Source organism: Cherax quadricarinatus, chromosome 86, assembly GCF_038502225.1.
Source record: "Cherax quadricarinatus isolate ZL_2023a chromosome 86, ASM3850222v1, whole genome shotgun sequence".
In the NCBI taxonomy this organism is placed as follows: domain Eukaryota; kingdom Metazoa; phylum Arthropoda; class Malacostraca; order Decapoda; family Parastacidae; genus Cherax; species Cherax quadricarinatus.
This window is the reverse complement of record NC_091377.1, coordinates 14,053,079-14,197,257: the sequence shown is the minus strand read 5'-3', so window position 1 is coordinate 14,197,257 and position 144,179 is coordinate 14,053,079.

Here is a 144,179-nt window from a genome sequence, read left to right as displayed (position 1 = left end):
ACCCACAACCACATAACCCACAACCACACATAAGAACATAAGAACTAAGGAACACTGCAGCAGGCCTACTGGCCCATGCGAGGCAGGTCCAAGTCTCCTACCGGCTTAAGCCAATGCACCCAACCTAGTCAGGTCAGGTCACATTGACTTAAGGGAGGAACACGGCAACCGTGCTGGTAGCACAAGCTAATCAGGTCCAACTCACACCCACCCACATCCACTCATGTATTTATGCAACCTATTTTTAAAGCTACACAACGTTCTGGCCTCTATAACTGTACTTGGGAGTTTGTTCCACTCATCCACAACTCTATTACCAAACCAGTACTTTCCTATATCCTTCCTGAATCTGAACTTTTCCAACTTAAAACCATTGCTGCGAGTCCTGTTTAGGCTAGATATTTTCTGCACACTATTTACATCCCCTTTATTTATTCCTGTCTTCCATTTATACACCTCAATCATATCCCCCCTAATTCTACGTCTTTCTAGAGAGTGCAGTTTCAGGGCCCTTAGTCTATCCTCATAGGGAAGGTTTCTGATACATGGGATCAACTTTGTCATCCTCCTTTGTACATTTTCCAGAGCATTTATATCCATTCTGTAATACGGTGACCAAAACTGTGCAGCATAATCTAAATGAGGCCTAACCAAGGATGTATAGAGTTGAAGAACAACCTGAGGACTCCTATTATTTATGCTTCTTGATATGAAGCCAAGGATTCTATTAGCTTTATTGCGAACACTTATGCACTGTTGTCTTGGTTTCAGATTACTGCTAACCACAACTCCTAAATCTTTTTCGCAATCCGTAATATTAAGATCTACATTTAGTTTATATGTGGCATGGTTATTGTCCTGTCCAACATTTAGAACTTTGCATTTGTCTATATTAAACTGCATCTGCCACTTCTCCGACCACTGCATCAGTCTATTCAAATCTTCCTGGAGTGTTCTAATGTCCTCGTCAGAATGAATTCGACGGCCTATTTTGGTGTCATCGGCAAACTTGCTGATGTCGCTCTTTATGCCCTCATCTATGTCGTTTATGTAGATTGTGAACAGCAGGGGGCCCAACACTGACCCCTGTGGAACACCGCTTGTGACGCTTCCCCACTCTGATTTCTCCCCATTTATGCAAACTCTCTGCTGCCTATTTGTCAACCATGCCTCTATCCAGGAAAAAATTTCTCCTCCTATTCCATGTGCCTTAATTTTCCTCAATAGTCTCTGATGTGGGACCCTGTCAAAAGCCTTACTGAAGTCCATATACACAATATCATATTTATTACCATGATCTACCTCCCCAAATACCTTAGTGAAAAAAGTTAATAAATTCGTAAGGCAGGAACGCCCCTTTGTAAAACCATGCTGAGATTCGTTGATTAATTTATTCTTTTCAAGGTGGCTACGAACTGCCTCGGCAATTATTGATTCCATAAATTTTCCCACTATGGATGTAAGGCTTATTGGTCTATAGTTTGAAGCTAAGGACCTGTCACCTGCTTTGAAAATAGGTATCACATTTGCCATTTTCCACTTATCTGGCACCATGCAAGTTTGTAGTGATATGTTGAAAAGATTAGCCAAAGGTTTGCTAAGCTCCTCTTTACATTCCTTTAGAACCCTTGCATACAGCTCATCAGGGCCTGGGGATTTGTTGGGTTTTAATTTATCTATTTGCCTAAGGACCATGTCACTTGTGACCCTAATCGTGCACAGTTTATTATCGTCCTGTTCCACATAATTTATCATTTCTGGAATATCGCTGGTATCCTCCTGTGTAAAAACTGAGAGGAAGTATGTGTTAAAAATTCTACACATTTCCTTATCAATGTCAGTGAGCTGACCCGAGGAACTTTTGAGTGGACCTATCTTGTCCCTAATCTTACTTCCTACAACACAACACAACCCACCACACATCCCACAACCACACAACCCACAACCACACATTCCACAACCACACAACCCACAACCACACATCCCACAATCACACATCCCACAACGACACATCCCACAATCACACATCCCACAACCACACAACCCACAATCACACAACCCACAATCACACAACCCACAACCCACACAACCTACAACACAACCCACCGCACAACCCACAACCACACAACCCACAACCACACAACCTACAACACAACCCACCACACAACCTACAACATAACCCACAACCACACAACCTACAACACAACCCACAACCACAGAACTCACAACCTCAACCACACAACCTACAACACAACCCACAACCACATAACTCACAGCCACACAACCCACAACCACACAACCTACAACACAACCCACAACCACACAACTCAACCACACAACTAACAACCACACAACCTACAACACAACCCACAACCACACAACTCACAACCACAACCCACAACCACACAACCTACAACACAACCCACAACCACACAACCTACAACACAACCCACAACCCACAATCACAAAACCTACAACACAACCCACAACCACACAACCCATAACTAAACACAACCCACCACCACATAACCTACAACACAACCCACAACCACTCAACCTACAACGCAACCCACAACCATACAGCCTACAACACAACCCACAACCACACAACCTACAACACAACCCACAACCATACAACACACCCCACAACCTACAACACAACCCACAACCACACAACCTACAACCCAACCACACAACCTACAACACAATCACACAACCTACAACACAACCACACAACCTACAACACAATCACACAACCTATAACACAACCACACAACCTACAACACAATCACACAACCTACAACACAACCACACAACCTACAACACAATCACACAACCTATAACACAACCACACAACCTACAACACAATCACATAACCTACAACACAACCCACAACCACACAACCTACAACCCAACCACACAACCTACAACACAATCACACAACCTACAACACAACCACACAACCTACAACACAATCACACAACCTACAACACAATCACACAACCTACAACACAACCACACAACCTACAACACAACAACACAACCTACAACACAACCACACAACCTACAACACAACCACACAACCTACAACACAATCACACAACCTACAACACAACCACACAACCTACAACACAATCACACAACCTACAACACAACCACACAACCTACAACACAATCACACAACCTACAACACAACCACACAACCTACAACACAATCACACAACCTACAACACAATCACACAACCTACAACACAACCACACAACCTACAACACAATCACACAACCTACAACACAACCACACAACCTACAACACAATCACACAACCTAAAACACAATCACACAACCTACAACACAATCACACAACCTACAACACAACCACACAACCTACAACACAATCACACAACCTACAACACAATCACACAACCTACAACACAACCACACAACCTACACCACAATCACACAACCTACAACACAACCACACAACCTACAACACAATCACACAACCTACAACCCAACCACACAACCTACAACACAACCACACAACCTACAACCCAACCACACAACCTATAACACAACCACACAACCTACAACACAATCACACAACCTACAACCCAACCACACAACCTACAATCCAACCACACAACCTATAACAACAACACAACCACACAACCTACAACACAACCACACAACCTACAACACAACCACACAACCTACTACACAACCACACAACCTACAACACAACCACACAACCTATAACAAAACCACACAACCTACAACACAACCACACAACCTACAACACAATCACACAACCTACAACCCAACCACACAACCTATAACACAACCACACAACCTACAACACAACCACACAACCTACAACACAACCACACAACCTACAACACAACCACACAACCTACAACACAACCACACAACCTACAACACAACCACACAACCTACAACACAATCACACAACCTACAACACAATCACACAACCTACAACACAACCACACAACCTACAACACAACCACACAACCTACAACACAACCACACAACCTACAACACAACCACACAACCTACAACCCAACCACACAACCTATAACACAACCACACAACCTACAACCCAACCACACAACCTATAACACAACCACACAACCTACAACACAACCACACAACCTACAACACAACCACACAACCTACAACACAACCACACAACCTATAACACAACACAACCTACAACACAACCACACAACCTACAACACAACCACACAACCTACAACACAACCACACAACCTACAACACAACCACACAACCTACAACACAACCCACAACCACACAACCTACAACACAACCACACAACCTACAACACAACCACACAACCTACAACACAACCACACAACCTACAACACAACCACACAACCTACAACACAACCTACAAGACAACCCACAACCACACAACCTACAACACAACCACACAACCTACAACACAACCACACAACCTACAACACAACCACACAACCTACAACACAACAACACAACCTACAACACAACCACACAACCTACAACACAACCACACACCCTACAACACAACCACACAACCTACAACACAACCACACAACCTACAACACAACCCACAACCACACAACCTACAACACAACCACACAACCTACAACACAACCACACAACCTACAACACAACCACACAACCTACAACACAATCACACAACCTACAACACAACCACACAACCTACAACACAACCACACAACCTACAACACAACCACACAACCTACAACACAACCACACAACCTACAACACAACCACACAACCTACAACACAACCACACAACCTACAACACAATCACACAACCTACAACACAACCACACAACCTACAACACAACCACACAACCTACAACACAACCACACAACCACACAACCTACAACACAACTACACAACCTACAACACAACCACACAACCTACAACACAACCCACAACCACACAACCTACAACACAACAACACAACCTACAACACAACCACACAACCTACAACACAACCACACAACCTAGAACACAATCACACAACCTACAACACAACCAAACAACCTACAACACAACCACACAACCTACAACACAATCACACAACCTACAACACAACCACACAACCTACAACACAACCACACAACCTACAACACAACCACACAACCTACAACACAACCACACAACCTACAACACAACCACACAACCTACAACACAACAACACAACCTACAACACAACCACACAACCTACAACACAACCACACAACCTACAACACAATCACACAACCTACAACACAACCACACAACCTACAACACAACCACACAACCTACAACACAACCACACAACCTACAACACAACCACACAACCTACAACACAACCACACAACCTACAACACAACCTACAACACAACAACACAACCTACAACACAACCACACAACCTACAACACAACCACACAACCTACAACACAACCACACAACCTACAACACAATCACACAACCTACAACACAACCACACAACCTACAACACAACCATACAACCTACAACACAACCACACAACCTACAACACAACCACACAACCTACAACACAACCACACAACCCACAACCACACAACCTACACAACAACACAACCTACACAACCACACAACCTACACAACCACACAACCTACAACACAACCACACAACCTACAACACAATCACACAACCTACAACACAACCACACAACCTACAACACAACCACACAACCTACAACACAACCACACAACCTACAACACAACCACACAACCGACAACACAACCACACAACCTACAACACAACCACACAACCTACAACACAACCTACAACACAACCACACAACCTACAACACAACCTACAACACAACCACACAACCTACAACACAACCACACAACCTACAACACAACCACACAACCTACAACACAACCACACAACCTACAACACAACCACACAACCTATAACACAACCACGCAACTTACAACACAACCACACAACCTACAACACAACCACACAACCTACAACACAACCACACAACCTACAACACAACCACACAACCTACAACACAACCACACAACCTACAACACAACCACACAACCAGCTGTCTTTAAGATGAAACTAGATCAAATTCTCAAATCAGTTCCTGATCAGCCAGGCTGTGGTGCATACTTAGGACTGCGGATGGCAGACACTAACAGCTTGATGGATGAGCCTGGTCTGCGACCTAGCCACGAGGTCGCTGACCTCAGGAAGCGAGTCAATACCTGGAGTATACCTGAAGGGTGTTTCGGGGGGGTTAACGCCCCCGAGGCCTGGTCCATGACCAGGCCTCGCGGTGGATCAGGGCCTGATCAACCAGGCTGTTATTGCCAGCAGCACGTAAACCAACGTATAAACCACAACCCTTTTTTTGTATAGTTTTTGTGTGGTATTATACCATGTGTGTGTGTGTGTGTGTGTGTGTGTGTGTGTGTGTGTATGTGTATGTGTGTGTGTGTGTGTGTGTGTGTGTGTGTGTGTGTGTGTGTGTGTGTGTGTGAGCCTGGGAGGTGGGTGGGAGCAGCGTGTGTGTGTGTTTGTGAGTGTAGACGTGCGTGTGTGTACCAGCAGCAGCACCTGACACACACACAACACCTCCCTAGTGTAATATTCACACACATTACACCAATTTCTCAATATTGTGAAATCCTGATGGAAAAATTTGAGTTATTTTAGCAGATGGTGAGAGTGTGACCACAAGAGCAGGGGGTGGCGAGGGAGGGGGTGGCGGGAGGGGGTGGCGGGAGGGGGAGAAGGGAGAGGGTGGGGCCACCAGCACTGACCAAATATCCTAAGGGTGGTGGACACACCTCCAACCGCAGTCCCCAACCTCATCACCTACGCTAGCCCCTCCCCGCCCACACCCCTCCCCGCCCAACCACCCCTCCCAACCCACCACCCCTCCCCGCCCATCACCACCCAGCAAGCACCACCCACCGCCCGTCTGGACATGATATAGGTAGTGCGGTAAGAGTAGCGCCGATGAGGCGGGAAGGTTGTGTGGGCGGCATGTGGTCGGCATGTGGTCGTGTGGGCGGCATGTAGTTGGGAGATCATAAGGCTCTAGCGAACTACATGATGAGACTGGTAACCATAACACTACACTTGGAAAATCTTGGAAGGAATGGTCCCAAATCTGCACACAGAAATCACTCCCTACGAAAGTAAAAGACTGGGCAGGCGATGCAAAATGCCCCCAATTAAAAGTATGGGCGCCATTGGTACACTAAGGGAAAACACCATAAGTGTCCGGGGCCCAAGACTGTTCAACAGCCTCCCATCAAGCATTAGGGGAATTGCCAATAAACCCCTGGCTGCCTTCAAGAGAGAGCTGGACAGATACCTAAAGTCAGTGCCGAATCAGCCGGGCTGTGGCTCGTACGTTGGACTGCGTGCGGCCAGTAACAGCCTAGTTGATCAGGCCCTAATCCACCGGGAGGCCTGGTCATGGACCGGGCCGCGAGGGCGTTGATCCCCGGAATAACCTCCAGGTAACTGCTCCAGGTATGTAGATAGTGACCAACCATACACACACACACACCGGAGCTGTGACTCAACCTCTGCAACCACTATTAGGTGAGTACATACACACACACACACACACACACTGGTGGATCAAAGAGTACCTAAGAGTAAGAAGTGAGTGTCTAGGAAGAGATGTCAGAATAAGGAAGAGTACCAAGCGAGATACCACAAGGATCAGTACCAGGACCACTATGATGAAATTAAGACACATGTGCAACATCTGGGTATCTTTATTGTAGACGTTTCGCCAACCAGTGGCTTTATCAATACAAATTCCAGGACATAACTTGAAGACAGGAGAACTATGTACAGAAGATGAGGTAAGTAAGTTTATTCAGGTATACACAAATACAGTTACATAGAATTATCATACATAGCAACATATGTGTAGAGAACCTGGGATAACCCAAAAAAGTCAGACAGAGTGACTTATTTCCATCGGGGTCAGTCCCTCAACCTAGCAGTAGGTCTGAAGAGCACCGTAGTCGTTGAGATTCTCTACAAGAATGGTATACAATATACAATATCATCTTGTCGGTATTGTATACCATTCTTGTACAACCAGGACCACTACTGTCTCTGCTTTAAGCAAATAAGAAGATGGTGAATTAAATACATGTACAACACCTGGGTATCTTTATAGATGTTTCGCCATCCAGTGACTTTATCAATACACAGACATAATCTGACTTTAGAATTATAAACAGAAGACAGTGGAAGATGATATAAAACTTATAAAGAGAATACAAACACATGAGAACAAGGAAAGGTTGCACGTGGATGCGGACAAACTGCAAAATTGATTAGACAATTGGATACTCAAGTTCAACTGCAGCAAATGCAAGTTTATGAACACTGTGAATGGAGTGCAAAATGATATAATTGTAAAGATGGGCAGAAGGATATTTCACTTCCTAACAAATAGGACTTAATGAGGAGTAAACATAGTGAAATCAGGGGCTGCTAAATTGAAGAGTTTTGTTCCCCAAGGTACTGTACTAGCCCCTCTTCTCTTTCTCATTCTCATATCTGACAGACAGGGACGTTAACCATAACACTGTATCATCCTTTGCAGATAATGCTAGAATTTACACGAGTGGCATGCACAGAAGGTTCCAAGTGGGCCACTAGCAACACTATGATGCTCATTGACGACAGATTTGTTACTACGTTACGGAAGAACGGATTGACTTCAGGTAAACTCCAGGGACAGAAGTCGCAGACTTCACTCAAGGAGAAACACTTGGGAGTGACAGTTCCTGACATATCGCCAGAGACTCACATCAACCAAATAATCTTTGCAGCCAATGTTCGTCTGGCAAATCTAAGAGTAGCCTTCAGGAATAAAAAAAAAAAAAGCACAATACCGTGACTGGAACAATACAAAAATAACCTGCACATAGAAGCGAGGAGCTTACGACGACGTTTCGGTCCGACTTGGAACTTTCAAAGTATTTGACTGACTCCACTACTACTACTACTACTACTACTACTACTACTACTACTACCACCACCACCACTACAACCTCTCTTCCTCCCGCCATGTCTGCTGGCCTATATATACACTCCCTCCTCCTTTTCTGTTAGTGTGACTTTGTAAATGGTCCAAGTCGGACCGAAACGTCGTCGTCGGCTCTTCTTGTATAGTAGCCTTCAGGAATTTCAATAGTCATTCCAGGCACTTTAAACATTTGTCAGGCCCAACTCAGAGTACGCAGCACCCAAATGGAACCCACACCTGAGGGAGCATGTTAAGAAACTGGAGACAGTGTAGAGGTGTGTAACAAAGATTGTCCCAGAACAAGAAGTTAATGAACCGAACCTGACGACATCAGAGGACAGAAGAACCAGGGGGGAGCCATGATAACAACATACAAAATGCTGATGGGGATAGAGTAGACATAAACAGAGACGAGAAACAGGTACACAAGGACATAGTTGAAAGCCAAAAATGTAAGACGGTATTTCTTCAGTCTCAGGGTCGTCAAAAACAGGAATGAACTCGACGAAGTGGTGGAGGCTCCATACTTAGTTTTAAGAGCAGGTACGATGGGGCAAATGAAATTAGGAGGTGAATATGGCAAAGCGAAAAGTTGAGAGGTGGAGCCAGGAGCTAGGACCCGACCCCGGGAACCACATATGAGTACACACATACATAGCTACACACAAGACAGAGGGTGACTGTACTTTTACCTCTGATAAGTTCTGAGAGTTTTTCTACTTCTGAAGCCCGGCCATGGGCCAGGCAGGGCGGGCCAGGCAGAGCGGGCCAGGCAGGGTGGGCCAGGCAGGGCGGGCCAGGCACGCCAGGTGGGGGCAGATGTTTCAGGCTGTGAAAAAGGGTAATAACTGGGGTCCCCCAAGGATCAGAACTAGGACCATTATTCCTATTATGCCAAGAATCTACATGACTGGGAGCGCCTGAAGTCCCCTAGAGCTGTGCTCCTTAGAACGCCAGCGAGAAAGACACATCATAATCAACACCTGGAAAATTATATAGGGATTGGTACCAAACCCGGACACCGAAATCAATACATATGAACCTAAGAGGCTTGGCAGACACAAACTACCTCGTATATCAAACAAGGGACGAAGAACTAGTGCATAAAAATATAGATATATAAAAAGTCTAAGAATTTGTCTGTAAAAGTGTAAACAGAGTACATCTGGATATATATCTACTATCTAAGTTCATCTCTTATAATAAAATAAAGAATATTTACTTATATAAGTATGTGGTATCTTATTTTCATTAATAAAATATCTGGACAAACACCACTGGTTAATATCTATATATTCCTCAATAAATAGACATTTTCTGACCATATACTTTACATTTAATTTGATCATCAGTTGTATGTCAGAGTGCCAGAAGTAATTGAACCAAATCAGAGTCTGGCTACTACAACATCAGTCTGCGTGTATGTCAGAGTGCCAGAAGTAATTGAACCAAATCAGAGTCTGGCTACTACAACATCAGTCTGCGTGTATGTCAGAGTGCCAGAAGTACTTATAACCAAGCCTCAGCCTGGCAAGTACAACACAGGTCAGTGTTGACATAGCAAGTCGCACCGTCAGTGTTATCATAGTGAATGATAGATCAACTCAGGCTTCTAACTGCTTTCGTAGGACATTCAGATTTATTTAATTCTTTGTTAATACCTTTTCCAATGCCAGACAGACCAAGGATGTGTTCAAACTTCTTTAAAAATACTTTCGTTAGCTAATTAACATTATCTCGTAACAGTAATTCAATTACATCAGTAAGAAATATACATTAATTTCCCTTTTAGTTTATCTTGATATCTATATTCGTGTTTCTCCAATGATCAAGTTGTTAAGAGTCACTGAGTCAAGAGTCTTCAGTGATGACACAGAATCAGTAATAATCAGAGTCAGGCTCAGTGTCATCAGTTAACTTTAGTGTCATTAGGATAAACAATTCAGTTTGCAGTGTTGACGCCCAGTTGTTAATTCTTATATCTAACTCAACATGGTTGTTAGAGTTGTTATCTCTGGAGGCAACAATAACAGTTGCAGCCCACCCGGTAGACTCCTACTTACATCCATTAGTGCATATAATTTCTGATATATTACCACCAGCAGTTGAGAGAAATTAATGACTCAGCTGCTATATACATTATTTTACCAAGTATTTTTTCTTGCATTTTAAACAGAAGAAATTAGAATTAAAAAAATCGGCGTAACTACTGTGCATGTACTGTACCATGTTAGTTGTCCCTGCTGAGGTGGAGCAGTGTACTGTACCATGCTAGTTGTCCCTACTGAGGTGGAGCAGTGTACTGTACCATGCTAGTTGTCCCTGCTGAGGTGGAGCAGTGTACTATACCATGCTAGTTGTCCCTGCTGAGGTGGGGCAGTGTACTGTACCATGCTAGTTGTCCCTGCTGAGGTGGAGCAGTGTACTGTACCATGCTAGTTGTCCCTGCTGAGGTGGAGCAGTGTACTGTACCATGCTAGTTGTCCCTGCTGAGGTGGAGCAGTGTACTGTACCATGCTAGTTGTCCCTGCTGAGGTGGAGCAGTGTACTGTACCATGCTAGTTGTCCCTGCTGAGGTGGAGCAGTGTACTGTACCATGCTAGTTGTCCCTGTTGAGGTAAAGCAGTGTACTGCACCATGCTAGTTGTCCCTACTGAGGTGGAGCAGTGTAGTGTACCATGTTAGTTGTCCCTGCTGAGGTGGAGCAGTGTAGTGTACCATGTTAGTTGTCCCTGCTGAGGTGGAGCAGTGTACTGTACCATTCTAGGTGTCCCTGCTGAGGTGAAGCAGTGTAGTGTACCATGCTAGGTGTCCCTGCTGAGGTGAAGCAGTGTAGTGTACCATGCTAGGTGTCCCTGCTGAGGTGAAGCAGTGTAGTGTACCATGCTAGGTGTTCCTGCTGAGGTGAGAGCATCTCAACACTACCCTCTCTTCCACTGACTTGTGTAAGTGGAAGAGCTGATAAATTAGACACATGTGCAGCTCTTGGGTATCTTTATTGAGGAAACGTTTCGCCACACAGTGGCTTCATCAGTCCATACGTAGGAGAAACTTGAAGAACAGGAGGAGAATGAGGTAATCAGTCCCTCAACCTTGAGTCGATGTGTTCAGTCCATCAATCTATTCAAGATTGATGGACTGAACTTTTCTCCAGGCTGAAGGACTGACCACCTTGTTCCAGACCATGGAGCTGAACTTTTCTCCAGGCTGAAGGACTGACCACCTTGTTCCAGACAATGGAGCTGAACTTTTCTCCAGGCTGAGGGACTGACCACCTTGTTCCAGACCATGGAGCTGAACTTTTCTCCAGGCTGAGGGACTGACCACCTTGTTCCAGACCATGGAGCTGAACTTTTCTCCAGGCTGAGGGACTGACCACCTTGTTCCAGACCATGGAGCTGAACTTTTCTCCAGGCTGAGGGACTGACCACCTTGTTCCAGACCATGGAGCTGAACTTTTCTCCAGGCTGAGGGACTGATCACCTTGTTCCAGACCATGGAGCTGAACTTTTCTCCAGGCTGAGGGACTGACCACCTTGTTCCAGACCATGGAGCTGAACTTTTCTCCAGGCTGAGGGACTGACCACCTTGTTCCAGACCATGAAGCTGAACTTTTCTCCAGGCTGAGGGACTGACCACCTTGTTCCAGACCATGGAGCTGAACTTTTCTTCAGGCTGAGGGACTGACCACCTTGTTCCAGACCATGGAGCTGAACTTTTCTCCAGGCTGAGGGACTGACCACCTTGTTCCAGACCATGGAGCTGAACTTTTCTCCAGGCTGAGGGACTGACCACCTTGTTCCAGACCATGGAGCTGAACTTTTCTCCAGGCTGAGGGACTGACCACCTTGTTCCAGACCATGGAGCTGAACTTTTCTCCAGGCTGAGGGACTGACCACCTTGTTCCAGACCATGGAGCTGAACTTTTCTCCAGGCTGAGGGACTGACCACCTTGTTCCAGACCATGGAGCTGAACTTTTCTCCAGGCTGAGGGACTGACCACCTTGTTCCAGACCATGGAGCTGAACTTTTCTCCAGGCTGAGGGACTGACCACCTTGTTCCAGACCATGGAGCTGAACTTTTCTCCAGGCTGAGGGACTGACCACCTTGTTCCAGACCATGAAGCTGAACTTTTCTCCAGGCTGAGGGACTGACCACCTTGTTCCAGACCATGGAGCTGAACTTTTCTTCAGGCTGAGGGACTGACCACCTTGTTCCAGACCATGGAGCTGAACTTTTCTCCAGGCTGAGGGACTGACCACCTTGTTCCAGACCATGGAGCTGAACTTTTCTCCAGGCTGAGGGACTGACCACCTTGTTCCAGACCATGGAGCTGAACTTTTCTCCAGGCTGAAGGACTGACCACCTTGTTCCAGACCATGGAGCTGAACTTTTCTCCAGGCTGAGGGACTGACCACCTTGTTCCAGACAATGGAGCTGAACTTTTCTCCAGGCTGAGGGACTGACCACCTTGTTCCAGACCATGGAGCTAAACTTTTCTCCAGGCGGAAGGACTGACCACCTTGTTCCAGACCATGGAGCTGAACTTTTCTCCAGGCTGAGGGACTGACCACCTTGTTCCAGACCATGGAGCTGAACTTTTCTCCAGGCTGAGGGACTGACCACCTTGTTCCAGACCATGGAGCTGAACTTTTCTCCAGGCTGAGGGACTGACCACCTTGTTCCAGACCATGGAGCTGAACTTTTCTCCAGGCTGAGGGACTGACCACCTTGTTCCAGACCATGAAGCTGAACTTTTCTCCAGGCTGAGGGACTGACCACCTTGTTCCAGACCATGAAGCTGAACTTTTCTCCAGGCTGAGGGACTGACCACCTTATTCCAGACCATGAAGCTGAACTTTTCTCCAGGCTGAGGGACTGACCACCTTGTTCCAGACCATGAAGCTGAACTTTTCTCCAGGCTGAGGGACTGACCACCTTATTCCAGACCATGGAGCTGAACTTTTCTCCAGGCTGAGGGACTGACCACCTTGTTCCAGACCATGGAGCTGAACTTTTCTCCAGGCTGAGGGACTGACCACCTTGTTCCAGACCATGGAGCTGAACTTTTCTTCAGGCTGAGGGACTGACCACCTTGTTCCAGACCATGGAGCTGAACTTTTCTCCAGGCTGAGGGACTGACCACCTTGTTCCAGACCATGGAGCTGAACTTTTCTCCAGGCTGAGGGACTGACCACCTTGTTCCAGACCATGGAGCTGAACTTTTCTCCAGGCTGAGGGACTGACCACCTTGTTCCAGACCATGGAGCTGAACTTTTCTCCAGGCTGAGGGACTGACCACCTTGTTCCAGACCATGAAGCTGAACTTTTCTCCAGGCTGAGGGACTGACCACCTTGTTCCAGACCATGAAGCTGAACTTTTCTCCAGGCTGAGGGACTGACCACCTTATTCCAGACCATGAAGCTGAACTTTTCTCCAGGCTGAGGGACTGACCACCTTGTTCCAGACCATGGAGCTGAACTTTTCTCCCGGCTGAGGGACTGACCACCTTGTTCCAGACCATGAAGCAGAACTTTTCTCCAGGCTGAGGGACTGATCACCTTGTTCCAGACAATGGAGCTGAACTTTTCTCCAGGCTGAGGGACTGACCACCTTGTTCCAGACCATGAAGCTGAACTTTTCTCCAGGCTGAGGGACTGACCACCTTGTTCCAGACCATGGAGCTGAACTTTTCTCCAGGCTGAGGGACTGATCACCTTGTTCCAGACCATGAAGCTGAACTTTTCTCCAGGCTGAGGGACTGACCACCTTGTTCCAGACAATGGAGCTGAACTTTTCTCCAGGCTGAGGGACTGACCACCTTGTTCCAGACCATGAAGCTGAACTTTTCTCCAGGCTGAGGGACTGACCACCTTGTTCCAGACCATGGAGCTGAACTTTTCTCCAGGCTGAGGGACTGACCACCTTGTTCCAGACCATGGAGCTGAACTTTTCTCCAGGCTGAGGGACTGACCACCTTGTTCCAGACCATGGAGCTGAACTTTTCTCCAGGCTGAGGGACTGACCACCTTGTTCCAGACCATGAAGCTGAACTTTTCTCCAGGCTGAGGGACTGACCACCTTGTTCCAGACCATGAAGCTGAACTTTTTTCCAGGCTGAGGGACTGACCACCTTGTTCCAGACCATGGAGCTGAACTTTTCTCCAGGCTGAGGGACTGACCACCTTGTTCCAGACCATGAAGCTGAACTTTTCTCCAGGCTGAGGGACTGACCACCTTGTTCCAGACCATGGAGCTGAACTTTTCTCCAGGCTGAGGGACTGACCACCTTGTTCCAGACCATGGAGCTGAACTTTTCTCCAGGCTGAGGGACTGACCACCTTGTTCCAGACCATGAAGCTGAACTTTTCTCCAGGCTGAGGGACTGACCACCTTGTTCCAGACCATGGAGCTGAACTTTTCTCCAGGCTGAGGGACTGACCACCTTGTTCCAGACAATGGAGCTGAACTTTTCTCCAGGGTGAGGGACTGACCACCTTGTTCCAGACCATGAAGCTGAACTTTTCTCCAGGCTGAGGGACTGACCACCTTGTTCCAGACCATGGAGCTGAACTTTTCTCCAGACTGAGGGATTGACCACCTTGTTCCAGACCATGGAGCTGAACTTTTCTCCAGGCTGAGGGACTGACCACCTTGTTCGAGACCATGAAGCTGAACTTTTCTCCATTCTGAGGGACTGACCACCTTGTTCCAGACCATGGAGCTGAACTTTTCTCCAGGCTGAGGGACTGACCACCTTGTTCCAGACCATGGAGCTGAACTTTCTCCAGGCTGAGGGACTGACCACCTTGTTCCAGACCATGGAGCTGAACTTTTCTCCAGGCTGAGGGACTGACCACCTTGTTCCAGACCATGGAGCTGAACTTTTCTCCAGGCTGAGGGACTGACCACCTTGTTCCAGACCATGGAGCTGAACTTTTCTCCAGGCTGAGGGACTGATCACCTTGTTCCAGACCATGGAGCTGAACTTTTCTCCAGGCTGAGGGACTGACCACCTTGTTCCAGACCATGGAGCTGAACTTTTCTTCAGGCTGAGGGACTGACCACCTTGTTCCAGACCATGGAGCTGAACTTTTCTCCAGGCTGAGGGACTGACCACCTTGTTCCAGACCATGGAGCTGAACTTTTCTCCAGGCTGAGGGACTGACCACCTTGTTCCAGACCATGGAGCTGAACTTTTCTCCAGGCTGAGGGACTGACCACCTTGTTCCAGACCATGGAGCTGAACTTTTCTCCAGGCTGAGGGACTGACCACCTTGTTCCAGACCATGAAGCTGAACTTTTCTCCAGGCTGAGGAACTGACCACCTTGTTCCAGACCATGAAGCTGAAGTTTTCTCCAGGCTGAGGGACTGACCACCTTGTTCCAGACCATGGAGCTGAACTTTTCTCCAGGCTGAGGGACTGACCACCTTGTTCCAGACCATGGAGCTGAACTTTTCTCCAGGCTGAGGGACTGACAACCTCAAATACTTTTTCTCCAAGATTTATGAACTAATTACATCTTAATTTCATTTCTACTGCTCCCTTTGTATTGAAGAAGCCTGCTGTGCAGGCGAAACATTTCGGTATTATATGCCCTTGCCAATAATAATACATTACTATTCATAACGAGAGCAGAGAACTAAACTATAAATAATACTGGCGTTTCCTTAGAGCCTACGGGATCTCCAGCTCAGAATATCTTAAGAATTAGTGAGGCATCTTAAAGAATATCTTCCAGAGACTTACATTTCCTGTAGACATGAACCAGGACTGAAGGAGCCAAGCAGACAAAATTAAAGAAACAACTTTGTGGGCACCAGGGAATACACCACACCAACCCTCTCCAACAACACGCTAAGTCTCAACCATAACAAGCTAGGAGTCCCAACCATGCCAACAAGCTAGGAGTCCCAACCATGCCAACAAGCTAGGAGTCCCAACCATGACAACAAGCTAGGAGTCCCAACCATAACAACAAGCTAGGAGTCCCAACCATAACAACAAGCTAGGAGTCCCAACCATAACAACAAGCTAGGAGTCCCAACCATAACAACAAGCTAGGAGTCCTAACCATAACAACAAGCTAGAAATCCCAACCATAACATTAACCACCATTTAACTCCTTATCACACATAAATCCAACCAAACCATGCCACGGGCTGGGATAGAACCCGCGATCAGAGAGTCTCAAAACTCCAGCCCGTCGCGTTAGCCACTAGACCAGCTAGCCACAATAAGATTCGTCCAACTAGGTATATTTCTACACCATAGGAAGGTTAGCATAGGCACCACTGTGACCACAAATGCAAGTTTTTACAGACGAATCTCCAGCTAGCGTGGCCGTGACGAACTCTAGCTCAAGTCCCCTCAATGCCGTCAACATGACTCACGAAACCGCAATGACACGATTGCAAACAAACTTTCTGACCGCGGGTTCAATCCCGCCCGTGGTATGGTTTGTTTGCAATCGTGTCATTACGATTTCGTGAGTCATAAGTCCAACAATGGTAACAACTAAGGGAACAGCGACAAGAAATATTTTGACAAAACCATGTACACTCTACTAACTAGAATACAGACATACAAAACGCACAACATAAGCAATGCCAGTGTTGTAGGCAGGAACAAGACTACACAGTTGATGACCTGGAAATGCTCCCAACTGGTGATCAGGGAAAGAGACAAAACCCAAGATCTCTGGAATTCATCTTAAATCTGCACACAACACATACAAAGTTAGGGAGCTTAAACTTAAGGAAACACACAACTCTACTTTCATTACAGACATACAAAGAGTTCTCTGGTGGTTCTGAGGCAGTCACAAGACACATGTATCCTGCAGTGCTCCCTGGCTACTAACAAGACACATCTTGCCTCCTGCAGCGCTTCCTAACCACGAAACAGTGTGAACTGGGATTCGAAAGTGAGTCAGAAACCTGAAGAGCAAGACTAGTGAAGACAGTAAAGTAAAATCTCACAACCCAATACCAAAATTCAAAATATGAACATGCGAGGGAATAAACCAGCAAGACTAGACCTAGTTTTCACCTAAAGTCAATATAACATAGGAGAACTAGACCAGACAACCGCTAGGAGCCAGTGACCACTGAGTGCTAAGCTCTGAATATGTGTATTTAAGTAAGAGTGGAAAGAGAGGGATAAATAAATCAAACTACAGAAGAGATGATTATATATGGATGAGAGATATTTTAAATAAGAAACACTGGGAGAAGGAAGTGAATAGGCAGATGATGGAGTGCCTAGGAAGAGAGTGCCACCAGGCTACAACATGCTTCATACCACCTTACCCGGCCGTTGGCCAGGCTCGTCTGGTGCTCGCCTGGTCAACCAGGCTGGTGCTGCTGAAGGCCCGCTACCCCACATATCCATCACAGCTTGGCTGATCTGGCACTTGGTTAAGATACTTGTCCAGTGTCCTCTTGAAGACGTCTACTGTGGCATGCAAAGAGTACGTAACCTTTATTCGGCGCACGTACACACCCTCATTTACAGGCTATCTCCCCCAACCAGCGAACCAGGTTGCTAAGAGTTGATGATGGGGCCGCGTCGTTCAACTAGTGACCAGGTTCTAGCCAATAAGAAGATGGTTTTGGCAATCGCAGAGGTTATGTGGGTACCACTCTCCTGTCTGCCCTTGTCATTCCCATTCTAGAGCTGGTTGAAGCACGGTCTGCTATCTTGTGGCTTCTATTTCTGCCTTGCTTACCGTGGAGTGCACTATACTTATCACTGTACATAGTGTACATATTGCTGTTATAAATTGGTGAAGGATAATATAAGTCTAAACTTTTTCTACTGTGTTTATTTGTTCCCATTACACCCGGGGTAACAGGCCATTTGGAATCCTGGGTTGTAATATCTACACTTCTCTCAGCAGTGTTTCTGATAACTTCTGGTAAGATGATGAGTAATCTGGGGCCACGAATGTTGATACAACGTTCTTTTGTTAGTAAGCGCGTTTATGTCAAATATTGAGAACTTTTCATTTAACCAGAAGTTGTTGGTATTTACATACAATTGTATTACTAGTTATCAGAGTTGCATAGAGGCTAAAAGTGCACAAGATCACAAAAAAAGATATAGAACAAAAATAAGATATTACACAGAGAATATTCAAGGATAAGAAGGGAAGCAGAAAGGCTGAGGGACTGATTACCTCAAACTACTCCTTATTTTTCACCGTTCTCTGTATTGGACTGAAGAAACCACTGGCTGGCAAGACGTTTCCACAATAAAAATACGCAAATGCTGCACAAGTATCTCATATGTTCATCTTGTGGTTTTTTTAAGCGAGTGAGGTGAGATATGAGAGGCAGGGACTGGGTACACACCATCAAGCATCTAACATAACACACAAAATAGTCTTTAAGACGGGTTGTGTGTATAAAGTGTAGTCTTAGTGAGGTACAAAGTTGTGATGCACAAGTCATGGTCTTACTAACTGAACCACTTCACATCCTCACAGCAGAGCATACATTGCTAGCAACACTTGTCAAAGCTTATGTTGCTCTGCAACCTTGCAATGCAAGACAATATCAGTTTATCTCTGCCCTCTTCCAAGTATGCAGTTAGACCATTTAAACTATTGGTATCACCTTAAAGTACTACCGGTGAATTCTTCGGAACTAAGATACCTTTGTTATAACTCTGATAAGTTCCGAGACTTTTTCTACTCCCGGAGCCCGGCCATGGGCCAGGTTCGTCTGGTGCTTGCCTAGTCAACCTGCTTGTTGCTGGTAGTGGCCCGCAGCCCAACATATCCATCACAGCCTGGATGATCTGGCACCTGGCGAAGATACTTGTCCAGTTTCCTCTTAAAGACTTCTACACTTGTTCCAAGGAGACAGATACGTGCTAATATAATGTATATTAACATTGAAAATTGGGTTGGTCAAATGTTTGTTAGTGGGATGAATTGTAAAGGACCTGCCTAGTAAGGGCCAACAGGCCTGCTGCAGTGTTCCTCCTTTCTTATGTTCTTATGTTAACAGTAAATCTGTACAATGTCATATCAATTTACCAAGAGAGAGAGAGAGAGATGTGGGAAACAGTGTAAAACAGTCCCAGTGAAAAACAGGAGCACCGTTAGCACACTAAGAGAACACTATATCAACATGCTTTGTTCAAGACTCTTCAACCTGCTACCAGCAGATATCAGTAATAGTACTGGAATAAGTGTACAAGTTGAGCAGGAGCTCGAGTGAAAGATCAACCAGGCTGTGATGACTATATGGACGTGCGGGATACTAGCACTAACAATATGAAACAAGGTGAGCAAGGCTGCTATGGTAGAACCCTTCACACACTACACCAGCAAAACAGTTAACACCAGCATCACCACTCTAGTTAAGTCGTAATTGGTATGCAACACTCGTGGAGTAAAATTATCACACCATAATTAAAATTTACAAGGTAAGATGTGGAGGTACCAGCTGCCTCATATGTAACACTCTCCCCCCCCCTAACTCCATTACTTCCCCTTCCCCTTCCCCTCCCCTAACTCCATAACGTTCCCTCCCAACCTTCCTTCCCTCCCTCTCTCTCCTAACTCCATTACCACCCCTCCCCTAACTCCAGTGACTCCATCCCCTCCCCTAACTCCATAACGTCCCTCCCTCCCTCCCCTCCCCTAACTCCATTACCTCCTCTTCTCTAACTCCAATACATCCCCTCCCTTCCTCCCTCCATCAACTCCATTACCTTTCCTCCCTCCTCTCTCTCCCTCCCCTCCCTTAACTCCATTACTTTCCCTCCCTTAACTCCCTCTCCTCCCTCCCTCCATGTACTGTGAAGTCGCAGTACTGTGTCACTGTTGCCTCAGTACCCCAGCACTGTGAAGCAGTACTGTGTCACTGTTACATCAGTACCCCAGCACTGTGAAGCAGTACTGTGTCACTGTTACATCAGTACCCCAGCACTGTGAAGCAGTACTGTGTCACTGTTGCCTCAGTACCCCAGCACTGAGAAGCAGTACTGTGTCACTGTTACATCAGTACCCCAGCACTGTGAAGCAGTACTGTGTCACTGTTGCCTCAGTACCCCAGCACTGTGAAGCAGTACTGTGTCACTGTTACCTCAGTACCCCAGCACTGTGAAGCAGTACTGTGTCACTGTTACATCAGTACCCCAGCACTGTGAAGCAGTACTGTGTCACTGTTACATCAGTACCCCAGCACTGAGAAGCAGTACTGTGTCACTGTTACATCAGTACCCCAGCACTGTGAAGCAGTACTGTGTCACTGTTACATCAGTACCCCAGCACTGTGAAGCAGTACTGTGTCACTGTTAAATCAGTACCCCAGCACTGTGAAGCAGTACTGTGTCACTGTTACATCAGTACCCCAGCACTGTGAAGCAGTACTGTGTCAGTGTTGCCTCAGTACCCCAGCACTGTGAAGCAGTACTGTGTCACTGTTACATCAGTACCCCAGCACTGAGAAGCAGTACTGTGTCACTGTTACCTCAGTACCCCAGCACTGTGAAGCAGTACTGTGTCACTGTTACCTCAGTACCCCAGCACTGAGAAGCAGTACTGTGTCACTGTTACCTCAGTACCCCAGCACTGAGAAGCAGTACTGTGTCACTGTTACCTCAGTACCCCAGCACTGAGAAGCAGTACTGTGTCACTGTTACCTCAGTACCCCAGCACTGAGAAGCAGTACTGTGTCACTGTTACATCAGTACCCCAGCACTGAGAAGCAGTACTGTGTCACTGTAAGATCAGTAACCCCTCTACTGTGACACGCCTGTACTGTTACTGTAGTTAAGCTTAGAACCAAGATGACACATATAACTAGTGCCTAGCCTTGACACTAGTGACTAGCTTTCACACTGATGCATAGCTCAGTAACTAGTGCCTGCTTCAGTACCTAGTACCTGCCACAGTAACTAGTACCTGCATCAGTAAGTAGTGCCTACCTTAGTAACAAGTGCCTGCCACAATAACTAGTGCCTCTCACAGTAACCAGTACCTGCCAAAGTAAGTAGTGCCTGCCTTAGTAACTAGTGCCTGCCACAGTACCTAGTGCCTGCCTCAGTAACTAGTACCTGCCACACTAATTAGCACCTGCCACAGTAACTAGTGCCTGCCACAGTAAGTAGTACCTGCCACAGAAACTTGTGCCTGCCTCAGTAACTAGTGCCTGCCACAGTAACTAGCACCTGCCTTAGTAACTAGTGCTTGCCACAGTAACTAGTACCAGTCTTAGTAACTAGTACCTGCAACAATAGCTAGTACCTGCCTTAGTAACTAGCACCTGCCACAGTAACTAGTACCTGCCACAGTAACTACTACCTGCCACAGTAACTTGTACCTGCCACAGTAACTAGTACCTGCCACAGTAACTAGTACCTGCCACAGTAACAAGTGCCTACCGCAGTAACTAGTGCCTGCCTTAGTAACTAACGTCTGCCACAGTAACTAGCACCTGCCTTAGTAACTAGTGTCTGCCACAGTAACTAGTACCTGCTACAGTAACTAGTACCTGCTACAGTAACTAGTACCTGCTACAGTAACTAGTACCTGCCACAGTAACTAGTACCTGCCACAGTAACTAGTACCTGCCACAGTAACTAGCACCTGCCACAGTAACTAGCACCTGCCACAGTAACTAGTACCTACCACAGTAACTAGTACCTACCACAGTAACTTGTACCTACCACAGTAACTAGTACCTATCACAGTAACTAGCACCTACAACAGTAACTAGCACCTACCACAGTAACTAGCACCTACCACAGTAACTAGTACCTACCACAGTAACTATCACCTACGACAGTAACTAGCACCTACCACAGTAACTAGCACCTACCACAGTAACTAGTACCTACCACAGTAACTTGTACCTGCCACAGTAACTAGCACCTACCACAGTAACTAGCACCTGCCACAGTAACTAGCACCTGCCACAGTAACTAGTACCTGCCACAGTAATGGCACCTGCCACGGTAGCTGCGGTGCCTGCCACGGTAACTGGCACCTGCCACGGTAACTGGTACCTGCACGGTAACTGGTGCCTGCCACGGTGCTGGTACCTGCCACGGTGGCTATGCCTGCCGCGTGGCTAATGCCGCACTACGGCACTGGCGCACGTAAGGCTGGTGCCTAACGCAGGTAACTGGTGCCTGCCGGTCGTACTGGTGCCGCAGTGACTAGCGGCTGCCGCGGTGAACTGGTGCCTGCCACGGTGGACTGGTGTGCCTGCAGGTAACTGGTGCCTACCACGGTAACTGGTGCCTGCCACGGTGGCTGTGTGCCTGCCACGGTGGCTGGCACCTCTGCGGGTGCTGGTACCTGCCACGGTAACTGGTACCTGCCACGGTGCTGGTGCCTGCAGTAACTGGCACCTGCCGCATAACTGGTGCCTGCCACGGTGGCTGGTGCCTGCCACCGGTGGCTGGTGCCTGCCACGGTGGCAACTGGTGCCTGCAGTAACTGGCACCTGCCACGGTAGCTGGTACCTGCCGCGGTAACTGGCGCACCTGCCACGGTGGCTGGTGCCTGCCACGGTGGCGGTACCTGCCGCGGTAACTGGTGCCTGCCGCGGTGAACTGGCACCTGCCACGGTGGCTGGTGCCTGCACGGTGAACTGGAGTACCTGCCGCAGTGAACTGGTACCTGCGAGTCAACTGGCACCTGCCACGGATGGCTGGTGCCTGCCACGGTAACTGGCACCTGCCACGGTGAACTGGTACCTGCCACAGTGCTGGTGCCTGCCGGTGGTATGCCACGGTAAGCTGGTGTACCTGCCACGGTAAGCTAATGCCTGCCGCGGTAAGCTGGCACCTGCCGCGGTGGAACTGGTGCCTAACATGGTGCTGGTGCCTGCGGTGCTGGTGCCTGCCTTGCGGTGACTGGCAGGCTGCCACGGTGAACTGGTGCCGCCAAGTGGCTAGGTGCCTGCCTTGCAGTGGCTGGATACCTACGGTAGCTGGTACCTGCCATAACTGGCACCTGCCACGGTAACTGGCACCTGCCACGGTAACTGGTTGCCTGCCACGTAACTGGCACCTGCCACGGTAACTGGCACCTGCCACGGTACTGGCACCTACCACGGTAATGGCACCTGCCGGTAACTGGCACCTGCCACGGTAACTGGCACCTGCCACGGTAAGCTGGCACCTGCCACGGTGGCTGGCACTTACCGCGGTAACTGGCGCCACCACGGTAACTGGCACCTCCGGTAACTGGCCTGCCACGGTACGGTGACTGGTACGACTGGCACCTAACTGGCACCTGCCACGGTAAGCTGGCACCTGCCACGGTGAACTGGCGCCTGCCACGGTGGCTGGCACCTACCGCGGTGCTGGCGCCGCCAGGTAACTGGCGCCTGCCGCGGTAAGGCTGGTACCTGCCACGGTGGCTAAGGTACCTGCACGTAACTGGGCACCTGCGGTAACTGGCACCTGCCACGGTGGCTGGTATCTGCCACGGTAACTGGCGCCTGCCGCAGTGGAACTGGTGCCTACGGTAACTGGGATGCCTGCCGGCGGTAACTGGTACTGCCGCGGTAACTGGCACCTGCCACGTGGCTGGTGCCTGCCACGGTAACTAGGTGCCTGCCACGGTGGAAACTAGGTGCCTGCCGCAGTGGACTGGTGCCTGCCGGCGGTAACTGCTGCCTGCCAGGTGACTGGCGGCTGCGGTGAACTGGTACCTGCCACGTACTGGTACCTGCCTTGCTACGTAACTGGCACCTGCCACGGTAACTGGCACCTGCCACGGTAGCTGGCCTACCACGGTAACTGGCACCTGCCACGGTAACTGGCATCTGCCACGGTAAGGCTGGTACCTGCCACGGTAACTGGCACCTGCCGGCGGTGAACTGGCGCCTGCACGGTGGAACGTGCCTGCCACGGTGGCTGGTGCCTGCCACGGTAACTGGTAGTGCCTGCGTACCTGCCACAGTAACTAGTACCTACCACAGTAACTAGTACCTACCACAGTAACTAGCACCTGCCACAGTAACTAGTACCTGCCACAGTAACTAGCACCTGCCACAGTAACTAGTACCTACCACAGTAACTAGTACCTACCACAGTAACTAGTACCTGCCACAGTAACTAGTACCTACCACAGTAACTAATACCTGCCACAGTAACTAGCACCTGCCACAGTAACTAGTACCTAACATAGTAACTAGTACCTACCACAGTAACTAGTACCTGCCACAGTAACTAGCAACTGCCACAGTAACTAGTACCTGCCACAGTAACTAGTACCTGCCACAGTAACTAGTACCTACCACAGTAACTAGTACCTACCACAGTAACTAGTACCTACCACAGTAACTAGCACCTGCCACAGTAACTAGTACCTGCCACAGTAACTAGTACCTGCCACAGTAACTAGTACCTACCACAGTAACTAGCACCTGCCACAATAACTAGTACCTACCACAGTAACTAGTACCTACCACAGTAACTAGTACCTACCACAGTAACTAGTACCTACCACAGTAACTAGCACCTGCCACAGTAACTAGTACCTGCCACAGTAACTAGCACCTGCCACAGTAACTAGTACCTACCACAGTAACTAGTACCTGCCACAGTAACTAGTACCTACCACAGTAACTAGCACCTGCCACAGTAACTAGTACCTACCACAGTAACTAGTACCTACCACAGTAACTAGTACCTACCACAGTAACTAGCACCTGCCACAGTAACTAGTACCTGCCACAGTAACTAGCACCTGCCACAGTAACTAGTACCTACCACAGTAACTAGTACCTACCACAGTAATTAGTACCTGCCACAGTAACTAGTACCTACCACAGTAACTAATACCTGCCACAGTAACTAGCACCTGCCACAGTAACTAGTACCTAACATAGTAACTAGTACCTACCACAGTAACTAGTACCTGCCACAGTAACTAGCAACTGCCACAGTAACTAGTACCTGCCAAAGTAACTAGTACCTGCCACAGTAACTAGTACCTACCACAGTAACTAGTACCTACCACAGTAACTAGCACCTGCCACAGTAACTAGCACCTGCCACAGTAACTAGTACCTGCCACAGTAACTAGCACCTACCACAGTAACTAGCACCTACCACAGTAACTAGCACCTACCACAGTAACTAGCACCTGCCACAGTAACTAGTACCTGCCACAGTAACTAGCACCTACCACAGTAACTAGCACCTACCACAGTAACTAGCACCTACCACAGTAACTAGCACCTACCACAGTAACTAGCACCTGCCACAGTAACTAGCACCTGCCACAGTAACTAGCACCTACCACAGTAACTAGCACTTACCACAGTAACTAGCACCTACCACAGTAACTAGCACCTACCACAGTAACTAGCACCTGCCACAGTAACTAGCACCTGCCACAGTAACTAGCACCTGCCACAGTAACTATCTCATAATTGCATCTTAACACCCTATAATCAAAATTTCCCACTTATAATTGCTTTACCACTATTTAATTAAAGACATTAATAAGATTAGTATTCAGAAAAGTTACCAGATTATTATCCTAACATCTTTTAATTACGACTCGATAATGAAATGCAATTGAAGAGAATATGATTCCCACAGTGGTTAATCACCAGCCTTAATTGACAAAGTTACAAAGATATATTGTATCATTCTGACAATAACAAACTTGATAAATTAGACACATGTGCAACTCTTGGGTATCTTTATTGAGGAAACGTTTCGCCACACAGTGGCTTCATCAGTCCATACAAAGGAGAATCTTGAAGAACAGGAGGAGAATGAGGTAATCAGTCCCTCAACCTTGAGTCGATGTTGTCAGTCCATCAATCTTGAATCTATTCAATCATCAATCTATTCAAGATTGATGGACTGACCACATCGACTCAAGGTTGAGGGACTGATTACCTCATTCTCCTCCTGTTCTTCAAGATTCTCCTTTGTATGGACTGATGAAGCCACTGTGTGGCGAAACGTTTCCTCAATAAAGATACCCAAGAGTTGCACATGTGTCTAATTTATCAACATGTCGGTTCTCTGAACCATTCATCTACAATAACAAACTTACTTGTCTTTATAATATATACACACACGGGATGTAAATAATGTGCTAAAAATATGGAGTCAAGACAGGACTCGTAGCAATGTTTTCACGTTGGAAAAATTGAGATTCAGAAAAGATATAGGAAAACATTGGTACTAGATATAGGAAAACATTGGTACTAGATATAGGAAAACATTGGTACTAGATATAGGAAAACATTGGTACTAGATATAGGAAAACATTGGTACTAGATATAGGAAAACATTGGTACTAGATATAGGAAAACATTGGTACTAGATATAGGAAAACATTGGTACTAGATATAGGAAAACATTGGTACTAGATATAGGAAAACATTGGTACTAGATATAGGAAAACATTGGTACTAGATATAGGAAAACATTGGTACTAGATATAGGAAAACATTGGTACTAGATATAGGAAAACATTGGTACTAGATATAGGAAAACATTGGTACTAGATATAGGAAAACATTGGTACTAGATATAGGAAAACATAGGTACTAGATATAGGAAAACATTGGTACTAGATATAGGAAAACATTGGTACTAGATATAGGAAAACATTGGTACTAGATATAGGAAAACATTGGTACTAGATATAGGAAAACATTGGTACTAGATATAGGAAAACATAGGTACTAGATATAGGAAAACATTGGTACTAGATATAGGAAAACATTGGTACTAGATATAGGAAAACATTGGTACTAGATATAGGAAAACATTGGTACTAGATATAGGAAAACATTGGTACTAGATATAGGAAAACATTGGTACTAGATATAGGAAAACATTGGTACTAGATATAGGAAAACATTGGTACTAGATATAGGAAAACATTGGTACTAGATATAGGAAAACATTGGTACTAGATATAGGAAAACATTGGTACTAGATATAGGAAAACATTGGTACTAGATATAGGAAAACATTGGTACTAGATATAGGAAAACATTGGTACTAGATATAGGAAAACATTGGTACTAGATATAGGAAAACATTGGTACTAGATATAGGAAAACATTGGTACTAGATATAGGAAAACATTGGTACTAGATATAGGAAAACATTGGTACTAGATATAGGAAAACATTGGTACTAGATATAGGAAAACATTGGTACTAGATATAGGAAAACATTGGTACTAGATATAGTTGGTACTAGATATAGGAAAACATTGGTACTAGATATAGGAAAACATTGGTACTAGATATAGGAAAACATTGGTACTAGATATAGGAAAACATTGGTACTAGATATAGGAAAACATTGGTACTAGATATAGGAAAACATTGGTACTAGATATAGGAAAACATTGGTACTAGATATAGGAAAACATTGGTACTAGATATAGGAAAACATTGGTACTAGATATAGGAAAACATTGGTACTAGATATAGGAAAACATTGGTACTAGATATAGGAAAACATTGGTACTAGATATAGGAAAACATTGGTACTAGATATAGGAAAACATTGGTACTAGATATAGGAAAACATTGGTACTAGATATAGGAAAACATTGGTACTAGATATAGGAAAACATTGGTACTAGATATAGGAAAACATTGGTACTAGATATAGGAAAACATTGGTACTAGATATAGGAAAACATTGGTACTAGATATAGGAAAACATTGGTACTAGATATAGGAAAACATTGGTACTAGATATAGGAAAACATTGGTACTAGATATAGGAAAACATTGGTACTAGATATAGGAAAACATTGGTACTAGATATAGGAAAACATTGGTACTAGATATAGGAAAACATTGGTACTAGATATAGGAAAACATTGGTACTAGATATAGGAAAACATTGGTACTAGATATAGGAAAACATTGGTACTAGATATAGGAAAACATTGGTACTAGATATAGGAAAACATTGGTACTAGATATAGGAAAACATTGGTACTAGATATAGGAAAACATTGGTACTAGATATAGGAAAACATTGGTACTAGATATAGGAAAACATTGGTACTAGATATAGGAAAACATTGGTACTAGATATAGGAAAACATTGGTACTAGATATAGGAAAACATTGGTACTAGATATAGGAAAACATTGGTACTAGATATAGGAAAACATTGGTACTAGATATAGGAAAACATTGGTACTAGATATAGGAAAACATTGGTACTAGATATAGGAAAACATTGGTACTAGATATAGGAAAACATTGGTACTAGATATAGGAAAACATTGGTACTAGATATAGGAAAACATTGGTACTAGATATAGGAAAACATTGGTACTAGATATAGGAAAACATTGGTACTAGATATAGGAAAACATTGGTACTAGATATAGGAAAACATTGGTACTAGATATAGGAAAACATTGGTACTAGATATAGGAAAACATTGGTACTAGATATAGGAAAACATTGGTACTAGATATAGGAAAACATTGGTACTAGATATAGGAAAACATTGGTACTAGATATAGGAAAACATTGGTACTAGATATAGGAAAACATTGGTACTAGATATAGGAAAACATTGGTACTAGATATAGGAAAACATTGGTACTAGATATAGGAAAACATTGGTACTAGATATAGGAAAACATTGGTACTAGATATAGGAAAACATAGGTACTAGATATAGGAAAACATTGGTACTAGATATAGATATAGGGAAAACATTGGTACTAGAAAACATATAGATATAGGAAAACATTGGTACATATAGGAAAACATACTAGATATAGGAAAACATTGGTACTAGATATAGGAAAACATAGGTACTAGATATAGGAAAACATTGGTACTAGATATAGGAAAACATTGGTACTAGATATAGGAAAACATTGGTACTAGATATAGGAAAACATAGGTACTAGATATAGGAAAACATTGGTACTAGATATAGGAAAACATTGGTACTAGATATAGGAAAACATAGGTACTAGATATAGGAAAACATTGGTACTAGATATAGGAAAACATTGGTACTAGATATAGGAAAACATTGGTTTGGTAATATAGTTGTGGATGAGTGGAACAAATTACGCCATTGATGCTAAAACCTTGTGTAGTTTAAAAATAGGCTAAATAAATAAATGTTCTTAAATAAAGGCTTAAGGTTCTCCCTCCAAGATAGAACCCGCAATAATGGATTCAAATTAGGTAAGTTTAGATTTAGAAAGGATATAGGAAAGTAGTGGTTGGGAAATAGGGTAGTGGATGAGTGGGGTTATTGAAGCTAAAACCTTGGGTAGTTTCAAGTTTAGGTTGGATAAATACAGGAATGAGAGGGGTTGGATTTGAGTGGGACTTGCACAAGAGTAGATTTATCAGAACTTATTGCTAGGGTAGCACTGAACGTGGGCGGGGTAAATATTCTGTTAGTGGGTTGGATTTGTAAAGCACCTGCCCAGTATGGGCCAACAGGCCTACTGCAGTGTTTCTCCTTTATGTTATGAACATAAGAACATATGATAACCAAGTGTTGCACATGTGTGTAATTTATCAACTTGTTGGTTCTCTGAACCATTTATCAACATTACAGAAACAGTGTACCAACTGAGACAGTGTACCACCTGGGACAGTGTACCACCTGGGACAGATACCACCTGGGACAGTGTACCACCTGGGACAGTGTACCACCTGGTACAGATACCACCTGGGACAGATACCACCTGGGACAGTGTACCACCTGGGACAGTGTACCACCTGGGACAGATACCACCTGGGACAGATACCACCTGGGACAGATACCACCTGGGACAGTGTACCACCTGGGACAGATACTACCTGGGACAGATACCACCTGGGACAGATACCACCTGGGACAGATACCACCTGGGACAGATACCACCTGGGACAGTGTACCACCTGGTACAGATACCACCTGGGACAGATACCACCTGGGACAGTGTACCACCTGGGACAGATACCACCTGGGACAGATACCACCTGGGACAGATACCACCTGGGACAGATACCACCTGGGACAGTGTACCACCTGGTACAGATACCACCTGGGACAGATACCACCTGGGACAGTGTACCACCTGGGACAGATACCACCTGGGACAGATACCACCTGGGACAGATACTACCTGGGACAGTGTACCACCTGGTACAGATACCACCTGGGACAGATACCACCTGGGACAGTGTACCACCTGGGACAGATACTACCTGGGACAGATACCACCTGGGACAGATATAACTTATGTGATCATGGAGTTCTGTTGTGTATATGAAAATAGAATTAAATAGTCTATCCCAAATAGTAATATAAGATGGAATCATAAAGACTGGTTTAATGGGAGGTGTTGGAGAACTGTGGTGAACAAAAGACGAGTTGGAATCAATATATAAAGAGAAATAATCAAAAAAGTTATCAGAGGTTCAAAGAGAATAGAAATAAATATACAAATGTAAGTAAAGAGGAAGAGAGAAATTGTGTAAATTCAATAGTAGACAAGAACAAAGTAGAAGTAAACTAAATGTTAATGATAAATTAGGAAGAATAAACGATGACAATGAGTGAAGTAGAGAAGAAAAAGTGTTGAAGAAAAAGTTTGTCTTCAAAGATTTTTTCATGGTGGATATTTTAGTCGCAGACAGACAAGTGAATTAGTCAATACTGAAATTAAGAGGAAGTAAAGAAACTTTTACAAGATGCTGATAAAAAAACACTTTAGAACTAGACGGGACAGCAACTTAACACATAAAACACTTTAGAACTAGACGGGACAGTAACTTAACACATAAAACACTTTAGAACTAGACGGGACAGCAACTTAACACATAAAACACTTTAGAACTAGACGGGACAGTAACTTAACACATAAAAACACTTTAGAACTAGACGGGACAGTAACTTAACACATAAAACACTTTAGAACTAGACGGGACAGTAACTTAACACATAAAACACTTTAGAACTAGACGGGACAGCAACTTAACACATAAAAACACTTTAGAACTAGACGGGACAGCAACTTAACACATAAAAACACTTTAGAACTAGACGGGACAGTAACTTAACACATAAAACACTTTAGAACTAGACGGGACAGCAACTTAACACATAAAACACTTTAGAACTAGACGGGACAGTAACTTAACACATAAAAACACTTTAGAACTAGACAGGACAGCAACTTAACACATAAAAACACTTTAGAACTAGACGGGACAGCAACTTAACACATAAAACACTTTAGAACTAGACGGGACAGTAACTTAACACATAAAAACACTTTAGAACTAGACGGGACAGCAACTTAACACATAAAAACACTTTAGAACTAGACAGGACAGCAACTTAACACATAAAAACACTTTAGAACTAGATGGGACAGCAACTTAACACATAAAAACACTTTAGAACTAGACGGGACAGCAACTTAACACATAAAAACACTTTAGAACTAGACAGGACAGCAACTTAACACATAAAACACTTTAGAACTAGACGGGACAGCAACTTAACACATAAAAACACTTTAGAACTAGACGGGACAGCAACTTAACACATAAAACACTTTAGAACTAGACAGGACAGCAACTTAACACATAAAACACTTTAGAACTAGACGGGACAGCAACTTAACACATAAAACACTTTAGAACTAGACAGGACAGCAACTTAACACATAAAACACTTTAGAACTAGACAGGACAGCAACTTAACACATAAAACACTTTAGAACTAGACAGGACAGCAACTTAACACATAAAACACTTTAGAACTAGACGGGACAGCAACTTAACACATAAAACACTTTAGAACTAGACAGGACAGCAACTTAACACATAAAACACTTTAGAACTAGACAGGACAGCAACTTAACACATAAAACACTTTAGAACTAGACAGGACAGCAACTTAACACATAAAACACTTTAGAACTAGACGGGACAGCAACTTAACACATAAAACACTTTAGAACTAGACAGGACAGCAACTTAACACATAAAACACTTTAGAACTAGACAGGACAGCAACTTAACACATAAAACACTTTAGAACTAGATGGGACAGCAACTTAACACATAAAACACTTTAGAACTAGACGGGACAGTAACTTAACACATAAAACACTTTAGAACTAGACGGGACAGCAACTTAACACATAAAACACTTTAGAACTGGACGGGACAGTAACTTAACACATAAAAACACTTTAGAACTAGATGGGACAGCAACTTAACACATAAAAACACTTTAGAACTAGACGGGACAGCAACTTAACACATAAAACACTTTAGAACTAGACAGGACAGCAACTTAACACATAAAACACTTTAGAACTAGACGGGACAGCAACTTAACACATAAAACACTTTAGAACTAGACAGGACAGCAACTTAACACATAAAACACTTTAGAACTAGACAGGACAGCAACTTAACACATAAAACACTTTAGAACTAGACGGGACAGCAACTTAACACATAAAACACTTTAGAACTAGACAGGACAGCAACTTAACACATAAAACACTTTAGAACTAGACAGGACAGCAACTTAACACATAAAACACTTTAGAACTAGACAGGACAGCAACTTAACACATAAAACACTTTAGAACTAGACGGGACAGCAACTTAACACATAAAACACTTTAGAACTAGACAGGACAGCAACTTAACACATAAAACACTTTAGAACTAGACAGGACAGCAACTTAACACATAAAACACTTTAGAACTAGATGGGACAGCAACTTAACACATAAAACACTTTAGAACTAGACGGGACAGTAACTTAACACATAAAACACTTTAGAACTAGACAGGACAGTAACTTAACACATAAAACACTTTAGAACTAGACAGGACAGCAACTTAACACATAAAAACACTTTAGAACTAGATGGGACAGCAACTTAACACATAAAACACTTTAGAACTAGACGGGACAGCAACTTAACACATAAAAACACTTTAGAACTAGACAGGACAGCAACTTAACACATAAAAACACTTTAGAACTAGATGGGACAGCAACTTAACACATAAAAACACTTTAGAACTAGACGGGACAGCAACTTAACACATAAAACACTTTAGAACTGGACGGGACAGTAACTTAACACATAAAAACACTTTAGAACTAGATGGGACAGCAACTTAACACATAAAAACACTTTAGAACTAGACAGGACAGCAACTTAACACATAAAACACTTTAGAACTAGACGGGACAGCAACTTAACACATAAAACACTTTAGAACTAGACAGGACAGCAACTTAACACATAAAACACTTTAGAACTAGACAGGACAGCAACTTAACACATAAAACACTTTAGAACTAGACAGGACAGCAACTTAACACATAAAACACTTTAGAACTAGACGGGACAGCAACTTAACACATAAAACACTTTAGAACTAGACGGGACAGCAACTTAACACATAAAACACTTTAGAACTAGACAGGACAGCAACTTAACACATAAAACACTTTAGAACTAGACAGGACAGCAACTTAACACATAAAACACTTTAGAACTAGACGGGACAGCAACTTAACACATAAAACACTTTAGAACTAGACAGGACAGCAACTTAACACATAAAACACTTTAGAACTAGACAGGACAGCAACTTAACACATAAAACACTTTAGAACTAGACAGGACAGCAACTTAACACATAAAACACTTTAGAACTAGACGGGACAGCAACTTAACACATAAAACACTTTAGAACTAGACAGGACAGCAACTTAACACATAAAACACTTTAGAACTAGACAGGACAGCAACTTAACACATAAAACACTTTAGAACTAGATGGGACAGCAACTTAACACATAAAACACTTTAGAACTAGACGGGACAGTAACTTAACACATAAAACACTTTAGAACTAGACGGGACAGCAACTTAACACATAAAACACTTTAGAACTGGACGGGACAGTAACTTAACACATAAAAACACTTTAGAACTAGATGGGACAGCAACTTAACACATAAAAACACTTTAGAACTAGACGGGACAGCAACTTAACACATAAAACACTTTAGAACTAGACAGGACAGCAACTTAACACATAAAACACTTTAGAACTAGACGGGACAGCAACTTAACACATAAAACACTTTAGAACTAGACAGGACAGCAACTTAACACATAAAACACTTTAGAACTAGACAGGACAGCAACTTAACACATAAAACACTTTAGAACTAGACAGGACAGCAACTTAACACATAAAACACTTTAGAACTAGACGGGACAGCAACTTAACACATAAAACACTTTAGAACTAGACAGGACAGCAACTTAACACATAAAACACTTTAGAACTAGACAGGACAGCAACTTAACACATAAAACACTTTAGAACTAGACAGGACAGCAACTTAACACATAAAACACTTTAGAACTAGACGGGACAGCAACTTAACACATAAAACACTTTAGAACTAGACAGGACAGCAACTTAACACATAAAACACTTTAGAACTAGACAGGACAGCAACTTAACACATAAAACACTTTAGAACTAGATGGGACAGCAACTTAACACATAAAACACTTTAGAACTAGACGGGACAGTAACTTAACACATAAAACACTTTAGAACTAGACAGGACAGTAACTTAACACATAAAACACTTTAGAACTAGACAGGACAGCAACTTAACACATAAAAACACTTTAGAACTAGATGGGACAGCAACTTAACACATAAAACACTTTAGAACTAGACGGGACAGCAACTTAACACATAAAAACACTTTAGAACTAGACAGGACAGCAACTTAACACATAAAAACACTTTAGAACTAGATGGGACAGCAACTTAACACATAAAAACACTTTAGAACTAGACGGGACAGCAACTTAACACATAAAACACTTTAGAACTGGACGGGACAGTAACTTAACACATAAAAACACTTTAGAACTAGATGGGACAGCAACTTAACACATAAAAACACTTTAGAACTAGACAGGACAGCAACTTAACACATAAAACACTTTAGAACTAGACGGGACAGCAACTTAACACATAAAACACTTTAGAACTAGACAGGACAGCAACTTAACACATAAAACACTTTAGAACTAGACAGGACAGCAACTTAACACATAAAACACTTTAGAACTAGACAGGACAGCAACTTAACACATAAAACACTTTAGAACTAGACGGGACAGCAACTTAACACATAAAACACTTTAGAACTAGACAGGACAGCAACTTAACACATAAAACACTTTAGAACTAGACAGGACAGCAACTTAACACATAAAACACTTTAGAACTAGACAGGACAGCAACTTAACACATAAAACACTTTAGAACTAGACGGGACAGCAACTTAACACATAAAACACTTTAGAACTAGACAGGACAGCAACTTAACACATAAAACACTTTAGAACTAGACAGGACAGCAACTTAACACATAAAACACTTTAGAACTAGATGGGACAGCAACTTAACACATAAAACACTTTAGAACTAGACGGGACAGTAACTTAACACATAAAACACTTTAGAACTAGACAGGACAGCAACTTAACACATAAAACACTTTAGAACTAGACGGGACAGCAACTTAACACATAAAACACTTTAGAACTGGACGGGACAGTAACTTAACACATAAAAACACTTTAGAACTAGACGGGACAGCAACTTAACACATAAAAACACTTTAGAACTAGACGGGACAGCAACTTAACACATAAAAACACTTTAGAACTAGACGGGACAGCAACTTAACACATAAAACACTTTAGAACTAGACGGGACAGCAACTTAACACATAAAACACTTTAGAACTGAACGGGACAGTAACTTAACACATAAAAACACTTTAGAACTAGACGGGACAGCAACTTAACACATAAAAACACTTTAGAACTAGACGGGACAGCAACTTAACACATAAAACACTTTAGAACTAGACGGGACAGTAACTTAACACATAAAAACACTTTAGAACTAGACGGGACAGCAACTTAACACATAAAAACACTTTAGAACTAGACGGGACAGCAACTTAACACATAAAACACTTTAGAACTAGACGGGACAGCAACTTAACACATAAAAACACTTTAGAACTAGACGGGACAGTAACTTAACACATAAAAACACTTTAGAACTAGACGGGACAGCAACTTAACACATAAAAACACTTTAGAACTAGACGGGACAGCAACTTAACACATAAAAACACTTTAGAACTAGACGGGACAGCAACTTAACACATAAAAACACTTTAGAACTAGACGGGACAGTAACTTAACACATAAAACACTTTAGAACTAGACGGGACAGCAACTTAACACATAAAAACACTTTAGAACTAGACGGGACAGCAACTTAACACATAAAAACACTTTAGAACTAGACGGGACAGCAACTTAACACATAAAACACTTTAGAACTAGACAGGACAGCAACTTAACACATAAAACACTTTAGAACTAGACGGGACAGTAACTTAACACATAAAACACTTTAGAACTAGACGGGACAGTAACTTAACACATAAAACACTTTAGAACTAGACGGGACAGCAACTTAACACATAAAACACTTTAGAACTAGACGGGACAGCAACTTAACACATAAAACACTTTAGAACTAGACGGGACAGCAACTTAACACATAAAACACTTTAGAACTAGACGGGACAGCAACTTAACACATAAAACAACGTCCATATCAGTGGAAATATAAACACATATGCAGTATAATGTGATCTTTTATTGACAACGTTTCGCCCACACAGTGGGCTTTTTCAAGTCACAAACAGAACTACCTGGGGTGGAAGGAACGCGAGTATTTAGAGTCAGTTAGGTCCATATCAGTTAGGTTAGCCACTTGCGATTTTTTTTAAGATTTCACTACAGAAGATAAATCAGACATATGGAATATGGCTATATTGTGTTTGTATATAAACAATATGATAAGGAAGACCCTTTAAACTATACACACGTGTTGTAAAATTATTAAAAAACTAACTGAAGTGGCTTCAACATTTAGATAATAACAATGTATTAAGTACATTGGTATATAATAAATTTGTTAGGACATTAAGCCACCATTGCAGTAATTGTACAGGAAAATAATGGATGTGTTGACTGTATTTACCAAGTGTAACTTGGTAACTGAAGATTATAGGAGGATTTTAAGTGCAAATTATTAGTGGATGAGGAATACGCGAACAGTTATAAAAGGTAAATAGTCAGCATGGGAGGATGTCACAAGTGGGGTGCCACAAGGGTCTGTACTGGATCCAGTAATGTTTCTAATTTATATAAACGATTTACCAAAAGAAACAGAAATAATATAAATATTTATGCAGATGCTAACATTTTAAGCAAAATAAATAACGAATATGACAGTAAATCTTTACGACAGATCTGAATACAATGAGCACATTGACTGATAGATGGATGATAGCAGAATTTAATGTAGATAAATGTAATGGAAATGGGAGGAAGAGAAATCAGGCCACATGAATATAGACAGAAAAAATACTGAGAGTATCAGGTACAGAAAGGAATCTAGAAGTTATTATTAAATAAAATCGTCACTGGAATATTATATAAATAAAATTGTGAGAAATTCGCATGTTACCCAGTATATGGGTGGAGAAATTTTAAGAAAGTCGACTATAACTTATATTCAGGTAAAATTGTAATATGTGGGAAATGTGGGGCGCCCACACCTGAGAAAACTACGAAGACGTCAGAAAATGTTCAGAGAAGAACTACAAAATGGCTGCCAGTGTTGAACAATGTGAACTATGATAGAAGGTTGAAAACATTAAGGTTGAACATGTTGGTTGATAGCAGGATAACATGTGGCATGATAACTACATATGTCTTGAAACATTACATACCTACTACTATCATCACCATCACAAGTACTATCATCACCATCACAAGTACTATCATCACCATCACAAGTACTATCATTACCATCACAAGTACTATCACCACCATCACAAGTACTATCATCACCATCACAAGTACTATCATTACCATCACAAGTACTATCACCACCATCACAAGTACTATCATCACCATCACAAGTACTATCATTACCATCACAAGTACTATCATCACCATCACAAGTACTATCATCACCATCACAAGTACTATCATCACCATCACAAGTACTATCATCACCATCACAAGTACTATCATCACCATCACAAGTACTATCATCACCATCACAAGTACTATCATCACCATCACAAGTACTATCATCACCATCACAAGTACTATCACCACCATCACAAGTACTATCATCACCATCACAAGTACTATCATCACCATCACAAGTACTATCACCACCATCACAAGTACTATCATCACCATCACAAGTACTATCACTACCATCACAAGTACTATCATCACCATCACAAGTACTATCATCACCATCACAAGTACTATCACCACCATCACAAGTACTATCATCACCATCACAAGTACTATCACCACCATCACAAGTACTATCATCACCATCACAAGTACTACCACCACCATCACAAGTACTATCATCACCATCACAAGTACTATCATCACCATCACAAGTACTATCATCACCATCACAAGTACTATCATCACCATCACAAGTACTACCATCACCATCACAAGTACTATCATCACCATCACAAGTACTACCATCACCATCACAAGTACTATCATCACCATCACAAGTACTATCACCACCATCACAAGTACTATCATCACCATCACAAGTACTATCATCACCATCACAAGTACTACCACCACCATCACAAGTACTACCACCACCATCACAAGTACTACCACCACCATCACAAGTACTACCACCACCATCACAAGTATTACCACCACCATCACAAGTACTACCACCACCATCACAAGTACTACCACCACCATCACAAGTACTACCACCACCATCACAAGTACTATCACCACCATCACAAGTACTATCATCACCATCACAAGTACTATCATCACCATCACAAGTACTATCATCACCATCACAAGTACTACCACCACCATCACAAGTACTACCACCACCATCACAAGTACTATCACCACCATCACAAGTACTATCATCACCATCACAAGTACTATCATCACCATCACAAGTACTACCACCACCATCACAAGTACTATCATCACCATCACAAGTACTACCACCACCATCACAAGTACTATCATCACCATCACAAGTACTATCATCACCATCACAAGTACTACCACCACAAGTACTACCACCACCATCACAAGTACTATCATCACCATCACAAGTACTATCATCACCATCACAAGTACTATCATCACCATCACAAGTACTATCACCACCATCACAAGTACTACCACCACCATCACAAGTACTATCACCACCATCACAAGTACTATCACCACCATCACAAGTACTATCACCACCATCACAAGTACTATCATCACCATCACAAGTACTATCATCACCATCACAAGTACTATCACCACCATCACAAGTACTACCACCACCATCACAAGTACTACCACCACCATCACAAGTACTACCACCACCATCACAAGTACTACCACCACCATCACAAGTACTACCACCACCATCACAAGTACTACCGCCACCATCACAAGTACTACCACCATCACAAGTACTACCACTACCACCACAAATACTACTACTACCACCACCATCACAAGTACTACCACCACCATCACAAGTACTACCGCCACCATCACAAGTACTACCACCATCACAAGTACTACCACTACCACCACAAATACTACTACTACCACCACCATCACAAGTACTACCACCACCATCACAAGTACTACCACCATCACAAGTACTACCACTACCACCACAAATACTACCACTATTAAAAGTACTACCACTACCACTACAAATACCACTACTACCACCACCATCACAAGTACTACCACCATCATCACAAGTACTACCACCACCATCACAAGTACTACCACCACCATCACAAATACTACCACCATCACAAGTACTACCACTACCACCACAAATACTACTACTACCACCACCACCATCACAAATACTACCACCATCACAAGTACTACCACTACCACCACAAATACTACTACTACCACCACCATCACAAGTATTACCACCATCACAAGTACTATCACCACCACCACCAGTACTACCACCACCATCACAAATACTACCACCATCACAAGTACTATCACCACCATCACAAGTACTACTACCACCACCAAAAGTACTACTACCACCACCACCACCACTACCACCACCACAAGTACTACCACCACCATCACAAATACTACCACCATCACAAGTACTATCACCACCATCACAAGTACTACTACTACCCCCACAAGTACTACTACTACCACCACCATCACAAGTACTACTACCACCACCACCATAAGTACTACTACCACCACCATCACAAGTACTACTACTGCCCCCACAAGTACTACTACTACTACCACCACCATCACAAGTACTACCACCACCATCACAAGTACTACTACTACCACGACAAATGCTACTACTACCACCACCATCACAAATACTACTACTACCCCACAAGTACTACTACTACCACCACCATCCCAAGTACTACCACCACCACCATCACAATTACTACTACCACCACTGCAAGTACTACTACCACCACCACAAGTACTACTACCACCACCATCACAAGTACCACTACCACCACAAGTACTACTACCACCACCACCACCAAAGGTACTACTACCACCACCACACGTACTACTACCACCACAAGTACTACTACTACTACCACCACCACAAGTACTAAAACTACTAACTATTACAATTATATTACAACTTACACCTGACTAACACCTATATGTACCCTCTGTGTACATGTATTGTTTGTGACGTCTTGACAAAAATCCTGGAGAGTAAAACGTTGCAACAATGTCACACTAACTGCACAAGTGTCTTTTACCTAACAACTTTAAACAGTAGATATTGGTCTGCTTGCACTTCGCCGCAAATACACGCATATTCTGTGTGAATTGGGGCAGCAAGGCGCAGAGCCACTGCAATACGGAGGGTCTTAGGGTCGAGTCGCGTTCCCATTGCCGATATGGGAACTGTTTGGAGGAAGTCCCCGGAGTGATGTGCGCTCACAGCCTGGAGACGGGCAATCTCCCTATCTGATGTTGCAGCCCTGAGCATGTTGGCAAGCACCTTTTCAGTGATAGGACCATCCCAGCTTGCCTGTGTGCCAGTGCTGCACAAGGGTTTGGTGCTGGAGCAGCAAGAGTCTCCTATTCAGTGATGGCACTGGCATAGCTAGGGTCCTGTATTCCTGCCGAGTCACTGAGGTTATCAGGAAGAATTTGTCTTATCAACTCGTTTGATGCTATGGAAGAGGATAGGAAAGCTGGTAGAGCAATCTGGGAGGATCTGCGTACTCCCAGCCCCCCAAGCCTGACCGGAAGTGAGGCTTGCAACCACTGTCCATCTTCAAAGGAAAGATTCAATACACTCTCTAGCATGGTCTTAAGGAGAGAGTCATATTCCTCGAGTTTTGGACTGCTGAAGGCTGGGGAGCATCTCAGAAAGAAGGTAAGTTTTGGGATTGACAGGCACCTGGTGAGTAGGTAGAAGGCATCATGTGTGTCAATGCCTTTCATCCTGCTTTCCATAAATCTGGTCTCGTAGCTACAAGTAGGTAATTAAACACACACACAAGGGGTTCGCTTATCTACCTTCACGTTATCATGGTGAATTATAAATCTACTCAGGCTTCAAACTGTATTCCTATAACATTAAATTTCAATATAGTATAATTAATGCTAGACACAGATATAACCAACTTATATTCAACATCAAGTTCCTTCAGTGTACTTTGACTATCTTACTATCTTTATTATGGAGTAATTCCATGTAATTAATTTAAAAATGTTCATTAATTGTATTTTCTTTAATTTTTTAGTATCTATACATGGCTTCTCCAATGATCATGTTGTCAGAGTCATTATGTGATGACACAGAATCAGTAATGATCTAAGAGTCAAGCTTAGTCTCACAAGTTAACTGAAGCATCATTAGTATGTGTTACAAATCAGTTTGGTGTGTTGACGCCCAGTTGTTAATTTTTATGTCTAACTCTACATAGTTTTTGTAGTTATTATCTAGGGAGGTGACAACAAGAGCAGATGCAGCCCTGCCAGCAGACTCCTGCTGGAGGTGACAACAAGAGCAGCTGCAGCCCTGCCAGCAGACTCCTGCTGGAGGTGACAACAAGAGCAGCTGCAGCCCTGCCAGCAGACTCCTGCTGGAGGTGACAACAAGAGCAGCTGCAGCCCTGCCAGCAGACTCCTGCTGGAGGTGACAACAAGAGCAGCTGCAGCCCTGCCAGCAGACTCCTGCTGGAGGTGACAACAAGAGCAGCTGCAGCCCTGCCAGCAGACTCCTGCTGGAGGTGATAACAAGAGCAGCTGCAGCCCTGCCAGCAGACTCCTGCTGGAGGTGACAACAAGAGCAGATGCAGCCCTGCCAGCAGACTCCTGCTGGAGGTGACAACAACAGCAGCTGCAGCCCTGCCACCAGACTCCTGCTGGAGGTGACAACAAGAGCAGCTGCAGCCCTGCCAGCAGACTCCTGCTGGAGGTGACAAGAGCAGCTGCAGCCCTGCCACCAGACTCCTGCTGGAGGTGACAACAAGAGCAGCTGCAGCCCTGCCAGCAGACTCCTGCTGGAGGTGACAAGAGCAGCTGCAGCCCTGCCAGCAGACTCCTGCTGGAGGTGACAACAAGAGCAGCTGCAGCCCTGCCAGCAGACTCCTGCTGGAGGTGACAACAAGAGCAGATGCAGCCCTGCCAGCAGACTCCTGCTGGAGGTGACAACAACAGAAGATGCAGCCCTGCCAGCAGACTCCTGCTGGAGGTGACAGCAACAGCAGATGCAGCCCTGCCAGCAGACTCCTGCTGGAGGTGACAGCAACAGCAGATGCAACCCTGCCAGCAGACTCCTGCTGGAGGTGACAGCAACAGCAGATGCAACCCTGCCAGCAGACTCCTGCTGGAGGTGACAACAACAGAAGATGCAGCCCTGCCAGCAGACTCCTGCTGGAGGTGACAGCAACAGCAGATGCAGCCCTGCCAGCAGACTCCTGCTGGAGGTGACAGCAACAGCAGATGCAGCCCTGCCAGCAGACTCCTGCTGGAGGTGACAACAACAGAAGATGCAGCCCTGCCAGCAGACTCCTGCTGGAGGTGACAGCAACAGCAGATGCAGCCCTGCCAGCAGACTCCTGCTGGAGGTGACAGCAACAGCAGATGCAACCCTGCCAGCAGACTCCTCCTGGAGGTGACAACAAGAGAAGATGCAGCCCTGCCAGCAGACTCCTGCTTACATCCCATCAGTGTATATAATTTGTGATATTTTCTTGTACAGTTGCCATTACAAATTGATTAAGAAAGTAATTAATGGATGATAGGCTTCATGATAGGGAATTCATTACATTAAACGATCACAGTTTACAGAGAGGGGTACAATGCTCCTCATCACAATGGCATAGTTCCTGCAGTTTATATAATTTGGTTAACCACACATTATATGTCCAGATGTACTTCTGTTTGGGGCCTAGTTCTTAAGCCTTTTTTGTACTACCATCCACAGGATGGATATGAGGTACACAATAAACTAGCCACTACCATCCACAGGATGGATATGAGGTACACAATAAACTAGTCACTACCATCCACAGGATGGATATGAGGTACACAATAAACTAGCCACTACCATCCACAGGATGGATATGAGGTACGCAATAAACTAGTCACTACCATCCACAGGATGGATATGAGGTACACAATAAACTAGCCACTACCATCCACAGGATGGATATGAGGTACACAAACTAGCCACTACCATCCACAGGATGGATATGAGGTACACAAACTAGCCACTACCATCCACAAGATGGATATGAGGTACACAAACTAGCCACTACCATCCACAGGATGGATATGAGGTACACAATAAACTAGCCACTACCATCCACAGGATGGATATGAGGTACACAATAAACTAGCCACTACCATCCACAGGATGGATATGAGGTACACAATAAACTAGCCACTACAATCCACAGGATGGATATGAGGTACACAATAGACTAGCCATTTTAGTGGCAAAATCTAAAAGGAAAACAACCAATCATTTAGAATTTTGATATATGTATTTAAAGAAGAGTATTAAGACTGTTAGTGACAATGTCTTGGATTTTTAGTTAACATTCTAATACCAAGTACAGTGTTAATAATCCTGTCACTGATACTAGCGATACCAAGCTCCTTATATTAAGAACCTTGGTAGCATACTATTGCTAGTAACACCAAGCACCTTCCTTATATTAAGAAACTTGGTAGTATACTATTACTGATACTAGCAACACCAAGAACCTTCCTTATATTAAGAACCTTGGTAGCATACTATTGCTAGTAACACCAAGCACCTTCCTTATATTAAGAAACTTGGTAGTATACTATTACTGATACTAGCAACACCAAGCACCTTCCTTATATTAAGAACCTTGGTAGCATACTATTGCTAGTAACACCAAGCACCTTCCTTATATTAAGAAACTTGGTAGTATACTATTATTGATACTAGCAACACCAAGCACCTTCCTTATATTAAGAAACTTGGTAGTATACTATCACTGATACTAGCAACACCAAGCACCTTCCTTATATTAAGAACCTTGGTAGTATACTATTACTGATACTAGCAACACCAAGCACCTTCCTTATATTATGAAACTTGGTAGTATACTATCACTGATACTAGCAACACCAAGCACCTTCCTTATATTAAGAACCTTGGTAGTATACTATTACTGATACTAGCAACACCAAGCACCTTCCTTATATTAAGAACCTTGGTAGTATACTATTACTGATACTAGCAACACCAAGCACCTTCCTTATATTAAGAACCTTTGTAGTATACTATTACTGATACTAGCAACACCAAGCACCTTCCTTATATTAAGAACCTTGGTAGTATACTATTACTGATACTAGCAACACCAAGAACCTTCCTTATATTAAGAACCTTGGTAGTATACTATTACTGATACTAGCAACACCAAGAACCTTCCTTATATTAAGAAACTTGGTAGTATACTATCACTGATACTAGCAACACCAAACACCTTCCTTATATTAAGAACCTTGGTAGTATACTATTACTGATACTAGCAACACCAAGCACCTTCCTTATATTAAGAAACTTGGTAGTATACTATTACTAGCAACACCAAGCACCTTCATTATATTAAGAAACTTGGTAGTATACTATCACTGATACTAGCAACACCAAGCACCTTCCTTATATTAAGAAACTTGGTAGTATACTATCACTGATACTAGCAACACCAAGCACCTTCCTTATATTAAGAACCTTGGTAGTATACTATTACTGATACTAGCAACACCAAGCACCTTCCTTATATTAAGAAACTTGGTAGTATACTATTACTAGCAACACCAAGCACCTTCATTATATTAAGAAACTTGGTAGTATACTATCACTGATACTAGCAACACCAAGCACCTTCCTTATATTAAGAAACTTGGTAGTATACTATTACTGATACTAGCAACACCAAGCACCTTCCTTATATTATGAAACTTGGTAGATTTAGGATAGCTAAGAATAATTCTGAGAACTTTGTTGTACATAAGCTCCCGGACCAGAGAAAATTTTCCTTAATCACATATGCACAGCATAATTACTTAAATATCTAGTATTGATTATTTAATTCATTCTCACTGTTCTTATATTACCACCATAGTTGTGGTAGTAACATTACCATCATAGTTGTGGTAGCAACATTACCACCATAGTTGTGGTAGTAACATTACCACCATAGTTGTGGTAGTAACATTACCACCATAGTTGTGGTAGTAACATTACCACCATAGTTGTGGTAGTAACATTACCACCATAGTTGTGGTAGTAACATTACCACCATAGTTGTGGTAGTAACATTACTACCATAGTTGTGGTAGTAACATTACCACCATAGTTGTGATAGTATCATTACCACCATAGTTGTGGTAGTAACATTACCACCATAGTTGTGGTAGTAACATTACCACCATAGTTGTGGTAGTAACATTACCACCATAGTTGTGGTAGTAACATTACCACCATAGTTGTGGTAGTAACATTACCACCATAATTGTGGTAGTAACATTACCACCATAGTTGTGGTAGCAACATTAACACCATAATTGTGGTAGTAACATTACCACCATAGTTGTGGTGGTAACGTTACCACCATAGTTGTGGTAGTAACATAACCAGCATAGTTGTGGTAGTAACATAACCACCATAGTTGTGGTAGTAACATTACCACCATAGTTGTGGTAGTAACATTACCACCATAGTTGTGGTAGTAACATTACCACCATAGTTGTGGTAGTAACATTACCACCATAGTTGTGGTAGTAACATTACCACCATAGTTGTGGTAGTAACCAGCAACACTACCACCATAGTTGTGGTAGTAACATAACCACCATAGTTGTGGTAGTAGCATAACCACCATAGTTGTGGTAGAAACATTACCAGCATAGTTGTGGAAGTAACCAGCAACATTACCACCATAGTTGTGGTAGTAACACTATTACCACCATAGTTGTGGTAGTAACACTATTACCACCATAGTTGTGGTAGTAACACCATTACCACCATAGTTGTGGTAGTAACACTATTACCACCATAGTTGTGGTAGTAACAACATTACCACCATAGTTGTGGTAGTAACAACATTACCACCATAGTTGTGGTAGTAACACCATTACCACCATAGTTGTGGTAGTAACACCATTACCACCATAGTTGTGGTAGTAACAACATTACCACCATAGTTGTGGTAGTAACACCATTACCACCATAGTTGTGGTAGTAACACCATTACCACCATAGTTGTGGTAGTAACAACATTACCACCATAGTTGTGGTAGTAACACCATTACCACCATAGTTGTGGTAGTAACACCATTACCACCATAGTTGTGGTAGTAACAACATTACCACCATAGTTGTGGTAGTAACAACATTACCACCATAGTTGTGGTAGCAAATATCAACAGTTCAATGATATTTCTGTTATTAAGTTCTGTTACAGTTGGTTTATTGAACGGAAGATTGGTTGACCTACCACTGTTTTGAACGCACTGTCTTACACACACACACACACACACACACACTACACATACTACAGCTTCACCTCTCTTTAAATATCAGTAAGATTTGATAAATTATACACATGTGGAAACGTTTCGCCACACAGTGGCTTCATCAGTCCAATACATCGACTTCATCTTGAGGGACTGATCGCCTCAGATCCCTTCCAACCTTCATCAGTCTTCTTAAAAATAGACTAACGAAGCCACTGCGTGTCGAAATGGCTCCACAACCAAGACACTCAAGTGTTGCACACGTGTCTAATTTATCAACTTGTGTGTTCTCTCAATAATTTATCTAAATAAGATTTAACTTATCTAAGTAAGTGGCCAGACGAGTTGTTTACACTTACCTGTAACATTACCTTCACACGATACTACTACACAAGAGTAATTTAAAACCGTCAATACTTTCACATATAGTGTAATGTCCGCCGCGTTATAGAACAGGAACAAACTTGAACATTATGGCTACTGAACATAACACAGGGGATAAATAAGTTCAGAACCCAACATACTGAACACACACATACATATGTGTGTGTGTGTGTGTGTGTGTGTGTGTGTGTGTGTGTGTACTCACCTAATTGTACTCACCTAATTGTGGTTGCAGGGGTCGAGACTCAGCTCCTGGCCCCGCCTCTTCACTGATCGCTACTGGATCCTCTCTCTCTCTGCTTCCTGAGCTTTGTCATACCTCTTCTTAAAACTATGTATGTGGTTGCAGGGGTCGAGTCACAGCTCCTAGCCCCGCCTCTTCACTGGTCGATACTAATTCACTTTCTCCCTGCTCCATGATATTTGTCATACCTCTTCTTAAAGCTATTTATGGAACTTGCTTCCACTACTTCACTCTCCAGATTACTCCAGTTCCTGACAACTCTAAGACTAAAGAAATACTTCCTAACATCCCTATGACTTATCTGGGTTTTCAGTTTCCAATTGTGTCCCCTTGTTTCTGTATCCCATCTCTGAAACATTCGATTCTTGTCCACCTTGTCAATGCCTCTTAGTATTTTATACGTTGTTATCATGTCCCCTCTATCCCTCCTATCCTCTAGTGTCATCAGGTTGAGTTCCCTTAACCTCTCCTCATAAGACATACCCCTCAGTTCCGGGACTAATTGTGTTGCAAATTTTTGCACTTTCTCCAATTTCTTGACGCGTTTGAATAAGTGAGGGTTCCATACTGGCGCTGCATATTCCAGTATAGGCCTTACGTACACTGTGTACAATGTCGTGAATGACTCCTTACTCAGATGTCTAAACGCCAATCTCAGGTTTGCCAATCTCCCATATGCTGCAGCAGTTATTTGATTGATGTGTGCCTCAGGGGACATGTTCGTTATAATGCTTACCCCAAGATCCTTTTCTTTAACTGACGTTTGCAGCTGTTGGTTTCCTAACCTGTACTCCGTCTGCGGTCTTCTGTGTCCTTCCCCAATCTTCATGACCTTACACTTACTGGAGTTAAACTCCAGGAGCCATTTGTCGGACCATACTTGTAATTTCTCCAGATCTCCTTGTAATCTTAACTGATCCTCTCCCACTTGTATTCTCCTCATCAGTTTCACATCATCAGCGAACAGTGACACTTCTGAATCTATTCCTTCCACCATGTCATTCACGTATACAAGAAACAGCACCGGGCCTAGGACTGAACCTTGTGGAACCCCACTCGACACATTCGCCCACTCCGACACTTCAGCACGTACCAACACACGTTGTTTCCTTCCTGTCAGGTATTCCCTGATCCATTGCAGTACTTTCCCCTTTATTCCTGCCTGCTCTAATTTTTGCACCAGTCTCTTGTGTGGTACTGTGTCAAAAGCCTTCTTGCAGTCTAAAAAGATGCAATATACCCATCCCTCTCTCTCCTGTCTTACTTCTGTTACCTTATCGGAGAACTCAAGTAAATTTGTGACACAGGATTTCCCATCTCTGAAGCCGTGCTGACTGTCATGTATGAGCCCAGTCTTTTCAATGTGTTCCATTACTTTTCCCCTGATAATCTTTTCCATGACTACATACTATACAAGTCAGTGACACTGGTCTGTAGTTTAATGCTGCCTGTCTGTCCCCTTTCTTAAAAATTGGAACTACATGTGCTGTCTTCCACGCCTCAGGCAACTGCCCTGTTTCGATAGATTTACTGAAGATTGCTGCTAATGGCACACACAGTTCCTCTGCTCCCTCTCTCAGTATCCATGGAGATATGTTATCTGGGCCCACCGACTTTGAGGTATCGAGTTCGTCTAGCAGTTTCTTCACCTCTACCTTGGTTATGTGTATTGTGTCCAGCGCCTGCTGGTGCACCCTACCTCCACAGTTTGCTGGAAGCATTCCTGACTCTATTGTGAATACTTCTGTAAATCTTTTGTTTAGTTCATCACATACTTCTTGGTCACTCTTCGTCAGCTCCCCTCCTTCTTTCCTCAGCCTGATTACCTGGTCCTTGACTGTTGTTTTTCTCCTAATGTGACTGTATAACAACTTTGGTTCAGATTTGGCTTTTGATGCTATGTCGTTCTCGTATTGCCTCTGGGCCTCTCTCCTTATCCTTGCATATTCGTTTCTGGTTCTTCTGCTCACCTCATTGTTTTCTTGAGTCTTTTGCCTTCTATACCTTTACCATGGGCTCACTCTGGTCTTACTATTTTTTCTGTTGTCCTTTGGTATGAACCTTTCCTCTGCCTCCCTGCACTTAGTGGTTACTATTTCCATCATTTCATTTACTGTCTTTCCATCTAGTTCTCTTTCCCACTGCACTTCATGCAGGAAACTTATCATTCCTATGTAGTCCCCTTTTTTGAAGTTTGGTTTCTCTCTTTGTTCTCGTGCTACTGCATTCTCCACTGTTAACTCAACAAGATATTCAAAACTCAGGACATCATGATCACTAGCGCCAAGGGGTCTTTCGTGGGTGATATCCCTTATGTCTGAACTATTCAAGGTGAACATGAGATCCAGCCTTGCTGCAACATCCTCTCCTCTCTCTCTGGTTGTATCCCTAACATGTTGATGCATAAAGTTCTCCAATACAGTCTCCAACATCTTATCCCTCCATGTTTCTGGTCCCCCATGTGGCTCTAGGTTTTCCCAGTCAATCTCTTTACGATTGAAATCCCCCCATTATAAGCAATTTTGACCTACCCATATGAGCCCTCCTGGCCACTTCAGCTAGTGTATCTACCACTGCCCTATTGTGCACATCATACTCTTCTTTTGTTCTCCTGCTGTTAAGTGGTGGGTTATACATCACTGCTATCATCACCTTTGGACCACCAGTCTGAAGTGTTCCTACAATGAAGTCGTCTGTTTCCCTTCTTTCCATTCCTCCCATCTCCTCAAAACTCCACTGGTTTTTTATGAGCAATGCTACTCCTCCCCCTCCTCTGTTCTCTCTGTCTTTCCTCATAATCTGATATTCAGGTGGAAAAATTGCATCTGTTATCCCTGCAAGTTTTGTCTCTGTTAGTGCTATGATGTCAGGTGATGCATCAATGATGCATTTTTGCCACTCTTCACTCTTATTTGTTATTCCAACTGCATTGGTGTACCATACCTTTAGCTTCCTTTCCATTACTGTATTTTGGGAGATGGAAGAGGAAGGTGCAGGCTGGGAGGGTGGGAGGCAGGGCACAATATTATAGGAGGCTGCTGTGACTGTGGAATTAGTGCTTAGAGGGGTGGTGGCTATAGAGTGAGGTTCATTTCTGTTTACTGTGTTTGGTTGATATGTGGTGACAGGGGTTGAGAGGTTTCTGTAAGCATTTGTGTTTGATGTTCCCCCAAAGTCTGAGTCGTTGCCTGTCCTGTCTCTCTTTCCTTCCACTGGTTCTGTCTTGCTCTCACTTTCAGTTGTTTCCTTTCTTTTCGTGCTCTGTCTCGATTGAGGAACACTTTTTGATAATCTGGAGAGTCCTTTAACAGTGGTTTCTGTTGTAGTATCCTGTTCTGTACCACATCTGTCTTGAATGTCAATCTGATTGGTCGATTTTTTTTCCCCTCAAATACCCCCGAAGTCTGTGAAAATTTTCTACCTAAGACATGTCCCTCTCTCCTGTTATTGTAATGATGTTCTTAATCTCTGTTTTCTCCCAATGCTTTCTTTCATCATAGGTCTGCCCTTCAGCCTCCTGAAGACCATGAATAATTATTGACCTCTCCCTCTCCTCTTCCCATTTCTTTTCCCTCTGTATCTCTGGATCTGATTTAAGCATCTCCTTTGCTGTTTCCCTAATCATCTCCCAGACACCATGATGGCCTGATATTACTGCTGCAAAAGACTTCTTAGATCCATCCCCTCCTTCAATCCCCTCGTTGCCTGCTGATGTTCCCATTTCAGTCATCTTGCTCCTTTCGGACCTCATCTTTAGATCCTGCTTTGGCACATCCATTTCTTCCTCCAATCTCTGTATCTTTGCCTCAGCTACTACAGCTCATGATTCCCACTTCTTGCTCTCCGCAGATATTTGCTCTAACATGTTACTGCAAAGCTCATTTAACCTTTTCTCCCATTGTTGTTCCATTTTGTTCTTGAGCCGTTCTACCCATTCTTCCTTTTCCAACCAGCCATCATCGGTTCCCTTGCCTTTACGTCCTCCCTTTTGAGAGCCCATTTTGTTTTTATCCTGTTGGGATGTTCTACTGCTTCAGCTTATCGTAAAAATGTGTGTGTGGTGGGGGGTTTATGAGCTAATGTGTTTTGTTAGGTTAGGTTTGTTAGTTACCATTTTGTCCTAGGCACATGTCGATTAGACACTAAGCCTGTTAGCGTGTTAGTGTGTGTGTGTGTTAGTGTGTGTGAGAGTGCGAGTGTGTGTGTGTGTGTGTGTGTGTGTGTGTGTGTGTGTGTGTGTGTGTGTGTGTGTGTGTGTGTGTGTGTGTGTGTGTGTGTGTGTGTGTGTGTGTGCAGTATTGTAGCATGGGATAAAGTGCCCAGCTGGTAAAAAAGTTGGTGTGGGTAACAGCAGTTCCACGCTACACCGTGTGCGTCTTCACCCACCTGGCTACTAACACCCTCTAGTGAGCGCCTGCAAAATTCACAGCTGTAAATTCTGAGAGGAGGGCAGGCGGGCGCCTAGAAAAACACCAAGATTAATACGACGGTATATACACTGAGAGATTTACGTCTTTCTATGTATACAAGCTGAGAATTCAGTTCTTAAGTTAGTGATAGTAGACTGTCCCTACTGACTAGTAGTCAACGGGAGACACGCGGCTTAATGACCCTGGTTTAGTCGATAGGTTTTAAACCCACTAGCACCTCGTGTCTTTCTAGGCAAAACCAGGTTTAGATACACTGGTCTGAGCAAATGGTGGTCGTGCTGGTGACCACCACCTTGGATGGCCGTAGCGAACCACAAGGAAATGGGTTAGATTAGGTAAGGTAAGGTTAGGTTAGATATATGGTAAGGTAAGATGAGGTTAGGTTAGGTTAAGTAAAGTCAGGTAAGGTTAGGTAAGGTTTGTCAGATAAGAGGACAAGTGTTTCCTGACGCAGGTCTTAGTCAAATGATAACTCGCAGCTGGAGCATTTAGTCATCTGACTGAGGCCTTCCGCTGGCTTACCGGTCCACTCATTTAAAAATTACAGCTATAATTTAACAATGAAGGTGATAGAGAGTCGCCACACACTGTACAATAATCATTAAAATCATGAGTACCATGAGTACGCTGAACGGTAACACGTAAGTGTAAGGAGACCAAGACTCTGCAATACCTTCCCGACAACATAAGTTGATGAGTTATACACGTGTGCAATACTTGTGTATCTTCATCTGCCGCAACTTTTCGCCTGCGCAGCAGACTTGTTCAGTCGAATACAAAGATAATTTAATCACCTCTGCATTAGGTTGGAAAGAATATTTAACAGATATTTCAAAATATCACATCAAAACTGAGTATGAGAGGGGTCCTAGCCCCCCTAACATGATCACACCATATCTAGTTAATCTTACTCTTCATCACGTCCTAAAAAATCTAGAAAAAGTATAATTGTAAAGGCCGCAAAAATTTAATAATGAAGTCGAGGTGGTAATTATAGATTTATAATGCCGAAATAAGTGCGCAATTTAGTGTATCTCGAGCAGTCTATTGTAGACCTACCGGTGTAATAATAGACTCACAGCTATTATGTGACCATCCACAGTTAACCGCCTTCTATTACTCACTCTTAACATTTTTTTAATTACAGCATTTATAGAGCGGTAATTACGAGTTGTGTTATCATGGAGTGTAGCGCTCCATGTTACAGTGTGTGGAGGTGATAGCTGCCTCACCTCCACTCTACTCCATGTATGGTGTGTGGAGGACACTGTGTTACAGTGTGTGGAGGTGGTAGCTGCCTCACCTCCACTCTACTCCATGTATGGTGTGTGGAGGACACTGTGTTACAGTGTGTGGAGGTGGTAGCTGCCTCACCTCCACTCTACTCCATGTATGGTGTGTGGAGGACACTGTGTTACAGTGTGTGGAGGTGGTAGCTGCCTCACCTCCACTCTACTCCATGTATGGTGTGTGGAGGACACTGTGTTACAGTGTGTGGAGGTGATAGCTGCCTCACCTCCACTCTACTCCATGTATGGTGTGTGCAGGACACTGTGTTACAGTGTGTGGAGGTGGTAGCTGCCTCACCTCCACTCTACTCCATGTATGGTGTGTGGAGGACACTGTGTTACAGTGTGTGGAGGTGATAGCTGCCTCACCTCCACTCTACTCCATGTATGGTGTGTGGAGGACACTGTGTTACAGTGTGTGTGTGTGTGTGTGTGTGTGGAAGACACTGTGTAGAGGACACTGTGTGTGTGTGCGTGTGTGTGTGTGTGTGGAGGACACTGTGGGTGTGGGTGTGGGGGGGTTGTGTTGTGGGAAACCTCTGAAGCTGTCCTAGCTGATGAACCTTTAATGGAATACTTGAGAACTCTCTTACACAAACTTTCTACCTTACTTTGATGATATAAAATAATAAAATACTAATGATGCTATTATCCACATGCTAGAACATATATACACTGCAATAGAGAAAAAAGAAGTCCCATGACTTGCTCCATGTAAAATTGTCACACTATGGTATAAGAGGGCACTCCCTCAACAACCTAAAGTCTTATCTCAGCAACAGAAGCCAATATGTGAACACACAAATGGAGCAAACTCTTCCGTACAACCAATTACAGTTGGTGTCCCACAGTGAAGTGTCCTTGGCCTTCTTCTCTTTCTCATATACATAAATGACCTACCAAATGCTTCACAACTACTCAAACCCACACTATTTGCAGATGACACTACATACGTCTACTCTCACCCGAGCCCAGTCATGCTAGCCAATACTGTAAATACCGAATTACAGAAAATATCTACCTGGATGAGAACTAACAAACTTACACTATACATTGACAAAACCTACTACATTCAGTTTGGTAACAGAGCTACAGATGTCCCTCTTAACATAATGATAAACGGATCACCTATCACAAAACTCACAGAGGGAAAATTCTTAGGAATCCACCTTCATAATAGACTCAAATTTCAAACATATATACAACAAATTTCCAAAAAAATTTCCAAGACCGTAGGCATACTATCGAAGATACAGTACTATGTTCCACAGTCAGCCCTCCTGGTCCTGTATCACTCACTTATTTACCCCTATCTCACCTATGGAATTTGTGCATGGGACTCAACAACAATTAACCATCTCAGACCACTAATTACCCAACAAAAGGCTGCAGTCAGAATGATAACAAATTCCCACTACAGGCAGCACACTCCACCAATATTCAAAACACTCAACCTACTCACCATACAAAACATCCATACTTATTACTGCACCTATTACATACATAGAACACTTAACTCTGATATTAACCCTCCCCTCAAACATCTCCTTGCCAACCTCAACAGAACACATGACCATAACACAAGGCACAGATCACTCTTTGATGTTCCTCGTGTCCATCTCACACTATGCAAAAACTCAATGCACATAAAAGGCCCTAAAATCTGGAACTCATTACCTGTGAATATAAAAGAAACACTACCTATTTATAAATTCAAGTCTCTTCTCAAAAATCACTTATTCACCCACAACCAAATAAATACTGAATAATTGTATCTCATAAATTGTATCTCATATATGTATCTCATTATTGTATCTCATAAATGTCAACCTGTGACGCAATCAAACTTTGTTACTATTTAACTTCATTACCTAACATAATACTCCATTCTAGTGATTACACAGCAACACAGTAATGACCATATAACCTGTCTTTGTAATACTCATTTGTACTAAATTGTTATCTGTTTACAATAATTTTTGTACCACTGAATATATCATTGCTTAGTTAATCTTAAGTTAATTTTAAGCCTGTCCATAATGCTCTGCATACAAGTGCCTTTGGCATGTTACATTCAACTGTATTCTTTTGTTACTTTTCTGTATCATGTTCAAATTAATAAATAAATAAATATATTTCAACGCTAGGTATGTCACCCATCACCTATATATCGAACCTGTTAACTTTGTATCCGAGTCCACAATACCCCACCACTGAGCTAGACCCAAGATAAGTACGGGCGCCCAGCCGAGGCTAAGCGATGTTACCCCATACCCGCGGGCACCATACCCGAGGGCACCATACCCGCGGGCATCAAGCTCGTTTTGAAAGTTATTTCATCAAAACCTGCCATATGCAGTGGACAACGAAAGAGATTTGAAATGCTTAACAATTCGCAAACGGGCGCTTAGCTTCGGCTAAGCGCCCGTACTTATCTTGGGTCTAGCTCAGTGGTAAAGTACTGTGGACCCTCATACAGAGTTAGCAGGTTCGAGTCCTGCTGTGGACGTAGAGACAATGTTTGTAAATAATTTCGCCTGTTTGCGAAGTATATATATATATATATATATATATATATATATATATATATATATATATATATATATATATATATATATCATACCGAATAGGTAAAATTGGTCAATTAGCAAGAACTCATTTAAAATTAAGTCCTTTCTAAAATTCTCTCATACATTTAAAGACATATTTTTTTTTCATTTATGCTAATGCAAAAATTAATAATTTTGCACCAAAAGAACCTTAGAAAACTTACCTAACCTTATTATAACAAGCTCAATTTAATTTAGCATAATCCAACTAAATATATTTTAGATAAGTTTACAATAATTTGATAATAAACAAACACAATGAGATATATTTTTTTCGTTAGGTTCAGAATGATTTTTGCGAAATTATTGCATATGCAAATTTTCGCTTGCCTTATTCGGCAAGAAGAGCATTGCTATTTAAACTAAAATAGCAAGTTTTACCTATTCGGCACCACATACAATATATATATATATACATTTTAAGACAAAACATTTAAAAAAACTACTTAATTGCTAAAACGCTATAAACCTACAGAGATATTAGAGTTATGAGCCACACCTGGAGGCTGTTCTGGGGGTTCCACACCCCCGCGACCCCGTCCATAACCAGGCTTTGCGTAATACAATCTACATAATATATTATGTTATACCACTTTAAGACGAACATAAACATTTAGAAATATAATCTGATGATATCAAACTGTGGCGTGTGTTATGGAAGATATTAGAATTATAAATATTAGAGGCGCCAGGGGTACCGAGCTTTGTACTTTGCTAATGTTGGAGTTTTATCTATGTGCTATTACTCTTTGTAGTCTATCACAAGTTATAGACATTGATGGAGGTAAACAGTGTCTACTGTCAGGGATACATCTGGTCTTGTTGCAGGTGTCTACTGTCAGGGATACATCTGGTCTTGTTGCAGGTGTCTACTGTCAGGGATACATCTGGTCTTGTTGCAGGTGTCTACTGTCAGGGATACACCTGGTCTTGTTGCAGGTGTCTACTGTCAGGGATACACCAGGTCTTGTTGCATGTGTCTACTGTCAGGGATACACCTGGTCTTGTTGCAGGTGTCTACTGTCAGGGATACACCTGGTCTTGTTGCAGGTGTCTACTGTCAGGGATACACCTGGTCTTGTTGCAGGTGTCTACTGTCAGGAATACACCTGGTCTTGTTGCAGGTGTCTACTGTCAGGGATACATCTGGTCTTGTTGCAGGTGTCTACTGTCAGGGATACATCTGGTCTTGTTGCAGGTGTCTACTGTCAGGGATACATCTGGTCTTGTTGCAGGTGTCTACTGTCAGGGATACACCTGGTCTTGTTGCAGGTGTCTACTGTCAGGGATACACCAGGTCTTGTTGCATGTGTCTACTGTCAGGGATACACCTGGTCTTGTTGCAGGTGTCTACTGTCAGGGATACACCTGGTCTTGTTGCAGGTGTCTACTGTCAGGGATACACCTGGTCTTGTTGCAGGTGTCTACTGTCAGGGATACACCTGGTCTTGTTGCATGTGTCTACTGTCAGGGATACACCTGGTCTTGTTGCAGGTGTCTACTGTCAGGGATACACCTGGTCTTGTTGCAGGTGTCTACTGTCAGGGATACACCTGGTCTTGTTGCAGGTGTCTACTGTCAGGGATACACCTGGTCTTGTTGCAGGTGTCTACTGTCAGGGATACACCTGGTCTTGTTGCAGGTGTCTACCGTCAGGGATACACGTGGTCTTGTTGCAGGTGTCTACCGTCAGGGATACACCTGGTCTTGTTGCAGGTGTCTACTGTCAGGGATACACCTGGTCTTGTTGCAGGTGTCTACTGTCAGGGATACACCTGGTCTTGTTGCAGGTGTCTACCGTCAGGGATACACCTGGTCTTGTTGCAGGTGTCTACTGTCAGGGATACACCTGGCATTGTTGCATGTGTCTACTGTCAGGGATACACCTGGTCTTGTTGCAGGTGTCTACTGTCAGGGATACACCTGGTCTTGTTGCAGGTGTCTACTGTCAGGGATACACCTGGTCTTGTTGCAGGTGTCTACTGTCAGGGATACACCTGGTCTTGTTGCAGGTGTCTACTGTCAGGGATACACCTGGTCTTGTTGCAGGTGTCTGTCAGGGATACACCTGGTCATGTTGCAGGTGTCTACTGTCAGGGATACACCTGGTCTTGTTGCAGGTGTCTACTGTCAGGGATACACCTGGTCTTGTTGCAGGTGTCTACTGTCAGGGATACACCTGGTCTTGTTGCAGGTGTCTACTGTCAGGGATACACCTGGTCTTGTTGCAGGTGTCTACTGTCAGAGATACACCTGGTCTTGTTGCAGGTGTCTACTGTCAGGGATACACCTGGTCTTGTTGCAGGTGTCTACTGTCAGGGATACACCTGGTCTTGTTGCAGGTGTCTACTGTCAGGGATACACCTGGTCTTGTTGCAGGTGTCTACTGTCAGGGATACACCTGGTCTTGCTGCAGGTGTCTACTGTCAGGGATACACCTGGTCTTGCTGCAGGTGTCTACTGTCAGGGATACACCTGGTCTTGTTGCAGGTGTCTACTGTCACGGATACACCTGGTCTTGTTGCAGGTGTCTACTGTCAGGGATACACCTGGTCTTGTTGCAGGTGTCTACTGTCAGGGATACACCTGGTCTTGTTGCAGGTGTCTACTGTCAGGGATACACCTGGTCTTGTTGCAGGTGTCTACTGTCAGGGATACACCTGGTCTTGTTGCAGGTGTCTACTGTCAGGGATACACCTGGTCTTGTTGCAGGTGTCTACTGTCAGGGATACACCTGGTCTTGTTGCAGGTGTCTACTGTCAGGGATACACCTGGTCTTGTTGCAGGTGTCTACTGTCAGGGATACACCTGGTCTTGTTGCAGGTGTCTACTGTCAGGGATACACCTGGTCTTGTTGCAGGTGTCTACTGTCAGGGATACACCTGGTCTCGTTGCCACCTCCCCCCATAAGAACTGTAACAACCATGTTCAGAAATAAGAATTAACAACTGGGCGTCTACACTGCAAAGTAAATTGTCGTCGTGACGTCATCACGTCACATAATGACTAATAACACGCTCAATGGAGCATGTTAGTCATTATGTGAGACGTAGAAACTCAAAAATCCAGAAAAAAGAAAACGTACAACTTTTATGGATTCCATCACACATTGAATTACTCCTTCTTGATAACCTCGATATGTTAACCTGAAGAAAAACGTAGAATATATCTCTGGTATGTGTGTGTCTAGCATTAGGAGAAAATATCCGGAGAGAAGTAAATAATGTAATTAGATGTGTTAGGAGTGCAGGTAGAAGCCTGAGTAGATCTATCACTAACATGAACGTAGGTAACTGCATCTACGGAGAAGTTGTAATGTAAACAGACTGATGGTGTAGCAGCCAGGCTTAAGCTTCGTTATAAATACTTCTGGCAGTTTGGTAGACACACACATGATCATACTAAACGGAAAGTCAGTCCTATGGTCACTTTCTTGAACACTCTGCGCGTCACTGTCCACATACTGGGCAACACCAGTATACAAATAGTTAAGTAACCTATGTGATATGTTAAAACATCTTATTAATGAAAATAAGATGCCAGACATATCAAGCAAATTTCTTAAATTTGCTTGCAACAGATAAATCAATTATAGATATAAATCTAAGTTTATTCCCGTTAATCTTTTGAGGCCTGGTTTCTAGGCCTTTTGTGTATCCATATTCTCTTGCGCTACCATCCACAGGATGGAAAGCAGGTGCACAAACTAGCCACTTCGGCGGTAAAATCTAAAAAAAAAAAATAGTCCGGAAAATCGTAAATTACAATAATTTTCCTGAAATATTTCAGGAAAGCCGACCAGACGAGCCTGGCCCATGGCCGGGCTCAGAGAGTAGGTAAACTATCGAAACTCTTGAAAGATATATCAAAGGTTGGTAAACAAAATGGGAGCAGCTATGTGTACTAGCATCTACCTAAACAATGGGAGCAGCAGCTATGTGCACTAGCACCTACCTAAACAATGGGAGCAGCAGCTATGTGCACTAGCACCTATGTAAACAATGGGAGCAGCAGCTATGTGCACTAGCATCTACCTAAACAATGGGAGCAGCAGCTATGTGCACTAGCATCTACCCAAACAATGGGAGCAGCAGCTATGTGCACTAGCATCTACCTAAACAATGGGAGCAGCAGCTATGTGCACTAGCATCTACCCAAACAATGGGAGCAGCAGCTATGTGCACTAGCACCTACCTAAACAATGGGAGCAGCAGCTATGTGCACTAGCATCTACCTAAACAATGGGAGCAGCAGCTATGTGCACTAGCACCTACCTAAACAATGGGAGCAGCAGCTATGTGCACTAGCATCTACCTAAACAATGGGAGCAGCAGCTATGTGTACTAGCATCTACCTAAACAATGGGAGCAGCAGCTATGTGCACTAGCATCTACCCAAACAATGGGAGCAGCAGCTATGTGCACTAGCACCTACCTAAACAATGGGAGCAGCAGCTATGTGCACTAGCATCTACCTAAACAATGGGAGCAGCAGCTATGTGCACTAGCACCTACCTAAACAATGGGAGCAGCAGCTATGTGCACTAGCATCTACCTAAACAATGGGAGCAGCAGCTATGTGTACTAGCATCTACCTAAACAATGGGAGCAGCAGCTATGTGCACTAGCATCTACCTAAACAATGGGAGCAGCAGCTATGTGCACTAGCATCTACCTAAACAATGGGAGCAGCAGCTATGTGTACTAGCATCTACCTAAACAATGGGAGCAGCAGCTATGTGTACTAGCATCTACCTAAACAATGGGAGCAGCAGCTATGTGCACTAGCATCTACCTAAACAATGGGAGCAGCAGCTATGTGTACTAGCATCTACCTAAACAATGGGAGCAGCAGCTATGTGTACTAGCATCTACCTAAACAATGGGAGCAGCAGCTATGTGCACTAGCATCTACCTAAACAATGGGAGCAGCAGCTATGTGCACTAGCAACTACCTAAACAATGGGAGCAGCAGCTATGTGCACTAGCAACTACCTAAACAATGGGAGCAGCAGCTATGTGCACTAGCATCTACCTAAACAATGGGAGCAGCAGCTATGTGCACTAGCATCTACCTAAACAATGGGAGCAGCAGCTATGTGCACTAGCATCTACCTAAACAATGGGAGCAGCAGCTATGTGCACTAGCATCTACCTAAACAATGGGAGCAGCAGCTATGTGCACTAGCAACTACCTAAACAATGGGAGCAGCAGCTATGTGCACTAGCATCTACCTAAACAATGAGAGCAGCAGCTATGTGTACTAGCATCTACCTAAACAATGGGAGCAGCAGCTATGTGCACTAGCAACTACCTAAACAATGGGAGCAGCAGCTATGTGCACTAGCAACTACCTAAACAATGGGAGCAGCAGCTATGTGTACTAGCAACTACCTAAACAATAGGGCAAACATTTATTTATGAATTCAACTATATCGTTATATATTAACTTAAAATACATGTCATCTCGTCCAAAACAAACGAGGTTTAAACTTAATTTTGTAATTTGTCAGAGAGTTGAATATTCATTTGCCTACCTTCCCTATTGTACCTATGACCCTCACTGTATGTGGAATCACCCATTTGCCAAATATCTTCCCAAATCCGTATATTAATACATTCATGTTGAGTAGTAGCAGTGGCAAGCATGATCTGCCTGCTCTACAACCCTGCTGGTTTGGGTTGTGTTATTACATAAACTCTGTAATTTGCCGTCTCATAACTCTTTCAAAAATGTTTTTGATGTGTGATGTCCGTGTTACTGGTCTGTAAGTTATGGCTAGTTTTCAAGCTATTTTTTTAAGCAAGGGGGCTTTGTCCACACTCTTTAAGGACTCTGGTAGTTTGCCTGATCCAGGTTCTTCCTCCAGACACTGAGTGTTCGTGCCAGTGGTTGTGTGACCCTCTTTATAAACTAACCACTACCTGGGTGTTAGTCGACTGGTGTTGGAAATGCTTTACATAACCAGGGACTTCATAGTATTTCAGTGATGTCAGTTATGGTCTGTGTAAGTTATATCATGTACTTGTAGGAATAAAAATTATTATTATTACTATTATTAAAGAATTCTGGGAGTCCAGTCCAGGTGCTGCACGAGTGGACATGGTCTCCATTTCCTTTCAGAATTCTTCAATATTTGTACTGGTGTCAGTTACACGAGCGGTGTGGCACTTAGGGACAATTATAACAACGTATATTCTCCACCCTGGCTTTGTTTGCTGGGCTGTTCTACACTGATTCATTTTCCTCTAATAGAATTTCGGTAATTTCTTTTTCTTTATCTGTGTATGAACCTCCTGTCATCAATGGTCCAGTTCTACAATGAGTTCTTAACACAAATTTTGCATATATAATTATTTGTGGTTTCTAACATTATCCTGGACAGGTTTTTCTTCTCATTGTGCTTTTTCCAGTCTGATACAAAAACCTCAAGTTTTTATATCAAGTTGGTAACCTCTACAGCGTTTATCTTCCTTGTAACATAACTCACATTTTTAATAACCGTTTTTCTTCGTCTGTATATTTTTCTACAATCTACATCCTCTGTGTATATATGATCTTTGAGTGATATATATACACAGACATTGTATGTCTGAGTATTCAGTTTTCTCAAGCACTGGTCAGGGTTCAGGATGTTCATGACTGTTTCCCAGGATATGTCTGATTATTCTAGTTTATTTTGTCCCAATTGTCTGACTGTGCAAGTTAAATTTACTTAGCATCACTTTTACACTACTGCTGGAATTTTCCACTCCTGCATTTATACTTATATATACTTGTATGTTGTCATCAGAGAATATTATTTTTGTGATTCTGTTTAGTTCTTCGTTGTTTGTGAAGATCAAATTTAGTATATTAATATTTCTAGTGGGTTGTGTAATGTGTTGGTTCACAGTAAACTTTTCACCAAGTTCAACTAACTCTCTGGTATGTATCTGTTGAGCTAACTTACTACCCACGACTATTCCTAGTACAACTCTCATTTACAATTTTCCTTTTAAATTTTGGGAGACTAAAATCTCAGAGAAAGATAATATTTAGCGCACTGTTCTCAAGTTTTTTAAGGCTTTTATTTTTGTTATCTGTTGCGTGAACTTCTCAAGTGTAGCTGACGGTCTACCTACCTGGAGTCTGCCTGGAGGTCTTCTGGGGGTCAACGCCCCCGCGCCACAAAGGATAACCACTATATTATTCTTCTCTTCTCTAACACTCAGTACTTCTACTGTATCATCTGTTGATTCAACATCTACGTGTAACAAAGAGTGGTGAACATAGAGAGCTGCTCCTCCCACACTCCCCGTTCACACAATCCTTGTACGTGTGTGTGTGTTTGTGTGTGTGTGTGTGTGTGTGTGTGTGTGTGTGTGTGTGTGTGTGTGTGTGTGTGTGTGTGTGTGTGTGTGTGTGTGTGTGTGTGTGTAAGTGTTGCAGACAAATCAGCTGCTTCAGTCTGGAACCCGCTTAAAGTCTATACTAATAGTCTTTTCAATCTTTGGATGTTAGAAAAGAGGAAGATTTACCTGTGTTCCCACACAGTAACAACCACCACTGGTACAGTGTTCCCACACAGTAACAACCACCACTGGTACAGTGTTCCCACACAGTAACAACAACCACTGGTACAGTGTTCCCACACAGTAACAACAACCACTGGTACAGTGTTCCCACACAGTAACAACCACCACTGGTACAGTACTCCCATACAGTAACAACCACCACTGGTACAGTGTTCCCACACAGTAACAACCACCACTGGTACACTGTTCCCACACAGTAACAACCACCACTGGTACAGTGTTCCCACACAGTAACAACCACCACTGGTACAGTACTCCCATACAGTAACAACCACCACTGGTACAGTGTTCCCACACAGTAACAACCACCACTGGTACAGTGTTCCCACACAGTAACAACCACCACTGGTACAGTGTTCCCACACAGTAACAACCACCACTGGTACAGTACTCCCATACAGTAACAACCACCACTGGTACAGTGTTCCCACACAGTAACAACCACCACTGGTACAGTGTTCCCACACAGTAACAACCACCACTGGTACAGTGTTCCCACACAGTAACAACCACCACTGGTACAGTGTTCCCACACAGTAACAACCACCACTGGTACAGTACTCCCATACAGTAACAACCACCACTGGTACAGTGTTCCCACACAGTAACAACCACCACTGGTACAGTGTTCCCACACAGTAACAACCACCACTGGTACAGTGTTCCCACACAGTAACAACCACCACTGGTACAGTGTTCCCATACAGTAACAACCACCACTGGTACAGTGTTCCCACACAGTAACAACAACCACTGGTACAGTGTTCCCACACAGTAACAACCACCACTGGTACAGTGTTCCCACACAGTAACCACCACCACTGGTACAGTGTTCCCACACAGTAACAACCACCACTGGTACAGTGTTCCCACACAGTAACAGCCACCACAGGTACAGTGTTCCCACACAGTAACAACCACCACTGGTACAGTGTTCCCACACAGTAACCACCACCACTGGTACAGTGTTCCCACACAGTAACAACCACCACTGGTACAGTGTTCCCACACAGTAACCACCACCACTGGTACAGTGTTCCCACACAGTAACAACCACCACTGGTACAGTGTTCCCACACAGTAACAACCACCACTGGTACAGTGTTCCCACACAGTAACAACCCCGCTGGTACAGTGTTCCCACACAATAACAACCACCACTGGAACAGTGTTCCCACACAGTAACAACTACCACTGGTACAGTGTTCCCACACAATAACAACCACCACTGGTACAGTGTTCCCATACAGTAACAACCACCACTGGTACAGTGTTCCCACACAGTAACAACCACTGGTACAGTGTTCCCACACAGTAACAACCACCACTGGTACAGTGTTCCCACACAGTAACAACCACCACAGGTACAGTGTTCCCACACAGTAACAACCACCACTGGTACAGTGTTCCCACACAGTAACAACCACCACAGGTACAGTGTTCCCACACAGTAACAACCACCACTGGTACAGTGTTCCCACACAGTAACCACCACTGGTACAGTGTTCCCACACAGTAACAACCACCACTGGTACAGTGTTCCCACACAGTAACCACCACCACTGGTACAGTGTTCCCACACAGTAACAACCACCACTGGTACAGTGTTCCCACACAGTAACCACCACAACTGGTACAGTGTTCCCACACAGTAACAACCCCGCTGGTACAGTGTTCCCACACAGTAACAACCACCACTGGTACAGTGTTCCCACACAGTAACAGCCACCACTGGTACAGTGTTCCCATACAGTAACCACCACCATTGGTACAGTGTTCCCACACAGTAACAAATACCACTGGTACAGTGTTCCCACACAGTAACAGCCACCACTGATACAGTATACAAAGAAACAACCACCACTGGCACAGTATACAAAGTAACAACCACCACTGGTACAGTATACAAAGTAACAACCACCACTGGTACAGTATACACAGTAACAACCACTGGTACAGTGTACACAGTAACAACCACTGGTACAGTGTACACAGTAACAACCACTGGTACAGTGTACACAGTAACAACCACTGGTACAGTGTACACAGTAACAACCACTGGTACAGTGTACACAGTAACAACCACTGGTACAGTGTACACAGTAACAACCACCACTGGTACAGTGTACACAGTAACAACCACCACTGGTACAGTGTACACAGTAACAACCACCACTGGTACAGTGTACACAGTAACAACCACCACTGGTACAGTGTACACAGTAACAACCACCACTGGTACAGTGTACACAGTAACAACCACCACTGGTACAGTGTACACAGTAACAACCACCACTGGTACAGTGTACACAGTAACAACCACCACTGGTACAGTGTACACAGTAACAACCACCACTGGTACAGTGTACACAGTAACAACCACCACTGGTACAGTGTACACAGTAACCACCACTGGTACAGTGTACACAGTAACAACCACCACTGGTACAGTGTACACAGTAACAACCACCACTGGTACAGTGTACACAGTAACAACCACCACTGGTACAGTGTACACAGTAACAACCACCACTGGTACAGTGTACACAATAACAACCACCACTGGTACAGTGTACACAGTAACAACCACTACTGGTACAGTGTACACAGTAACAACCACCACTGGTACAGTGTACACAGTAACAACCACTACTGGTACAGTGTACACAGTAACAACCACCACTGGTACAGTGTACACAGTAACAACCACTACTGGTACAGTGTACACAGTAACCACTACTGGTACAGTGTACACAGTAACAACCACTACTGGTACAGTGTACACAGTAACAACCACCACTGGTACAGTGTACACAGTAACAACCACTACTGGTACAGTGTACACAGTAACAACCACCACTGGTACAGTGTACACAGTAACAACCACTACTGGTACAGTGTACACAGTAACAACCACCACTGGTACAGTGTACACAGTAACAACCACTACTGGTACAGTGTACACAGTAACAACCACTACTGGTACAGTGTACACAGTAACAACCACTACTGGTACAGTGTACACAGTAACAACCACTACTGGTACAGTGTACACAGTAACAACCACTACTGGTACAGTGTACACAGTAACCACTACTGGTACAGTGTACACAGTAACAACCACTACTGGTACAGTGTACACAGTAACAACCACTACTGGTACAGTGTACACAGTAACAACCACCACTGGTACAGTGTACACAGTAACAACCACTACTGGTACAGTGTACACAGTAACAACCACTACTGGTACAGTGTACACAGTAACAACCACCACTGGTACAGTGTACACAGTAACAACCACCACTGGTACAGTGTACACAGTAACAACCACCACTGGTACAGTGTACACAGTAACCACTACTGGTACAGTGTACACAGTAACAACCACCACTGGTACAGTGTACACAGTAACAACCACCACTGGTACAGTGTACACAGTAACAACCACCACTGGTACAGTGTACACAGTAACAAACAGTGTACACAGTAACAACCACCACTGGTACAGTGTACACAGTAACAACCACCACTGGTACAGTGTACACAGTAACAACCACCACTGGTACAGTGTACACAGTAACAACCACCACTGGTACAGTGTACACAGTAACAACCACTACTGGTACAGTGTACACAGTAACAACCACCACTGGTACAGTGTACACAGTAACAACCACCACTGGTACAGTGTACACAGTAACAACCATCACTGGTACAGTATACACAGTAACAACCACCACTGGTACAGTGTACACAGTAACAACCACCACTGGTACAGTGTACACAGTAACAACCATCACTGGTACAGTATACACAGTAACAACCACCACTGGTACAGTGTACACAGTAACAACCACCACTGGTACAGTGTACACAGTAACAACCATCACTGGTACAGTATACACAGTAACAACCACCACTGGTACAGTGTACACAGTAACTACCACCACTGGTACAGTGTACACAGTAACACAGTAACAACCACCACTGGTACAGTGTACACAGTAACAACCACCACTGGTACAGTATACACAGTAACAACCACCACTGGTACAGTGTACACAGTAACAACCACCACTGGTACAGTGTACACAGTAACAACCACCACTGGTACAGTGTACACAGTAACAACCACCACTGGTACAGTGTACACAGTAACAACCACCACTGGTACAGTGTACACAGTAACAACCACCACTGGTACAGTGTACACAGTAACAACCACCACTGGTACAGTATACACAGTAACAACCACCACTGGTACAGTGTACACAGTAACAACCACCACTGGTACAGTGTACACAGTAACAACCACCACTGGTACAGTGTACACAGTAACAACCACCACTGGTACAGTGTACACAGTAACAACCACCACTGGTACAGTGTACACAGTAACCACCACTGGTACAGTGTACACAGTAACAACCACCACTGGTACAGTGTACACAGTAACAACCACCACTGGCACAGTGTACACAGTAACAACCACCACTGGTACAGTGTACACAGTAACTCACTTCACAACACCAAACTCAAGAAGTTTGTGAAGACAAAGAGAGTGACGTCAGTGACCTGTGCTCCTGCATCAGGTCATGGTGCAGGTCATGTTGATGCAGGTCACGCTAATGCAGGTCATACTGATACAGGTCACGCTGGTGCAGGTCATGTTGATGCAGGTCACGCTAATGCAGGTCATACTGATACAGGTCACGCTGGTGCAGGTCATGTTGATGCAGGCTACGCTGATGTAAGTCACGCTGATGCAGGTCACGCTGATGCAGGCCACGCTGATGCAGGTCACACTGATGCAGGTCACTGATACAGGTCACTCTGGTGTAGATCACACTGATGCAGATCATGCTGGTGCAGGTCACTCTGGTGTAAGTCACACCGATGCAGGTCACGCTGATGCAGGTCACTGGTCACACTGATGCACGTCACTAGTGTAGGTCACAGATGCAGGTTACTGGTGCAGGTCACGTTGATGCAGGTCACTGGTGGTCACGGTGATGCAGGTCATGGTGATGCAGGTCATGGTGATGCAGGTCACGCTGATGCAGGGCACGCCGATGCAGGTCACGCTGATGAAAGCCACGCTGGTGCAGGTCACGCTGATGCAGGTCACTCTGGTACAGGTTATATTAATATGCCTCCTATTATATGACCTATTACATGTTTACCTGGAGTTTACCTGGAGAGAGTTCCGGGGGTCAACGCCCCCGCGGCCCGGTCTGTGACCAGGCCTCCTGGTGGATCAGAGCCTGATCAACCAGGCTGTTACTGCTGGCTGCATGCAAACCAACGTACGAGCCACAGCCTGGCTGGTCAGGAACCGACTTTAGGTGCTTGTCCAGTGCCAGCTTGAAGACTGCCAGGGGTCTGTTGGTAATCCCCCTTATGTGTGCTGGGAGGCAGTTGAACAGTCTCGGGCCCCTGACACTTATTGTATAGTCTCTTAACGTGCTAGTGACACCCCTGCTTTTCATTGGGGGGATGTTGCATCGTCTGCCAAGTCTTTTGCTTTCGTAGTGAGTGATTTTCGTGTGCAAGTTCGGTACTAGTCCCTCTAGGATTTTCCAGGTGTATATAATCATGTATCTCTCCCGCCTGCGTTCCAGGGAATACAGTTTTAGGAACCTCAAGCGCTCCCAGTAATTGAGGTGTTTTATCTCCGTTATGCGCGCCGTGAAGGTTCTCTGTACATTTTCTAGGTCAGCAATTTCACCTGCCTTGAAAGGTGCTGTTAGTGTGCAGCAATATTCCAGCCTAGATAGAACAAGTGACCTGAAGAGTGTCATCATGGGCTTGGCCTCCCTAGTTTTGAAGGTTCTCATTATCCATCCTGTCATTTTTCTAGCAGATGCGATTGATACAATGTTATGGTCCTTGAAGGTGAGATCCTCCGACATGATCACTCCCAGGTCTTTGACGTTGGTGTTTCGCTCTATTTTGTGGCCAGAATTTGTTTTGTACTCTGATGAAGATTTAATTTCCTCGTGTTTACCATATCTGAGTAATTGAAATTTCTCATCGTTGAACTTCATATTGTTTTCTGCAGCCCACTGAAAGATTTGGTTGATGTCCGCCTGGAGCCTTGCAGTGTCTGCAATGGAAGACACTGTCATGCAGATTCGGGTGTCATCTGCAAAGGAAGACACGGTGCTGTGGCTGACATCCTTGTCTATGTCAGATATGAGGATGAGGAACAAGATGGGAGCGAGTACTGTGCCTTGTGGAACAGAGCCTTTCACCGTAGCTGCCTCGGACTTTACTCTGTTGACTACTACTCTCTGTGTTCTGTTAGTGAGGAAATTATAGATCCATCGACCGACTTTCCCTGTTATTCCTTTAGCACGCATTTTGTGCGCTATTACGCCATGGTCACACTTGTCGAAGGCTTTTGCAAAGTCTGTATATATTACATCTGCATTGTTTTTGTCTTCTAGTGCATCTAGGACCTTGTCGTAGTGATTCAAAAGTTGAGACAGACAGGAGCGACCTGTTCTAAACCCATGTTGCCCTGGGTTGTGTAACTGATGGGTTTCTAGATGGGTGGTGATCTTGCTTCTTAGGACCCTTTCAAAGATTTTTATGATATGGGATGTTAGTGCTATCGGTCTGTAGTTCTTTGCTGTTGCTTTACTGCCCCCTTTGTGGAGTGGGGCTATGTCTGTTGTTTTTAGTAACTGTGGGACGACCCACGTGTCCATGCTCCCTCTCCATAGGATGGTAAAGGCTCGTGATAGGGGCTTCTTGCAGTTCTTGATGAACACGGAGTTCCATGAGTCTGGCCCTGGGGCAGTGCATGGGCATGTCATTTATCGCCTGTTCGAAGTCATTTGGCGTCAGGATAACATCGGATAGGCTTGTGTTAACCAAATTCTGTGGCTCTCTCATAAAAAATTCATTTTGATCTTCGACTCTCAGTCTGGTTAGCGGCTTGCTAAAAACTGAGTCATATTGGGACTTGAGTAGCTCACTCACTTCCTTGCTGTCATCTGTGTAGGACCCATCTTGTTTAAGTAGGGGCCCAATACTGGACGTTGTTCTCGACTTTGATTTGGCATAGGAGAAGAAATACTTTGGGTTTCTTTCGATTTCATTTATGGCTTTTAGTTCTTCCCGCGATTCCTGACTCCTATAAGATTCCTTTAGCTTAAGTTCGATGCTTGTTTTTTCTCTGACCAGTGTCTCCCTACGCATTTCAGATATATTGACCTCTTTTAGCCGCTCTGTTATTCTTTTCCGTCGCCTGTAACGGGAGCGCCTGTCTCTTTCTATTTTACATCTACTCCTCCTTTTTCTTAGAGGAATAAGCCTTGTGCATACATCGAGTGCCACCAAGTTAATCTGTTCTAGGCATAAGTTGGGGTCTGTGTTGCTTAGTATATCTTCCCAGCTTATATCGGTTAGGACTTGGTTTACTTGGTCCCACTTTATGTTTTTGTTATTGAAGTTGAATTTGGTGAATGCTCCCTCGTGACTAGTCTCATTATGTCGGTCTGGGGCTCCACACATACATGTCTGAACCTCAATTATGTTGTGATCTGAGTATATTGTTTTTGATATGGTGACATTTCTTATCAGATCATCATTGTTAGTGAAGATGAGGTCTAGTGTATTCTCCAGTCTAGTAGGCTCTATTATTTGCTGGTTTAAATTGAATTTTGTGCAGAGATTTAAAAGCTCGTGTGAGTGTGAGTTTTCATCAGAGCTGCCTCCTGGTGTTATTACTGCAACAATATTATTTGCTATATTCCTCCATTTTAGGTGCCTTAAGTTGAAATCCCCCAGGAGCAAGATGTTGGGTGCAGGAGCTGGAAGATTTTCCAGACAGTGGTCAATTTTTAACAGCTGTTCCTGGAATTGCTGGGATGTTGCATCCGAAGGCTTGTAGACTACCACAATGACTAGGTTTTGGTTCTCGATCTTTACTGCTAAAACTTCCACATCATTTGAGGCATTAAGCAGTTCTGTGCAAACAAGTGACTCTGCAATGTACAGGCCAACCCCCCCCCCCTTTTGCCTGTTCACTCTGTCACATCTGTATAGGTTGTAACCTGGGATCCATATTTCGTTGTCCAAGTGATCCTTTATGTGGGTCTCAGTGAAAGCCGCGAACATTGCCTTTGCCTCTGCAAGCAGTCCACGGATGAAAGGTATTTTGTTGTTTGTTGCTGGCTTTAGACCCTGTATATTTGCAAAGAAGAATGTCATCGGACTGGTGGTATTGTTGGTACTGTGTTAATATATCTAATATACCTGCTAGTATATTTCATATATCTGCCAATATATGCAAATATATCTACTAATATATGTTAATTTGTTGATGTATATTAATATATTTGCTATATTCTAATATATCAATAAATATGTTGATATATCTGTTAGTAGATAACTGCTAATATATGTTAATTTATTTAATTGTTGCGTGTATAAACTAAGTTATTGTGTGTTACAAAAGTTCACCTTCTCTTGTGAGAATATTACTCAATACTGCACCGGTAATATCAGTTTTGTTTCAGATATTGCACATGTGTTTTAAATATCCAGCGATAAAACACCTACCCAAAATATTTGAGGCGTGAAGACACGGGGGATTGCAATAGCAGAAATCACGGTTTGATAGTTTTTAGATTGCTGAAACGCTTCGTCTGGGCAGCAGGCTGACTCAGTCTCAAACAAAAAGGTAACTTGTCTGTATTGTATATCCTGGCTTTTCTTCTCTTGAAAGTTCTCTCTGTACGTTAACTGGCATTGTCTTCCTTTCGTTCTAAGATCTTAGAAGAGAGTAGTAGTGCTGTAGACATACTGCCGCATGCTTCTCTGGTTCCTCTTAAAATCAATCGTTCTCATTCAGATCTTCACGTGTTCTTGAAAAATTTCTGTCTACTAAGGTGGCTGTCATACTTGATTTAGTATCGTCAACCTATTGGAATGATACCAAGCTGTGGCTAGTGTTTTATCTATGTATGTTATGAGGATGCTGTAAGACTGTGGCTGTGAGGATAATAGGAAGCTGTGGCTAGTATTATATCTCTTGTTATAACCATGAGGAACAGAAGAGGTGCCAAAAACGTGCCTTGGGGCACTGAACATTTTACTCCATTAACATTAGATTTTGAGTTGTTTCCTAGCAATCTTGTTGTTAGAAATTTAAATACTCATTTCCCCTACTTGTTAAATGTGTCTTTCAAAACATGTGCAGACCGGATCTGCCTTTCTTCAAGATACTGTGGTAGTCGTGACCAGCATGATCTTCCTCCTCTCAATCCATGATGACTTGGCTGGTGTAGGTCACTGTTCCCTTGCAGTGGGTTCCTTCTGTTAATTCACTGTTTCCCTGCAGTGATTTTTACTGTTAATTCCTTGTTCCCACGCAGTGAGTTCCTTCTGTTATCTCACTGTTACCCCGCAGTGACTTCACTGTCTTTAGTTTCACTGTAAACTCCATATTAAGCTTAGTATATTATCTGCTGTAGACGTAGGTGGAGGGCGTGAGTGGGCGTGGAGGACCAGTGGGCGGCACAGGTGGAGGCAACAAATGGGTGGCAGAGCAGTGGGCAGCTTGCGTGGGTGCTGGGCCCACCCAACACCCACCCAAGAGCACCGTACCAACGCCCCACCCAATACCCACCCCCAGAGCACCGTACCCACGCCCCACCCACCACACCCACCGCCCCGTAACGTCTCTGCCTTCATGGCTACACACTTTTTCAAATACATTTTAATTCAACTCGGCTCGTAACCCACTGCCCTGAGCCCCGGGCCCCGGGCCCCGTGCCCTGGGCCCCGGGCCCGTGCCCCAACCTCCTACACAAGTCACTACCCACACAAGCCGCGTATCTTTGTCTCCTTTACCTTTGATATACCACTGATGAGTTTTCCTCTTCCCGGAGCCTGACCCTGGACCAGGCTCGTCTGGTGCTTGTAAGGTCAACCAGGCTGTTGTTGCTCATGAACGGTATACAATACCAACGAGATGAGAATTACACACATATGCAACATCTGGGTGTCTAATTCTCAGGCTGTTGCTGCTGGCGGCCCTCTGACCCACACATCCGTCACAGCCTGATTGATCGGGCACTTGGAGATACTTGTCCAGTTTTCTCTTGAAGACTTCTACTCTTGTTCCAGTCGTGTTTCTGATATCTTCTGGTAAGATGTTGAATAATTTGGGACCCCTGATGTTGACACAGTGTTCCCTTATTGTGCTCACTGCACCCCTGCTCTTTACTGGGATTATTTTGCACTTTCTCTCATGTACTCACCTAATTGTGGTTGCAGGGGTCGACACATAGCTCCTGGCCCAGCCTTTTCACTGGTCGTTACTAGATCCACTCCCTGCTCCATGAGCAGGGTGTGTGTGTGTGTGTGTGTGTGTGTGTGTGTGTGTGTGTGTGTGTGTATACTCACCTAATTGTGGCTACAGGGGTCGATTTATAGTTTCTGGCTATGACCTTACCTAATTGTACTCACCTAATTGTGGTTGCAGGGGTCGAGACTCAGCTCCTGGCCCCGCCTCTTCACTGACCGCAACTGGGTCCTACCTCTCCCTGCTCCATGAGCTTTATCATACATCGTCTTAAAACAATGTATGGTTTCTGCCTCCACTTGCCAGACTATTCCACTTCCTAACAACTCTGTGGCTGAAGAAATACTTCCTAACATCCCTTTGACTCATCTGTGTCTTCAACTTCCAATTATGACCCCTTGTTTCTGTGTCCCATCTCTGGAACATCTTATTTCTGTCCACCTCATCTATTCCACGCAGTATTTTGTATGTCGTTATCATATCTCCCCTGACCCTCCTGTCCTCCAGTGTCGTCAGACCGATTTCCCTCAACCTTTCTTCGTAGGACTTTCCCCTTAGCTCTGGAACCAGTCTTGGTGCAAACCTTTTCACTTTCTCTAATTTCTTGACGTGCTTGACCAGGTGTGGGTTCCAAACTGGTGCTGCGTACTCCAGTATGGGCCTAACGTACACAGTATACAGAGTCTTGAACGATTCCTTACTGAGGTAACGGAACGCTATTCTCAGGTTTGCCAGGCGCCCATATGCTGCTGCAGTTATCTGGTTAATGTGTGCTTCCGGAGACGTGCTCGGTATTATACTCACCCAAAGATCTTTCTCCTTGAGTGAGGTTTGCAGTCTTTGGCCACCTAGCCTATACTCTGTCTGCGGTCTTCTTTGCCCTTCCCCGATTTTCATGACTCTGCATTTGGCGGGATTAAATTCTAGGAACCAGTTTGTGGACCACGTGTCCAGCCTGTCCAGGCCTCTTTGTAGTCCTGCCTGATTCTCATCTGATTTAATTCTCCACATTAACTTCACATCATCTGCAAACAGGGACACTTCTGAGTCTATCCCTTCCGTTATGTCATTCACATATACCAAGAATAGCACTGGTCCCAGGACCGACCCCTGTGGAACCCCTCTCGTCACAGATGTCCACTGTGATACATCATCACGCACCATGACTCGTTGTTGTCTCCTTGTCAGGTATTCTCTGATCCATTGCAGTGCCCTTCCTGTTATACGTGCAACTGTGTGTGTGTGTGTGTGTGTGTGTGTGAGAGAGAGAGAGAGAGAGAGAGAGAGAGAGAGACCTAATCACTATTTGCATAAATAACTTATTACGATTGTGACCAGATATAAACATGTAAACAGTTCATTACCTCTGTAACTTGTTTAGTTATCAAAACTTTGGGGTCCAGTCCCTGGACCCATTATATACCTCTGTAATCCTTTGACTACACCCACAGGCTGGGTCTGGGGTGCATAATAAAGAAGTTAAACCAACTTGCATATCTTTAACTCCAGTAAGTTGTTTATCTGCATTAATAATAATAATAATCTTTATTTCTACAAGTACATGTACAGGGTACAAGCCTAGCTGACATCAATGACATACAATATAAAAAGCCCCTTCTTTTGCAGAGCATTTCGGACAAATTATGTCAATTTTGTCTCAGGATGCGACCCACACCTGTCAGTATAGTTGCTGATCCCCTACATATGTCGTGTGGCATATCTGAGTATCGTAGTTAGTACCATCCATATGTATTATATAGACGACACCTTGCTAGACATAGCAGCTAGCTTGTGATGTCACGTGATGCCACATGTGAGCATCACACGCGCTGCCTCTCAGTTCCCGGATAGACCTACAGGCGGCTACAGGCAGGCTGGGCCATTCCCCTCACAACTCTGCTAATATAAATGTATACAACCCAACAGGTGTGTTTATCTCCAACCATAATATCTCCACGCAGCCCTCTCAACACACCAGTCAACTAACACCCAGGTACCCATTTTACTGCTAGGTGAACATTGGACAGCAGGTGCCTCAAGGAAACACGTCTTAATGTTTCCAGGTGTATCGAGGATCGGACCTCAGTGTGTGAGGTGAGTGCGCTAGCGATCCACCTACGGGAGCTATGGACTAAAGAAGCCACTGGCTGACGAAACGTTTCCAGAGTAAAGATACCTAAATGTGCACAAGTGTTTCATTCATCAGTCAATAAACAGAGGAGAATAAAAACGGTGACAGCAGCAGCAGTGACGAGGTAACGATAATGTGATCAGTCTATCAACCTTGAAGGAGTTCTTGAGGTGGTCAGTCCCTCAGCCTGGGGAAGCGTTCAGTTCCATAGTGCATAGCTTGAGAGACTGATCATATCATCTTTAATTTACTACTACTGCTGCTGTCTCCATTGTTAGTCTCCTCCGTTTTGACTGAAGAAGTCTATCATGAAGGTGAAATGTATCAATAATAAAGATACCCATCTACTGTGCATGTGTCTTACTGATTCAAACTAAATGTTGATATAGTGTACAGTGATTGTCCAAAAGCGTTCAAATACCTCGACAACGGTGTGACTGTGCACAAAATACGTGCAAAAGAAACAACTGGAAAAGTGAGATTATGATTATTATAATCAAAATCATGCACTAAGCCCACTAGGGTCATACAGCACTGCAGGGCAGCGGGTGTTGCTGTAGCAGAGAGTAGCCAGGGTGGAGAGGATAACAGAGGTAGAGTTAGAAAGGCCTGTGAGGAGTGCTAAAGGAAGTATTATCAGGGTCTGTGTAATAAATCGGTTGCTGTCAAAAAGTCAAAGGAGGAGTCTGTGTCAAAGGTGGGGCCGTCAGCGAGGAGGGAAGATAAAGTAAGGGTGTTAGAGCAGTGACGATGTCGGATGTAACTTTTGCGTGCTGGCTGATAGACAGGACAGTCCAATAGAATGTCAAACTGAAAGTAGATGGATATTTAACTTGCTAACCAGCAAAAACCAGAGTAGTAGTAGTAAACTGAGTGAAGTTAGAGGCTACCAGAGGGTAAAGCTCTGTTCCTCAAGACACAGTACTCACCCTAACATGTATCAAAATAAAACTGTTACTGTCGGTAATTCTACCAACATTATTTCAAAATCAAATTCCTCGAGTTCTTTAGTCGTTGTGACACCTTGATAGTCTTCATCAGATGCTGCTGGCCAGCATCTGATGAAGACAAAATGGGCTATGATTTGGTAATGTGGACATGGGGCTGAGTATGAAGTCAAGGAAAAGGCTGAAGTAGGTCCTTGTTATGGGAGTCGGCAGCTTCTCTGTTCCATTTTTCTCAATGAACGTTGAGGTTGTCAGAGAGGAAATGTTGGCGTGAATAAAGTAACGCTGAGCCGGTGAGAGTGCAGAGGGGCAGGCTGGTGACGCTGTGACGTACACAAAGCTGGTGACGCTGTGACGTACACAAGGCTGGTGACGCTGTGACGTACACAAGGCTGGTGACGCTGTGACGTACACAAGGCTGGTGACGCTGTGACGTACACAAGGCTGGTGACGCTGTGACGTACACAAAGCTGGTGACGCTGTGACGTACACAAGGCTGGTGACGCTGTGACGTACACAAGGCTGGTGACGCTGTGACGAACACAAAGCTGGTGACGCTGTGACGTACACAAGGCTGGTGACGCTGTGACGAACACAAGGCTGGTGACGCTGTGACGAACACAAGGCTGGTGACGCTGTGACCAACACAAAGCTGGTGACGCTGTGATGTACACAAGGCTGGTGACGATGTGACATACACAAAGCTGGTGACGATGTGACATACACAAAGCTGGTGACGCTGTGACGAACGCAAGGCTGGTGACGCTGTGACGTACTAAAGGCTGGTGACGCTGTGACGAACACAAAACTGGTGACGCTGTGACGAACACAAAACTGGTGACGTTGTGACGAACACAAGGCCGGTGACGCTGTGACGAACACAAGGCCGGTGACGCTGTGACGAACACAAAACTGGTGACGCTGTGACGAACACAAAGCTGGTGACAATGTGACGTACACAAAGCTGGTGACACTGTGACGTACACAAAGCTGGTGACAATGTGACGTACACAAAGCTGGTGACACTGTGACGTACACAAAGCTGGTGACACTGTGACGTACACAAAGCTGGTGACACTGTGACGTACACAAATCTGGTGACACTGTGACGTACACAAAGCTGGTGACACTGTGACGTACACAAAGCTGGTGGCACTGTGACGTACACAAGCTGGTGACACTGTGACGTACACAAAGCTGGTGGCACTGTGACGTACACAAGCTGGTGACACTGTGACGTACACAAGCTGGTGACACTGTGACGTACACAAGCCAGGATCCACCTACCACACACAATGTCTAGTTACATTATCACTGCAGAATTCTGTGCCGAGTGCCAGTTCACTCTCGATATTATCACAGGTTGCTTCACATAACTCAACCAGTACAATGACACAACAAGTTATTCTTATATCAGGGTTACAGAAACGTGTTGAGTGTCGTGTTGTTGTCAGTTGTGAGGGAAAAGTTCAATAGATAGGAGTAGAGAGGGAATATATATATATATATATTAACAATAGTTTCATTGCCGGCTACTTGTTAAGGTAGGGTCAGTCTAGCTCCCGCTATCCCTTCCCCTCCCTCTTCCCCCCCCCGAAAGGTGACGTGTGGGGCTCTGGTTAAACAGTAAATCACTAGACTCACAGCTCCCAACTCTACTCTTGGATGTCAGAGAGGGTCACCTGGCAATCAACGAGTAGAACAGGAGAAGGACTAACGTCCAGAGACTTCTCCATTTTGTATTGAAGTACCTGTGCACCTGTATGAAATTGCAGGACATAACCCCACATCATTGCAGCGGTAAAGAACCTGCTTTCCTGTCATTGGGATATTATACTCACGGCAATAATCTGTGAAGATCTAGCCAGTGGTGGTCACCAACACCTGCGACCCCCCCTCTCCATCATCAGCAACGGCTACGATTTCAACAACAGTGTCACCAACACCAGACACCCACGTTTTATATACATTTAAATTAGCGTTGAATTCAGTTATCATTTATATTTTTCATTTTTCATTTTTTTTAATGTAGGATTAATATTTCATATTTAAGTGTTTTACATTTTATATTTTCTATATAATAAAGTGTTTATGTTTGTCTGTTATTATTTCTTTTTTTATTCACTAATTTTCCTGAGGAGGAGCCAGCCTTGGTAATACTGACTGAAGTTGTTACAGGGCTGAGTAAGCCTTCACAAGTGGCGACCTTGCCAGGATCAACTCTACTGAATCAAGATTCAACTCCATCTCGAATCTACCATTGGACCTTCAACGCTGCATACCACAGACGGTTACCACCAGCCATGAGTAATCATTCTCTATGGTAGGACTACAGTACAGGTATTTGAAAGATTTGGTGATTGTTATAGTCTCAATTTATTGTAAGTCAAGTCAGGCATGATATAATATTTAATTCTGCCACCTAATTTTATGTGAGCTTGAAACACTTTGGAGGATTAGACTCTAGGGACCCGAGATTTTCCAGTGACAACTTGTTTCATTGAGCTCTTCATTATATCAAGGGAACTGTCATAGGACACTCTTGATTTGTTGGTGAGAAGATTGGATGGTCAAGGGACCCCATTATACTTACTGTTTGCTCGGAGCCGGCATAGAACCCTTCGTTTTCGTTAATACATATTGTTTAATTGAAGCAGGGATCGAGCCCTCTGGTTTATTTACAGTTTGAGCGGAGCAGGAATTGAACCCTCCGTTTTCCTTAATACCCATTTCATTTCCCCTGATAGTTTAAGTTATTCTTGCAAGAATGGAGGAATACCAGTTTTGGATGAATGCTGGAAGTAAGTTAGGAATAACAGGGAAAAATTTAGAATCTTTCATTAGTGCTAAGATCCAGGAAAGACTTGAAAGAGAGAGAATTGAGAGAGAAGAAAGACAGTTAGAAAGAGAGAGAGAAGACAAAAAAGAGCGTGATAGACTTGATCGTGAGGAAAGAGCTAAAGTACGTGAAGAACAAGCAAGGAGGAGCAAGTTAAATTAAGGGAACTTGAGGAAAGAGCAAAGGATAGAGAATATGAGTTAAGGGAGAGAGAAAAGGATCGCGAGCTCGAGCAAGCTCGCCTTGAATTAGAGAATAAAAAGTTAACTTTCTCACAACAGCAATTAGATGAAGGAGTAATGGAACAACGTGCAGCTAGTGCACATATTCCAACACCTAATTTACCTCCCTTCACAGAGGGTGAAGACATTACTTCATACATTATCAGGTTTGAGAATACTGCTACCCTCTGTGAATGGCCTGCTGACACCTGGGCTACCAGGTTAGGAATGTTATTTTCTGGTACAGCTTTGAATATCTATGCAACTTTGTCGCAGGATATCATATGTAATTATAACCTACTAAAGAAGGCAATCCTTAAAGCATATCAAAAAACCACTAATTCTTACAGGAAAGATTTCAGGTATGCCACCTTACAGCCTGGCCAGAACTTTCAACAGTTACAGGTAACACTCTTTCGTTTGTTCGACTTTTGGATAGAGAGTTCAGGAATTGATCACAGTTATGAATCTCTTCGAGACTTCATGGTTGCTGACCAGTTCCTGACAGCTCTTCCTCACCAGATACGAACATTCATTAGAGAACGTAACATGATTAAAGCTGAGGAAGTTGCTGAGGCTGCTGACCTGTATGCTGAGGCTCACAATTCCTATAAAGACCTAAAGGGATCGAACCCTAAGGGCAAGGGTTCATCAAACCTGAAGAAATCAAAGCCTCTAGTGGAAAGTAAAATGACTTCTTTTATTCCTGTTTGTCATTTGTGTGGTGTTAAGGGACATAACCGTCCAGATTGTCCTTCTAAGAAGGTCCAAAAAGTTGGAAGATGTTTTAAAGACTGTAATGACCAAGCACCCTTCTGTTCAGGAACAGTTAATGGTCTTAATGTATCTACCATTTTACGAGACACTGGATGCACATGTATAGTCATTTCTGATAAGCTGTTTCCTAACCTTAAAGAAACTCATTCCTCTGCTATACTTTCAGACTACTTGGGCCGTACAGACACTTTTCCTACTATCCGTTGTTACATTAGGTCTAAATGGTTCACAGGTTGGTCTGAAGCCGTACTAGCTCCCATCACTTCTTGCTCCGTACTAATAGGTAATGTAAAAGGTGCCCTTCTTCCTTCTGAGGTTGACCTTTCATCACCAAAGATGGATATAAGTGTTTCAGATCCTCTTCCTGTAGAGTCAGAGAAGCCCCTCGAAAGTTCAGATGAGACAATGTCTCGCGAGATTCATGTGGGATTAAAAACCAGTGATGCTACTCTCGAAAGCGAGGTAGTAGGATCACCGGTTCACTTGTTAGATGAAAGTGAAGATATCACCTCTGATACCATAAATGTCTTGACTAGGGCTCAGACCAAAGCCCATGCTTCCCCTACTGTCCATCCTTTGATTTTCCCTGACTTTAAGCCTTTAGACATATCGAAGGACTCCTTTGTCAATTTACAACGTAATTGCCCTTCTCTTCAGAATGGCCATAATGCCGCTAAACAAAATCAAGTTATCCAAAGGAAAAACTTTTCATATAAATTTGAATATATAAAAGGTATCTTGTACAAGTCAGTATTCAAATTAAATTCAGATGAGATAGACTATTCCATCTTAGTTGTTCCAAGTCAATGCAGAGAGACTGTTCTTAAAATGGCTCATGACCTGCCAGTGGCCCGACATTTCTCGCATCGTAAAACCTTAAATAAAATTAGGGAAACCTATTTTTGGCCAAAAATGTCCTCAGATGTCACTACCTATTGTAGATCGTGTAAAGTTTGCCAACTGTCATCCTCCCGAGGTACCAGGCGAGTACCTATGGTCAAAATGCCAGTCTTTACAGTACCTTTTGAAAGAGTAGCTATTGACATCGTTGGTCCTTTATCTCCACTTTCATCTGGGGGACATAGATATATATTAACATTAGTTGATTATGCTTCGAGTTTCCCTGAAGCCATACCCTTAAAGACCATAACTACTACAGAGGTGGCTGAAGCCCTTTTGTCCATCTTCTCCAGAGTGGGCATCCCTAGAGAAATTTTGTCTGACCGGGGGACACAATTCACATCTGACTTAATGCAACATCTATACCAACTTCTGGGAGTGAAGCCTCTCTTCACCACACCCTATCATCCCAGCTGTAATGGGAGGATTGAGCGCCAGCATTCGATTCTCAAGTCCATTTTAAGGAAACTTTGCTCCCTTAAACCTAAGGAGTGGCATCGTTACCTACCCTGTGCTTTGTTTGCCATGAGGGAAGTTCCCAGTGACTCTTTGGGGTTTTCACCTTTTGAACTTCTCTATGGTAGACAGGCCAGAGGTCCATTGTCCATCCTTCATGACTTATGGACTAATGAGGAGGTAAATGCTGAGGTTCAGTCTTCTTACCAGTTTCTCCTTGACCTTAGATCCAAACTTGAGGAGACCTCTGATATAGTTTCGAAAAACCTAAGCTTGTCAATGGACCAGTACAAAACCTATTTTGATTCCAAAAGTCAGAGGAGAAGTTTTAAAGTAGGTGATGAAGTTCTTGTACTTTTGCCTATCAAGTCAAATAAATTATTAGTAGCATGGAAAGGTCCATATAAAGTATTAAAAATTTGTGGGAAAGTTGACTACCTCATAGAAGTCAAGGGGAAACCTAAGCTTTATCATATCAACATCCTTAAGAAATATTACCGAAGAAATTCGGTTAACTGCCTTAACAACTTTGACTTAGTTTTTCCACACAAACTTGATAAGACAACTGAAGAATGTAAAGTATGCGTAATTGACACCTCTAACTTAGACTATGATGAAGAACTACATGACTTGGTGACTCTTGACCACTCGGACGCAACCAACATTAATATTAATGAATCTTTGGATGACCAAAAGAGACATGAACTACTTCAATGTGTAACTTTTCAGACGTCTTTACTGATATTCCAGGTGTTACCTCCACGGTAGTCCATAAGATTGACTTAGTGACGGACAATCCTATCAAACGAAAATTATACCCAGTTCCAGTTCACCTTAGGGATGCATTTGACCGAGAGGTAGACAAATTATTAAAACTAAAGATCATTGAACCTTCAATATCTTCATATTGTTCACCAGTAGTCATGGTTAAGAAGGAGGATAATTCATATAGACTTGCTATTGACTTCAGAGGCCTTAATGCTATAACTCGGTGGGATGCTGAGCCTATGCCCTTAATAGATAGCGATCTACACAAATTTTATGACTCTTCCTTCTTTTCAGAGATTGATATTGTGCAGGCACATCATCAAGTAATGTTAGATCCTTCTTCTAAGCAGTACACCGCTTTTCCTACACACCAAGGACTGATGCAATATAGAACTATGCCCTTCGGTTTGGTAACTGCCTGTGCTACCTACGTGAGACTGATGAGAAAGGTCTTAGGTAATATGCCAAATGTTTCAGTTTATTTTGATAACATTTACGTAATGACATCTACGTGGGGCGAACATATCCAAACATTAACATCAGTTTTGCGTAGGTTACGCTCACATGGCCTCACTGCCAAGCCGAAGAAATGCTTCCTTGGGTATAACAAGATTAGATATCTTGGACTGATACTTTCTAATAACTCTCTGCATCCTCTCCCCAGTAAGATCAAAGCTTTATTAGAATTTAAATTCCCCAAAACCAAGAAGATCACGCGTAGCTTTCTTGGTTCTGTAAATTTTTATGCACGGTTTATCCCGAATCTTGCTGATCTTACAGGCATCTTATTGGACTTCCTTAAAAAGTCTGTGAAGGAACCTCTTGAACTTTCCGACGTAGCTCGGGAAAAGTTTAATGAGATTAAAAGTATCTTCTTGAAAGACCCTATACTTAAGATTCCAGATATTAATAAAACATTTTGTTTGAGAACTGATGCCTCCAATACTGGCTTAGGTGCGGTGCTACTACAATACCATGATGGTACTCCCTTCCCTGTATGCTTCCTAAGCCGGAAACTCCTTCCCGCAGAAACAAGATACTCCACAATAGAAAAGTAATGTTTAGCCCTTGTGTGGGGTATCTCCAAACTTAAATTTTATTTGCTGGGAAAAGAATTCATTTTAGAAATGGACCACAAACCTTTGTTATACCTAGAAACTTTTAAGGGAACCAACAGTCGCCTCTTGAGGTGGACATTGGCACTCCAGGCTTTTAAGTTCCATATTGTGTATATCAATGGTTCATCCAATTATTTCTCTGACTGGTTAAGTCGTGACAGTCAGTAAAAGATTTGTTGCCTTACGCGACTTCCACATGTTAGAACTTTTTCCTCGCATATTCTTCTTATACTCCTTGACTATAAGTCTTGGTATGGGGGAGTGTGAGGGAAAAGTTCAATAGATAGGAATAGCAATATAGTAACAATAGTTTCATTACCGGCTACTAGTTAAGGTAGGGTAAGTCACGCTCCCGCCTTTCTTCCCCCTCCCCGAAAGTGATAGTTTCATTGCCGGCTACTAGTTAAGGTAGGGTAAGTCACGCTCCCGTTTTACCCGCCTTTTCTCCCCCACCCCTAAAGTGATAGTTTGATTGCCAGCTGCTTGTTAACGTAGGGTCAGTCTAGCTCCCGCTATCCCTTCCCCTCCCTCTTCCACCCCTCGAAAGGTGACGTGTGGGGCTCTGGTCAAACAGTAAATCACTCGACTCGCAGCTCCCAGCACTACTGTAAGTACATGCCTGCCTTGTATTCTAGTGGATTTATTGGTTAAAAGCTTCACTTTTGACCAATAAACTTAGTCCTTTCAGTCTTGCTCTAGGTTGACTGTTGTAATAATCACCACGTCTTTTGAGTAATGTACACTGCCATGGAGAGTGATTATTCAAGCAGTGGGTAACCTGTCTATCTTTTCAGCTTGGATGACAGTGAGGGTCACCTGTCAATCAACGCAAGGAACAGGAGAAGGACTAACGTCCAGAGACTTCTCCATTTTGGATCTAATTACCTGTGCACCTGTATGAAATTGCAGGACGTAACCCCACATCATTGCAGCGGTAAAGAACCTGCTTTCCTGTCATCGGGATACTACTCACGGCGTTAATCTGTGAAGAAATAGCCAGTGGTGGTCACCAACACCTGCGACCCCCCCCCCTCATCATCAGCAACGGCTACGATTTCAACAAACAGTGTCACCAACACCAGACACCCAAGTGTTAAATTAGCGTTGAATTCAGTTATCATTTATATTTTTCCTTTTTCATTTTCTTTAATGTAGGATTAATATTTCATATTTAAGTGTTTTATATTTTATATTTTCTACATAATAAAGTGTTTATGTTTGTCTGTTATTATTTCTTTTTCTATTCACTAATTTTCCTGAGGAGGAGCCAGCCTGGGTAATACTGTCTGAAGTTGTTACAGGGCTGAGTAAGCCTTCACAGTGAAATATGGGTGGTGAATGTTGTAGCAACGAAAAGACGGGACCACAACTTCAGCACATCCTGGACCACATCTTCATCACATCCTGGACCACACCTTCAGCACATCCTGGACCACACCTTCAGCACATCCTGGACCACATCTTCATCACATCCTGGACCACACCTTCATCACATCCTGGACCACACCTTCAGCACATCCTGGGCCACATCTTCATCACATCCTGGACCACACCTTCATCACATCCTGGACCACACCTTCAGCACATCCTGGACCACATCTTCATCACATCCTGGACCACACCTTCATCACATCCTGGACCACACTTTTATCACATCCTGGACCACACCTTCATCACATCCTGGACCACACCTTCATCACATCCTGGACCACACCTTCATCACATCCTGGACCACACCTTCAGCACATCCTGGACCACATCTTCATCACATCCTGGACCACACCTTCAGCACATCCTGGACCACATCTTCATCACATCCTGGACCACACCTTCATCACATCCTGGACCACACCTTCAGCACATCCTGGACCACATCTTCATCACATCCTGGACCACACCTTCATCACATCCTGGACCACACTTTTATCACATCCTGGACCACACCTTCATCACATCCTGGACCACACCTTCATCACATCCTGGACCACACCTTCATCACATCCTGGACCACACTTTTATCACATCCTGGACCACACCTTCATCACATCCTGGACCACACCTTCAGCACATCCTGGACCACATCTTCATCACATCCTGGACCACACCTTCAGCACATCCTGGACCACATCTTCATCACATCCTGGACCACACCTTCAGCACATCCTGGACCACATCTTCAGCACATCCTGGACCACATCTTCAGCACATCCTGGACCACATCTTCATCACATCCTGGATCACACCTTCAGCACATCCTGGACCACATCTTCAGCACATCCTGGACCACATCTTCATCACATCCTGGACCACACCTTCAGCACATCCTGGACCACATCTTCATCACATCCTGGACCACACCTTCAGCACATCCTGGACCACATCTTCAGCACATCCTGGACCACATCTTCATCACATCCTGGACCACACCTTCAGCACATCCTGGACCACATCTTCATCACATCCTGGACCACACCTTCAGCACATCCTGGACCACATCTTCATCACATCCTGGACCACACCTTCAGCACATCCTGGACCACATCTTCAGCACATCCTGGACCACATCTTCATCACATCCTGGACCACACCTTCAGCACATCCTGGACCACATCTTCATCACATCCTGGACCACATCTTCATCACATCCTGGACCACACCTTCAGCACATCCTGGACCACACCTTCAGCACATCCTGGACCACACCTTCATCACATCCTGGACCACACCTTCATCACATCCTGGACCACACCATCACATCCTGGACCACACCTTCATCACATCCTGGACCACACCTTCATCACATCCTGGACCACACCTTCACACCCTGGACCCACCTTCACACCATGGACCACACCTTCACACCCTGGACCCACACCTTCACACCATGGACCACACCTTCACACCCTGGACCCACACCTTCACACCATGGACCACACCTTCACACCCTGGACCTACACCTTCACACCATGGACCACACCTTCGCACCATGGACCACACCTTCACCACACTCTGAACCACAACTTCACACCCTGGTACGAACAACCACCTCATATCAAGCGTCAGCACCGTGGTGGTCCACACATTTGGGTGTGACGCACATGGACGCCATATACATACACCACACTACTGGGTAGTGTACACACACACACACACACACACACACACACACACACACACACACACACACACACACACACACACACACACACACACACACACACACACACACACACACACACACACACACGGCTCTTTTAGCCGGGAGTGGATTTAGTAGCGACCAGGGAAAAGGCGGGGCCAGGAGCCGTGTCTTGACCCCTGCAACACATATTGGCGAATACAAAAATATTTTAATAACCGAAGCAAAATAGAGAAGGAAGGTAAGATAATGACAGGTGGAAGGTAAGATAATAAATGACAGGAGGAAGGTAAGATAATGAATGACAGGAGGAAGGTAAGATATGAATGACAGGAGGAAGGTAAGATAATAAATGACAGGAGGAAGGTAAGATAATAAATGACAGGAGGAAGGTAAGATATGAATGACAGGAGGAAGGTAAGATAATAAATGACAGGAGGAAGGTAAGATAATGAATGATAGGAGGAAGGTAAGATATGAATGACAGGAGGAAGGTAAGATAATGAATGACAGGAGGAAGGTAAGATAATAAATGACAGGAGGAAGGTAAGATATGAATGACAGGAGGAAGGTAAGATATGAATGACAGGAGGAAGGTAAGATATGAATGACAGGAGGAAGGTAAGATAATGAATGACAGGAGGAAGGTAAGATATGAATGACAGGAGGAAGGTAAGATATGAATGACAGGAGGAAGGTAAGATAATGAATGATAGGAGGAAGGTAAGATATGAATGACAGGAGGAAGGTAAGATATGAATGACAGGAGGAAGGTAAGATAATGAATGATAGGAGGAAGGTAAGATAAATGACAGGAGGAAGGTAAGATAATGAATGACAGGAGGAAGGTAAGATAAATGACAGGAGGAAGGTAAGATAATGAATGACAGGAGGAAGGTAAGATAAATGACAGGAGGAAGGTAAGATAATGAATGACAGGAGGAAGGTAAGATAATAAATGACAGGAGGAAGGTAAGATATGAATGACAGGAGGAAGGTAAGATAATAAATGACAGGAGGAAGGTAAGATAATGAATGACAGGAGGAAGGTAAGATATGAATGACAGGAGGAAGGTAAGATAATGAATGACAGGAGGAAGGTAAGATATGAATGACAGGAGGAAGGTAAGATAATGAATGACAGGAGGAAGGTAAGATAATAAATGACAGGAGGAAGGTAAGATAAATGACAGGAGGAAGGTAAGATAATAAATGACAGAAGGAAGGTAAGATAAATGACAGGAGGAAGGTAAGATAATAAATGACAGGAGGAAGGTAAGATAATGAATGACAGGAGGAAGGTAAGATAATGAATGACAGGAGGAAGGTAAGATATGAATGACAGGAGGAAGGTAAGATATGAATGACAGGAGGAAGGTAAGATAATAAATGACAGGAGGAAGGTAAGATAATAAATGACAGGAGGAAGGTAAGATAATGAATGACAGGAGGAAGGTAAGATATGAATGACAGGAGGAAGGTAAGATAATAAATGACAGGAGGAAGGTAAGATATGAATGACAGGAGGAAGGTAAGATAATGAATGACAGGAGGAAGGTAAGATATGAATGACAGGAGGAAGGTAAGATAATAAATGACAGGAGGAAGGTAAGATATGAATGACAGGAGGAAGGTAAGATAATGAATGACAGGAGGAAGGTAAGATAATAAATGACAGGAGGAAGGTAAGATAATGAATGACAGGAGGAAGGTAAGATAATGAATGACAGGAGGAAGGTAAGATAAATGACAGGAGGAAGGTAAGATAATAAATGACAGGAGGAAGGTAAGATAAATGACAGGAGGAAGGTAAGATAATAAATGACAGGAGGAAGGTAAGATAAATGACAGGAGGAAGGTAAGATAAATGACAGGAGGAAGGTAAGATAATAAATGACAGGAGGAAGGTAAGATAATAAATGACAGGAGGAAGGTAAGATAAATGACAGGAGGAAGGTAAGATAATAAATGACAGGAGGAAGGTAAGATAAATGACAGGAGGAAGGTAAGATAATAAATGACAGGAGGAAGGTAAGATAATGAATGACAGGAGGAAGGTAAGATAATGAATGACAGGAGGAAGGTAAGATATGAATGACAGGAGGAAGGTAAGATAACAAATGACAGGAGGAAGGTAAGATAATGAATGACAGGAGGAAGGTAAGATATGAATGACAGGAGGAAGGTAAGATAATAAATGACAGGAGGAAGGTAAGATATGAATGACAGGAGGAAGGTAAGATAATAAATGACAGAAGGAAGGTAAGATATGAATGACAGGAGGAAGGTAAGATAATAAATGACAGGAGGAAGGTAAGATAATGAATGACAGGAGGAAGGTAAGATATGAATGACAGGAGGAAGGTAAGATAATAAATGACAGGAGGAAGGTAAGATAATAAATGACAGGAGGAAGGTAAGATAATAAATGACAGGAGGAAGGTAAGATAATAAATGACAGGAGGAAGGTAAGATATGAATGACAGGAGGAAGGTAAGATAATAAATGACAGGAGGAAGGTAAGATATGAATGACAGGAGGAAGGTAAGATAATAAATGACAGGAGGAAGGTAAGATAATAAATGACAGGAGGAAGGTAAGATAATGAATGACAGGAGGAAGGTAAGATAATGAATGACAGGAGGAAGGTAAGATAATGAATGACAGGAGGAAGGTAAGATAATAAATGACAGGAGGAAGGTAAGATAATAAATGACAGGAGGAAGGTAAGATATGAATGACAGGAGGAAGGTAAGATAATGAATGACAGGAGGAAGGTAAGATATGAATGACAGGAGGAAGGTAAGATAATAAATGACAGGAGGAAGGTAAGATAATAAATGACAGGAGGAAGGTAAGATATGAATGACAGGAGGAAGGTAAGATAATAAATGACAGGAGGAAGGTAAGATAATGACAGGAGGAAGGTAAGATAATAAATGACAGGAGGAAGGTAAGATAATAAATGACAGGAGGAAGGTAAGATAATGAATGACAGGAGGAAGGTAAGATATGAATGACAGGAGGAAGGTAAGATAATAAATGACAGGAGGAAGGTAAGATAATGACAGGTGGAAGGTAAGATAATAAATGACAGGAGGAAGGTAAGATAATAAATGACAGTAGGAAGGTAAGATAATGAATGACAGGAGGAAGGTAAGATATGAATGACAGGAGGAAGGTAAGATAATAAATGACAGGAGGAAGGTAAGATAATGAATGACAGGAGGAAGGTAAGATATGAATGACAGGAGGAAGGTAAGATAATGAATGACAGGAGGAAGGTAAGATATGAATGACAGGAGGAAGGTAAGATAATAAATGACAGGAGGAAGGTAAGATAATGAATGACAGGAGGAAGGTAAGATAATAAATGACAGGAGGAAGGTAAGATAATAAATGACAGGAGGAAGGTAAGATAATGAATGACAGGAGGAAGGTAAGATAATGAATGACAGGAGGAAGGTAAGATAATAAATGACAGGAGGAAGGTAAGATAATAAATGACAGGAGGAAGGTAAGATAATGAATGACAGGAGGAAGGTAAGATAATGAATGACAGGAGGAAGGTAAGATAATGAATGACAGGAGGAAGGTAAGATATGAATGACAGGAGGAAGGTAAGATATGAATGACAGGAGGAAGGTAAGATATGAATGACAGGAGGAAGGTAAGATAATAAATGACAGGAGGAAGGTAAGATATGAATGACAGGAGGAAGGTAAGATAATGAATGACAGGAGGAAGGTAAGATAATAAATGACAGGAGGAAGGTAAGATAATGAATGACAGGAGGAAGGTAAGATATGAATGACAGGAGGAAGGTAAGATAATAAATGACAGGAGGAAGGTAAGATAATAAATGACAGGAGGAAGGTAAGATAATGAATGACAGGAGGAAGGTAAGATAATGAATGACAGGAGGAAGGTAAGATAATAAATGACAGGAGGAAGGTAAGATAATGAATGACAGGAGGAAGGTAAGATATGAATGACAGGAGGAAGGTAAGATATGAATGACAGGAGGAAGGTAAGATAATGAATGACAGGAGGAAGGTAAGATAATGAATGACAGGAGGAAGGTAAGATAATGAATGACAGGAGGAAGGTAAGATAATAAATGACAGGAGGAAGGTAAGATAATAAATGACAGGAGGAAGGTAAGATAATGAATGACAGGAGGAAGGTAAGATATGAATGACAGGAGGAAGGTAAGATAATAAATGACAGGAGGAAGGTAAGATAATAAATGACAGGAGGAAGGTAAGATAATGAATGACAGGAGGAAGGTAAGATAATGAATGACAGGAGGAAGGTAAGATATGAATGACAGGAGGAAGGTAAGATAATAAATGACAGGAGGAAGGTAAGATAATAAATGACAGGAGGAAGGTAAGATAATAAATGACAGGAGGAAGGTAAGATAATGACAGGAGGAAGGTAAGATAATAAATGACAGGAGGAAGGTAAGATAATAAATGACAGGAGGAAGGTAAGATAATGAATGACAGGAGGAAGGTAAGATATGAATGACAGGAGGAAGGTAAGATAATAAATGACAGGAGGAAGGTAAGATAATAAATGACAGGAGGAAGGTAAGATAATAAATGACAGGAGGAAGGTAAGATTATGACAGGTGGAAGGTAAGATAATAAATGACAGGAGGAAGGTAAGATAATAAATGACAGGAGGAAGGTAAGATAATGAATGACAGGAGGAAGGTAAGATATGAATGACAGGAGGAAGGTAAGATAATAAATGACAGGAGGAAGGTAAGATAATGAATGACAGGAGGAAGGTAAGATATGAATGACAGGAGGAAGGTAAGATAATAAATGACAGGAGGAAGGTAAGATAATGAATGACAGGAGGAAGGTAAGATATGAATGACAGGAGGAAGGTAAGATAATAAATGACAGGAGGAAGGTAAGATAATAAATGACAGGAGGAAGGTAAGATAATAAATGACAGGAGGAAGGTAAGATAATGAATGACAGGAGGAAGGTAAGATATGAATGACAGGAGGAAGGTAAGATAATAAATGACAGGAGGAAGGTAAGATAATAAATGACAGGAGGAAGGTAAGATAATAAATGACAGGAGGAAGGTAAGATAATGACAGGTGGAAGGTAAGATAATAAATGACAGGAGGAAGGTAAGATAATAAATGACAGGAGGAAGGTAAGATAATGAATGACAGGAGGAAGGTAAGATATGAATGACAGGAGGAAGGTAAGATAATAAATGACAGGAGGAAGGTAAGATAATAAATGACAGGAGGAAGGTAAGATAATAAATGACAGGAGGAAGGTAAGATAATGAATGACAGGAGGAAGGTAAGATATGAATGACAGGAGGAAGGTAAGATAATAAATGACAGGAGGAAGGTAAGATAATAAATGACAGGAGGAAGGTAAGATAATAAATGACAGGAGGAAGGTAAGATAATGAATGACAGGAGGAAGGTAAGATATGAATGACAGGAGGAAGGTAAGATAATAAATGACAGGAGGAAGGTAAGATAATGAATGACAGGAGGAAGGTAAGATATGAATGACAGGAGGAAGGTAAGATAATAAATGACAGGAGGAAGGTAAGATAATGAATGACAGGAGGAAGGTAAGATATGAATGACAGGAGGAAGGTAAGATAATAAATGACAGGAGGAAGGTAAGATAATAAATGACAGGAGGAAGGTAAGATAATAAATGACAGGAGGAAGGTAAGATAATGACAGGTGGAAGGTAAGATAATAAATGACAGGAGGAAGGTAAGATAATAAATGACAGGAGGAAGGTAAGATAATGAATGACAGGAGGAAGGTAAGATATGAATGACAGGAGGAAGGTAAGATAATAAATGACAGGAGGAAGGTAAGATAATGAATGACAGGAGGAAGGTAAGATATGAATGACAGGAGGAAGGTAAGATAATAAATGACAGGAGGAAGGTAAGATAATGAATGACAGGAGGAAGGTAAGATATGAATGACAGGAGGAAGGTAAGATAATAAATGACAGGAGGAAGGTAAGATAATAAATGACAGGAGGAAGGTAAGATAATAAATGACAGGAGGAAGGTAAGATAATGAATGACAGGAGGAAGGTAAGATATGAATGACAGGAGGAAGGTAAGATAATAAATGACAGGAGGAAGGTAAGATAATGAATGACAGGAGGAAGGTAAGATATGAATGACAGGAGGAAGGTAAGATAATAAATGACAGGAGGAAGGTAAGATAATAAATGACAGGAGGAAGGTAAGATAATAAATGACAGGAGGAAGGTAAGATAATGACAGGTGGAAGGTAAGATAATAAATGACAGGAGGAAGGTAAGATAATAAATGACAGGAGGAAGGTAAGATAATGAATGACAGGAGGAAGGTAAGATATGAATGACAGGAGGAAGGTAAGATAATAAATGACAGGAGGAAGGTAAGATAATGAATGACAGGAGGAAGGTAAGATATGAATGACAGGAGGAAGGTAAGATAATAAATGACAGGAGGAAGGTAAGATAATGAATGACAGGAGGAAGGTAAGATATGAATGACAGGAGGAAGGTAAGATAATAAATGACAGGAGGAAGGTAAGATAATAAATGACAGGAGGAAGGTAAGATAATGAATGACAGGAGGAAGGTAAGATATGAATGACAGGAGGAAGGTAAGATAATGAATGACAGGAGGAAGGTAAGATAATGAATGACAGGAGGAAGGTAAGATAATGAATGACAGGAGGAAGGTAAGATAATGAATGACAGGAGGAAGGTAAGATAATGAATGACAGGAGGAAGATAAGATAATGAATGACAGGGGGAAGGTGAGATAATAAATGACAGGAGGAAGGTAAGATAATGAATGACAGGAGGAAGGTAAGATAATGAATGACAGGAGGAAGGTAAGATAATGAATGACAGGAGGAAGGTAAGATATGAATGACAGGAGGAAGGTAAGATAATAAATGACAGGAGGAAGGTAAGATAATGAATGATAGGAGGAAGGAAAGATATGAATAACAGGAGGAAGGTAAGATAATGAATGACAGGAGGAAGGTAAGATAATGAATGACAGGAGGAAGGTAAGATAATGAATGACAGGAGGAAGGTAAGATAATGACAGGAGGAAGGTAAGATAATAAATGACAGGAGGAAGGTAAGATAATAAATGACAGGAGGAAGGTAAGATAATGAATGACAGGAGGAAGGTAAGATATGAATGACAGGAGGAAGGTAAGATAATAAATGACAGGAGGAAGGTAAGACATGAATGACAGGAGGAAGGTAAGATAATAAATGACAGGAGGAAGGTAAGATAATGAATGATAGGAGGAAGGTAAGATATGAATGACAGGAGGAAGGTAAGATAATGAATGACAGGAGGAAGGTAAGATAATGAATGACAGGAGGAAGGTAAGATAATGACAGGAGGAAGGTAAGATAATGACAGGAGGAAGGTAAGATAATGACAGGAGGAAGGTAAGATAATGACAGGAGGAAGGTAAGATAATGAATGACAGGAGGAAGGTAAGATAATGAATGACAGGAGGAAGGTAAGATAATGACAGGAGGAAGGTAAGATAATGACAGGAGGAAGGTAAGATAATGACAGGAGGAAGGTAAGATAATGACAGGAGGAAGGTAAGATAATGACAGGAGGAAGGTAAGATAATGACAGGAGGAAGGTAAGATAATGACAGGAGGAAGGTAAGATAATGACAGGAGGAAGGTAAGATAATGACAGGAGGAAGGTAAGATAATGACAGGAGGAAGGTAAGATAATGACAGGAGGAAGGTAAGATAATGACAGGAGGAAGGTAAGATAATGACAGGAGGAAGGTAAGATAATGACAGGAGGAAGGTAAGATAATGACAGGAGGAAGGTAAGATAATGACAGGAGGAAGGTAAGATAATGACAGGAGGAAGGTAAGATAATGACAGGAGGAAGGTAAGATAATGACAGGAGGAAGGTAAGATAATGACAGGAGGAAGGTAAGATATGAATGACAAAGAAGTATAACAAGAAGTTAACATAGTAGATGGTGTGTCCTTCTCACTGGTATAATAAACTGTGACTTCAATAGTCCAGAAGAAACAGCAGCATTAAAAATGGGTTGGCAAACATGTGTGTTACTGGGTCTGAGTTTAAAAGGATCTGTCTAGTACGGGCCAGTAGGCCTGCTGCAGTGTTCCTCCTTTATGTGTCTCACCAGAGTGACCATTATTTAGAAGTGGTCAACTATTCTTCCCACAGTAATAGTAGCTGGGTTGGTAGCGCCTGCACTGATCGTAAATGTCGAAGTAAGAGACATAACGTGAAGGACTTAACGTACCCAACCAGACACACGTAAAGTACTTACGTCCTTTCTAAATCTAAATTTATCTAACGTAAATTCGTTATTTCTAGTTGTTACACAACCAGAGGTACCTGAGTTTGTCATCGGGTCGCTATTAACAAGTAAGCTCACGCTTTGATGTCCAAACTTAACACATTTATTTTGGTGACGCACGAATATGTAAATAAACCAGACGACGGGTGGGGTTTGAACCTATGGCAAGTGAGTCGTTAAACTCCAGGCCAGTGTGTAAGCCACTGGACTACCTACAGTAACATTCATCTATGCATATTTCTATACATTAGTAGTCACAGTAGTGGACCATGCTAACCTCCTTATGGTGTATAGAAATATACCTAGTTTGATTTATTTTATTAAAGCTGGCCCAGGAGATAACACACCGCCCTGTGAGTTTTAGGGCTTACTTGCCATGGGTTCTAACACCACCCGTTTAGTGGTTTATTGTGAGGTTAGGAAGATGCTCCAGCAATACTACCATATTTATCCACCCACTTACACATATATCACAACATTAACAGCTCACCCTGCACTGCTGTGTGCACTGCTGTGTGCACTGCTGTGTGCACTGCTGTGTGTCCTGCTGTGTGCACTGCTGTGTGCACTGCTGTGTGCACTGCTGTGTGTCCTGCTGTGTGTCCTGCTGTGTGTCCTGCTGTGTGTCCTGCTGTGTGTCCTGCTGTGTATCCTGCTGTGTGCACAGCTGTGTGCACTGCTGTGTTCCCTGCTGTGTTCCCTGCTGTGTGCACTGTTGTGTGCCCTATTGTGTTCCCTGCTGTGTGCCCTGCTGTGTGTCCTGCTGTGTGCACTGCTGTGTTCCCTGCTGTGTGTCCTGCTGTGTGCACTGCTGACACTCCATCGATAGTTCTTGCACCTCACACACGCTGGTTCTTCCACCTCACACACGCTGGTTCTTGCACCTCACACGCTGGTTCTTCCACCTCACACACGCTGGTTCTTGCACCTCACACACGCTGGTTCTTGCACCTCACACGCTGGTTCTTGCACCTCACACACGCTGGTACTTGCACCTCACACACGCTGGTTCTTGCACCTCACACACGCTGGTTCTTCCACCTCACACACGCTGGTACTTGCACCTCACACACGCTGGTTCTTGCACCTCACACACGCTGGTTCTTCCACCTCACACACGCTGGTTCTTGCACCTCACACACGCTGGTTCTTCCACCTCACACACGCTGGTTCTTGCACATCACACACGCTGGTTCTTCCACCTCACACACGCTGGTTCTTGCACCTCACACACGCTGGTTCTTGCACCTCACACACGCTGGTTCTTGCACCTCACACACGCAGGTTCTTGCACCTCACACACGCTGGTTCTTGCACCTCACACGCTGGTTCTTGCACCTCACACACGCTGGTACTTGCACCTCACACACGCTGGTTCTTGCACCTCACACACGCTGGTTCTTGCACCTCACACACGCTGGTTCTTGCACCTCACACACGCTGGTTCTTGCACCTCACACACGCTGGTTCTTGCACCTCACACACGCTGGTTCTTCCACCTCACACACGCTGGTTCTTCCACCTCACACACGCTGGTTCTTCCACCTCACACACGCTGGTTCTTCCACCTCACACACGCTGGTTCTTGCACCTCACACACGCTGGTTCTTCCACCTCACACACGCTGGTTCTTCCACCTCACACACGCTGGTTCTTCCACCTCACACACGCTGGTTCTTCCACCTCACACACGCTGGTTCTTCCACCTCACACACGCTGGTTCTTCCACCTCACACACGCTGGTTCTTCCACCTCACACGCTGGTTCTTGCGCCTCACACACGCTGGTTCTTCCACCTCACACACGCTGGTTCTTGCGCCTCACACACGCTGGTTCTTCCACCTCACACACGCTGGTTCTTCCACCTCACACACGCTGGTTCTTCCACCTCACACACGCTGGTTCTTCCACCTCACACACGCTGGTTCTTGCACCTCACACACGCTGGTTATTCCACCTCACACACGCTGGTTCTTGCACCTCACACACGCTGGTTCTTCCACCTCACACACGCTGGTTCTTCCACCTCACACACGCTGGTTCTTCCACCTCACACACGCTGGTTCTTCCACCTCACACACGCTGGTTCTTCCACCTCACACACGCTGGTTCTTGCACCTCACACACGCTGGTTCTTGCACCTCACACACGCTGGTTTTTCCACCTCACACACGCTGGTTCTTCCTCACACACGCTGGTTCTTCCACCTCACACACGCTGGAACTTGCACCTCACACACGCTGGTTCTTCCACCTCACACACGCTGGTTCTTGCACCTCACACACGCTGGTTCTTCCACCTCACACACGCTGGTTCTTGCATCTCACACACGCTGGTTCTTCCACCTCACACACGCTGGTTCTTGCACCTCACACACGCTGGTTCTTCCACCTCACACACGCTGGTTCTTGCATCTCACACACGCTGGTTCTTGCATCTCACACACGCTGGTTCTTGCACCTCACACACGCTGGTTCTTGCATCTCACACACGCTGGTTCTTGCATCTCACACACGCTGGTTCTTGCACCTCACACACGCTGGTTCTTGCACCTCACACACGCTGGTTCTTGCACCTCACACACGCTGGTTCTTGCACCTCACACGCTGGTTCTTGCACCTCACACACGCTGGTTCTTGCACCTCACACGCTGGTTCTTGCACCTCACACACGCTGGTTCTTGCACCTCACACACGCTGGTTCTTGCACCTCACACACGCTGGTTCTTGCACCTCACACACGCTGGTTCTTGCACCTCACACGCTGGTTCTTGCACCTCACAAACGCTGGTTCTTGCACCTCACAAACGCTGGTTCTTGCACCTCACACACGCTGGTTCTTCCACCTCACACACGCTGGTTCTTGCACCTCACACACGCTGGTTCTTGCACCTCACACACGCTGGTTTTTGCACCTCACACACGCTGGTTCTTGCACCTCACACACGCTGGTTCTTGCACCTCACAAACGCTGGTTCTTGCACCTCACAAACGCTGGTTCTTGCACCTCACACACGCTGGTTCTTCCACCTCACACACGCTGGTTCTTGCACCTCACACACGCTGGTTCTTGCACCTCACACACGCTGGTTCTTGCACCTCACACACGCTGGTTCTTGCACCTCACACACGCTGGTTCTTGCACCTCACAAACGCTGGTTCTTGCACCTCACAAACGCTGGTTCTTGCACCTCACACACGCTGGTTCTTCTGCAGATTTCATTAAGGAAACCGAGCCACTTTCTAAGTGCTGTCACCACACGTTGTTTAACAAATTTTTATAGTGCCACCAGAAACACTATCATTATTTATCAACTTGGATTATACATATATATATATATATATATATATATATATATATATATATATATATATATATATATATATATATATATATATATATATATATATATATATATATTCGGCAAGACATATATATTATTCAGCAAAAAAAGTGTTTCAAGCGGTTTTTAAGGTTTCGTTTTTAACTTTTCAGAAAAAATCTCAATAAAGATAATGTGGTAGGTTTAACCTGCAACACTACAGGGTACGTGTGTTTAACCTGCAACACTACTGGTACGTGTGTTTAACCTGCAACACTACTGGTACGTGTGTTTAACCTGCAACACTACTGGTACGTGTGTTTAACCTGCAACACTACTGGTACGTGTGTTTAACCTGCAACACTACTGGTACGTGTGTTTAACCTGCAACACTACTGGTACCTGTGTTTAACCTGCAACACTACTGGTACCTGTGTTTAACCTGCAACACTACTGGTACGTGTGTTTAACCTGCAACACTACTGGTACGTGTGTTTAACCTGCAACACTACTGGTACCTGTGTTTAACCTGCAACACTACTGGTACGTGTGTTTACCCTGCAACACTACTGGTACGTGTGTTTAACCTGCAACACTACTGGTACCTGTGTTTAACCTGCAACACTACTGGTACGTGTGTTTAACCTGCAACACTACTGGTACCTGTGTTTAACCTGCAACACTACTGGTACGTGTGTTTACCCTGCAACACTACTGGTACCTGTGTTTAACCTGCAACACTACTGGTACCTGTGTTTAACCTGCAACACTACTGGTACGTGTGTTTACCTGCAACACTACTGGTACCTGTGTTTAACCTGCAACACTACTGGTACCTGTGTTTAACCTGCAACACTACTGGTACGTGTGTTTAACCTGCAACACTACTGGTACCTGTGTTTAACCTGCAACACTACTGGTACCTGTGTTTAACCTGCAACACTACTGGTACGTGTGTTTAACCTGCAACACTACTGGTACCTGTGTTTAACCTGCAACACTACTGGTACCTGTGTTTAACCTGCAACACTACTGGTACCTGTGTTTAACCTGCAACACTACTGGTACCTGTGTTTAACCTGCAACACTACTGGTACCTGTGTTTAACCTGCAACACTACTGGTACGTGTGTTTAACCTGCAACACTACTGGTACGTGTGTTTAACCTGCAACACTACTGGTACGTGTGTTTAACCTGCAACACTACTGGTACCTGTGTTTAACCTGCAACACTACTGGTACCTGTGTTTAACCTGCAACACTACTGGTACGTGTGTTTAACCTGCAACACTACTGGTACCTGTGTTTAACCTGCAACACTACTGGTACGTGTGTTTAACCTGCAACACTACTGGTACGTGTGTTTAACCTGCAACACTACTGGTACCTGTGTTTAACCTGCAACACTACTGGTACCTGTGTTTAACCTGCAACACTACTGGTACGTGTGTTTAACCTGCAACACTACTGGTACCTGTGTTTAACCTGCAACACTACTGGTACGTGTGTTTAACCTGCAACACTACTGGTACGTGTGTTTAACCTGCAACACTACTGGTACGTGTGTTTAACCTGCAACACTACTGGTACGTGTGTTTAACCTGCAACACTACTGGTACGTGTGTTTAACCTGCAACACTACTGGTACGTGTGTTTAACCTGCAACACTACTGGTACGTGTGTTTAACCTGCAACACTACTGGTACGTGTGTTTAACCTGCAACACTACTGGTACGTGTGTTTAACCTGCAACACTACTGGTACGTGTGTTTAACCTGCAACACTACTGGTACGTGTGTTTAACCTGCAACACTACTGGTACGTGTGTTTAACCTGCAACACTACTGGTACGTGTGTTTAACCTGCAACAATACTGGTACGTGTGTTTAACCTGCAACAATACTGGTACGTGTGTTTAACCTGCAACAATACTGGTACGTGTGTTTAACCTGCAACAATACTGGTACGTGTGTTTAACCTGCAACAATACTGGTACGTGTGTTTAACCTGCAACAATACTGGTACGTGTGTTTAACCTGCAACACTACTGGTACGTGTGTTTAACCTGCAACACTACTGGTACGTGTGTTTAACCTGCAACAATACTGGTACGTGTGTTTAACCTGCAACACTACTGGTACGTGTGATTACCCTGCAACACTACTGGTACCTGTGTTTAACCTGCAACACTACTGGTAAGTGTGTTTAACAACCTGCAACACTACTACTGCAACACTACTGTACGTGTGTTTAACCTGCAACACCCTGCAACACTACTGGTACGTGTGTTTAACCTGCAACACTACTGGTACTGTTTAACCTGCAACACTACTGGTACCTGCAACACTACTGGTACGTGTGTTTAACCTGCAACACTACTGGTACGTGTGTTTAACCTACTGGTACAACAACACTACTGGTACGTGTGTTTAACCTGCAACACTACTGGTAACGTGTGTTTAACCTGCAACACTACTGGTACGTGTGTTTAACCTGCAACACTACTGGTACCTGTACTGGTACGTGTGTTTAACCTGCAACAATACTGGTACGTGTGTTTAACCTGCAACAATACTGGTACGTGTGTTTAACCTGCAACAATACTACTGGTACGTGTGTTTAACCTGCAACACTCCTGGTACGTGTGTTTAACCTGCAACACTACTGGTAGGTGTGTTTAACCTGCAACACTACTGGTACGTGTGTTTAACCTGCAACACTACTACTGGTACGTGTGTTTAACCTGCAACACTACTGGTACGTGTGTTCAACCTGCAACACTACTGGTACGTGTGTTTACCCTGCAACACTACTGGTACCTGTGTTTAACCTGCAACACTACTGGTACGTGTGTTTAACCTGCAACACTACTGGTACGTGTGATTAACCTGCAACACTACTGGTACGTGTGTTTAACCTGCAACACTACTGGTACGTGTGTTTAACCTGCAACACTACTGGTACGTGTTGTAACCTGCAACACTACTGGTACGTGTGTTTAACCTGCAACACTACTGGTACGTGTGATTAACCTGCAACACTACTGGTACGTGTGTTTAACCTGCAACACTACTGGTACGTGTGTTTAACCTGCAACACTACTGGTACGTGTGTTTAACCTGCAACACTACTGGTACGTGTGTTTAACCTGCAACACTACTGGTACGTGTGTTTAACCTGCAACACTACTACTGGTACGTGTGTTTAACCTGCAACACTACTGGTACGTGTGTTTAACCTGTGCAACACTACTGGTACGTGTGTTTAACCTGCAACAATACTGGTACGTGTGTGTTAACCTGCAACAATACTGGTACGTGTGTTTAACCTTCAACAATACTGGTACGTGTGTTTAACCTGCAACACTACTGGTACGTGTTTAACCTGCAACACTTACGTGTGTTTAACCTGCAACAATACTGGTACGTGTGTTTAACCTGCAACAATACTGGTACGTGTGTTTAACCTGCAACAATACTGGTACGTGTGTTTAACCTGCAACAATACTGGTACGTGTGTTTAACCTGCAACAATGCTGGTACGTGTGTACTTGTGTTTAACCTTCAACAATACTGGTACTTGTGTTTAACCTGCAACACTACTGGTAACCTGCAACACTACTGGTACTGTGTTTACGCAACACTACTGGTACGTGTGTTTAACCTGCAACAATACTGGTACGTGTGTTTAACCTGCAACAATACTGGTACGTGTGTTTAACCTGCAACAATACTGGTACGTGTGTTTAACCTGCAACACTACTGGTACGTGTGTTTAACCTGCAACACTACTGGTACGTGTGTTTAACCTGCAACACTACTGGTACGTGTGTTTAACCTGCAACACTACTGGTACGTGTGTTTAACCTGCAACACTACTGGTACGTGTGTTTACCCTGCAACACTACTGGTACGTGTGTTTAACCTGCAACACTACTGGTACGTGTGTTTAACCTGCAACACTACTGGTACGTGTGTTTAACCTGCAACACTACTGGTACGTGTGTTTAACCTGCAACACTACTGGTACGTGTGTTTAACCTGCAACACTACTGGTACGTGTGTTTAACCTGCAACACTACTGGTACGTGTGTTTAACCTGCAACACTACTGGTACGTGTGTTTAACCTTCAACAATACTGGTACGTGTGTTTAACCTGCAACACTACTGGTACCTGTGTTTAACCTGCAACACTACTGGTACTTGTGTTTAACCTTCAACAATACTGGTACGTGTATTTAACCTGCAACACTACTGGTACGTGTGTTTAACCTGCAACACTACTGGTACGTGTGTTTAACCTGCAACACTACTGGTACGTGTGTTTACCCTGCAACACTACTGGTACGTGTGTTTAACCTGCAACACTACTGGTACGTGTGTTTAACCTGCAACACTACTGGTACGTGTGTTTAACCTGCAACACTACTGGTACGTGTGTTTAACCTGCAACACTACTGGTACCTGTGTTTAACCTGCAACACTACTGGTACTTGTGTTTAACCTTCAACAATACTGGTACGTGTGTTTAACCTGCAACACTACTGGTACCTGTGTTTAACCTGCAACACTACTGGTACGTGTGTTTAACCTGCAACACTACTGGTACCTGTGTTTAACCTGCAACACTATTGGTACGTGTGTTTGACCTTCAACACTACTGGTACGTGTGTTTAACCTGCAACATTACTGGTACGTGTGTTTAACCTGCAACATTACTCGTACGTGTGTTTAACCTGCAACACTACTGGTACGTGTGTTTAACCTGCAACACTACTGGTACGTGTGTTTAACCTGCAACACTACTGGTACGTGTGTTTAACCTGCAACATTACTCGTACGTGTGTTTAACCTGCAACACTACTCGTACGTGTGTTTAACCTGCAACACTACTCGTACGTGTGTTTAACCTGCAACACTACTCGTACGTGTGTTTAACCTGCAACACTACTGGTACGTGTGTTTAACCTGCAACACTACTGGTACGTGTGTTTAACCTGCAACACTACTGGTACGTGTGTTTAACCTGCAACACTACTGGTACCTGTGTTTAACCTGCAACACTACTGGTACGTGTGTTTGACCTTCAACACTACTGGTACGTGTGTTTAACCTGCAACATTACTGGTACGTGTGTTTAACCTGCAACATTACTCGTACGTGTGTTTAACCTGCAACACTACTGGTACGTGTGTTTAACCTGCAACACTACTGGTACGTGTGTTTAACCTGCAACACTACTGGTACGTGTGTTTACCCTGCAACACTACTGGTACGTGTGTTTAACCTGCAACACTACTGGTACGTGTGTTTAACCTGCAACACTACTGGTACGTGTGTTTAACCTGCAACACTACTGGTACGTGTGTTTAACCTGCAACACTACTGGTACGTGTGTTTAACCTGCAACACTACTGGTACGTGTGTTTCACCTGCAACACTACTGGTACGTGTGTTTAACCTGCAACACTAGTGGCACGTGTGTTTAACCTGCAACACTACTGGCACGTGTGTTTAACCTGCAACACTACTGGTACGTGTGTTTAACCTGCAACACTACTGGTACGTGTGTTTAACCTGCAACACTACTGGTACGTGTGTTTAACCTGCAACACTACTGGTACGTGTGTTTAACCTGCAACACTAATGGTACGTGTGTTTAACCTGCAACACTACTGGTACGTGTGTTTACCCTGCAACACTACTGGTACGTGTGTTTAACCTGCAACACTACTGGTACGTGTGTTTAACCTGCAACACTACTGGTACGTGTGTTTAACCTGCAACACTAATGGTACATGATGTACTACTGTGAACAATATATACCATGATGTACTACTGTGAACAATATGTACCATGATGTACTACTGTGAACAATATGTACCATGATGTACTACTGTGAACAATGTGTACCATGATGTACTACTGTGAACAATATGTACCATGATGTACTACTGTGAACAATATATACCATGATGTACTACTGTGAACAATATGTACCATGATGTACTACTGTGAACAATATGTACCATGATGTACTACTGTGAACAATATGTACCATGATGTACTACTGTGAACAATATGTACCATGATGTACTACTGTGAACAATATGTACCATGATGTACTACTGTGAACAATGTGTACCATGATGTACTACTGTGAACAATATGTACCATGATGTACTACTGTGAACAATATGTACCATGATGTACTACTGTGAACAATATGTACCATGATGTACTACTGTGAACAATATGTACCATGATGTACTACTGTGAACAATGTGTACCATGATGTACTACTGTGAACAATATGTACCATGATGTACTACTGTGAACAATATGTACCATGATGTACTACTGTGAACAATATGTACCATGATGTACTACTGTGAACAATATGTACCATGATGTACTACTGTGAACAATATGTACCATGATGTACTACTGTGAACAATATGTACCATGATGTACTACTGTGAACAATATGTACCATGATGTACTACTGTGAACAATATGTACCATGATGTATTATGAACAATATATGGCCAAGTTTCAAGGTCCTGTTGTTTATCCTGTCTCTTGTGGTACACCAAAGTGGCCTTCCTGGGCCACACCTAAGTGGCCTTCCTAGGCCACACCAAAGTGGCCTTTCTGGGCCACATCTGAGTGGCCTTCCTGGGCCACACCTAAGTGGCCTTCCTGGGCCACACCTCAGTGATCCCCTTACTTCGGGCCACACCTCAGTGGCACTGTTTCTCCGGGCCACACCTCAGTGGCGCTCTTTCTCCGGGCCACACCTCAGTGACCCCCTCTCTCTGCGCCACACCTTAGTGGCCCTCTTTCTCAGGGCTACACCTTAGTGACCCTCTTTCTCCGAGCCACACCTTAGTGGCCCTCTTTCTCCGAGCTACATCTAAGTGGCCCTCTTTCTTCGGGCTACACCTTAGTGACCCTCTTTATTCGGGGCACACCTCGGTGACCCCTCTCTCCACGGGCCTCACCTGTGACCCTCTCTGGGCCACACCTGTGATCCTCTCTGGACCACACCTCAGTGACCCTCTCTGGGCCACACCTCAGTGATCCTCTCTGGGCCACACCTCAGTGACCCTTTCTGAGCCACACCTCAGTGACCCTCTCTGGGCCACATCTGTGACCCTCTCTGGGCCACACCTCAGTGACCCTCTCTGGGCCACACCTGTGACCCTCTTTACCTAGGTCACCCTTTACAGGCCCAAATCCCATAGACCACACCTACAGTGGTCCTTAGATTAGTAAACGTAGGATGAAGCCTGCACCACTTGTTGAACGACCCACAAGGGTTTAAAGCTTCACGAAATGCAATAAAAAGCAATATTAACCTGAGAGGAGAGAAGTGGGAGTGGCAGCCATTTTTCTTATTGCCTGATGACCTTTATGATGACCCTTGTCTCACCTGTGTGTGGCCCTAGGTGTGACCCTAGGTGTGGCACTACTGGCAACATTTACGTGTAGCACTGGTAGTGTGGCCCTAGGTGTGGCACCACTGGTAACCCTTACAAGTAGCACTGGTAGCGTGGCCCTAGGTGTGGCACTACTGGTAACCTTCACGTGTAGCACTAGTAGTGTGGCCCTAGGTGTGGCACTGGTGGTAACCTTTAAGTGTAGCAATGTGACCCTAGATGTGGCCTTAGGTATGGCACTGGTAGTGTGGCCCCAGGTGTGCTTCTAGCTGACTCACTAGTGTGGCCTTGATGTGGCACTAGCGAATAAAACTGATAATGCGGCACTGAGTATGGTCCTGGTAGTGTGGTCATATAGAGTGGCCCAGGTGATGTGGCTCAGTTGACGTGGCCCAAGTGTGGCCCTGGTAATGAGGACCTTCTGGGGTGCCTGGCACTGCCTGGAATACGCAATAATAATATATAGTAACAACTGTGTATAATAATAATAATAATAATAATAATAATAATAATAATAATAATAATAATAATAATAATAATAATACTTATTATTAGCATTATTATTGAGGGCGTTAACAAGATATATTTGTTGGTTGTGTTCGAGACAAAGTTCTGGGCAACTCACTACGCTGTTAGCTGACAATGAGTTAATTTTGTCTCTTGTGTGTGTTTAGGATGACAAGTGTGGCCCCTGGGATGGCCAGTAAGTGTGGCCCAGGCCAGAGGGGCCACTGGGAGTGTGGCTCAGGCAATGAGGTGCCACGGGAGGTGTACCCCATGGGAGGAGGGCCACTAAGGAGTGGCCCAGGGAAAGAGGGATACTGAGGGGTGTGCCCCCATGGGAGGAGGGCCACTAAGGAGTGGCCCAGGGAAAGAGGGATACTGAGGGGTGTGCCCCCATGGGAGGAGGGCCACTAAAGAGTGGCCCAGGGATACTGAGGTATGGCCCGGAAAGGCCACTTATTTAAGTGTGCACAAGAAACAGAAAATGTCTGGAAAAAATAACGTGAAAGGTGGACAGATGAATGTTAACCTGACACTGTGAACCCAAAGATTGTTAATGTGAACCCAAAGATTGTTAATGTGAACCCAAAGATTGTTAATGTGAACCCAAAGATTGTTAATGTGAACCCAAAGATTGTTAATGTGAACCCAAAGATTGTTAATGTGAACCCAAAGATTAATGTGAACCTAAAGATTGTTAATGTGAACCCAAAGATTGTTAATGTGAACCCAAAGATTGTTAATGTGAACCCAAAGATTGTTAATGTGAACCCAAAGATTGTTAATGTGAACCCAAAGATTGTTAATGTGAACCCAAAGATTGTTAATGTGAACCCAAAGATTGTTAATGTGAACCTAAAGATTGTTAATGTGAACCCAAAGATTGTTAATGTGAACCCAAAGATTGTTAATGTGAACCTAAAGATTGTTAATGTGAACCCAAAGATTGTTAATGTGAACCCAAAGATTGTTAATGTGAACCCAAAGATTGTTAATGTGAACCCAAAGATTGTTAATGTGAACCCAAAGATTGTTAATGTGAACCCAAAGATTGTTAATGTGAACCCAAAGATTGTTAATGTGAACCCAAAGATTGTTAATGTGAACCCAAAGATTGTTAATGTGAACCTAAAGATTGTTAATGTGAACCCAAAGATTGTTAATGTGAACCCAAAGATTGTTAATGTGAACCCAAAGATTGTTAATGTGAACCCAAAGATTGTTAATGTGAACCTAAAGATTGTTAATGTGAACCCAAAGATTGTTAATGTGAACCCAAAGATTGTTAATGTGAACCCAAAGATTGTTAATGTGAACCCAAAGATTGTTAATGTGAACCCAAAGATTGTTAATGTGAACCCAAAGATTGTTAATGTGAACCCAAAGATTGTTAATGTGAACCCAAAGATTGTTAATGTGAACCCAAAGATTGTTAATGTGAACCCAAAGATTGTTAATGTGAACCTAAAGATTGTTAATGTGAACCCAAAGATTGTTAATGTGAACCCAAAGATTGTTAATGTGAACCTAAAGATTGTTAATGTGAACCCAAAGATTGTTAATGTGAACCCAAAGATTGTTAATGTGAACCCAAAGATTGTTAATGTGAACCCAAAGATTGTTAATGTGAACCCAAAGATTGTTAATGTGAACCCAAAGATTGTTAATGTGAACCCAAAGATTGTTAATGTGAACCCAAAGATTGTTAATGTGAACCCAAAGATTGTTAATGTGAACCCAAAGATTGTTAATGTGAACCCAAAGATTGTTAATGTGAACCCAAAGATTGTTAATGTGAACCCAAAGATTGTTAATGTGAACCCAAAGATTGTTAATGTGAACCCAAAGATTGTTAATGTGAACCCAAAGATTGTTAATGATGAGAACCCAAAGATTGTTAATGATGAGAACCCAAAGATTGTTAATGATGAGAACCCAAAGAATGATAATCGACAGAACCCAAAGAATGATAATCGACAGAACCCAAAGAATGATAATTAGCAAAGAGAACCCAAAGAATGATAATCAACAGAACCCAAAGAATGATAATCAACAGAACCCAAAGAATGATAATCAACAGAACCCAAAGAATGATAATCAACAGAACCCAAAGAATGATAATCAACAGAACCCAAAGAATGACAATCGACAGAACCTAAAGAACGATAATTAATAAAGTATAACCAGAGGCGGCTACAGCAGTTATAAGTTAGTGTTCAGAACATCAACATCCTGGGATCTCGACACAGGGAGAGCACTTCTACTCTTATCTAACCAACAGTCATGACTTACACTAGTGGATTTGTCCAGTGGTGACTCCGCCTCCTCCTGCTTCTTATAACTTAACTGCAGTAAGTCACTTCTCCAAGCATATGCTGTACTTTCCTCAAGACCGAGCACATCGACTCCAGGCTGAGGGACTGATTACCTCAAACTCCTCATCGTTCTCCATTTTTCTCTGTACTGGACTGAAGAAGCCACTGGCTGGAGGAACGTTTCCTCAATAAAGATTCCCAAATGTTTCACAAGTGTATAATTCTTAATTCTTTGTGAGACACAAACAATTCGCACACAGGAGACTGAAACTTATTACGACGTTTCGGTCTGACTTGGACCATTAATGTGTTAGTGTTCCATTCACGGTATTGTGAGTTTTATTCTTCAAGAACATAAGAATGAAGGAACACTGCAGCAGGCCTACTGGCTCACACAAGGTAAGTTCTTGTTAAAACCACCAACACTGTCCCAGGCTACCCGTGAAGTTACTTTTGTACCCCAGGAACCAAGCAAACCAATCAAGTGTGACTGGTAACATCACCTTAACAATCAAGTGTGACTGGTAACATCACCTCAACAATCAAGTGTGACTGGTAACATCACCTCAACAATCAAGTGTGACTGGTAACATCACCTCAACAATCAAGTGTGACTGGTAACATCACCTCAACAATCAAGTGTGACTGGTAACATCACCTCAACAATCAAGTGTGACTGGTAACATCACCTCAACAATCAAGTGTGACTGGTAACATCACCTCAACAATCAAGTGTGACTGGTAACATCACCTCAACAATCAAGTGTGACTGGTAACATCACCACCTCAACAATCAAGTGTGACTGGTAACATCACCTCAACAATCAAGTGTGACTGGTAACATCACCTCAACAATCAAGTGTGACTGGTAACATCACCTCAACAATCAAGTGTGACTGGTAACATCACCTCAACAATCAAGTGTGACTGGTAACATCACCTCAACAATCAACTGTGACTGGTAACATCACCACCTCAACAATCAAGTGTGACTGGTAACATCACCTCAACAATCAAGTGTGACTGGTAACATCACCTCAACAATCAAGTGTGACTGGTAACATCACCACCTCAACAATCAAGTGTGACTGGTAACATCACCTCAACAATCAAGTGTGACTGGTAACATCACCTCAACAATCAAGTGTGACTGGTAACATCACCACCTCAACAATCAAGTGTGACTGGTAACATCACCTCAACAATCAAGTGTGACTGGTAACATTACAATCAAGTCTGGTAACAATCAAGTCTGACTGGTAACATCACCTCAACAATCAAGTGTGACTGGTAACATCACCTCAACAATCAAGTGTGACTGGTAACATCACCTCAACAATCAAGTGTGACTGGTAACATCACCTCAACAATCAAGTGTGACTGGTAACATCACCTCAACAATCAAGTGTGACTGGTAACATCACCTCAACAATCAAGTGTGACTGGTAACATCACCTCAACAATCAAGTGTGACTGGTAACATCACCTCAACAATCAAGTGTGACTGGTAACATCACCTCAACAATCAAGTGTGACTGGTAACATCACCTCAACAATCAAGTGTGACTGGTAACATCACCTCAACAATCAAGTGTGACTGGTAACATCACCTCAACAATCAAGTGTGACTGGTAACATCACCTCAACAATCAAGTGTGACTGGTAACATCACCTCAACAATCAAGTGTGACTGGTAACATCACCTCATCAATCAACCACAGATTAGCAATATTACAGGTAATAATAATGTTGGTAGAATTACCGACAATATGTTAGGTAAAAGGACACAAGTGCAACTAATGTGACATTTTATTGTGGCAACGTTTCGCTCTTCAGGAGCTTTATCTAACTTAACAAAATTCCTGGAGAGCGAAACGTTGCCACAATGTCACATTAGTTGCACTTACGTCCTTTTACCTAACAAACTGTACTTCTTGGAACGTCGGCGATAAAGATACATGACAATTTACACCTTGAAAATCTTCGGCAGACAGTACAAAATACCTCCAATGAAAATCAAGGGTGCCACGAGTACACCAAAAGTTAACTAAGTGTGAGGGGACCAAGACTTTTAAAAAAAACCTTCTTCATACATACAGAGAATTACCAACGGATCTTGCGCTCTCTTCAAGAGAAAAATTTACAAGGTCCTGATCAGCAGGGCTTTGGTGCATATAATGGTCAGAGACCAGTACCATGATGTTGGTCTCTTAGACCAGTACCATGATACTGGTCTCTCAGACCAGTACCATGATGCTGGTCTCTCAGACGAGCACCATGATGTTGCTCTCAGACCAGTACCATGATGTTAGTATCTCAGACCAAAAGGTGTGGTCTAGGACCAAGGGGGCGTTGACCCCTGAAACTGTCAACTAGCAGACTTCAAATAATGCTCGTGGAAATGGGACTGACAGGTTGGAGGTGTGGGGGGAGAGGAGGGGTGTTGGTTTGGAGGGGAGGGGGTGTTTGAGTAGTTGTGGTGGTAGGTGCGGCCTGGCAATGTCCCCACATGTGTGGGGGGAGGGGCTTCTGGGCGGGGGAGGGGCAGTTTTGCAAGGGTAGGGGGGTTTTGTGGCTCGAGGGGAAGGGGTTCTTGTTTAAGGAGGGGGGTTCTGGCCCAGGGGAGGGGGTTCTGTTTCAGTGAGGGGGTGTCTGGTTAGGGGGAGGGGGGTTTCTAGCTCGGAGAGGGGTGTTCTTGTTCAAGGAGGGGGGTTTCTAGCTCGGAGAGGGGTGTTCTTGTTCAAGGAGGGGGGGTTCCTAGCTCAGGTGGAAGGGGGTTCTGATTCAGGGAGGGGGTAACAGTATGTAACAGAGGGTTGGATACAGGAAGGGTACTTACGTAAGGGGGCATAGAGGGGACAGGTGTCCCCCCAGAGGGAGGGGGAAGCAGGTAGGGGAAGGGGTGGCTCCCCCTAGCAAGAGGGGGGGAGTGCTGGACGATGAACCTAGGCAGGTTCAACTTCTGAAACCTGTTTCATTCATATGTGAGGCGGAGCCTGCTACCCACCCACCCACCCACCCTCTTATACTGCTACCCACCCATTCAACCAGTCAACCACTCAGTTAACTAGTCAGCCACTCAATCAACCAGTTAACCACTCAGTCAACCAGTTAATCACTCAGTCAACAGCCAGTCCACCAGTCAGCAAATAGCCAGTCAACCTTTCAGCAAACCGCCAGTCAACCACTCAGCAAACAGCCAGCCAACCACTCAGCAAATAGTCAATCAACCACCTGGCAAACAGCCAATCAACCACTCAGCAAATAGTCGATGAACCACTCAGCAAACAGCCAATCACTTAGCTAGATAACCACTTAGCAGTCAACCAGTCAGCTAATTAACCAGTCTACCACTCAGCACCCAGACAAGCACGCAATCAGTCTATCAACCAGCATGAACCAGGTATACCCCATATCCCACAAGCACAGACACCCTCTACTTCAATGCATGCAAAAGAAAAAGTGCAGAGTGTAGCATAGGTTTCTAATAAAGACCATCACTGAAGATTTAGAGCCAATCAAATGAGTCATTAACAAGCTATCACATGGAAACTAACAAGTTATCACATGGAAACTAACAAGTTATCACATGGAAACTAACACATTATCACATGGAAACTAACAAGTTATCACATGGAAACTAACAAGTTATCACATGGAAACTAACACATTATCACATGGAAACTAACAAGTTATCACATGGAAACTAATAAGCTATCACATGGAAACTAACACAGTATCACATGGAAACTAATAAGCTATCACATGGAAACTAACACAGTATCACATGGAAACTAACACAGTATCACATGGAAACTAACAAGTTATCACATGGAAACTAATAAGCTATCACATGGTGACTAACAAGTTATTGCATGGTAACAAGTTACTGCATTGTAACTAACAAGTTATTGCATTGTAACTAATTATCACATGTAAACAAGTTATCACATGGAAGCTAACAAGTTATACAAAAACAAGGCATAACATGGAAGCTAACAAGTTATCACACGGCACTAACAAGTTACCACACAGTAACTAATATCATGATTTCAAAAACTTTGGTCAGTTAACATCTACACGACCCAACAGTAATTCAAACCTGTATAATGTTTGGGAATCTTTACTGAGACTGCCTGTAGTGTCCCATTATGTTCTTCTCTGAAAACAGTGGGCAGTAGGCCTGCTGCTTCAGTGAACTACAGAGAACAGTAGGGCAGTAGGCCTGCTGCACTGCTCCTCTCATGTTCTACAGTGAACTACAGGGGCCAGTGAGCCTGCTGCAGTGCTCCTCCCTTCTCGTGTTCTTCAGTGAACTACAGAAAACAGTGGGCCAGTGAGCCTGCTGCAGTGCTCCTCCCTTCTCGTGTTCTTCAGTGAACTACAGAGAACAGTGGGCCAGTGAGCCTGCTGCAGTGCTCCTCCCTTCTCATGTTCTTCAGTGAACTACAGAGAATAGTGGGCCAGTAGTCCTGCTGCAGTGCTCCTCCCTTCTCATGTTCTTCAGTGAACTACAGAGAAGAACAGTGGGCCAGTGAGCCTGCTGCAGTGCTCCTCCCTTCTCATGTTCTTCAGTGAACTACAGAGAATAGTGGGCCAGTAGTCCTGCTGCAGTGCTCCTCCCTTCTCATGTTCTTCAGTGAACTACAGAGAAGAACAGTGGGCCAGTGAGCCTGCTGCAGTGCTCCTCCCTTCTCGTGTTCTTCAGTGAACTACAGAGAAGAACAGTGGGCCAGTGAGCCTGCTGCAGTGCTCCTCCCTTCTCGTGTTCTTCAATGAACTACAGAGAAGAATAGTGGGCCAGTGAGCCTGCTGCAGTGCTCCTCCCTTCTCGTGTTCTTCAATGAACTACAGAGAAGAATAGTGGGCCAGTGAGCCTGCTGCAGTGCTCCTCCCTTCTCATGTTCTTCAGTGAACTACAGAGAAGAACAGTGGGCCAGTGAGCCTGCTGCAGTGCTCCTCCCTTCTCGTGTTCTTCAGTGAACTACAGAGAAGAACAGTGGGCCAGTGAGCCTGCTGCAGTGCTCCTCCCTTCTCGTGTTCTTCAATGAACTACAGAGAAGAATAGTGGGCCAGTGAGCCTGCTGCAGTGCTCCTCCCTTCTCGTGTTCTTCAATGAACTACAGAGAAGAATAGTGGGCCAGTGAGCCTGCTGCAGTGCTCCTCCCTTCTCGTGTTCTTCAATGAACTACAGAGAAGAATAGTGGGCCAGTGAGCCTGCTGCAGTGCTCCTCCCTTCTCGTGTTCTTCAATGAACTACAGAGAAGAATAGTGGGCCAGTGAGCCTGCTGCAGTGCTCCTCACTTCTCGTGTTCTTCAATGAACTACAGAGAAGAATAGTGGGCCAGTGAGCCTGCTGCAGTGCTCCTCCCTTCTCATGTTCTTCAGTGAACTACAGAGAAGAATAGTGGGCCAGTGAGCCTGCTGCAGTGCTCCTCCCTTCTCATGTTCTTCAGTGAACTACAGAGAAGAATAGTGGGCCAGTGAGCCTGCTGCAGTGCTCCTCCCTTCTCGTGTTCTTCAATGAACTACAGAGAAGAATAGTGGGCCAGTGAGCCTGCTGCAGTGCTCCTCCCTTCTCATGTTCTTCAGTGAACTACAGAGAAGAATAGTGGGCCAGTGAGCCTGCTGCAGTGCTCCTCCCTTCTCGTGTTCTTCAATGAACTACAGAGAAGAATAGTGGGCCAGTGAGCCTGCTGCAGTGCTCCTCCCTTCTCGTGTTCTTCAATGAACTACAGAGAAGAATAGTGGGCCAGTGAGCCTGCTGCAGTGCTCCTCCCTTCTCATGTTCTTCAGTGAACTACAGAGAAGAATAGTGGGCCAGTGAGCCTGCTGCAGTGCTCCTCCCTTCTCATGTTCTTCAGTGAACTACAGAGAAGAATAGTGGGCCAGTGAGCCTGCTGCAGTGCTCCTCCCTTCTCGTGTTCTTCAATGAACTACAGAGAAGAATAGTGGGCCAGTGAGCCTGCTGCAGTGCTCCTCCCTTCTCGTGTTCTTCAGTGAACTACAGAGAAGAATAGTGGGCCAGTGAGCCTGCTGCAGTGCTCCTCCCTTTTGATCCTAAGTTTACTATATCAATAAACTGAAAAACTTGTTCCTTACCAGCCAGAACACAAAGACACATCAGCCACTGAACACACAAGCGGCCTCCTCTAATATTGTTTTCTGAAAAATACCATCCCACTTTAGCAATTCACAAAGTGAAGCTTCTTAAGGAGTGATACATCACTACTGAAAGTTTGAAGCCGATCTCAAGAGGCATTCTCTAATTACTGAACAGAGATCAAAATCAGGAATATTTTCACAAAATTAATAGAACCATGAACCTTCCCAACAGTATCATGAACCTTCCCAACAGTACCATGAACCTTCCCAACAGTACCATGAACCTTCCCAACAGTACCATGAACCTTCCCAACAGTATCATGAACCTTCCCAACAGTACCATGAACCTTACCAACGGTACCATGAACCTTCCCAACAGTACCATGAACCTTCCAACAGTACCATGAACCTTACCAACAATATCATGAACCTTACCAACAGTACCATGAACCTTCCAACAGTACCATGAACCTTACCAACAATATCATGAACCTTACCAACAGTACCATGAACCTTCCAACAGTACCATGAACCTTACCAACAATATCATGAACCTTACCAACAGTACCATGAACCTTCCAACAGTACCATGAACCTTACCAACAATATCATGAACCTTACCAACAGTACCATGAACCTTCCAACAGTACCATGAACCTTACCAACGGTATCATGAACCTTCCCAACAGTACCATGAACTTTACCAACGGTACCATGAACCTTGCCAACAGTACCATGAACCTTCCAACAGTACCATAAACCTTGCCAACAGTACCATGAACCTTACCAACAGTACCATGAACCTTGCCAACAGTACCATGAACCTTGCCAACAGTACCATGAACCTTCCAACAGTACCATGAACCTTGCCAACAGTACCATGAACCTTCCAACAGTACCATGAACCTTCCCAACAGTACCATGAACCTTACGAACGGCACCATGAACCTTGCCAACAGTACCATGAACCTTCCAACAGTACCATGAACCTTCCCAACAGTACCATGAACCTTACCAACAGTACCATGAACCTTACCAACAGTATCATGAACCTTCCCAACAGTACCATGAACCTTCCCAACAGTACCATGAACCTTCCCAACAGTACCATGAACCTTCCCAACAGTACCATGAACCTTCCCAACAGTACCATGAACCTTCCCAACAGTACCATGAACCTTACCAACAGTACCATGAACCTTCCCAACAGTACCATGAACCTTACCAACAGTATCATGAACCTTCCCAACAGTACCATGAACCTTCCCAACAGTACCATGAACCTTCCCAACAGTACCATGAACATTCCCTACAGCACCATGAACCTTCCCAACAGTACCATGAACTTTCCAACAGTACCATGAACCTTCCCAACAGTACCATGAACATTTCCAACAGTACCATGAACCTTACCAACAGTACCATAACCCTTCCCAACAGTACCATGAACCTTCCAACAGTACCATGAACCTTCCAAACAGTACCATGAACCTTATCAACAGTACCATGAACCTTCCCAACAGTACAATGAACCTTCCCAACAGTACCAAGAGCATTCCCTACAGCACCATGAACCTTCCCAACAGTACCATGAACCTTCCCAACAGTACCATGAACCTTCCCAACAGCACCATGAACCTTCCCAACAGTACCATGAACATTCCCTACAGCACCATGAACCTTCCCAACAGTACCATGAACCTTCCCAACAGCACCATGAACCTTCCCAACAGTACCATGAACATTCCCTACAGCACCATGAACCTTCCCAACAGTACCATGAACACTCCAACAGTACCATGAACATTCCCAACAGCACCATGAACCTTCCCAACAGTACCATGAACCTTCCCAACAGCACCATGAACCTTCCCAACAGTACCATGAACCTTCCCAACAGTACCATGAACCTTCCCAACGGTACCATGAACATTCCCAACAGCACCATGAACCTTTCCAACAGTACCATGAGCATTCCCAACAGCACCATGAACCTTCCCAACAGTACCATGAACCTTCCATCAGTACCATGAACCTTCCAACAGTACCTTGAACCTTCCCACCAGTACCATGAACCTTCTCAACAGTACCATGAACCTTCCAACAATGCCATGAACCTTTCAACAGTACCATGAACCTTCCCAACAGTACCATGAACATTCCCTACAGCACCATGAACCTTTCCAACAGTACCATGAACCTTCCCAACAGTACCATGAACATTCCCAACAGAACCATGAACATTCCCAACAGCACCATGAACCTTCCAAACAGTACCATGAACCTTCCAACAGTACCATGAACCTTCCAACAGTACCATGAACCTTCCCACCAGTACCATGAACCTTCCCAACAGTACCATGAACCTTCCAACAGTACAATGAACCTTCCCACCAGTACCATGAACCTTCCCAATAGTACCATGAACCTTCCCAATAGTACCATAAACCTTCCAACAGTACCATGAACCTTCCCAACAGTACCATGAACCTTCCAACAGTACCATGAACCTTCCAACAGCACCATGAACATTCCCTACAGAACCATGAACCTTCCAAAAGTACCATGAACCTTCTAACAGTACCATGAACCTTCCAACAGTACCATGAACCTTCCAACAGTACCATGAACATTCCCTACAGAACCATGAACCTTCCATCAGTAATATCATCCTTCCAACAGAACCTTGAACCTTCCTAAGACTAACACTACACAACATTATTTAACACCAGACAACACTACCACTACACAACACCAACACTACCTAACACTACACAACACTACCTAACACTACACAGCACTACCTAACACTACACTACACAACACTATATAACACTACACAACACTAACATTACACACTAATGTGTACGCTGAGGTCAGTGGTCACGTGTGGTCATACCTGTCCTGAGCTGTCTGGGTATTAGCGCGGGGTGTTACCAAGCACCAAGGCTTCTTGTAGTGTTTTAGAGTCTCTAGAATCTTAGATTAAAGTACTGAAGGAGGTTCTACTTCTTCAGGGGGAAAATAGGAGGCTGAAGCTTCGCCTAGATGTGTTTGGGAGTGTGAGATAGTTGGTGCTGGTAAGGAGGAAATGTTTACCACCAGTGAGAGTGGCAGCCGCTTTAAGTGGCAAGTGGTTCACAGTTCTGGAAGAAGGAAGATAAGGAGGGTTAATAAAGAAGATGTGAAGGTAGGAAATCGATTCTCTGTTATCCAAGACGAGTGTACTTCAGTGGTGAGGTTAAACGTACCTCTGACTCCCCTGATAATCAAGGTAAGAATATTCTGATAGAGGCTCTCAGGTAAGATATATGGACTGTGCTTTTTGTAACAAAGATAGAACAGTCAGACAGAGGGTGTGCCTCCCAGGAGCTGGTGTTGGTGACATAGTCAGCAGGTTGGATAATATTATGTCAGGTAATGGGAGCAAGCCCATTATTTATCTTAGTGCTGGTGGAAATGACATTGGGAAGGGCAGGAGACAGGAGCTGCTAGATAAGTATAGGTCAGCCATAGATGTAGTCAGGTCTAAGGGAGGGATCGCTATCATATGTAGCATCTTGCCTACAAGGGGAGTGGGCAATGAATGGATGTCTGGGGCAACTTGTATAAATTGCTGGCTAGACAGGTACTGCAAAGGACTTGCAATCCCATTCATTGATAACTGGGACAAATTCTATGACAAACATGATATGTATGCAAGGGATGGGGTTCATCTCTCTGGGGATGGAGTGGTTGCATTAGCCAATTCGATTGAGAGGGTAATTGATGACTTGTCTAGGAATTTAAACTGATAGATTATAGAGGTATGGGTGTTTGTGGGAAACAATCAGGCTGCAGCATTATTGTTGGAAACAGCAGATATTACCAGGATACCTCAGGGATATGTTTAAAAGACAATATTCAAAATAAAGTTCCTAATAAAGACAAAGCAACTGATCGACAAACAAAGAGAGATAGTAGAGGGCAACGAGTGACTAGCTTCCTTAAGGTTTACTATACAAACAGTAGGAGTCTAAGAAATAAGATAGATGAGCTAAGATTACTTGCAAGTGTAGGCAATGTAGTTATTATTGCTATAACTGAAACCTGGTTCAACTTGAAGGATAGAGAAATGCCTTCTGAATGCAGCATAAGGGGTTATAAACTATTCCACACTGATAGGGTCAACAGGAAGGGTGGTGGTGTGGCGATGTATGTCAGAGATAATTTAACTTGTGTTAGACATGATATAAGATTAGAAACATCGGACACAAAATCTGTTTGGCTACAGTTTCTCGAGGGTCGTGAAAAATTCATTTTGGGTGTGATATATAGGCCCCCAAACCTTGATAGGGAGTGCAGTAAGCTGCTATGGGACGAAATTCATAGGGCGTCTAGATATGAAAATGTTGTGTTAATGGGGGATTTTAACTTTAGACAAAATGATTGGAAAAATTTGACAGGAAATCTTGAGTCTAGCGACTTTCTTGATACGGTTCAGGATTGCTTTTTAAAACAGTTTGTGACAGAACCAACTAGAGGAAACAATCTGCTTGACTTGGTTCTTGCCAACAAAGATTCACTAATTAATAATCTTGAGGTTAATGATGAGCTTGGGGAAAGTGATCACAAATCACTTAGTTTCAATATATTATGGAATTACCCAGATAACTGCAATCAAATCTCTGACCCAGATTTTCGCTTGGCCGGCTTCATGGGACTGAAAAATTACCTGGGTGGGCTAAATTGGGATGTCCTGACTATGGGTCAGGTAGATGATCTTGGCTGTCAATATGACGGTTTTCAGAGCATAGTTCTAGCTGCCCAGACAACTTTTGTTCCGAGTATGGAAATTAGATCTAACAAAAATGATCCCAAATGGATGAACAATAGATTAAAACATCTCACTGGTCAAAAGATAGGCATATATAGGCGTATCAAAAGAGGGGATGGGCAGTTAAGAAATCAATATATTCAATTAAAGAGAGAAATAAAAAAAGGAATAATAAAAGCAAAAAGGGATTATGAGGCTAAGGTCGCAAGGGATTCAAAGACTAACCCAAAATGGTTCTTTCAGGTATACAGAAGTAAGATTAAGGGTAATACATTTTGTTTGTGATGTGTCAGAAACAAAATGTATTACCCAAGTTTTTGTTCAAATATATCTACGTGGAGGTTATTCCGGGGATCAACGCCCCCTCGGCCCGGTCCACGACCAGACCTCCCGGTGGACCAGGGCCTGATCAACCAGCCTGGCTGATCCGGCACTGACTTTAGGTATCTATCCAGATCTCTCTTAAAAGCAGCCAGGGGTTTATTGGTAATTCTCTTTATGCCTGGTGGGAGGCTGTTGAACAGTCTTGGGCCCCGGACACTTATGGTGTTTTCTCTTAGTGTACCAATGGCGCCCCAACTTTTAATTGAGGGTATTACCCAAGTTTTTGTTCAAATTTTTTTTTGTTCACGATCAATTTTTATTCAAGATATATTTTATATATTTTTTGTTCATACATTTTGGTTCACGAAAAATTTTTGTTCACGGTATATTTTTTGATATATTTTGTTCAAGATACATTTCTGTTCATATATTTTTGTTCACGATAAATTTGTTGATGATATATTTTTACATGATAAGTAATTCCCCTCACACTGACGTGTACACCAGACTCAACACATGTGTCTATATGAATCAAGTTATTTTCGTATATGTAGTGAAGGAAGCAGTGAGGAGTTACACACCTGTAATACAGAAGTTACACACCTGTAATGCAGAAGTTACACACCTGTAATGCAGAAGTTACACACCTGTAATACAGAAGTTACACACCTGTAATGCAGAAGTTACACACCTGTAATGCAGAAGTTATACACCTGTAATGCAGAAGTTACACACCTGTAATGCAGAAGTTACACACCTGTAATGCAGAAGTTACACACCTGTAATACAGAAGTTACACACCTGTAATGCAGAAGTTACACACCTGTAATGCAGAAGTTACAAACACCTGTAATGCAGAAGTTACACACCTGTAATGCAGAAGTTACACACCTGTAATGCAGAAGTTACACACCTGTAATGCAGAAGTTACACACCTGTAATGCAGAAGTTACACACCTGTAATGCAGAAGTTACACACCTGTAATGCAGAAGTTACAAACACCTGTAATGCAGAAGTTACACACCTGTAATGCAGAAGTTACACACCTGTAATGCAGAAGTTACACACCTGTAATGCAGAAGTTACACACCTGTAATGCAGAAGTTACACACCTGTAATGCAGAAGTTACACACCTGTAATACAGAAGTTACACACCTGTAATACAGAAGTTACACAACTGTAATGCAGAAGTTACACACCTGTAATACAGAAGTTACACACCTGTAATGCAGAAGTTACACACCTGTAATGCAGAAGTTACTCAGACACCCACAAATATATGTAATGACGGTAGACGCTGGGATTGACCTGCGTCAGGTGAAGAAACTGAATTAGGGAATTAAATTAGTCTAGGTACAAGCAGAACTAGATAAGATACAGCTAGAAAGGGAATTAGTAGAGGGTGAAGAGACAGCTAGAGAGACTGTGTTTACTTGGTGAAGGTGAGTGTCGGGACCTGAACCATCATTAAACACTATTAACATCGTGGCCTCAGATTATTCAACATCTTACCAGAAAATATCAGAAATACTACTGGAACAAGTGTAGAAATCTTCAAGCGGAAATTGGGTATCTTCACCAGGCGCCATATCAACCAGACTGTGATGGATATGTGGGGCAACGGACCAGCAGCAGCAGCCTGGTTGACTAAGCACACACGATCCTAACCTATGGCCGGGCTCCGGGAGTAGAAAAAATCTGGGAACTCATCAAAGGTACTGATTTCACTCCCAAGTTTACAGAATGTGTCGATAGATTTCCTGTTATTTACTGAGAAACAGCTGTGGGCCAAATGTGGCCACAGGGTAACTGGCCACACATACCTGGCTAGTAAGATAAGATAAGATTTCGTTCGGATTTTTAACCCCGGAGGGTTAGCCACCCAGGATAACCCAAGAAAGTCAGTGCGTCATCGAGGACTGTCTAACTTATTTCCATTGGGGTCCTTAATCTTGTCCACCAGGATGCGACCCACACCAGTTGACTAACACCCAGGTACCTATTTGCTGCTAGGTGAACAGGACAACAGGTGTAAGGAAACGTGTCGAAATGTTTCCACCCGCCGGGAATCGAACCCGGGCCCTCCGTGTGTGAAGCGGGAGCTTTAACCACCAGGCCACCGGGTCTGGTGGTTACAGAGTTTATCCATTGGACGGAAATGACTTTCCTGACTATCCTGATTTATCTCAAGCTTCCTGAACAATTATGACAACAAATCCAAAATTTAAAATTCCAGTCAAGACATATCTTAGTGAAGTCTGAAGAAGAGACATGATCTTTTCCAAAGGTATTAATGGGAACCATAAGTACATGATAGATCTTATTCTGCTGGATCAACTCTAACAATTTCAGCTGAACTTGGAAATTACCTGGAAGTATGAAGAAAACGTAACTCTGGAAATAGGCGAGAAATTCCTAGGTAATAATAAGTTTGCTGGAGGTAATAGTCACTCTCAGTATTATTTCTCACTAATCTTCAATATAATTTAAAAAATAGAAATCATTAGAACAATGAACGTGACTTTGTACACGCAAACAACTTGCACTACCCTAACCTCTCTCTCTTCTTCCCCTCCCCCCCCCCCTCGTATATATTCTGGCCTCCTCCTCTTCTCAATTGAGTGTGACTTGTCAATGGAGTAAAATTCGCACTGAAACGTCATTACTTTCCTTCTGCTAAGTGCAGGTTATCTGTATATTGTTGCAGCCACGGTACTGGTACTCTAGTGTACTGTTGCAGCCACGGTACTGGTACTCTAGTGTACTGTTGCAGCCACGGTACTGGCACTATTGTGTATTGTTGCAGCCACGGTACTGGTACTCTAGTGTACTGTTGCAGCCACGGTACTGGCACTATTGTGTATTGTTGCAGCCACGGTACTGGTACTATTGTGTATTGTTGCAGCCACCGTACTGGTACTTTGTATTCTTTAACGTAAGCAGAGTTTTCAGAGATAAACGACGTCCGGTTAGCAGTCTCCAGTACAAGGCTGTGAAGGAGCTCACAGCTCCGCTATTTCTAACTCAGATCATTTTTAAGATAAGGGTAAAGTACCAGTCCTCGCGGTAAGGCCACTTATAAAGTTTTTACTTATTTTTACTACAAGAAGGTCCACATTCAAAAGCTTTGCAAGATTAGAATAAGCCTGGCCCATGGCCGGGCTCTAGAAGTAGAAAAACTCGAAACTCATCAAAGATTTATTGGATCAGACAGCAGCAACACCAGTACACACACACTCAGGTTAACGCTGGTCTTGGAACAAACCAGACAGTCTAAAATAAACCTTCCCATCAAGGTGAGGAGACAACCAGTGTGTCACCTCGAGGCCCAGCACCAGCATGAAGCACACACACACAAGTGGTCAACCACGTACTGGTGATAAACAACGTGTGCAGCCTAACAAACACACTGTTTCCGGCACTGACGGGAATGCACAATGCGCAGAGGTTAAAGAAATTGAACCTCTACTGTCTATGAATGAACCAAGAAGTAAGCAGACGTGAGCACCACTAACAATCTGCTCACACACACATACACATACACATACACACACACACACATTAATAAGTCACACACATGCATATAACCACAAATGTACATAGTTACAAACTCAATACTAATTATTATATATTATTATAGATGTTAAACCTCAGAGAGGAGGTCCAGGCGGCCATCCAGCTCTGCAGAATTAAGATGGTCAGACTTAGTGGCTCGGTCAATGTGCCAGCGTCGGTATTTAGCCCTGAGAAGACAGCACCTTGCTAACGTGGAAGGTTCTTAGTTTAACTGGTCTTAAAACATTAAAGGTCATCAAGGCAACACTTCGTCTATTCAGCACCAGTCAAGAACACTTTGGTCCCCCCCCCAACAAAATAAGGATCAGAGACAACCACCGGTGGATATACGTTTTAAGAACACACAAATTAAGACATCAGTTAGGCCTCAGTGACTACAGCCAACTGTAACTAATACTTGTCCTTAGCGAATACCTAATCGTCATCGTCAGGGTCATACAACACCTGAGAAGAGTGCAGTGGACCTGAGAGGTAAAATATAAATCTGGGTTGATGCTACGTCTCATCAATAAAGATAGCCAGGTGTTACACGTGTCTTATTCATCAATATAGCCAGGTGTTGCACATGTGTCTTATTCATCAATATAGCCAGGTGTTGCACATGTGTCTTATTCATCAATATAGCCAGGTGTTACACATGTGTCTTATTCATCAATATAGCCAGGTGTTGCACATGTGTCTTATTCATCAATATAGCCAGGTGTTACACATGTGTCTTATACATCAATATAGCCAGGTGTTACACATGTGTCTCATCCATCAACGTGACGGTGCTCTGCCTTTCGTCTAATGTTAGGTGCGAGGTCACAGTGCAACTAATGTTAGGTGCGAGGTCACAGTGCAACTAATGTTAGGTGCGAGGTCACAGTGCAACTAATGTTAGGTGCGAGGTCACAGTGCAACTAATGTTAGGTGCGAGGTCACAGTGCAACTAATGTTAGGTGCGAGGTCACAGTGCAACTAATGTTAGGTGCGAGGTCACAGTGCAACTAATGTTAGGTGCGAGGTCACAGTGCAACTAATGTTAGGTGAGAGGTCACAGTGCAACTAATGTTAGGTGCGAGGTCACAGTGCAACTAATGTTAGGTGCGAGGTCACAGTGCAACTAATGTTAGGTGCGAGGTCACAGTGCAAATAATGTTAGGTGCGAGGTCACAGTGCAACTAATGTTAGGTGCGAGGTCACAGTGCAACTAATGTTAGGTGCGAGGTCACAGTGCAACTAATGTTAGGTGCGAGGTCACAGTGCAACTAATGTTAGGTGCGAGGTCACAGTGCAACTAATGTTAGGTGCGAGGTCACAGTGCAACTAATGTGACATTTTATTATGGTAACGTTTCGCTCTCCAGGAACTTTGTCAAGCCGTTAAAAACTATAATATAGTTGTTATAGGTAGGTAGGTAGTAATAATAGTAATAGTAGTACTAGTGGTAGTAGTAACAGTAGTAGTGGTAATAGTAGTGGTAATAGTAGTGGTAATAGTAGTAATAGTACTGGTAACAGTAGTAGTGGTAATACTGTTAGTGGTAGTAGTAGTAGTAGTAATAGTAGTAGCAGTGCTAACAGTAGTAATAGTGGTAGTAGTGGTGGTAATAATAGTAATGGTATTGGTAATAGTAGTATTACTGGTAATTTTAGTAGTGGTAATAGTAGCAGTGGTAATAGTAATAGTATAGTAGTGATGGTAGTAGTAGTAGTGGTAAAAGTAGTAATAGTAGAAGTGGTGGTAATAGTAGTAGTGGTAATAGTAGTAGTAGTGGTAATATAGTAGTAGTGATGGTAATAGTAGTAGTAGTGGTAATAGTAGTAGTAGTGGTAATAGTAGTAGTAGTGGTAATAGTAGTAGTGGTAATAGTAGTAGTAGTGGTAATAGTAGTGGTAGTAGTAGTAGTAGTAGTGGTAATAGTAGTAGTAGTGGTAATATAGTAGTAGTGATGGTAATAGTAGTAGTGGTAATAGTAGTAGTAGTGGTGGTAATAGTAGTAGTAATAATAGTAGTAATGGTAGTATGGTAATAGCAGTAATGGTAGTAGTAGTAATGGTAATAGTTGTAGTAGTAATAGTGGTGGTAGTTGTAGTAATGGTGGTGGTAATAGTAGTAGTATTAGTGGTGGTGGTAGTAGTATTAGTGGTGGTGTGTCTGTATTACTTGTAAGAGCTTGACAAAGTTCCTGGAGAGCGAAACGTTGCCACAACATATCGGGTTCAAGGTTGGGAAGTGATTGTAGAACAATACAACTACTAAACTCTTATAAAAACGTTGTATTGATATTTGTAGCTTGTCCAGCCTGTCAACGTCTGCCTATCCTTGGTGATAGTTGCCTATCCTTGGTGATAGTTGCCTATCCTTGGTGATAGTTGCCTATCCTTGGTGATAGTTGCCTATCCTTGGTGATAGTTGCCTATCCTTGGTGATAGTTGCCTATCCTTGGTGATAGTTGCCTATCCTTGGTGATAGTTGGTGAGAGAGAGACGAGAGAGAGACGAGAGAGACGAGAGACGAGAGACGAGAAAGAGACGAGAGAGACGAGAGAGAGACGAGAGAGAGACGAGAGAGAGACGAGAGAGAGAGACGAGAGAGAGACGAGAGAGACGAGAGAGAGACGAGAGAGAGAGGCGAGAGACGAGAGAGAGACGAGAGAGAGACGAGAGAGACGAGACAGAGACGAGAGGGACGAGAGAGAGACGAGAGAGACGAGAGAGAGAGAGAGAGACGAGAGAGAGACGAGAGAGACGAGAGAGACGAGAGAGAGAGACGAGAGAGACGAGAGAGAGACAAGAGAGACGAGAGAGAGAGACGAGAGAGACGAGAGAGACGAGAGAGACGAGAGAGAGACGAGAGAGAGACGAGAGAGAGACGAGAGAGAGACGAGAGAGAGACGAGAGAGAGACGAGAGAGAGAGACGAGAGAGAGAGACGAGAGAGACGAGAGAGAGACGAGAGAGAGACGAGAGAGAGACGAGAGACGAGAGAGAGACGAGAGAGAGACGAGAGAGAGACGAGAGACGAGAGAGAGACGAGAGAGAGACGAGAGAGAGACGAGAGAGAGAGACGAAAGAGAGAGATGCCGCGGGGTGCCTCGCCAGGAGTGTCAATAACACAATACTTTTTTTTACACAGTGTTTGACAAGGTTAAGGATCCCTAGCTTTATTAACAAGCTATTTACAGGTTAAGGATTCATAACTTTATTGACAAGCTAAGAGCTGTTACCTACATCAGCTCATTTGAAAGCATTTTTCTTGTAGGGAACAGGATGAAGTTGGAGCCATCTGTGGGCCAGCATTTTCATTTGGTCAACTGACTTTATCTCATTAACATAATGCTGTACGAATGTGTTCCATACTCGAGTCATCCTGGGGATATATGATCTCCGATGAAGTGATGTTCTGGAGAAGGTTACAGCCAGAGTGAAGTTGCTGCTAGCTGCCCGTCTTGTGGTATAGAAGCTTGCTTCACGCTGTCCTCGAAGTGGATCCAGGTGTGGTACTTTGACAATATTGGCCTTGTATATAACAGTAAGGCCACCCACATCCCTCCTGTGTTGAAGACTCTGCTGAAATGACAGATCTATCCAGGATGGGTCCAGGCGAGAGTTGAGACGTCTTGCTCTGTTCTCTACTCTGTCAAGCAGTCGCAGATGAGAAAGGGGGGAGGGCAGGCGAACCAAGAAAGTGGAGCATACTCAAGGTGTGAGCGTACTTGTGCCTCGTACAAAATCTTGCAACCCCTGCTGTCAAGCAGATGCGAGATACGGCGAAGTGCTGTAAGTTTCCTGGCTGCCTTGTTTGCAAGATTTACAACGTGGTTTTTCATGGTCAGTATGGAGTCAAATTTCACCCCAACGATATCAACTTCTTCCCCAGGTGCCAACACCCTCCCATTCATCCTTACTACTGCACCGACATTACCATCATGGTGGCTAAGGATCATCATTTGTGTTTTCTCAGGTGCAAATGTTATTTGCCATCTATTTCCCCAAGCTGATATAGCTCTTAGTTGGTGCTGAGCCTCAAAGTGACACACTGGTTGTCTCCTCACCTTGATGGGAAGGATTATTATAGACTGGTCTGTTTCAACATCAGCGTTAACCCGAGTGTGTGTACTGGTGTACTGGTGTTGGATTTATCTCAAGAAGTATAAGTAACAGAAGTCCAAAAGTTATTTTACAGCTCTATACATCACTAGTGAGGCCTCATTTAGATTATGCTGCTCAGTTTTGGTCCCCTTACTACAGGATGGACATAGACTCATTAGAGAACATACAGAGAAGAATGACTAAAATGATTTACTGTGTAAGGAACCTCCCGTATGAAGATAGACTTAAAGCCTTAAATCTCCACTCTCTGGAGAGGCGTAGAATGAGGGGAGATATCATTGAAGTGTATAAGTGGATGACGGGCATAAACAAGGGAGACATTAATAAAGTACTGAGGGTGTCGAACCAGGTAAGAACCAGGAATAATGGATTTAAATTGGATAAATTTAGATTTAGAAAGGACATAGGTAAGTACTGGTTTTCTAACAGAGTTGTAGATGCGTGGAACAGTCTTCCCAGTGGGGTGATAGAGGCTAGGACCTTGGGTAGCTTTAAGAAGAGACTGGACAAATATATGAGTGGGAGGGGCTGGGTTTGATTGGTGTCATGGGGTACGGGAGTTGAAGATTGAGACACTTATGCAGCATATGGGAATCTTTATTCAGGAAACGTTTCGTCACACAGTGGCTTCATCAGTCCAATACAAAGAGGAAGGCGTAAGGAGAGGAGGAGTGTGAGGTAATCAGTCCCTCAGCCTGGAGTCGATGTGTTCAGTCCATCAATCTTGTAGAATGTACAGCATAGGGCCGTAGACGTGGCTTATATACTGTAGTGAGGTGAGGTGAAGCAGGCGGAGGCGGGGTCATAGTGGTACCATCCACTAGTCGAAGTAGGTCTTTGTCCAAAGGTTGAACAAGAGTTGAAGAATTCTTTGTAACAAGATCCCATGATGCTGCAGTGTCTGACAGTTGTGATGAATGGTTTGAAAAACCGGGAGTTATTTCTTTGGTAGCTTTAGGTAGATGTCGCTTTGATAAGGACCTGCCTCGTATGGGCCAGTAGGCCTTCTGCAGTGTTCCTACATTCTTATGTTATGTTCTTATAGTATATACCGTTGACAATTAAAATTTCGCATTAGTTACAAAAGCAGTGGTTTACCTAAGACACTGCGGGTAATTCTAGCAACATTATTACACTTTCACGTAGTGATACTCGAGCTTGCGTCTCCCGGGGGCACACAAATGATCAAATAAAAGGAAAAGAGGATCACTGCAGCAGACCTACTGGTCCAAACTAGAAAGAAGCAGAAAGAATAAAGTGGGAAAACAAAGCGGAGGAAAGGCGTTAGGAAAGTTGTGTATAAGAGATCGTCTAAGACGACGACGTCTGTAAACGAAAGAAGAACAGTTGTAATAGAGGACCAGTTAATATAATGACTGTCATCTATAACACGAGAGAAAAGAACATTTTTTGTGTCAGCAAGGTGATCAATTAATTCATGTTCTTTAAGTGTGCAAAAGAAGGAGGAATAACGTGTTGCCAGTTTCAGGAAAGTATAGAAGAGAATAAGGGGAGAAGAAAACAGCAGACACTGGAGGCCTCAGTGACAGGTGAAGTTTGAACTAAGATTATAACGAAGAACATTACTCTGGCGAAGTTTGAAAGTAGATGTTGGTTTAGAAAGACACGTAAGCAAACACTATAACATATTTATTAGAAAACGTTTCGGTCCTGGGACCTTGATCACTTCTAACATACAGATGTATGTATGTATAATGTTCGCCAAGACCATAGTCCTGGCACGGGTCCCAATCTTGCGATGACCCGTCTCTGGCTCCCGATGGAGAAAGGTTTCCACAATGATGCGACGCATCATTGTGGTGCATCGTCTAACATACAGAGGTAGAAAGACATTATATATAGGCGGAGAGTGAGATGTGACGCACGTGACCTGAGGAATGTCATAAGAACATAAGAATGGAGGAACACTGTAGAAGGCCTACTGGCCCATGCGAGGCAGGTCCTTATCAAAACAACCTCTGCCTATGATGAGGACGGGTAGACGATGAAATCATGTGACTCCTGTGTTGTTGGGTTGGTGCTGCTTAAGTATCATGTATGCCAATGTTTTTGAAATTTTGTAGTTTCCAGTGTTGCGTTCTATAGTGTCGGTGACGGCGATTAGTGAGGCTTCTAGGCACCGTCGGCGTCTGAGGTCTGGTTCGGTGAGAACGAGTTGTGCCTCGTTCCAGTTCATCAAATGTCCCGTGGAGTCTCTGTGGAGGACACAGGCGTACCTTACATCGTCTCTGTTAGAGGCATTTCGAGTAGATGTATTTCAGTGTGTGATACGAGGAAGGTATCCCCGTATTGCATAACCCCAGTCTCTTCAATGTCAATGATCCGAGGAAGGTATCCCCGTATTGCATAACCCCAGTCTCTTCAATGTCAATGATCCGAGGAAGGTATCCCCGTATTGCATAACCCCAGTCTCTTCAATGTCAATGATCCGAGGAAGGTATCCCCTTATTGCATAACCCCAGTCTCTTCAATGTCAATGATCCGAGGAAGGTATCCCCTTATTGCATAACCCCAGTCTCTTCAATGTCAATGATCCGAGGAAGGTATCCCCGTATTGCATAACCCCAGTCTCTTCAATGTCAATGATCCGAAGAAGGTATCCCCTTATTGCATAACCCCAGTCTCTTCAATGTCAATGATCCGAGGAAGGTATCCCCGTATTGCATAACCCCAGTCTCTTCAATGTCAATGATCCGAGGAAGGTATCCCCGTATTGCATAACCCCAGTCTCTTCAATGTCAATGATCCGAGGAAGGTATCCCCGTATTGCATAACCCCAGTCTCTTCAATGTCAATGATCCGAGGAAGGTATCCCCTTATTGCATAACCCCAGTCTCTTCAATGTCAATGATCCGAGGAAGGTATCCCCGTATTGCATAACCCCAGTCTCTTCAATGTCAATGATCCGAGGAAGGTATCCCCGTATTGCATAACCCCAGTCTCTTCAATGTCAATGATCCGAGGAAGGTATCCCCGTATTGCATAACCCCAGTCTCTTCAATGTCAATGATCCGAGGAAGGTATCCCCGTATTGCATAACCCCAGTCTCTTCAATGTCAATGATCCGAGGAAGGTATCCCCGTATTGCATAACCCCAGTCTCTTCAATGTCAATGATCCGAGGAAGGTATCCCCGTATTGCATAACCCCAGTCTCTTCAATGTCAATGATCCGAGGAAGGTATCCCCGTATTGCATAACCCCAGTCTCTTCAATGTCAATGATCCGAGGAAGGTATCCCCGTATTGCATAACCCCAGTCTCTTCAATGTCAATGATCCGAGGAAGGTATCCCCGTATTGCATAACCCCAGTCTCTTCAATGTCAATGATCCGAGGAAGGTATCCCCGTATTGCATAACCCCAGTCTCTTCAATGTCAATGATCCGAGGAAGGTATCCCCGTATTGCATAACCCCAGTCTCTTCAATGTCAATGATCCGAGGAAGGTATCCCCGTATTGCATAACCCCAGTCTCTTCAATGTCAATGATCCGAGGAAGGTATCCCCGTATTGCATAACCCCAGTCTCTTCAATGTCAATGATCCGAGGAAGGTATCCCCTTATTGCATAACCCCAGTCTCTTCAATGTCAATGATCCGAGGAAGGTATCCCCGTATTGCATAACCCCAGTCTCTTCAATGTCAATGATCCGAGGAAGGTATCCCCGTATTGCATAACCCCAGTCTCTTCAATGTCAATGATCCGAGGAAGGTATCCCCTTATTGCATAACCCCAGTCTCTTCAATGTCAATGATCCAAGGAAGGTATCCCCTTATTGCATAACCCCAGTCTCTTCAATGTCAATGATCCGAGGAAGGTATCCCCTTATTGCATAACCCCAGTCTCTTCAATGTCAATGATCCGAGGAAGGTATCCCCTTATTGCATAACCCCAGTCTCTTCAATGTCAATGATCCGAGGAAGGTATCCCCGTATTGCATAACCCCAGTCTCTTCAATGTCAATGATCCGAGGAAGGTATCCCCGTATTGCATAACCCCAGTCTCTTCAATGTCAATGATCCGAGGAAGGTATCCCCTTATTGCATAACCCCAGTCTCTTCAATGTCAATGATCCAAGGAAGGTATCCCCTTATTGCATAACCCCAGTCTCTTCAATGTCAATGATCCGAGGAAGGTATCCCCTTATTGCATAACCCCAGTCTCTTCAATGTCAATGATCCGAGGAAGGTATCCCCTTATTGCATAACCCCAGTCTCTTCAATGTCAATGATCCGAGGAAGGTATCCCCGTATTGCATAACCCCAGTCTCTTCAATGTCAATGATCCGAGGAAGGTATCCCCGTATTGCATAACCCCAGTCTCTTCAATGTCAATGATCCGAGGAAGGTATCCCCTTATTGCATAACCCCAGTCTCTTCAATGTCAATGATCCGAGGAAGGTATCCCCTTATTGCATAACCCCAGTCTCTTCAATGTCAATGATCCGAGGAAGGTATCCCCGTATTGCATAACCCCAGTCTCTTCAATGTCAATGATCCGAAGAAGGTATCCCCTTATTGCATAACCCCAGTCTCTTCAATGTCAATGATCCGAGGAAGGTATCCCCGTATTGCATAACCCCAGTCTCTTCAATGTCAATGATCCGAGGAAGGTATCCCCGTATTGCATAACCCCAGTCTCTTCAATGTCAATGATCCGAGGAAGGTATCCCCGTATTGCATAACCCCAGTCTCTTCAATGTCAATGATCCGAGGAAGGTATCCCCTTATTGCATAACCCCAGTCTCTTCAATGTCAATGATCCGAGGAAGGTATCCCCGTATTGCATAACCCCAGTCTCTTCAATGTCAATGATCCGAGGAAGGTATCCCCGTATTGCATAACCCCAGTCTCTTCAATGTCAATGATCCGAGGAAGGTATCCCCGTATTGCATAACCCCAGTCTCTTCAATGTCAATGATCCGAGGAAGGTATCCCCGTATTGCATAACCCCAGTCTCTTCAATGTCAATGATCCGAGGAAGGTATCCCCGTATTGCATAACCCCAGTCTCTTCAATGTCAATGATCCGAGGAAGGTATCCCCGTATTGCATAACCCCAGTCTCTTCAATGTCAATGATCCGAGGAAGGTATCCCCGTATTGCATAACCCCAGTCTCTTCAATGTCAATGATCCGAGGAAGGTATCCCCGTATTGCATAACCCCAGTCTCTTCAATGTCAATGATCCGAGGAAGGTATCCCCGTATTGCATAACCCCAGTCTCTTCAATGTCAATGATCCGAGGAAGGTATCCCCGTATTGCATAACCCCAGTCTCTTCAATGTCAATGATCCGAGGAAGGTATCCCCGTATTGCATAACCCCAGTCTCTTCAATGTCAATGATCCGAGGAAGGTATCCCCGTATTGCATAACCCCAGTCTCTTCAATGTCAATGATCCGAGGAAGGTATCCCCTTATTGCATAACCCCAGTCTCTTCAATGTCAATGATCCGAGGAAGGTATCCCCGTATTGCATAACCCCAGTCTCTTCAATGTCAATGATCCGAGGAAGGTATCCCCGTATTGCATAACCCCAGTCTCTTCAATGTCAATGATCCGAGGAAGGTATCCCCTTATTGCATAACCCCAGTCTCTTCAATGTCAATGATCCAAGGAAGGTATCCCCTTATTGCATAACCCCAGTCTCTTCAATGTCAATGATCCAAGGAAGGTATCCCCTTATTGCATAACCCCAGTCTCTTCAATGTCAATGATCCGAGGAAGGTATCCCCTTATTGCATAACCCCAGTCTCTTCAATGTCAATGATCCGAGGAAGGTATCCCCGTATTGCATAACCCCAGTCTCTTCAATGTCAATGATCCGAGGAAGGTATCCCCGTATTGCATAACCCCAGTCTCTTCAATGTCAATGATCCGAGGAAGGTATCCCCTTATTGCATAACCCCAGTCTCTTCAATGTCAATGATCCAAGGAAGGTATCCCCTTATTGCATAACCCCAGTCTCTTCAATGTCAATGATCCGAGGAAGGTATCCCCTTATTGCATAACCCCAGTCTCTTCAATGTCAATGATCCGAGGAAGGTATCCCCGTATTGCATAACCCCAGTCTCTTCAATGTCAATGATCCGAGGAAGGTATCCCCTTATTGCATAACCCCAGTCTCTTCAATGTCAATGATCCGAGGAAGGTATCCCCTAAATCAATAAATCAAACACTGTGACTTATTTGTCACCAGAAAAAACATTCTTCAATTATTTCACCGAAAATAATTTCAATTTTTTCCGTGACCTGGCTGGCAAATCTCTCGCTTCACACGCTGAGAGTCCGGGTTCGATTCCCTGCAGGGGTTAAAACATTGAACATGCTTCCTTACAGCGGTTGTCCTGTTCACCTAGCAAGTAGGTACCCGTGTGTTAGTGGACTGGTGTGGGTGGCATCCTGGGGGACAAGATCAAGGACCACAATGGAAATAAGTTAGACAGTCCTCGATGACGCACTGACTTTCTTGGGCTATCCTGAGTGGCTAACCCTCCGGGGCTAAAAATCCCAACAAAATCTTATCTTAACACTGACACGTTAAAACTTACACATCAAGGTGAAGCTTCCACTGAGGAAAACACATCACTCAGTTTAAAGCCAACCAGAAGATGCATTCTTTAGTTACTGCCCAGACAGCAACAAGTCTGCACCATCCCAGAAGCAAACAAATGAATCACGTCACCTGACTCAGTATTGAACATCTGTGCTGTTCATAGTTGTTTTTTAATCAGGGACAAGTGCTAAACCAGTAGGGGTCATGTAGTGCCTGTGTTAACTGATACATTCAGCTTCGATTCAAGCAAGAGAATCAGTCCAGTTCCTTGGAACAAGAGCCTCCCATCAGCATTAAGGAAAAATAATGCAATAAGGTATACCTGGAGTGCCATCAACCATCTTCTGAGTGCCATCAACCATCTTCTGAGTGCCATCAACCATCTTCTGAGTACCATCAACCATCATCTGAGTACCATCAACCATCTTCTGAGTACCATCAACCATCTTCTGAGTACCATCAACCATCTTCTGAGTGCCATCAACCATCTTCTGAGTGCCATCAACCATCTTCTGAGTGCCATCAACCATCTTCTGAGTACCATCAACCATCATCTGAGTACCATCAACCATCTTCTGAGTACCATCAACCATCTTCTGAGTGCCATCAACCATCTTCTGAGTACCATCAACCATCTTCTGAGTACCATCAACCATCTTCTGAGTGCCATCAACCATCTTCTGAGTGCCATCAACCATCTTCTGAGTGCCATCAACCATCTTCTGAGTGCCATCAACCATCTTCTGAGTGCCATCAACTTTCTTCTGAGTGCCAACAACCATCTTCTGAGTACCATCAACCATCTTCTGAGTGACATCAACCATCTTCTGAGTACCATCAACCATCTTCTGAGTGCCATCAACCATCTTCTGAGTGCCATCAACCATCTTCTGAGTGCCATCAACCATCTTCTGAGTGCCATCAACCATTTTCTGAGTGCCATCAACCATCTTCTGAGTGCCAGCAACCATCTTCTGAGTACCATCAACCATCTTCTGAGTGACATCAACCATCTTCTGAGTACCATCAACCATCTTCTGAGTGCCATCAACCATCTTCTGAGTACCATCAACCATCTTCTGAGTGCCATCAACCATCTTCTGAGTGCCATCAACCATCTTCTGAGTGCCATCAACCATCTTCTGAGTACCATCAACCATCTTCTGAGTGCCATCAACCATCTTTTGAGTGCCATCAACCATCATCTGAGTACCATCAACCATCTTCTGAATGCCATCAACCATCTTTTGAGTGCCATCAACCATCATCTGAGTACCATCAACCATCTTCTGAATGCCATCAACCATCTTTTGAGTACCATCAACCATCATCTGAGTACCATCAACCATTGTTGTCACTCTCAAGTTGATCACACCAGACTCTCTCCATCTATCACATGTAAACATAACTTGACAATCACCCACCTAGCACTGAACAGTGCACTCACGCAGCACTGAACAGTGCACTCACGTAGCACTGAACAGTGCACTCACGCAGCACTGAACAGTGCACTCACGCAGCACTGAACAGTGCACTCACGCAGCACTGAACAGTGCACTCACGCAGCACTGAACAGTGCACTCACGTAGCACTGAACAGTGCACTCACGCAGAACTGAACAGTGCACTCACGCAGCACTGAACAGTGCACTCACGCAGCACTGAACAGTGCACTCACGCAGCACTGAACAGTGCACTCACGCAGCACTGAACAGTGCACTCACGCAGCACTGAACAGTGCACCCACGCAGCACTGAACAGTGCACTCACGCAGCACTGAACAGTGCACCCACGCAGCACTGAACAGTGCACTCACGCAGCACTGAACAGTGCACTCACGCAGCACTGAACAGTGCACCCACGCAGCACTGAACAGTGCACTCACGCAGCACTGAACAGTGCACTCACGCAGCACTGAACAGTGCACTCACGCAGCACTGAACAGTGCACTCACGCAGCACTGAACAGTGCACTCACGCAGCACTGAACAGTGCACTCACGCAGCACTGAACAGTGCACCCACGCAGCACTGAACAGTGCACTCACGCAGTGCACACAGTGCACCCACCTAGCAGTGCACACAGTGCACCCACGCAGCAGTACACAGTGCACCCACCTAGCAGTGCACACAGTGCACCCAAGCAGCAGTATACAGTATACCCACCTAGCAGTGCACACAGTGCACTCGCGCAGCAGTACACAGTGCACCCACTTAGCAGTGCACACAGTGCATTCACGCAGCAGTGCACACAGTGCACACACTTAGCAGTGCACACAGTGCACTCACGCAGCAGTACACAGTGCACCCACTTAGCAGTGCACACAGTGCGCTCACGCAGCAGTACACAGTGCACCCACCTAACAGTGCACACAGTGCACCCACGCAGCAGTACACAGTGCACCCACTTAGCAGTGCATACAGTGCATTCACGCAGCAGTGCACACAGTGCACCCACTTAGCAGTGCACACAGTGCACCCACTTAGCAGTGCACACAGTGCACCCACTTAGAACAGTGCACACAGTGCGCTCACGCAGCAGTACACAGTGCACCCACCTAACAGTGCACACAGTGCACCCACGCAGCAGTACACAGTGCACCCACTTAGCAGTGCATACAGTGCATTCACGCAGCAGTGCACACAGTGCACCCACTTAGCAGTGCACACAGTGCACCCACTTAGCAGTGCACACAGTGCACCCACTTAGCAGTACACAGTGCATCCACCTAACAGTGCACACAGTGCACCTACCTAACAGTGCACACAGTGCACCTACCTAACAGTGCACACAGTGCACCTACCTAACAGTGCACACAGTGCACCCACCTAACCGTGCACACAGTGCACCCACCCACCAAGATTTATTACACAAGCAATAAAAATTTGAAGCCGATCGAATATCGTGTTCTCGAGGAATAAATTAAAGTTTCAAGGTCGACGAGAAATGTTGTCCAGAATATTACCAAAAACAGACAACTTAAAAATATACTTAAAAAATACAATTTTTTGTATTTTTTTCTTATTAATTTTCAATTTCAAATTCTCAGGTTCTATAAGAAAAATATTTAGATTTTTTTAAGAAAACCTATTTGATAAACCTGGGTTTAAAAATTTTTAATTTGGTGCCGATAAAGTCCAAAATCAGTACAAAAATACTTCTAATTGAGATATACCAGCGTTTAGGGTTTAAAGCCGACCAAGAGAAACATTCTCTAGCTATTATATAACAATAATGGTTATAAATATAACCACAATTTTTAAAGGAGTGGAGGGGTAAGCCAGTGGAAGGCCTCGGTCAGATGTCTAAGAGCTCCAGCTGTGAGTCATATGACTAAGACCCGTGTCAGGAAACACTTATGTTTTCTTTCCGACAAGTTGAAGATTGAGACACTTAAACAACATATGTGAATCTTTACTTGTCCAATCTTTGTACGAAGACCTACTTACACTAGTGGCAGGTCCCACTGTGACGCCGCCGCCTCCTGCTTCCACTCACCTGACTACAGTATATAAGCCACTTCTCCGGCCATATGCTGTACTTTCTACAAAACTGATGAACTGAACACACTGATTCCAGACTGAGGGACTGATTACCTCAAACTCCTCCTGTCCTTAGCCTGTCCTTTGTATTGGACTGATGAAGCCACTGTGTGGTGAAACGTTCCTTAATAAAGTCAGGGAGCGGAGGCAGCGCGCGGGACGCCGCAAGAACCGCGGCGCTCTACGGCACACCTTACCAACACCCTCTCTCACAGCGGATGTCTTTGAGGGTCACGGCGCCTTAAACACCTTACCAACACCCTCTCTCACAGCGGATGTCTTTGAGGGTCACGGCGCCTTAAACACCTTACCAACACCCTCTCTCACAGAGGATGTCTTTGAGGGTCACGGCGCCTTAAACACTTTACCAATACCCTCTCTCACAGCGGATGTCTTTGAGGGTCACAGCGCCTTAAACACCTTACCAACACCCTCTCTCACAGCGGATGTCTTTGAGGGTCACGGTGCCTTAAACACCTTACCAATACCCTCTCTCACAGTGGATGTCTTTGAGGGTCACGGCGCCTTAAACACCTTACCAACACCCTCTCTCACAGCGGATGTCTTTGAGGGTCATGGCGCCTTAAACACCTTACCAACACCCTCTCTCACAGCGGATGTCTTTGAGGGTCACGGCGCCTTAAACACCTTACCAACACCCTCTCTCACAGTGGATGTCTTTGAGGGTCATGGAGCCTTAAACACCTTACCAACACCCTCTCTCACAGCGGATGTCTTTGAGGGTCACAGCGCCTTAAACACCTTACCAACACCCTCTCTCACAGCGGATGTCTTTGAGGGTCACGGCGCCTTAAACACCTTACCAACACCCTCTCTCACAGCGGATGTCTTTGAGGGTCACGGCGCCTTAAACACCTTACCAACACCCTCTCTCACAGCGGATGTCTTTGAGGGTCACGGCGCCTTAAACACCTTACCAACATCCTCTCTCACAGCAGATGTCTTTGAGGGTCACGGCGCCTTAAACACCTTACCAACACCCTCTCTCACAGCGGATGTCTTTGAGGGTCACGGCGCCTTAAACACCTTACCAACATCCTCTCTCACAGCGGATGTCTTTGAGGGTCACGGCGCCTTAAACACCTTACCAACACCCTCTCTCACAGCGGATGTCTTTGAGGGTCACGGCGCCTTAAACACCTTACCAACACCCTCTCTCACAGCGGATGTCTTTGAGGGTCACGGCGCCTTAAACACCTTACCAACACCCTCTCTCACAGCGGATGTCTTTGAGGGTCACGGCGCCTTAAACACCTTACCAACACCCTCTCTCACAGCGGATGTCTTTGAGGGTCACGGTGCCTTAAACACCTTACCAACACCCTCTCTCACAGCGGATGTCTTTGAGGGTCACGGCACCTTAAACACCTTACCAACACCCTCTCTCACAGTGGATGTCTTTGAGGGTCACGGCACCTTAAACACCTTACCAACACCCTCTCTCACAGCGGATGACTTTGAGGGTCACGGCACCTTAAACACCTTACCAACACCCTCTCTCACAGTGGATGTCTTTGAGGGTCACGGCACCTTAAACACCTTACCAACACCCTCTCTCACAGTGGATGCCTTTGAGGGTCACGGCACCTTAAACACCTTACCAACACCCTCTCTCACAGTGGATGTCTTTGAGGGTCACGGCGCCTTAAACACCTTACCAACACCCTCTCTCACAGCGGATGACTTTGAGGGTCACGGCGCCTTAAACACAAAAGAAAAATTCTTTCCCGGACCACCGCCGGTAGGCGCGAGCAGGTTCCCGTTTCCGGGATCCTCTACAGCGGCAGGGCGGCTGATTCAAAGCCCTCCTTGCCTGGTATCCGAGTCCTGGTTACAGAATAACTACCGTATTCCCTTCCGCCACTGATCCCGGATCAACTAGCCTTTGCTTGTAGCAAGACAGTTTTTGTTTTGTTATGGTGCTGCTGTTTTATTGTTTATATTAAACTTACACAGCTTTGTTTTAATAAGGCCCACTAATTCTGAAAGTTTGAAGTCTATCAGACGAAGCATATCTTAGTTACTGAATATATCATTATTTATTCAATAGAATTGGAAAACAGGGACTTGTGGCAGCCATGGCAGTGTGCAGCCAATGGCAGTGTGCAGCCATGGTAGTGTGCAGCCAATGGCAGTGTGCAGCCATGGTAGTGTGCAGCCAATGGCAGTGTGCAGCCATGGCAGTGTGCAGCCATGGCAGTGTGCAGCCAATGGCAGTGTGCAGCCAATGGCAGTGTGCAGCCATGGTAGTGTGCAGCCAATGGCAGTGTGCAGCCATGGCAGTGTGCAGCCAATGGCAGTGTGCAGCCATGGTAGTGTGCAGCCAATGGCAGTGTGCAGCCATGGTAGTGTGCAGCCATGGTAGTGTGCAGCCATGGCAGTGTGCAGCCATGGCAGTGTGCAGCCATGGCAGTGTGCAGCCATGGCAGTGTGCAGCCATGGCAGTGTGCAGCCATGGCAGTGTGCAGCCATGGTAGTGTGCAGCCATGGCAGTGTGCAGCCATGGTAGTGTGCAGCCATGGCAGTGTGCAGCCATGGTAGTGTGCAGCCATGGCAGTGTGCAGCCATGGTAGTGTGCAGCCATGGCAGTGTGCAGCCAATGGCAGTGTGCAGCCAATGGCAGTGTGCAGCCAATGGCAGTGCGCAGTCAATGGCAGTGTGCAGTCAATAGCAGTGTGCAGCCATGGCAGTGTGAGCTTTGTGTTCAAGAAACCACAACAGTGGTGAAAATTTGAAGCCTACCTTGGAAGGAAATCAAGAATCACATGCAACCTATGCTCTTCCAAACACCATATCTCTTGTACTAGACTAAATACAGCCTCAAAAAATGACCTCGAACTAGCAAGGTGCTTCTGGTTGTGCAATAAAGATGTAGAACTTTGGGCAGGTATCAGAAAGGTACTAAGGAGAGTAATAAATGATAAAAATAATCAAGAAAACAAGGATGACCTCTTGGATAGTCTACCAAAAATATATAAAACATGGGAGCAAGAGATAGTGTATCAAAAAATGCAGATTGTCCATACCACAACAGATGACTCGAAACTATCTAGTCACCCACATGGTGCTAAGCCAGACCCATCCCCCAGTCATAGCACTAATACCCACAGTGCTGGTGCTGGCCCAGGCTCCCCCAGTCATAGCACTAATACCCACAGTGCTGGTGCTGGCCCAGGCTTCCCCAGTCATAGCACTGGTACCCACAGTGCTGGTGCTGGCCCAGGCTCCCCCAGGCATAGTACTAATACCCACAGTGCTGGTGCTGGCCCAGGCTCCCCCAGTCATAGCACTAATACCCACAGTGCTGGTGCTGGCCCAGGCTCCCCCAGTCATAGCACTAATACCCACAGTGCTGGTGCTGGCCCAGGCTCCCCCAGGCATAGCACCAATACCCACAGTGCTGGTGCTGGCCCAGGCTCCCCCAGTCATAGCACTAATACCCACAGTGCTGGTGCTGGCCCAGGCCCAGCCGCTGACCCAGACCCAGCCCCAGCCCCCAGCCCCAGTGCTGACCCAGACCCAGCCACCAGCCTTACTGCCAGCCCAGACTCTCCTAGGGACACTACCAAAACCACCACAAAAACAGTAAATATACAACCATCTAAAACCGTAAATATACAACCATCATTGCACAAGACCGTGGCCCACAGTACAGATGTTGGAGAGGAGTCTCCTCCTTCTTCCTCTACTGGGGAAAGTAGATGGAATCCAGGACGGGGTGGCCCTGGCTTGGATACTGAGGATTATAGTGCAGTCCCAGAACCTGCAGAAATTGACAACACACCTCCCAACAATTCTCAACCAAAGGTGAATTTGTGCAAATATTATGCTTGGGGCATCTGTAAGCATGGAATAACAGGGGAAAAAAATGGGACATGCAACTTTGACCATCCCAAAAAATGTAGCGACCTCCTGTCTAAAGGAGTGTGTCGTTCTTCTTCCTGTACTTTCTTTCACCCAAAAATGTGCCACTCCTCGGTCCTCCAGAAGCAGTGTTACAACATCGAGTGCCCTGCATACCATCTAAAAGGGACCAGAAGGCACAGACCCCACAAGACAAACAATAGTAGCTACGACAACCCAACTCCAGGTGATTTTTTAGTGGCAGGAAACGAAAAAAGAAAATGGAAGGAAATAACAAAAATAGTCCACCACCTTGGAGCCTTGTTGGACTGGAGGCGCAGCCAGTGGCCACCCATGGCCCTCCAGAATTACAACTACTGATGCCAATAACAAAATCCCCCCAACAAACACAGAATACAACCTCGTTCATATTTGCTAATATACAGGGCCTTAAGCCATCCACCAACAACAAAATACCTTTTATCAGTGGACTTCTAGTGGAGTCTAATGCAATGTTTGCAGCCTTCACAGAGACTCACACAAAAGATCACTTTGACAGTGAAATATGGATAAGTGGTTACAACCTTTTTAGATGCGACAGAAAAAACAGGCAACAAGGGGGGGTTGGCCTGTATGTCAAAGAGTCCCTTATCTGCACGGAGTTGCTGAACACCACAAATGAGGTAGTTGAAGTTCTATCAATAAAGATCGAGAACCAAAACCTAGTCATTGTGGTTGTATACAAGCCACCAGATGCAACCTCACAACAGTTTAAGGAACAGCTACTGAAAATCGATTACTGTTTGGAAAACC